This window comes from Thalassophryne amazonica, chromosome 13 (genome assembly GCF_902500255.1).
Source record: "Thalassophryne amazonica chromosome 13, fThaAma1.1, whole genome shotgun sequence".
In the NCBI taxonomy this organism is placed as follows: Eukaryota; Metazoa; Chordata; class Actinopteri; order Batrachoidiformes; family Batrachoididae; genus Thalassophryne; species Thalassophryne amazonica.
The window spans coordinates 60,757,501-60,901,679 of NC_047115.1; the positions used below are offsets into that span (position 1 = coordinate 60,757,501).

The 144,179-nt window shown below is 43.4% G+C and overlaps 2 long non-coding RNA genes across 2 annotated transcripts; both read right to left on the bottom strand.

Annotated features, from left to right (window-relative positions):
• Nucleotides 1–36,994: 36,994 nt before the first annotated feature.
• On the bottom strand, nucleotides 36,995–42,169 carry LOC117523635. The gene is made up of 3 exons (XR_004564562.1): nucleotides 42,090–42,169; nucleotides 41,991–42,000; nucleotides 36,995–37,006 (listed from the first exon to the last, which is right to left on the bottom strand). It is a non-coding gene; the product is annotated as an uncharacterized LOC117523635 (long non-coding RNA).
• Nucleotides 42,170–67,705: 25,536 nt separating this feature from the next.
• Nucleotides 67,706–77,082, bottom strand: LOC117523572. Its single transcript, XR_004564547.1, has 2 exons — nucleotides 76,831–77,082; nucleotides 67,706–67,813 (listed from the first exon to the last, which is right to left on the bottom strand). It is a non-coding gene; the product is annotated as an uncharacterized LOC117523572 (long non-coding RNA).
• Between the last annotated feature and the right edge of the window lie 67,097 nt (nucleotides 77,083–144,179).

Here is a 144,179-nt window from a genome sequence, read left to right on the forward strand (position 1 = left end):
GGACACACCATGCCGGTTGATGTGTTCAGGAGGTGAGAGCCGGCACTTCAAGACATGGGAGCCAGCTCTTCATGAGATGGGAGCTGGCCGGCTCTTCATGAGACGAGCACATCAGGTAATTCATGTAAAACATGAAAGAGAGAACAGTGATCCACATCATTTCATTACTTCCTGGTGTAGGTCTAGGTGTAGGCTAAATCCACTCTTTATAACAGGAATTAATTATTATAAATTGCGGTGTTTAATTAATCCCACGTTTTCGCACTGTGTTCATGCGCACGAACACGAATGTGCACAAAATTGTTGGTGCTGTATCGTGCATGTCTGTCCGACCGTGCATCCCTCCTGACAGGAGGTGGAATGTTTCGTGGTTCCCCTTTTCATTTTTGGTTCATGGATTTTCTTCTGGTTTCTGCATTTTTCATGTTGTGTGTGAAGGGGCCCTAAGGATTCACAGGTTGTTGTTATCTTGATGTACATAACAGGATTACTGTTCATGTGATCCTATAATTGTGCTCAGGGCTTGCATACTTTGATAAAATGTCTTCATACAGTGGTATGTAAAGGTTTGGGCAACCCTGATGATTTCCATTATTTTTCTTGATAAATCATTGGTTGTTTGGATCAGCAATTTCAGTTAAATATCCTTCCCCTAACCATGATGTTGAACAATCTTTGTTTTCAGGTCACTTGTGTAAGGAGGTCAAGGGTGAGTGAGCTAACCAAACCAATTTTGTGTTCCAATAATTAGTGCTAAATGTATTCAAATCAATAAAATGACAAGGGTGCCCAAATTTATTCACCTGCCCAATTTTGTTTAAATAATTACTGCACACTTTCCGTAAATACTAGAAGCTTCATTTCACTTCTCAAATATCAGTCTGGTCATCTGCTATATGATATATTTAACTGAAATTGCTGATCCAAACAACCAATGATTTATAAAGGAAAATCATGGAAATCATCAGTGGTTCCCCAAACTTTTACATATCACTGTATATGATCATTTACATTTTGTCTGCAATTTTTCCTACATTTAATAAGTAAATTTTCAGAATCAATGTCAGTCTCTTGCTGCTGTTTTATTATCCACTGTATGTTTGTGTGTATGTGTGTGTGTGTGTGTGTCTCAGTTTGTTAATGCAGATTCTCAGCCAGGTGGAACTTCCATAACATGATTTAACAAAGCAGGCCATCAGGGGCCTCATGTACAAAGACTTGCATGGATTTCCTACTGAAACACAGTGTACGCTGAAACCCAGAAACTGTCGTACATACACAAAAAATTGAGATGTACTTGTATCAACGTACGTGGAACTGAGCGCACATGTAGGAGTACCAAGCGCCCCCCCTGTCCATGCCTCCATCTTTCCCCTCTCTCTCCCATCATTCCACATGAACAAAGAAAATAAATTTTACTGAGTGCGAGCTACATATGAATGAAAATGAAGGTGGAGACACGCTGGGATATTTTATTTGGTACCCTGTCAAAAGGGATAAATATGAAATGGAAAAGAAGTGTGTGGGAGCGTGTGTGTGTGTTAGGCTGTAAACGCTGTGGTCTCAGAGCAGTGCAGATACACACTAAAGTTAAAAAAATAAACCTTGGACATACGCCATGTTTTTGTGCATCCACAACCTTTGTACATGAGGCCCCAGGTCTCCACTGACTGACTACGCTACATTCAGAATATATGAATGGAACACTGATATGCCTGGATTGTCAGCAGTCAAAATCATTTAATGTTATCACTGGGTGACTGCACAACTGCCTAAGTGGTAGCCAAGTGGTTAAGTATTCCTGTTTCAAGTATTGAAGCTTCCAGGTTCAAGGCCACCCCTGTCCATTCTCCATGTAATGGTGTCCGACATAAAACTTGTGCCAAGTCAACATCCAGATCTACCTTGGGAACCTGAGTGAAAACAAGGGAGAAGCTGAAGGACTTTACTTAGTGGATGATTGTGTGATCACAGTGCAATTTTTGATCCATAATTATCCTTTAACCCGTATATTAGAGAAGTACATATTTTCTGCATCATGCGTTTCACCATAGTATTAGATGCATCTATCCAAAAATGTGTCATGAAGAAGAAAATAACATACATAAGTTGCACCAGTCTATGAGTAGCATTTATGTTTAAAACTTCATACAACAAGAAGCAAAATCAATTTAATTAGTGAATTATTTATTTTTAACACAAACACTGCATTAGTGAGCAGAAGTTGATGAGTTAATTAATGTTATTGTGCAAGGCACAAACAACTTCATTAACCTGTTTCTTGTTGCCACTTATGATCATAGGTGAGATAAGCGTGCAATGTATTTTAAATTATGAAAACTCTTTTGTAAAACATTTGTAAAATATAATCTTACCTATAGTGTAGCCTAGCTGACCTAGCTAAGGCAAAGGCTGAAGATGGAGTATACCATATATTTGTAGGTTCTTTATGAGAAGATGAGTAATTTGGGATACATTTTAACAGGACTGGAGCATTTTTTAATTTTGACCCTTACCAAAAATACATGACACTTTGAAGAGGCGTACCCAAACCAGAGTTGTTAAGTGTTCTCCAGGTAACCCAAAATACTTTGAAATCTTGGTCCCTGTGAAAGTGTTGCAGAACTTCAAGCTTGTACCTGTATTGTGTGCCTAATTTCTTACATTAATGTAATTTAATATATTTTCATCTTTATAAGACTTTGAATCATTGACTTGAAGGGGCAATATTATTGTTATTATTATTAATATAACTTAGGAAAAGCCTTGGACTGAACATACAGTGAAATGAGTTTATTTCCAACCAAATATACATTGATACCTTAAATTGTAAGAATATAACTTTACAATAAAGCTTAACTATTGTGATGTATATCACAATATACCTGGCAAACATTTAGGTTTAGACTCTTTAAAACTCTTTAAAAGTGGTTTGACTTACATCTGTGATTAAGGGGATGGACAATACAATATCTCCTCTATCAGATGTAACAGATGTAAAGATGCAAATTATGATTCTCACTGTTATATATTCTTTATTTTAGTGAACAACATGGGCAACGAGAATGACAAAAAGTTGAAAAAATGGTTTAAAAAGCGCAAGCAAAGAGAAAAGATAAAGAAAGACCCTGAGAAAGTTCTGGAAAGTAGGAGAAAGGACAGAGAGCGGAAGCAACGAGAAAGGAAATCAAGAAAGGAATATCTGGATTAGCATCCACGTTTGAAAATTAAACAACAAAAGAAGAAAAAGTTAGAGATGAGAGAATACAGAGCTAGAAGAGCCAGCAGAAATGAAACAAATGAAATAGTGTCCGTCCCCTAATACATAGGGTATCACAAAAGGCTTTTGTATAGATTTCAAATGTATATAGCAGGCTAAATAATTAAATGGCTGGAGGACATGGATTATACTTGACAAATAAATGCCAATTTAGCATATTCTGTGGCATTTCTACAAGATGATCAGTTTAGAAGCAATTGTCTTCCAACTTTTTTAAAGCGAACAAATGCCTGGTAATGTAAAGGAGCTCATATAGCATGAAATAGCAACTGTTGCTCCATAAATGTTATTTCAATATGAGAAAACCATGCATACGTGACAGAAAGTACCAAAATTATGAATCATTTTAAGGTTTATGCTGAGATTTAGTCCCCAGAACTAATAAAATCATAAAAATGTAGTGTCCGTCCCCATTTTTGTGAAAGATATCATAATAGTAAAATGTGACAAAATGAAAAAGAACTGTGCTCTAAAAATGTAGGATAGTTGACTCAAGACCTATTACTTCAAGAACCAAGAACCAGATTAATGACATATTTAACTTTATTTTGACACCTATGTGACCCCAAAATGTGGAAACTACTGTGAAGCAGCCGAGAAGCGTTTTCAGTTGGTAGCACATCTGGGTACTCCATTTGTGAGGTTTTAGCAAGGTGCTTAGCAACGCAGGTGACTGATGTGATGCGGAAGCAAACCGGAAGTGATATCACTGTGTCTGGGTCCTCATGGCAGACGAGCAAATTTTTATTTCACACAAGGTTTGTTGCCATCTTGAATACATAGTTAGGCCTACTAGCGTGGCTAATTTGCATGCAGACACATGGAGCAACGGCGTGCACTTCATCACTTAGCCACATTGGCCACGTTTACACTGAATTCAGTCGAATATCCCCTTTACTGCTTCCAGTGTTATGTGTCGGACGCGGTCGGAGCACCGACCCAGCGTTTGAAAGGACCCAGCATAAAATAAGCAGAGCACGGTTCAAAAGATGACAGAATTTAATAAACATAACAGTGTGCAGTGCTAAACAATGAAAAAGTCCGCGGTCTGGTGAGGTGGAAATACGGCGCGCTCTCAACAGCGCAAACGGTCCGGAGCCACAGCAGTTCGGACCCAGGGACCCCGCCGACACCCCCCAGGTGGCTGCGACAAACCAAGTCTGTGAAGAAAGAAAACATGAGGTGAGTCCAACTCCACACAGAGAGACACAACTCAAAGGTGCACGCAATCAGCAAACACTTCCTGGCTTAAATCTATACATCAGCTTCTTACCCTGCAGGCACGGAACAACTCAGTTCAAATCTCCACTGCAGCAGAAGCTGATTAGACAATTAGCATAACGTGACAGCTCACTAACATAAGGTGTGAGGGACACCAAATCCACTGTCATTACTTCATAAAAGTCACCAAAACCAAATTACCTCAGGAAGTGTGCTGAAAAGTGTGAGACCTCACCCAATCCTCCTTCACAGACTGTGGCGTCAAACCTGGAGCGGTCTCTGCGTCCGTGATGGTGAGATTGTTCTCCTGACGTCGATCTCACACGTCTGCTCACAAGGTCGAGTCTCTGGCAATCACACACTGTGCATTCAAGGTTTAAATGCAGCAATCTCTGATCAAGACAAAATACACCACAGCTGTGAGTCCTGATGACCTGCACGTGAAAACAAGCCTCAGGTGTTCAGGGTGAGGTCCTAATGCTCAGCCACTCAGTCCTGAATGCGTACCACCTGGTGGGAGAAACAGAAAACAAAAACCAAGCCAGCCAAACACCCCAGCCCACAACATCCAGTTTAACTGCCGACTAACCAGAATTTACTATGGTCGGTCAAAAGGTGAAAATATGAAAAAAATAGATCAATGGAAATTGATCCAACTGTTCTAAGCTACAACTTTATGGGAACGTTTTTTCTGAATCAATTCAAATACTCAGAAAATAAATGTTGTCCTCATGGTAGAAGGCTGTAAACCTTTGGTTTTTAATCGCAACTTTAAATTTTATAACTTTAGTTCCCTATCACTTGAATATGAAGGGGCACACTTGGCACAGTATATAATGCACTATACAACTCTGAAAAGTCTTTATTGCCAGCCCGACCTTGATTTCAATATGACCAGGATTCCTGATATCATGTTGAATGGAGCTAATGAAGCAATGATGGTCGTCCTTTCAAAATCAGGTTTCTTTGTATCTCTTCGTACAATGTACTGCAAACACTATGGGGTTAACTCTTATACTGTGACCCTTTAAAAGTGTGTTCAAATGAAGACATGAAATGTACATTAAGCAGAGTTACATTTATATCCAGTTGAAAAGTAAAATGCTGCCAATGTACATGTAAATAAAATGTATTTTCCTGACTGGAACATCATTTCCACTGAACTTGTGTATGTTAATTTAGAGTTAGCCAGAATACTGCTGATCTGAGCCACTTAACTGTACTTTAAATACTGTCAAACATGCCTCTTGATTTTCATTGCATTGGATGTAATGTTCAAGACTCATTGATATGTTTGATTGGCTTCCTTAAATAAAATATAGCCTTACATCACTGGCTTAAAATTATTAATTTCTTTGGAAAAATATTTTCATATTTTCAAGCAGGGGTAAAACGGTAAAAGCTATTTTTTTTTTCCAGAACAGAGTGAGGCAAACTTCACTCCTTTAAGGAAAATTGAGGTTTGCATTTTGCTTTTTTTCAATTTCCCTCCCATATTTTCCTTCAAAATTTTCATTTATATCGAGTCTTCCATGATAATCGAATTCCTTATTAATTAATTATTATTATTATTTTTTTTTTACAAATGAATATATATTATTTTTAAGACTTAAATTTTTGTTTTATCAGTTTATTCAAGGCAAGAAATTGACATTTCCTCTGAGAAAATCCAATTTCCCAAGGAAAAAAGGTTCAGCTATACACCCATTTCACAACAAAAAGTAATGAAAATAAATATAAAATATATATCTTCCCCATTCCCAACATTTTGAAAATTAGTGATGATAAACTTTTTTTTTATTTGGCCTATGACTGGTTGAGAAATTTGCCTCATTTCAGAATAAAAATATTTTCTATCTGATTAAAACATCATTGCTAAATAAATCAAAACTACACGTAGCTATCACTTTTATGGCTGGAGCTGGAAAAAAATTTAGAGTTAAAAATGTAAACAAATGCATGAGTTACTGAAAGTGTACGGCAGCAACACCTTTGCCTTCCAAATATAGAACGCGTATGCTAATGAATCCAACATGAACGTTGTGTGAAATAGAAATTTGTAATGGATGAGGGAGATACTTATCTGATGCGGAAGTAAACCCAAAGTTATTATGAGATCCAAAGCAGTTCACGGATCTCGTGATTTTGGTGATTCACCATGTGCTCATGGTCCTAAAAATGGCCTGTTGTAACCAGGCTGAAGTGGACTTGCTACAAAAAAATGTAATAAATTCCGAAAATGAATTCAAGGTCCTTAATCTCCAGGTTGCCTCTGGTTTGCAGTTGAGTGCCTTGCCCAACAGCATGCTGACATGGGTGAATGTGAGGCATCATTCTAAAGCACTTTCAACTTCTGATTCAGATGGAAAAGTGCAATATCTATTTAAGATGGTCTTGTGTAACATGTGAGAAAGAAGAAGGAAAATGCTAGTCTTTGGAATAAACAGAAAGCAATATAAAAATGACTTTCCTTCATCAATAAACAAGGATCATACAAGCCTATTGTCTGTGCAGACTGTGCATCTGTTTTATCAGACATTCATAGCTGCAAAGCTATTTACATCAGCACAAGACCTACAATCAATTCAAAGCTAGGAGAGGTTTACCAACTGGAGGCCGTCAATAGCTGTTTAAAATTCACCGAATGTACCTTGCGCACCTGCACCCTGGGTCTGCAGCACTATACTGTGACGGAGGATGACGGATCCCTTCACTCTGGATCAGAATGTTCTCTTTTCCTTAGTATGTAATGAATACTTGGTTGCAGGCTTTATGTGGAGTCTCCGCACTGACAGAGCCGAGTCCCCACTGTGGTTCAGTGCAGCAACACACAGCTATCGTGATGAACTCACAAACTTATTCCACCATCTCAATGCATTTTTCAGTCTTGTTATTTATTTGGAACAGCTATAAATACTGAGGATCACATGCTGTGAGGATGATTATTTCCTCTTTGCGACTGTTCCAGATAAATGCAGCAATCAAAACTTGGGCACAAACCACTTCAGCTCAGATAGGGTCACTGAACATTGTTGCAGGTCTTTCACTGTCTGCCCAAGCCCTCTTTGGGAAACGTGAACAGTAATTGGAGTTCTGGGAGGATGTCCCAGTCTAAATTAATACTCCTGATAAAGCTCATGGTTGTAAGAAGTGCATGGTGATAAATCTGCACTGGAATCAAAAACCCAGTTTCATGGCAGATCATGGTGGCATTACAAAAAGAACATTAATCTATGGGTTTGTGAGAGGGGCATGAAAAAGGTTTTTTTTTTTCTGATTTAATTTTGTGATGTGGGCACGAAATATGGGATAACAGGGGATATGGGGGCTATGGTTAGGTTAGGTTTACGGGAGAGAACATACTTACGCTATGGTTATGGTTAGAGTTAAGAGAAGGGAGAGGATTATAAATAGCAAAATGCAACAACAACAATAACAAAAAAAAAAAGTGTCATGAAAATGGGACACTTTTTGTCATGGGGCACAAAAAAAATGTGAGACTGAGCTGGGAATCAATGACGGTGTAGTTTCATTTCATGACTGTATGTCCGTGACAATGGGTCATCTACAGAGGAACAGACGGATCATATTTGTATTGCTCGTTAATGCTGTTTTTATATGGTGTGAGATTTTCATTTTTTATAATACTTCCATGTCCTTCCTGATATGAGGCAGATTCCTGTAGTTTTCAAAGGACAGTTCTGTAGCTCAGTGGTAAAGTTTCTGACTGGCAATCAGAGCTTTTGGAAGGTGCAGGTTGGAGTCCCGTGGGATTTTTTTTTATTATTCCACAAGCGGCGCAATGTGGTCCCACAGGTACCAGCTGGTTTTTATTTTTTATTTATTCTACATAAGTGGCACAGTGTGGTGCACCTCGCAGAGTTCCTGCTCAAAAGACACCGTCGCATGCATGAACTCTCGCACAGGCATCGCGCATGCCTGCCTGTCGGCCCATGTTTCGTGGTGCGCAAATTTGAACTATTTCACGCTGTTTCGCCGTATTTGACCAAACTTCGCACTATGTGTGAAGGGGCCCTTAGTCTTGATTCAGGACAATAGCAAACGCAGGCACTCTAAGTACTGCAATCAGAGTGTCCATTGATTCCACAAAGATCAGAGTATCATCTGCAAAGTCAAGGACAGTAACTCTCCCCCCCACCCCCATAAAAAAGCACTCAAGTCACTGGTTGCCACAACCCAACCCATCACCCAGTCCATGCAAGTACTGAATAGTGTAGAAGCCTGAACACAACCCTGACGAATGCTAGTTTTCACTGGGAAAACTCTCCATGATGCACAGTGCTCACAGTATCTGTGTATAGGCTGTCTATGATGTCCAGTACCTTCTTGGAGATCACATGAACTCTCAGGATGTCCCGGAGAGCAGTCCAATCAACCGAATCAAACGGTTTATCAAAATCAACATAGGTTGCAAAAAAGCACTGCTGAAAGTCACGCTTGCATTCTATGGTTATTCACATATATTAAATTTAACTACAATTACAGTGAATGAAACAATGAATAATTAAAAGTTTAATAAAACACCAAGATTCAATTGAACCCCTTATTTGTCTGATTCATTTGGCCAAATCATAAATACTTATACAGTCACACTGTGAATAACTAAAGGCCATTTAATTCTGTGGATCCAAACCTTTTTTTCATGGCGCTCCCCCCTTTCTGATATCCGAGGAATAATTTTGATAGGGAAAAATGGAGAGTGCTGCACTGGGTTAAAAAAATGTAAGATTAAAACATGCTAAATGATTAAAAGTGGACCAAGAAAGATTAAAATACCCCAAACACTGACTGTCCAGTTTGTAAAAAGATGAAATGAAAAAAAAAAGTAGCGTTAAAAAATCTGAGGCACTCTGAGGCCAATTTCCACCATGTTTCAGCTCACCAGACATCATCAAGATGTCAACAGTGAAAACAGGTATTACATATATATCAGCTTAGCCAACCAATTAAAAATAATATAATATAGAATATACCTTGCATGGAAGCACCAGAATAAGTCATGCGTAATTAGTATTAGCATTAATATTATTAATTTTGGAAAGCACTTACGTGCTCACAGTAAATTTACATAATATAATAAAAGTTAAGACAATATATAATTCAATCTGAAATTTAATTAAACATTAAATAGGGCACCACCTACAGTTTCCAGATGTGCAGGACATCAATTTAACATTAATCAGTCTCTGATCTGAAAGTCATAAGTTATATACAGGGTTAAACAGGTGACTATATTTTGAGAATATGAATAATGATTCAAGCAGCCGGTCCACTCTGTGTCTGATCCCGTCAGATCTCAGAAGCTAAGCAGTGCAGCATCTGGTTAGTACTTGGATGGGAGACCTCTTTGGAACACCAGCAGCTGTGTGTGTTTCTCCAGGTGAAAGTGGAGTTGCGTCAGGAAGGGTATCCGGCGTAAACCTTATGCCAAATACCAATGCGGATCTGGTTGTATCCGCTGTGGCAACCCCGACCAATAACGGGTGCAGCTGAACTGACAACTGCATGAATAATGATTCAAAGTTTATTACAGAGACAGTCTGTTAAACCCCCATTACACATACGCCGATTGAAGCCGAACGGCGTCGGAATGATACATCCAGCCTCAATCGGCAAGTACTGAGGTGCGGTCTGAAGACCAAAGGACGGCAGTCTATCTGATTTCAATCTACGTATTCTGACAGCATCATAAAAGCATTTGAAACAATCTGATTGCGGTTGACTGAGCTCTGAGATGGATCGATCACACCAAAACCTGCCAGCATGTTGTGCCACATATGTCCACCTCCACTTGACCTCGGCCAGGGAGGGCAAAGGAAATGATATGTAATAACATGTTTGTGGCACTGTGCGTGCGTCAGAGGCTCGGTGAAACACCCTGCAACGCAGCTGAACAGGACATCACAGCTGTAATGCACATATTATTACATGCCCACCTCCTACATTTACAGCAGGTATGATGTGGAAATGTTTCCTCAGCTCATGACAACATAAATAAACATGCAACTTCCAGAAGCATTACACAGAGCAGCGGAGACAGCTGGTGAAGTCCCTTTCACCCAGCTGCGCTGTGTGCAACATTGATCTGTTCACAAATGTATAATCCACCTCTGGCATATATAAATCCCATGTGAAGTGCCGTCCCGCACTAATAATCCAACTGCAGTTGTGTTAAGATGCATATCAAGTGAAATGACCACAAAAAAAAGAGAGAAGAAAAAGTTTGCTGGCTGCGTCTGAAGAATGTTGCGTACATGTGGGAAGCTGGCGCACTGCCAGCACAGTTCAGCAGCAGTTATGGAGTCCAGCCAGACGAATAAAATCTAGTAATACAAGTTTATACTGATCAAACACCTAAAGGGATTTTTCACCAGACTGTACACAAGCAGGCGATCAGTTGTCAGTCTTTTTTGTGTGCACTCTCTGGATGGACAGCCCCTGTGCTTGCGCACGCACAAGTGCACCCCACGTGAGTGCCTGACGAGTGCACATAGAGTGGCTGGTATAGCCATTATGAACACACATATACGCAGATGAGTGAACATTTTGGCCACACACTCGCAGGCTGCCTTGATCACCTGTTCTACGCATGCAGGCGCGAGTAGCGGCTCCTTCAGCTATTATGAACACGTGTGCAGCTGAGTGAACAGTTCATCTGGCCACACACTCGCACACTGTTTGAATCACTTGTTCTACGCACGTACACATGTGCACTCCATCATGTGAGACACACACACTCCTGACAGCGCACCCTTTTCCTGATGAGAGGTCAGTTTAGCGCTGAGGATGTGAGGATGAGCGAAGATTTGATTGCCTGGGTGAGTGAGTGAGTGACAGCTCCAGTGTGTACAAACACGACCGACAGGACACAGGAGGTACGCCCATGCATGATAAGTGAAGGTCACACACACACACCACCACACACACACACACACACACACACACACACACACACACACACACACACACACACACACACACACACACCACACACACACACACACACACACACACCATCGGTGCACACACACACCTGCACACTTCGTAGACCCTCACACGCTTTTTAATTTATATAGCGCCAAATCACAACAGAGTTGCCTCAAAGCACTTCACACAGGTAAGGTCTAACCTTACCAACCACCAGAGCAACAGTGGTAAGGAAAAACTCCCTCTGAGGAAGAAACCTCAAGCAGACCAGACTCAAAGGGGTGACCCTCTGCTTGGGCCATGCTACAAACATAAATTACAGAACAATTCACAGAACATTTCACGGACGAATATCCATCCATTTTCTTCCGCTTTATCCGGAGTCGGGTCGCGGGAGCAGCAGCTCAAGCGAAGCCGCCCAGACCCCACGATCCACACACACCTCCCCCAGCTCCTCCGGGGGAGCCCCAAGGTGTTCCCAAGCCAGCCGAGAGATGTAGTCCCTCCAGCGTGTCCTGGGTCTTCCCCGGGGCCTCCTCCCAATGGGACGTGCCTGGAACACCTCTCCAGCGAGGCGTCCAGGGGGCATCCGGAAAAGATGCCCGAGCCACCTCAACTGACTCCTTTCGATATGGAGGAGCAGCGGCTCGACTCCGAGCTCCATCCGAGTGGTGGACGAATATATAATATATATATAGAAATGCTATTGGCGCACAGGACAGGAGGATCGTCAACATGAACATAACTCCCATCTCTGGTTGGAGCTGCACCTTAAACAGAGAGAAAAAACAGACTCAGGTATCAGAAAGACAAAAAAATACTGTATAATTTGCCAGCATTAAACAACAAGAAAAACAGAGAAATACTAAGGTGATCGCCGGCCACTAGTCCTAAACTTCACTAAAAGACCCAGAATTTAGGTAAAGTTGAGGCCGCGGCCTGCTCCAATTACTAATAAATGAATTAAAAGAGTAAAACAAAACTGTACCAGTATGCTAGCCATGTGAAAGTGCGTCTTAAGTTTGGACTTGAAAGTCTCCACAGAATCTGACTGTTTTATTGATGCACGGAGACCATTCCACAGAACAGGTAAGAGAAAGCTCTGTGACCCGCAGACTTCTTATTCACCTTAGGGATACAAAGTAGTCCTGCACCCTGAGAATGTAAAGCCCGGGCCGGTACATAAGGTTTAATTAGGTCAGCTTGGTAGGGAGGTGCCAGTCCATGAATAATTTTATAGGTTAGTAGCAGAACCTTAAAATCTGATCTCACTGGGACAGGAAGCCAGTGAAGGGATGCTAAAATGGGTGTAATGTGGTCGAACTTTCTGCTTTGTGTCAAAAGTCTGGCTGCAGCATTTTGAACCAATTGGAGACCCCTAATGCTAGACTGCAGTAAACCAGAAAATAGAACATTGCAGTAGTCCAATCTAGAAGAGATAAATGCATGGATCAGGGTCTTAGCCTCAGCCATAGACAGGATGGGACGAATCTTTGCTATATTTCGCAGGTGGAAGAAAGCAGTCCTAGTAATATTTCTAATGTGGAGGCCAAAGGACAACGAAGGATCAAAAATTACCCCAAGGTTCCTCACTTTGTGAATGTGATGTATGACACACGAGCCGAGGCTGAGCGTTAACTGGTCAAATTGATGCCGATGTCTCACTGGACCAAGAGCCATCATTTCAGTCTTATCAGAGTTTAAAAGTAGGATGTTTCTAGACATCCAATTTCTCACTGCTGCAAGGCAATCTTCTACGGATTTTATGTGAACGAGATTACCAGCAGTTATCGGCATGTATAACTGAGTATCAACTGCGTAGCAGTGAAAGGTAATCCCAAAACGCCACAATATGTGCCCAAGGGGTGCTGTATAAAGGGAGAAAAGCAGGGGGCCTAAGATAGATCCCTGTGGAACCCCAAATTTCATGTCACTAAAGTTAGAGGTAGTGTTACTGTACAAAACACAGTGAGAACGAATGGTCAAGTATGGCGTCAGCCATGCAAGGGCACTGCCAGTAATCCCAAAGTGATTTTCCAGCCTATCAAGTAGAATATGATGACCCACTGTATCAAATGCAGCACTGAGATCTAACAGCAACAGAACCGTAGTGGTGTCCGAATCCATTGTAAGCAGAAGATCATTACCACTTTAGTGAGAGCCATCTCTGTGGAATGATATTTTCTAAAAGCAGACTGCAGTGGCTCAAAGAGATTATTCTCAGTAAGATAGTCTACGAGCTGCCGAGACACCACTTTTTCCAGAATTTTAGAGAAAAATGATACATTTGATATCGGCCGATAGTTTGTCAATACACTAGGGTCAAGATTAGGTTTCTTAAGTAATGGTTTAATCACTGCATATTTGAAACATTTAGGAATAGATCCAGAAGTTAAAGCAAGATTAATAATTTCCAGCACAGTTGGCCCAAGAGTGGGCCACAGGTCCTTAAACACTTTTGTTGGTATAGGATGAAATAAACAGGTTGTGCTTTTTGTTGACATTACGAGTTTTGTCAGCATGCCTAGTGAGATACTGTCAAATTCTGTAAATCTAGGTAATACCTCAGTAGTGGCGCCCACATCAACAGCATGGTGTAGTGGCTGGATTAAGGCATGCCGGGATATGTTTAACCTGATGTATTCTATTTTCTTCCCAAAGTAATCCAGGAAATCTTGTGCTGTAAAAGGAGAGCGAACTACAGGTGGTTGTCCATGCAAAAGTGTTGCCACCGTGTCGAACAAGAACTTTGAGTTATGCTTGTTTTTGTTGATCAAATCAGAGTAGTAAGTCCGCTTCGTAGCCAATAATGCATGCTTATAGTCTAAGATAGCATCACGCCACGCAAGGTGAAATACTTCTAATTTTGAACGCCGCCATTTCCGTTCTAGACCTCTTGCTTTATGCTTGAGGTCACGCAGATAATCACTGAACCAAGGTGACTGTGATTTGGGGGAGCATGGTTTTAACACAGGTTGTGCAATCATGTCGAGTGTAGTTTTGAGCACTGAGTTTAAACTATCTACAAGTCTGTCTACTGACTGGGTATTTGTCAAATGTGAAGCTAAGACATCAGGCAGTCTAGCTTCGAGTTCAGTCTTAGTTGAGGAATTGATGCATCGCTGTAATGATATATAAGGTTGTTGTTCCACTAAACACGGCAGCGAAACTGTAAACTTAATAAATGAGTGATCAGACACCACTGATGTAAGAGGCATGATGTCAATATTCATGACAGCAATACCACGTGCGAGAACCAGATCCAGGGTATTTCCACTAATGTGCGTCGAATCCCAAATGCATTGCCGAAATCCTAATGCATCCACAATTTCCATAAATGATTTGCAGAGGGGATCAGAAGGCTTATTTATATGAATGTTAAAGTCACCAATGATCAGAATGTTATCTACACTAATTGACGAGTTAGAGATGAATGCACCAAATTCATCTAAGAATTCAGAATCCCACCATTCAATGCCATCTCCCCTCTCATCCACACCATGCTACAACAACTTGAACCCACCTCCAATGCTCCAGACCTTATTTCCCTTCCACTTGGTCCCTTGTACCCAAAGTATGTCTACCCTTCTCTTCTCCATCATATCAGCCAACTCTCTCACTATACCTATTATTCATATAGTGTTTAATAAATGAAAATGCAGAATTTTTGTTTTTCTGCAGTACAGGAGGAAAGGGGATGTAACAAAGTGCAGGCCTGTCTCACCAGCCAAACATTCTCATGAGCTGCTTTATTCAAATCTCAGTGAATAATTTGTTGGCCGTTACATGCTTCACAAAATAACTTTGGTTTATTTCAAGGATCACGATTCTATACTGAAAATCTCTGAAGGATTGCTTCCCTTTGCTTCTCTTTCAGCTCAAGTCTAAATCAAATTTAACAAGGTCTGTTCTTTTGAGCTAAACTTTTAATTAGTAGAGAGGGTCAGAGTACCTGTCAAGAGTAATTCCCTGCAATAAGCCCTCAACCAAGGCTGTATCATTATCCTGTGTGAAGCTCTTACCTTTTCTGGTGGAGAGCAGCCAAGAGAAATAGAGCTGCTGCAGTTTTCAGGACATGTACACTCCGGACTTCTGTTGTTTACATGGTCTCTGGAGATATGAAGTGTGTGCTTACAATGCTGATTCTATGTGTTCCCACTTTATGGTTTGTTTGAGCCTTTTTTTCCAAGTGGACACTGCAAGGGTGTTCATCTTAAGGGCCCCTTCACACATAGTGTGAAGTTTGGACAAAATGCACACTTAGTGCGCATGACACAGGAATCGTGTGCAAATTGTGTAATGTCGTCCAGACCTCCAACGCCTTGTACAACTGTTGCTACAACTATTTGCACACACAAGCGCCTGAAAGACAAAGTGTGCACTGTGTGAACCCATCGCACCCTCTCACGGCAGGTGCCGGCCAAATTCCAGGTGACATGCATGAACATCTAATACTGCTCACATGGTAGTTAGAAAATGTGTGGCCAGTTGCACTTTTCTCACAACAGCAGACTGCAGACTATCTACTGTCATACTCACTGTGAAATTCGTCTAAGTTCCCCACGACTGTGGAGTTGCCGAGATGTGGCGTGCCATCGGCTCCCCCCACAACATGTGTGTGTGTGTGTGTGCGTGTGTGTGCATGTGTGTGTCGCGTGCCCCTGCAGGTGAGGCGCATCTCATCTGATCAGAGAGTGACACTTTGGTCTGTGCTGTGAACAGATGGGGGTGTGGCAGTTGTTGACATAGCTGGTCCTGGACATCAGAGCTGTAGAACACGCACCGTGTTTTGACGGACACACGCATGTGTGCACTTTCTGTACTCACATTGAAAACATAAAGACATATATGGCTTGCAATGAGCTGGAGAGCACGCACACTGACAGGTCCAACTGGACCGGACCGTCAGTTCATGTGGACATGCAGCAGGCGATCTGAACGTTACGTCTGTCTGACAGGACAGTCAGCTGCGCACCGCAGGACCATATTGACAGGCCAACAGTATGACAAATACGCCACTTTCAGTCACATATCAACAAAAATACAACATAGCAAATGTTATTTGGGCAGTTATCACAGCACTTTTCTTCTTTTTTGAGAAAATATGTCTGGTTGTTGATTTTAGCCATTTCACACTCCTGTTATGAGACAGGGATTGTGGTGCAGTGGTAGATTTGCCATCTGGTAATCAGGTGGTGTGGGTTCAAATCTTGTGAGTTGTGTTTTCAGAAAGCCAGCTTTTATTAAATGTGCCCAGATTTCGATTAAAAACTTGAGGTGATTGGGCTTTTTCGGTGGCTGCGCCTAAACTTTGGAACAGTTTGCCTTTGCACATCAGAGCTGCTCCATCTCTAGAGTCTTTTAAATCTGTTCTTAAGACTCATTTTTATGCTTTGGCTTTTAATACAATTTAAGCTGTGTGTGTCTGGTCTTATGTGTTTTTGTATATTTTGGAATTTTAATGCTGTGTTTTTTGTGGTATGGTTTTTTATATTGTTTTTACTGTGAAGTACTTTGGGCAGCTGCTGTTGTTGTAAATGTGCTATATAAATAAAATTGACATTGACATTGACATATCAATCCTAGTGATTTTCACTTATTATACAGCTGTATAATACAGACACTGTCGCGTGCATGAACTATCACACCGCTGTTATGCATGCCAGCCCGTTGGCACAATGTTTTGTGATGTGTTTCACGGTGTTTCACCGTATTAGTCCAAACGTCATCCAAACTTTGCACTTAAAGAAAGGTGGCATGGGAGGGAGTCTGGGAGCACGGAGATAGATGAAAAAGCAATTGGACCAGTGCACATTTCGAAACAATCCTACCTGTGCTACAGACTCCACAAATATGCAGATGACGTGATAAAATTTGTATTACAGGAATTACAAGGTAAGAACTATTAAGGCAACTCCAGATGATGATCATTTCCTTATTGACTGCTGGAGAACAATCTCCTCTTAGCTTTTAGCTCCAGCTGGGAGACGCAAGCTCTGTCTCCTTGCTAAACAATGTTAACAACTCAGCAGAGCACTGGAGTCCAGAGTATACAAGATTATTTGTATTTAATTACAATAACCTCTGTAATGTCTTTCTTTTGTTTAAAATCTCAGGACAACAGCAATATACACTATTATCCATAACATTGTGATCACTGACAGGAGAGATGAATAACAGTGGCACCAGTCAGTGTGCTGGACTCAGGAAAAATTGGGATGCATAAAGATTTGAGTGACTTAGAGACAAGAGCCAAATTGTGCTGGCTAGAAGACTGAACCAGAGCTTCTCTAAAACTGCAGCCCTTTTGGAATGTTCCTAGTTTGTTGTGGTCACTTCCTACCAAAAGTGGTCGAAGGAAGAAAACCAGTGAACAGATGACAGGGTCATGTGCGATGTATTGAACAAACAAGTCCAATACATGCAGGCACCCATCATAACTTAGAGGATTTAAAGGATCTGCTGCTAAAGTCTTGGTCCGAGATACCACAGCACAATTTCAGAGATTTAGTGCGGTCCATGTCTTGATAGGTCAAGGCTGTTTTGGTGGCTAAAGAGGAGCGAACACAATATTAGGCAGTTAGTCAGAATGTTACAATGATTGATCAGTGTATGCAGGACAAGAAAGCAAAAACTCAATAATGGGGAATGTACCTTACGTTTTTCCGGATGAGAATTTTGTTGTAGGCAGCACGTTGGCACAAGTGACTAGGATGCTTGCCTCCCAAACAGAAGCCCTGTTTCAACACCACTGGTGTTTTGTTCTATCTATACTTCTGGAGATGCATCACGCAAGGTGTCTGGCAGAAAACTTGTGCCAAATTAAGCTACATATTCTCAATTCCAAGTCATCACATTTTATGCTTGGACAGTGCGCCTTTCCGTCATGATGTGATGAGTTAGGTAGCCCTGTTGTGTCATTTAGTGACAGGTGGGACAATGCCATCGACTGTAAGTATACTGGACAAACCCAGCATGATGTCACCCTTTGTTTTTCTACAGAGACCCAGCTGAGCCAATATGTTGTACTAGCTAAGCTAACAGGCTAATCTTGGTTCTGGTGTTTAATAAATCTTATTTTGTAGATTGAGCAGTGGTTCTCATAATGGTTTGCTTTGGTGTGATCATAAAAAAATTATGACCCGCTTATTTCCTCAGTAATTGTAATTGTAACTAATCTCATTAAGCCATGATAGCTGCTAAAAATGCTGCTATCATCCAAAATTAGATCACACAATGATTTCACTGGACCAAAATAGTGGCCAGCAGATATCTTAGAGTCATCCCAGATAGCAAATGGATCCGGGCCAGATGTAGTCCAACATCCGGTACCAATCCTGAAAGCGGATCCGGTCCAGACAATTTTTGCACCCTTGCCCAGATCTGGCACAGCTCCACTTTACAGTTCTGGAACAGATCCAGACCAGATCTGAACTGGATCTGCAAAAGACCAACTGTTTACAGCCCATATCTGGCACGGATCTGGGACAGATGTGGTCCACATCACGGCACCGTGGCAGGAACATGGGGTTAGCATAACGATAAGCAATTTTATTTGCACTCGGCAGAAACTATCCATTAGCGGTTATAAACTCAGGGCTGTGAAAACTCTGTGAATCTGCGGGATGCGTGGATGTCATCATGGGGGGGGAGAGATCAAGGGAACTTACCTGTCTAAGTTCTGTGGATCCGAGGAAACTGATTTGTATCTGTAACACACAGATCAGTGCCCGCGGACTAATAAAACTTGCTTGTTGTAAAAGAAAAAACCGCGTTGTGATAAGCATTTAAATAACCTCAGTGACGATCACAATTACAAAGTGTTAGTGTGCACTTATATGTAGACAGGTGTGTGCCTTTCCAAATCATCTCAAGGATGATCATTGGAAACAGGAGGCACCTGAGCTCAGTTTTGAGCTTCATGGCAAAGGCTGTGAATACTTATTTATATGTGATTTCTTAGACTTTTTAATTTTTTATAAATTTGCAAAAATTTCAAAAAAACTTTTTACACATTGCCATCATGAGGTATTGTGTGTAGAATGTTCAGGAAAAAAAGAATTTCATCCATGTTGGAATACGGCTGTAATGTAACAAAATGTAGAAAAAGTAAAGCGCTGTGAATACTTTCCAGATGCACTGTAGACTAAGAAACAAGGACCAGCAGGGTTCTAGACACACTCTGCATGACATTACAGTGGAGGCACCTGCCACCTTGCCATTCCTTCTCCTGTCATGTGGCTACCATGTGCAGCATCGAAATTCAACATCGTCTAAGCATGGAGAACTGACTGACAGCAGACTCCTCATCCTTTTCAATTTACCCTTGCCTCCTGGCTCGTCCCCACCTCTTTGCTCTTCGTACTGAGTGCTTCAGATTAGCTCATAGATATGCAAGCTATTTATAGCACTGGCTGGTTTCCTCCTCCTCCTGTACTACTATGCACGTTTTTACATGTTTATTTTTCACCACATAAAATTCTATTCATAAATAGTATTTAGCCCAAGTGCTAAGAGTTTGTTCACTGACACACAAAATTAAAGCAGAACAGCAATAACTAACTAAATGTCCCCACTTCCTGTGTGTGATGTCACAACAGGCAGATTTCTGCTTGGTTTTGCCTCCTTTTCCACCTCAGTGGAGGAGGCATGGACCAGCCACCACAAGTACTAGGTCACCAGTTGGTGCAGATATTCACGTCAAAGAATGGGTCACACTCAACCTGTTGCGGACAGGTCTGGGCTGATTCAATGCCAACGTGCACCATTATACAAATAGTGAATGTTTATGAGTTCAATGGTATGAATATTTCATGAGGTGAAAGCTGGAAGAAACCATTCAACGAGGCAAAGCAGAGTTGAATGGTTTGTTCCAGCTTTTGCCGAATTAAATATTCGTTCCATTGAAAGAATGTAAAAACGTTCATTATTTGTTTTATATAATGGCTAAAATAGATCCTTGTCATTTGATATTTTATTAATTTATAAACAACAGAAAAGAGACTTACATTTTGGTGTTCCATTGCTGCTAAAGTCCAAATTGTGATGTGTAGTCCAGTGATGCTGTGCACTGACTTTGGACTTCCATAAAAAAAGAAAAAAGACTTTGTGTAGTTCCTCAGTCCAGCCAAAAATCACATCAGCTTTTCATTTGAACAGCTCTTCATGCAACCAGATGGAGCGGAGTGGATTTTGTGTGTGTGTGTGTTAAAAGACTTAGCAGCATCAGTTAGCTCAATCAAATCATCGTTTTGTTGTCCTCCACGTGCATGCATGCACACACACGCAACCAGGTCATACTACCAAAAAAAGACTATGTGCTGTATATCCTCAGTGCAGCGAAAAAAAAATCATGTCAGAAATTACTCCAGCTTCTCATTCTTTCTTCTTGCTAACAGCCTCCAGACAGCGCAGTGGATTTGTTTTGTGTGTGCACACGCACATTGTGTGTGTATGCACGAGCACGTGTACGCATGCGTGTGTCTGTGCACGTGTGCAGAGTGCAATGGTACCAAATGTATGGAACCAAATTTGCACTCTAAATGGAACCAAACTGCACTCTAAATGCAATGCAACACAAATGGGATGAATTAGTCCATGTCATGTGACATACAAAGGACCAATCCACTCAGCCGTTATATAATGGGGTTTACGTCCATCTGCAAGTTTCATATGTGGAGGTGCACAACAGACTGTATAGAACATCATCCTCGGGTGCCCAATCCTGCAACTCACAGGCCAGCCCACCCGTTGATCTATCCAACCCAAACCCTAATACTGTCAGCTGGCTGCAATGGTTCCTGTTATCACAGGGCACAATGTAACCTAGAAAAGGGCTTTTTCTCTCATTTATATTAATATGCTATGCTTTTGTTTATGGAGCAAAACCCAACTCTTGCAGAATATATGCATAATCATGAATGCAACAAAGCAAACACCCAATAAATATTGAATTCTTGCACATACAAGTTGGTGTTTCTCTCAAATGCAAATCAAATGCCTTCCTACATTCCAGCTATATGACATTCTGAATTGCTGTTAGAGAGTTACTGTAGGTAAAATGTGCACTATTGATGATAAAATACTGATGCATTATTCCACCTTCAAGGGTCAGCAACCTCGACAGCAATGACTGTGAGTAATGTCGACATTACTTACAGTCTGAATGGTCTCTGTTTTCTCAATTCCTGAATAATTTTGATTTGCACATGCCAGGTCTCTTAATTTTACTCCATTCAGCTTAGCGCCTCTGACTTTCCTCTAATTGCTACTCGCTTCTCACATTAGCCAATGGCCTTGAGGAGAATCAGAAGGAAGTGGCGGAATTCAGCAGCAGGCGCTTTTTGTGTGATGAAGAAGCCAATTGTCAGACAGAACCCCGAGTGACAGCTTCATGGATTTTAATAGTAAACAATGAGCGCTGTGGCATATTAAGTCAGTTCATTGAACGTTGAGATTGCATCTCAATTGAATTATTGCCAGCAATTTCTGCTGTCATTTTACACTCCTGCACTTACTGTGCTGCTGACAGAGGCAGGAGAAAAGACCCGGGTGCATAAATAACACTGTCACCCCATTTTTCAGCATTCAGCATTCAGGCATGCGTGTTTGCTTAATACAGTCCTTCTCAAATAGTGGGGTGCGTCCCCCTGGGCAGCACGGTGTGATGCCAGGGAAGGGCTAGTGTGCCCGCGGGGAACATGCCTTTTTCCCATACTAGAAAAAAAGTGTAATTGCACATCCACTACAGTAGGTGGCAGTGGTGCGCTCATTATCAGAGTGTGCGCAGGGAGTATTGAGGACTCTAGCATAATGGAATGCAGCTCTATGTCTGTTTTTTTTTCTCACTACGGCGGGAGACGAGGAAAGACCGCTGTGTCTTAAAATGTTGGCAGCGGACAACATGGAGCCAAATAAATTAAGGCGTCACTTAAAGACATTACACCACAATCACACAGATAAGCTGCTTGAGGTTTTTTCAGTGAAAATGTGCCGAATATTGCTAGCAATCATCCTGCTTTGTGTATGCTGCTTCAGTAATCCAGCGAGCACCGTTTATGGCCCAGTCACACGGCACTTAACGAAGGGCAATGAAGCCATAACGAAACAAAAACTCTAGACTTTTGTTGGCATCGTTTAACCTTTGCTCAGCTTCGTTCCTGCAGCTGGTGCTTTGTCAGGATTTTTAAACTGTCAAAAAATTTGAACGAAGGGCAACAAAAACCTCAATTCATCTGTGTTTCATTTTTGCTGTTGTTCTTGATGTTTTTTAAATTGTTTGCTTAGTTTTTGTAGTGTTAGTGTTTAGTTTGAGTTCGTTCGACCAGCTGAATGTTTTCACACAGTGCAGAAGCCGGTTTGTGAGTGATGCTGCTGCATTCATGTACCATCGGAAATTACAGGGCAAACTCAACCTGCTTGCTTGGATTTTTTTTTTGTTTTTTTTTCTGGGTCGGGGGGCAGCTTCACTGGGCTCAGGCACCTTATAGGGAAGAATTAATCTTTTGTGTGGATACAATTAATTATTTTACAACAAGCAACTGCTGAATTTGAAACAACAAAAAATTGTGTAATTTCCGATGATACGTGAACACAGCGGCAGCAGCAGCTGCTGCTTGCGCTTATTATTTTGTATTAAATACAACAATATGCGTGTAGGAATGACAACAGGTAGATAATTCAAATGATTATATAAAGAGCTGTTCTGGAAGGCAGAATTCACATTGTGGATCAGCTGCAGCGGAAAAAAAAATCACATCATAAATGACTCCAGCTTTTCATTCCAACTTCCTGCCAACAGCCTCCAGACAGCACAGTGGATTTGTTTTGTGTGGGGCGTGCGCACGATTTTTGTGTGTCCGCGTGCACACGCATGTCCGGGCATGTGTCCATGTGCGTGCACGAGCACATGTGCGCACGTGTGTGCTCGTGTCTGTGTGCAGAGTGCAATGGTACCAAATGTATGGAACCAAATTTGCACTCTAAATGGAACCAAGCTGCATTCTAAATGCAATGCAAGAAAAATAGGATGAATTAATCCATGTCATGTGACATACAAAGCATCAATCAAATGACAAGGAGCCACTCAGCTGATATATCAAGTGTTTTATTTATTCTGCTCCTGTAAGTGTTCTGATCAATTTGAATTTATTATTTCTTGATTTTATTTAATTTTGTTTTTCAGCATCAAATGGCAGTCGGTCAAAAAATGTTTATAGTTTAAGGATTCTTTTTTTTTATTTCAAGCAAAGTGATACAATTTTTTTTTCTGTTACAGACAAAAAACAATGTTAATAAAGTTATTCTTTGCTGTAAGCTGATGTAAAGTTCTTTCCTTTTGTTTTCTTTAATGTTAATACAGATACAATGTTAAGCAGAGTTGTACTTATAACAATTTTATGGACAAATGATACTATAAATTTATAGTCATAGTGGAGAATAGGGCGGTGGGTGCAAAATGTTTTCTTCTTCCGGGGGGGGGGGGGGGGGGGTAATAGAAAATAATTGAGATGCACTGGCTTAATATTAGACGCCATTTTTTATTCACTCAGGTATGTAAGTATTTGGATACTGACACAATCTTTGTAAAATCACTGCATTGGAGTTCAAATAAAATAATAAGATGACTTTCAAGATTTTTTCTAAGGGTTCAAGAAAAATATTGCATTAACCATTGAGAAAATACAGCCATTTTTTATACATAGTCCCCTCATTTTCAGAGGCTTAAATTATTATACTATAATATAAAGAGAAGGCTATAAATCCATCCACTTACTGTACCTGCTTTCTATAATCGTGCATCATTGGGGAGGGGACCTATTCCAGCAGTCATAGGGTGTGATGGGGGTACACCTTGGACAGGACACCAGTCTATTGCAGATGCACATATAGACAGACAAATGCCTAAACACACCTATGGCCAATTTAAAGTTTTGAATTTACCTAACCTGCATGTCTTTGGAAATAGGAGCAAGCCCAAGCACCTGGAGGAAAACTACATGAACACTGGGAGAACATGCAAGCTCCACACAGGAAAGAACAAGCAGGATATACAAGCAGGATATACTAAAACAAATGCATCACAATTGTACACATATCAAAATTGTGATATGTGTACAATTGTGATGCATTTGTTTTAGTATACATGGACATGATGAATATTGTTACCTGCTGTTTCTAATTTTGATTGGTATCAATGGAAAATGTCTTCTGTGAACTGGCTGTATCTCAATATATTATTATTAAGAATACATGCAGTCATATTTTTATTGATTTTATCAATTAAAAAAAATCATATATAGATTCAGGTATAATTGAAAGATTTTGGCAATAAATTTGATCCTGTTTACAGTCAATTTTTAGTATAGTGTTGTTTTTATAGGACATCATATTTATACAAATAAGAAGTGTTCACTATGGTCCATGAAGTATAATAAATATATTAAAAGAAGTGTGACAGTGTATGTTGCACACGAATAAAAGAATGATGATTATTGAATAACACGACGCGTACGATTTTTATTTTATCATTGGGCAAAAATGCATGTCTCAGATTTTCACTGTGGATCCAGCCCTGTGTAACATAACAAAATGTGGAAAAAGTGAAGTGCTGTGAATACTTGCTGGATGCACTGTATGTTGTAGTTATTCTTTGTCTTTAAACATTCACTCTGCCTCAGTTGTGGGTCCCGGATGGCACTTTGTCTGTTGCCTTGTATATGTGTTTGTATCTGTGTCCTTATCGCCTGTGCTCCCTCACAGCTCTTTCACATTCCAATCACACCACCTGTTGCTTGTCTCTTCATCTGTGTGTTTGTATTTAAGATGTTCACTGCTGTTTAGAGATTGACGAAATATTTCTTCACCACACCCTGTATTCTTGTCGTCAGCCAGGGTATGCATCTCCCTACTGTCGCTGCATTTCCTCACGTCCCTCCTGCCTCCCATCATCTGACTGTTTGGACTTCATCCCTGGACTGCGCTCCTTATCTGGTAAAATAAAGTATTTTTCTTTCACATCGCTGTGTTGTCTTATTGGCTGCATTTTTGAATTCATTACTACAAAACATAATCACAAATTTATTTCTTGATGCTATCACAAAATTTGGGGTAACATGGGTGTGGGAGCGTTGGGGTTATGGTTAGTGTTAGAGTTAATGTTAAAGTTAAAAATAGTGACCGAAACTTGACCGCGTCATGAAAATATAACACATTCTGTGACAGTATCATCAGAAAAAAAAAAAACCATGACACTGAGCTGCAGACTGCACCTGAGTGCATCATTTCACTTCAGTTTTTACAAAATTTCGCAGGGGTGTCCAGGACCCCCCCCCCCCCGCAGGTGGACAAGTGATCGTACAGCTAAGAATTCAGCAGTGTTCAGAACAAAGCAGATGGCCAGAGAGTTGAGACTTGACTTGGACTTGTGACAAAAGACTTGAGTCTCAACTTGAGCTTGCCCCTTACAGACTTGACTTGGAGACTTGGCTTGGACTCGATCTCAAAGACTGGAGACCTGACGTGGACTTGCAAAAAATGTGAACTTCTTTGATGTGGAGCTGCATCAGGAAGGGCATCTGGTGTAAATCCTGTGTCAAATCAACACACAGACCCACCTCTGACCTGCTGTGGAGACCCCAAGTGAAAACAAAGGAGATGCCAAAGGGACGTACTTGACACCTATGATTCCTCATAAACACTAATAAAAATGACATATTATGGCTTTATTGGCCACATGACGTTTGATCTTGGTTGACATTATTCATAACTGTTGAATTCAAACACTTTGGAACCAATATGTATTAAACTGTCACCAGGTTACAGTATATGTTAGACCAGTGATGTCCAAAGTATTCCAGAAAGGGCCGAGAGGGTGCAGGTTTTCCTTGCAGCCACTGACTTCAGCAGGTGATTTCAATGATTAACATCACTTTGAGCAGGTGGGATGAGTTCATCAGTAAAATCACCTGCTGGAGTCAGTGGGTGCAAAGAAAACCTGCACCTTCTTGGCCCTTTCTGGAACACTTTGGACACCACTGTATTAGACAAAGACCCACTTGTTACATATGGGTCAGAGCTTATCAAATATCACACAAAACCATCTCTTACAGAGTTACTGAATCACACAAATTAAATTAGCATCAATCTGTGTCAAACATGGAATGCGTGGGTGTTGTACTGTTTGAGTGCCACTTCTACTTAATGGGTTTGTTTGGTTTTTCAATATACAAATAATGAATGTTTATGAGTTCAGTGGTACGAATATTTCATGAGGTGAAAGCTGGAACATACCATTCAACGCTCCATTGAAATAACGTAAAAACATTCATTATTTGTTTTATATAATGGCTAAAATAGATCCTTGTTATTTGATATTTTATTAATTTATAAACAACAGAAAAGGGACTTACATTTTGGTGTTCCATTGTAATGTGTAGCCCAGTGATGCTGTGCACTGACTTCAGACTTCCATAAAAAAGACTTAGTTCCTCAGTCCAGCCAAAAATCACGTTAGTGTTTCACGTGAACAGGTCTTTATGCATCTAGATGGCTTACAGCAGAGTGGATTTTTTGTGTGTGTGTGTATTTTCAAGAATTAGCAGCGTCAGTTAGCTCAATCAAATCATCATGTCAGTGTCCCCCCCCAAGCGCATGCACACACATGCAAATGGGTCGGTCGACTGTGTACGTCCTCAGTGTACCGGAAAAAAAATCATGTCAGAAATGAGTCCAGCTTTGCTTCTTTCTTCCTGCTAACAGCCTCCAGACAGCACAGTGGATTTGTTTTTGTGTGTGTGTGTGTGTGTGTGTGTGTGTGTGTGTGTGAGTGTGAATTCACAGCATCAGTTAGCTCAATCAAATTATGTCTCGGGAGAGTCGTTGTCCCCGCGCGCGCGCACACACGCAACCTGGTCGGTGCTTGTGCATGCGTGTACTACCAAAAAAGACTGTGTATATCCTCAGAAAAAAAATCACATCAGAAATGAATCCAGCTTTTCTTTCCAACTTCCTGCCAACAGCCTCCAGACAGGACAGTGGATTTGTTTTGTGTGTGTGCGCGCGCCCGATCAAGCATGCGTGCGCACACGAGGACATGCGCGATCACGTGTGCGTGTGCATTTGCGAACATGTGTGCGTGCATGTGTGTGCAGAGTGCAATGGTACCAAATGTATGGAACCAAATTTGCACTTTAAATGGAACCAAGGTGAACTCTAAATGCAATGCAACACAAATGGGATGAATTAATCCATGTCATGTGACATACAAAGCACCAATCAAATGACAAGGATCTACTCAGCCATTATACAACCCCTGGCAAAAATTATGGAATCACCGGCCTCGGAGGATGTTCATTCAGTTGTTTAATTTTGTAGAAAAAAAGCAGATCACAGACATGACACAAAACTAAAGTCATTTCAAATGGCAACTTTCTGGCTTTAAGAAACACTATAAGAAATCAAGAAAAAAGATTGTGGCAGTCAGTAATGGTTACTTTTTTAGACCAAGCAGAGGAAAAAAATATGGAATCACTCAATTCTGAGGAAAAAATTATGGATTCACCCTGTAAATTTTCATCCCCAAAACTAACACCTGCATCATATCAGATCTGCTCGTTAGTCTGCATCTAAAAAGGAGTGAACACACCTTGGAGAGCTGTTGCACCAAGTGGACTGACATGAATCATGGCTCCAACACGAGATATGTCAATTGAAACAAAGGACAGGATTATCAAACTCTTAAAAGAGAGTAAATCATCATGCAATGCTGCAAAAGATGTTGGTTGTTCACAGTCAGCTGTGTCAAAACTCTGGACCAAATACAAACAACATGAGAAGGTTGTTAAAGGCAAACATACTGGTAGACCAAGGAAGACATCAAAGCGTCAAGACAGAAAACTTAAAGCAATATGTCTCAAAAATCAAAAAATGCACAACAAAACAAATGAGGAACGAATGGGAGGAAACTGGAGTCAACGTCTGTGACCGAACTGTAAGAGACCGCCTAAAGGAAAAGGGATTTACATACAGAAAAGCTAAACGAAAGCCATCATTAACATCTAAACAGAAAAAAAACAAGGTTACAATGGGCTAAGGAAAAGCAATCGTGGACTGTGGATGACTGGATGAAAGTCATATTCAGTGATGAATCTCGAATCTGCATTGGGCAAGGTGATGATGCTGGAACTTTTGTTTGGTGCCGTTCCAATGAGATTTATAAAGATGACTGCCTGAAGAGAACATGTAAATTTCCACAGTCATTGATGATATGGGGCTGCATGTCAGGTAAAGGCACTGGGGAGATGGCTGTCATTACATCATCAATAAATGCACAAGTTTACGTTGATATTTTGGACAATTGAAAGGATGTTTGGGGATGATGAAATCATTTTTCAAGATGATAATGCATCTTGCCATAGAGCAAAAACTGCGAAAACATTCCTTGCAAGAAGACACGTAGGGTCAATGTCATGGCATAGGGTCAATGTCAACGAGCAGATCTGATTTGATGCAGGTGTTAGTTTTGAGGATGAAAATTTACAGGGTGATTCCATAATTTTTTCCTCAGAATTGAGTGATTCCATATTTTGTTCCTCTGCTTGGTCTAAAAAAAGTAACTGTTACTGACTGCCACAATCTTTTTTTCTTGATTTCTTATAGTGTTTCTTAAAGCCAGAAAGTTGCCATTTGAAATGACTTTAGTTTTGTGTCATGTCTGTGATCTGCTTTTTTTCTACAAAATTAAACAACTGAATGAACATCCTCCGAGGCCGGTGATTCCATAATTTTTGCCAGGGGTTGTATAACACTAATTATGTCTTGATCCACTAGCACTGCAGCTCTTTGGATTTCTTTGGACTCCAAATCTAAATGAAGGATTTGACAGCCACTCCAACACCTTTAACTGCTTACTGTTAGATACAATAATGCTTTCCTACAAATGTGGCCAGGAAACCATGCACAGGATGTTCTTGTGTAGAATGCTTCCAGATAAAGTAGCTCGTACTTTTATTTGGAAGGGTTGAACTAAACTGGTCTCCCATGAATTTGTTATGAAGAAAGCATCAATAGTGATATTACAGAGCATAACTTTATATCCAGTGGTTATATATAAACCCGTTTAGTAATCCATTTTTATATCAGCCGTATTTTAAGGAGGAAAGTAAAAAGTGTATTTGGCACAGGGAGCATGAAGCCTTATACAGTAAATAAACTGGCCATAATATACTTTGTACGAATGCATGTGATTTTTCTTCACTCCATCAGCTACTAAAATGTCTTAAAATGCATGGGTGCTGGCCAACAGCTTAATGCACTGTGATCTAATAAAACACAAGCAAATAAAGAGACAGTGTAGGGTGGTGTATTGCACTACAAGGAACTGAAAAAGTCATAAATAACATACAGTCAATGTCATCACCTCATCAATAATAACAATAATAACAACAAAAAGTGATTTATACTTTTATTTTATTGAGGTGGTGTGAAGACAAAAAGCAATTGTTTCTGGATTCATGTGTGAAATTGTATGTGTTGAATATAACCAGACAGCAGAGCATTTTTTTTAAATCTCGAACAGAAGCAAATTGTCTCGGGTTGGCTCATTAACAGAAGACTCACGCTGCTGCAGAAATCCTTATCTTGGCTTTCTGGTTTGTTTGTTTACTTGTATTCATTGATTTAATCCTGACAGAAGATAACAGAAAGCCTCTATGAATGTTCATAGCCTGGACTCGTCTCCCAATTTGAACTCTTGACATATTCATTGATTTATTTTTAGTGCTTCATGGAGAAATAACTTCTCAGAGGGAACACAGCATCAGAGACTCTTCAGTCACTTTCAGCTTTGCATATTTATTAAGCATCTGCCAAAGAATCCTGTCAGATTTTTTGCAAATTCTGCATTTATTTGTTGCAGTGTAAATAATGATTTCATGCTGATGTGAATTTTACCCTCCTTGTCAAACTCTTTAATAATTCTGTTATTCATAAAACACATGGTGAAACGGCCTTTCAGCACAAGGAAAAATATTTTTCTTTCTAATGTTAAACTCAACCCTTAATCCAACCATAACGGGAGTAAAACAAGTTGAAGTGCATTAGTTTATATTTTATGCAAATCCTCTGCTAACACAGAGGAGCATCTTATGGATCGGTGTACTGAGGCCAAAAGGCTCAGATAAAGCATCACCGTTTGAATAAGAACAGGTCTGTGTGATGATCTGTTACCTCAAACAATACTTGAACTGGGACTTTCAAAGAGTCAGCATGCTGTCGACAATTCATCCAAGAGAGTTGGCGAATGACCTATATGACCACTGCAGTCTTGAATGCCTTCATGCTCAGCCTTGACTGTGAAGTGCTTTGGGTCCTAGATGGCAGTCACCATGGCAACAATTCCATTCACAGCTGTCAAAAAAGTAGCCATGTTTCTGTAGAAGGTGGGTGAAATGTGGGTGTCTGCTTAGCCTTTTCTAGTCCTTACTGTCTTGGTAATACAATAGTATGGTAAATTGTGCAATATATGCAATGGAACGGTACCTGATAATACAAGAAAATTTATATCATACAAGACATGCCTAGAGCTAAGGCCACAAACACATTCTTCAGGTGTCAATAGGTCATAGTTGAATAATCCCTGTAAGCAGTGGTGGGCACAGCTAAACAAAAAGTTACCATCGATAACCATTAATCCGATAACTGAAGTTATCTTTTATGACACTAAACCGATAAACTGCTAAGAAATCATCTTTATTACAGATAACCGATAACTTTTAGTATTGATTCTGATGCGGCCACATCAGATTACACTGTTGGCTTCTGATAAAGCAGTTTCACTTTCACTTTTTGCTGCTGGGTAAATTCAAGGATCACAAACACATAAGAACACACGAAAAATGATTGAATAAAAAAATTAAACCCCAAACACTGTCATCATCTTTCAAAAGCAGTAAAACACAGTATTAGAAGTCACAGTTTATCTCGGTATTATATACACAAACTAAAAAGCTGCTGCTTTTTTCACACGCTTTGAACCCTGCGGCTTAAACAACCAAAATACGCCCATTAATGCATTGATTGGCAGAGTAACAGACACGTTAGTCAATATATGTAAATTCTTACCTGTTAGTTTCAGTGGGATTCATCTGAAGAAATAAAGCGACTTTTTAAAAAAATCCAAAACAGTGTCTAAACGGTGAAGAAAGTCCCTCTGTACACAGCTCTGAGATCTCCTCTCCCCCATCGACTCTTGGTGATTAAATTATCCCATCAGCCACAAAGAAATTAAATAAAATGATGTTAAAATTAGTCAGTTTTGTTTGTGTCGAGTGGACGGTAACAGTGTAACGTCCAAAGTGAACCTGAACTACACTACCCACAATGCTCCCTGCGTCGACCTGCCAATCAGATCTTGCACTTAATGATGACGTCATCAGCAAGTGACAGGCAGCCAGTCTGCTAAGAATACACAACGGACGGACTAAAAGTTTGATTTTACAGTTTACAAACGTACACTTTACCAGCAAAAAAAAAAAAAAAGTTATCGAATTGAAAGTTAAATTGAAAGTGCTGTGTTTTTATGAACTTGTATGATGTGTTTTTATGAATGCAATTTTTACTGCTGACTGCACCTGAATTGTCCCCATGGGGACTAAATAAACGATCAAATCAAGTTATCAGAACTAAATTTATTTGAAGATAATTGGTCCGATGATGGTTTTAAAACTTATCTGAAAAGCTAATCTGCTAGCAAAAACATTCGCTTTGATAATTATCTGTTATCGGATTATCTGAACTGTGCCCACCACTGCCTAGAAGTAACTTCTCTTGGCTACTCCCGGGGTTGCCACAGCAGAAAACAAAAAATGTCTGCATATTGATTTGACACATTTTTAGGTCAAATGCCATTCCTGACACAACTGCAGATGTACATGGACAATAACTGACTCCACCATCGTGATGTCTATAGTTTAGTAATACCTAAAAAGCTACATGTCTGTCTGGAAACAACAACAACGATCTTGCACCTCCAACCACCATGACAACGGAGAATTGTATCAGAGGGTCACACATGCAGGAGCACGGATGGAGACTACTCTGCTAGAGCAAACATTTTTCTTGTGGCCAACGTAAAATAAAACTGACATGAACCTCTACACGTGTCCATATTTCCCCCACTACTCTTCATTCAGCTCAAGCACACAAGGCTTTTACACCAGCATGAATGAGCTGAATGTTAATTTGTGCCTCAGAATGGTTTACAACCTTACACACCTGTAAACAAGTTAAACAAGATTTAAGATGTGGGTAATCTGACATGTAGTTCTCTGTAATGTGATTTATTATTGTTGAAAGGGTCTGATTCTGGTTTCTCAGGGACAGACTGGATAACTGGCATTAGAAACAGCAATGAGTAAACAGGAAAATGTCACACTGGTCATTTTCGTTTCAATTTTTAATAGCTTCGTCTGCCTCCATACAAAAAACAAGTGGCAGAACGCCAGGCTTTTATCGACTAGATAGCATTTAAACCATTAGAGGATCTTCCCGCCTCATCCAATCATCCTTTCTGCAAACAAATGTTGCCATGCAGTTCTTAATACAGACCACTGCCTCCTGTGCCTGTGCTGTCAGACGTACTGAATATTAAACATTACCACCAGTGACACCATCAAGTACACTTTCAAGGGTAAAGACAAAAATGTGAATGACACTTAAAGAAACCTAAATCAGAGAGGGCTTTAGGAGTGTATGATCCTGGAAATAACTGTTTCAAAAATAATACTTTTAGATAGCAAGAGACATTGTTATTCACACTGACATTTCTGCAGAAATGAAATTGAAGTTGGCCGGCTTGATAGAAAAGGGAAAGGGGCCAGACCTTTAAAACATTTTAAGTGCTAGTTTTTTTTTACGTTTTTTTTTTTTTTTTGAGGGAGGTGTTACATTTTCATGTTAATTTTTCCAGATTAGGGTGTGTGCAATGGTGTGATGAGGTGTGCTGGGTGAAGGATGCACTGTTCCAATCCATTCAAGAACAAAACATCACAATTTCATCTTTGCACTGTTGGTGCATGCGTCAGTAAGATGGGAAAGAACACTAGTACAAGGTCTGTTAGAAAAGTATCGGATCTTTTTATTTTTTGCAAAAACCTGATGGATTTGAATCACGTGTGCTTGCATGAGCAAACTTTGAACCTTCGTGCACATGCGCAAATTTTTTCACACCTGTCGATTGCGTCATTTGCTGGCAAGCAGCCTTTGTTTGAGGACGTGTGTTGTGGTCTCGTCGGATTTTCATTGCAAGGAAAAAGATGGAACGACTGGAGCAGCGCTACTGCATCAAATTTTGCCAGAAACTGGGCGACAGCCAGGTGGAAACCATTCGGAAGATTCAGACGGCTTTCGGTGACGATGCTATGGGCATCACACAGATTAAGGAGCGGTACAACCGGTTTAAAGACGTCTGCACAACGGTGGAGAGTGAGCCACACTCCAGTCGGCCATCAACATGCTGAAATAACCAGATCATTTCCAAAGTGAACGCTGTGGTGATGTGGGACCGTCATGTGACTATCCGAGAAATTTCGGAAGAGGTGGACATCAGCACTTTTTTGGCACATTCCACTGTGATAGAAGATTTGGCCATGAAAAGAGTGGCTGTGAAATTCATGCCGAAGGTGCTGACGGCAGAGCAAAAGCACCTTCGTGTTGAAGTCTCACAGGACATGCTGTGACAGGCTCACCTCTTCCACAATTTCTCGGATAGTCACTACTGAAAAGTCACCAAAAGCCGTCTGAATGGTTTCCACCTGACTGTCGCCCAGTTTCTGGCAAAATTTGATGCAGTAGCGTTGCTCCAGTCATTCCGTCATTTTCCTTGCAATGAAAATCTGCAGAGAGCACTACAGACTACCTCACACAAAGGCTGCTTACCAGCAAATGACGCAATCGACAGGCGTGAAAAAATTCACGCATGCGCACGAAGGTTCAAGGTTGGCTCATGCAAGCACACGTGATTCAAATCCATCAGGTTTTTGCAAAAAATAAAAAGGTCGGATACTTTTCTAACAGACCTCGTATATGCAGAAAACACACACACACACACACACACACACACACACACACACACACACACACACACACACACACACACACACACACACACACACACAAACTTGCATTATTTCAACAATAGGTATTTGCATCAAAAGAACATCTTGACAATTGGGAAAATCATAATGTAAAAAATAGAGCACAAGCATAACCTGCAGCACATGCAACAATTTAATTTGATTTAGTGTATGCTGTAAATTCTATCAGTGCATGTACTAAACCCAAATGCTCCACAACACATTGGCAGCACTCACAACATATGTCAGTACAGCTTACAGGTTTCTCCTTCCAGTTTTTCACTGGCAACAGTGAGTACAATGGTGAGGTTTTTCTTCTGTGTTCGCTTGCCCACTGTTAGACAGCAGTCAGAGTTTTCTTTTTGCTCTTTCCTGTCTTTATGTTATGTGTCGGACGCAGCTCGGAGAACCGACCAGCGTTTGAAGGACCCAGTATGAAATAAGCAGAGCACGGTACAAAGGCTAACTGAATTTAATACATAACAGTGAAAATGTAATAACAGAAAGGTGCGGCCTGGCGTGGTGCGCTCCCAGCAGCGCTAACGGTCCGGAGCCAGAAGCTGTTTCGGACCCAAGGACCCCGCCGACACCCCCCAGGTGGCCGCAACAACCGAGTCTGTGAAAGAAGGAACCATTATGTGAGTCCACACTCTACACACAGAACACTTAAAGGTGTACAAACAGCAAACACTTCCTGGCTTGATTACTGATCAGCTTCCCAACCTGCAGGCATGGAACATCCCGTTCACAAAACTCCACTGCAGTGGAAGCTGATACATGACTAACAAACAGCTCAATACAATAAGGTGTGAGGGACACCACATTTACTGACTGTATAACTGTTAGTCACAAAATCCAACGTACCTCAGGAAGTGTGCTGACGAGCGTGAGACCTCACCCCCTCCTCTTTCACAGACCGTGCATCAAACCTGGACATTCTCAGCGTCCGCTGCTGATGAGATGGCTCCCAAGACGACGATCTCACCCGTCTGGTCACAAGGTCGAGTCTCTGGCAAATACACACTGTGCACTCCAGTCTTAAATGCCAACATGCTCCAATCCATCCAGATGCACCTCAGCTGTGAGTCCTGACGAGTCGCAGGTGATCAGGGTGAGGTCCTGACAGCCTCAGCAACACAGCCACTCAGTCCCAAATGCACGCCACCTGGGAGGAAAACAAAAAGACAAACAAACCGGCAGCCAGGCCCCCCCAGCCATATAACAGTACCCCACCCTCACGGGAAGCCTCCCGGCGACCACACACACCTGGCCCAGGAGAAACACCCCCCCTCCAGGGACCATGGCTGGAAACCGCGTCTGCGTTCGTCCTCCAACAGACTGGTTGAACTGGCTGCATCTTTGCCCTTGTTTGACAGTCTCAGCACAGGTGTGGCCAGGAGTTCCTACACCTGTGCGGTCAGCCTTTAACCAAACATGTGTGAGTAGTCAGAAAACAAAACAACCAAAACATCCCCCCCGCCCCAGGGGACCGTCCCATCAAACCCCAGGGAAGGGGAGAAAGGAAAAACAACCTAACCCAAGCCCACAAACAAAAAGACAAACAAACCGGCAGCCAGGCCCCCCCAGCCATATAACACTTTACTCATCATCAGAGGCTGTGCCCATTTGATCTCCCTGGTAATGTTTTTTATTCATGTTGCTGTCATCATTTTGTTGTGTCATATTGTTTCAGTATTATTCACTACTTGTGGTTTTATTTCACTTATCGTCTTTCCTGTCTCTTTAGCTTTCACTATCCCTGGTTATGTTCTCTTTGGTGCACTCACCCACACCTGATTTTGCATGTTCTCCCCATGTTTGCATGGGTTCCCTCCAGGTGCTCTGGCACATCCAAAGACATGCAGGTTCAGTGATAAAAGAGACTTTAAATTGACCTTAGGTGTGAATGTGTTTGTCTGTCTATGTGTGGCCCAGCTATAGACAGGTGTCCTTTCCAGGGTGTACCCCACCTTAAGGCCTAACACTGCTGGGATAGGCTCCAACACCCCCACACCCACCCACCCACCCCCTTGATGGGAGTAAGTGTGTACAGAAATTGAATAAATGAAATTAAAAGTAGAAAGGATGTCTCCACTCTTCTCCAGATGGTAAGTCCTGATACGTTGATTCTCATGCACCTTGTTGTTCTAGTTCCTCATGTGTATCAGCCTTCACTTGTTTTTTAGACTTACCAGTCACTTTTTGTACCTTCACCTGTTACTGCTTTGATGCCTCGGTCTTCAGACCTTGGACATTGTTTTTGGATTGCCAGTATAGAATTCAGGAACTGGACACTGCTACCCTACTGACTACCTGATTGTGTACCAACAAAGGTTAAAATGTCAGACACCAAAATAGATTTGTTTGATTTTTTTTTTGTTTTGTTATTCCTTATCTGTTTGCTGGAATGTGGACCACTAGCCCACTTTGTATGGATATGTGTAACTTCATCACATAACATCTGTGTGACAACATTATGAAGTCCCCAAAAAAGGACTGGACAGTCTGGATAGAGAAATATGCAGATTTGGTGGAGTATTGCCGCAGTCGGGGGTGGCATGCACACCGTATGCCCTTTGAAGTGGGGAGCAGGGGCTTTTGTGGGAAGATTACTGTGCAAGGCCTAGAGCCTCCTGGGCATCATTGTTGCATGCAAAGGTAAAGCCATCTGCAAGGTATCAGGAGCTGCAGAGAAGGCCTCAAGATGGCTGTCGATCATGCGGGACAAGCAGTGGAGTAATGCAGCTTCGAGCTACTGGGCCGTCCAAGCAAGAAAAGATGTATTTCTCAATTGATTTTATATATATATATATATATATATATATATATATATATATATATATATATACGAGGTCTATTAGAAAAGTATCCGACCTTATTATTTTTTCAAAAACCATATGGATTTGAATCACGTGTGATTACATCAGACATGCTTGAACCCTCGTGGGCATGCGAGTTTTTTCACGCCTGTCGGTTACGTCATTCGCCTGTGGGCAGGCTTTGAGTGAGGAGTCGTCCACCCTCTCGTCGTTTTTTTCATTGTTTAGGAATGGCTCAGAGACTGTTGCTTTGTTTGATAAATTTTTTTCAAAACTGTAAGGCACAACTGAGTGGACACCATTCAATAAATTCAGCTGGTTTTCGGTAAAAATTTTAACGGCTGATGAGAGATTTTGGTCTGGTAGTGTCGCTTTAAGGACGGTCCACGGCGCCTGACGGCGATCTGCGCTTCGAGGCGGCAGCGTCTCGCCGTTTCAAGTTGAAAACTTCCACATTTCAGGCTCTGTTGACGCAGTAAGTCGTCAGAGAACAGAGAACTTTCAGAAGAAGTCGGCATGAGGAGTTTATTCGGACATTCCATTGTTAACGGTCATTTTGTAATGAAAGAACATGCGGGCAGAGTCGCATGTCGGGCTGGACCTGACCGCGGGGGGTTGCGGCAGGAAAAACACCTCCGTTGGAAATCTTAACGGGCAAGTTGGAACATGCCCAAGCTGTTAAACAATTTCTCAGTTACTCACTTGTTGAAAGCCATTAAAAGCCGCCTGAATTCTACAAATGGTTTTCAACACGGAGGTGTTTTTCCTGTTGCGGCGCACACAGATTTGCCGAGTCGTCACGGAAACGACTCGGCGAATTTGCGCGTACGTCTTTCATTAAAAAAATGTCCTTAAACAGTGGAATGTCCGCATAAATTCCTCATGCCGGCCTCTTCTGAATCTTCTCTGTTCTCTCACGATGTCCTGGGTGAATTAAGCCTTAAATTAGGATGTTTTAAACTCGAAACAGGCCGTCGACAGCGCCTGGAAGCGCTGCAGGACGTCCCGCTCCGTGGGAAGTCCTTACACCGACAGAAACACCCCATAATCTCTCATCAGCCGTTAAACTTTTCACAGAAAACCATCTTAATTTCTCGAATAGTGTCCACTCGGATATTCCTCACAGGTCCAGAAAAAATTTTGATAAAGCAACGCGCGCCGTCTCGAGCAGCGTGTGAAACAAAGGAATTCAGCCGAGAGGGCGGGACCACATCTCACTCAAGGCCTGCCCACAGGGAAATGACGTCACCGACGCGTGAAAAAACTCACGCATGCGCACGAGGGTTCAAGCATGATTGGTGTAATCGCATGTCATTCAAATCCATATAGTTAAAAAAAAAAATAAAAGGGTCGGTTTATTATCTAAAAGACCTTGTATATATATATATATATATATATATATATATATATATATATATATATATATATATTGAGAGATATATCTTTTGATAATGCATGGAGGCATGTTAGGAGGTGCCGAATGATCTATGGAGAGTCCTGAATCATGACCTGCCTCATTTAATGACTTCATAAAAAATAAATAACACCTGCCTTATATAAGTGCCAGGCGTTATTATGTTCATTAAAAAGATTACTTTTGGTTGAGTCACTCTTTTTTTCTTAGTCCACTGTGGAATGGTACTTTAAAATCCTGAAGCCCAATATATGTTTCTGCAGATCTATAACTCCATGGCCATGCAATGATGTCTACATGCATGTTACTCTTTTAAAGTTCTCTGTCGCCTGTATTTGTGATTGAATAAGTTGTGCACAGTGCAAATTTTGCATTTTGAAACACTACTCTTAGCTTCATAGTGGAGTAGAGTGGAGAATGGTATTCTTTGACCAAAACAGATCAAATCTAGGCTTGCATCTCAGATGCACCTTCTGGCAATCTGTAGCTAAACTTTCAGGTCTTCTTTTAAAGAAAATCCTCCTCTGTACCATTTCATCATGAAGCTGTATAACTGGTGATACATAATGCAAAGTTTGCACTGTGCACAATCTCTCCAATCACAGCCACATAAGCCCATAACTTCTCCTGGGTTGTCTGGGTGTCTTGGTGGCTTTCCTCACTCTTCTCCTTCTTGCACAGTCACTCAGTTTTTGAGAACTGTCTACTCCACACAGATTTACCATAGAGTGCCATACTGTTTGTATTACTTCGTAACTGATGTAAATAAAGTCCAAAACATATTCAGTGGCAGATTTACCATCAGAGAGCCTCGTCCACAACTACCACAAAAGACTCCAAGCTGTTACTGATGTTAAAGGGGGCAATACATGGTATTAAGAACAGAGGTATGTAAACTATTGATCAGGGTCATTTGAGTAGTTTGTGTTGTCATTATGATTTAAAAAGAGTAAAGACATCTGTTTGACAATCAATGGCTTCACCCAACCACTAACCATGAGTGAAAAAAGTTCTTGTCTTATCATTCATATTCTCTGAAAAATGGCCAAAAAAAAAAAAAAAAAAAAATCTGCCAGGGTATGTAAACTTGTATATCCAGTGCGTCTGGGAAGTATTCACAGCGCTTCACTTTTTCCACATTTTGTTATGTTACAGACTGGGTGGTGCATGGGATAGACAGTTCTCAAAAACAGAGTGACTATGCAAGAAGGAGAAGTGTGAGGAAAGCCATCAAGACACCCAGGCTTATTCCAAAAATGATGAAAGTGATTTTTTTTTTCCCTCAAAATTCTACATACAGTACTCTATGTTGAACTCATCCCATCTGCTCAAACATGTTAATCAGTGACAATGTGAAAAAAGAAAAAAAGGTTGTGTGTGTGTTTATTTTTATTTTTGCAAATATATATATATATATATATATATATATATATATATATATATATATATATATATATATATATATATATAAAGAAATCACATGTACATAAGTATTCACAGTCTTTGGCCTTGATGCTCAAAAGTGAGATCAGGTGCATCCTGTTTCCACTGATCATCCTTGAGATGTTTCTACAGCTTAACTGGAGTCCACCTGGGGTAAATTCAGTTGACTGGACATGATTTGGAAATGCACACACGTGTCTGCATTCAAGGTTCCACAGTTGACAGTGCATGTCAGAGCACAAACCAAGCATGAAGTCAAAGGAATTGTCTGTTGATCATTGAGACAAGATTGTTTTGAGGCACAAATCTGGGGAAGAGTACAGACACATTTCTGCTGCTTTGAAGGTCCCATTGAGCACAGTAGCCTCCATCATCTGCAAATGGAAGAAGTTTGTATCCAGCAGGAGTCTTCCTAGAGCTGGCCACCCGTCTAAACTGAGCAATCAAGGAGAAGGGCCTTAGTCAGAGAGGTGACCAAGAGCCCAATGGTCACTCTGTCAGAGCTCCAGCATTCCTCTTGGACCCGGCGCCACGAGAGGGCATTTGGGGCGACGCCCCCTCACGTCATCAACCTCGCCCCCTCGGATGTGAGAGTTATCAAAAATAAAAATAAAAAAGAAAGTAAAAGAAATACTGGAAAATATAGCGCCTCGCAGTTTCGCAGATTTTTTTAGTCTAATCTTGCATGCTTTTTTTTTTTTTTTTAACAGTGCATTGTGGTCTGCTTCCTCATCAAGCAAGCCGGTGTTCTGTCGAGATGACGGGACACCTGTTGCGGCACCGCGAAGGGAGAGTACGCGCATTGTGTTCTGCGTGTCTGTTTATAAGAATCTTCTCGCCCAGAAGAAAAAAGAGCGCCAACAACTACCCATACCTGTGTTCTTCACTTGGAAAAAGACACCTGCAGCGAGGTGTGAGTGGAAAAAGGCGCGACAGTGGCGCGGCGCCAGGACGAAGAGGCGCGATCAGAGGAACTGTGAAATACTGGTCAGTCACTATTAATAATTTCTTATGTGTCCAACCTCGTAGGTTGATCGTTAAAATTAAATTTGTTAGTTCTAAAAGCCATCATAATTATTTATAGAAAAATGTTCTATTTTTATTTCTCAAACAAATGTTTGGGCCTGAAAACAGGTTAGTCTTATTTTTCTACTAAGGTTTGAACTTTGCGAGTGTTTACACACGAGAGAAAAGTGAGAAAATGTTAATGCCTGTTTAAGAAAAGTGTATAAAGTGTGTAGTGAGGGGTTTTACAGCCTTAAAACGTCTATAATAATTGTAAAAAATAACACTGTCTACTTTGCGAATTTCGCCTATTGCGGGCTATTTTTAGAACGTAACTCCCGCGATAAACGAGGGACCACTGTATATCTACATGAAAGGTTTATCTTTGACCCGTTGTGTGACTGTCATGCCCAATTGCGCTGTGTTTGCGATTGTGATGGAGGGCTGTATGTGGGGTTAATCTACTGTCTGGTGTCGTTTCTCAGATCAGTTGTTGGTTTGGTTTTGTGGTATGCAGGAGATCACTTGACCGAGGGTCTATACATTCAAATAATAATAAAAAAAAATACCGTCATCACTCTTACTCAGTCAATCTCTTACAACGGTGTAGCCTAAATCCACGAGCTTTCTAGGAGCGCACCCAATTCATTACGCACGCTCAGAGGCAGGTACCCTCCGGTGCGCACTTTTTTTTGGGGGGGGGGGGGGACTCACCCCCTGTGATAAACTCATCGCCCCCTTAATATTTTTTTTCTGGCGCCGGGCCTGATTCCTCTGTGGAAAGAGGACAACCTTCCAGAAGGAAAACCACCTCTGCAACAATCCACCAATCAGGCCTCTATGGTATACTATCCAGATGGAAGCCACAGCTTAGTAAAAGGCACATGGCAGCCCTCCTGGAGTTTGCCAAACCGCACCTGAAAGACTATCAGACCATGAGAATCAAAATGCTCTGGTCTGACGAGGCAAAGATTGAACTGTGGCATGTTTTTCAGTGGCAGGAACTGGGAGACTAGTCAGGATTGAGGGAAAGATGAATGCAGTAATTTACAGAGAGATCCTGGATGAAAACCTGCTCCAGAGTGCTCTTGACTTCAGACTGGGGTGACAGTTCATCTTTCAGCAGGACAATGACCCTAAGCACACAGCCAAGATATCAAAGGAGTTGCTTCAGGACAACTCTGTGAATGTCCTTGAGCAGCCCAGCCAGAACCCAGACCTGATTTCAATTGAACATCTCTGGAGAGATCTGAAAATGGCTGTGCACCAACACTCCCCATCCAACCTGATGGAGCTTGAGAGGTTCTGTAAAAAGGAATGGGCAAAATTTCAACACCTGCCAATCAGCAGAAATTCTGGCCCTCAAAGACCTGTTAGTCCGCCTCTAAAAAGTCCACCTCCACTCCACTTGTTATTCCAAACTAGAAGCACCTATTTGAGGTCATTAGCTGCATAAAGACACCTGTCCACCCCACACAATCAATAAGACTCCAACTACTAACATGGCTAAGACCAAAGAGTTGTCCAAAGACACCAGAGACAAAATTGTAGACCTCCACAAGGCTGGAAAGGGCTACAGAGCAATTGCCAAGTAGCTTGGTGAAAGAAGATCAACTGTTGGAGCAATTATTAGAAAATGGAAGAAGCTAAACATGACTGTCAATATCCCTCGGACTGGGGCTCCACGCAAGATCCCACCTCGTGGCATATCAATGATTGAGGCACAAGTCCACATTTAAGTAAACATGTTCTCAGTACGTAGGTCAGACTTGCCCTAGGAAACCACAAACATTCAGGTTCTGGCATTACTACTTGCATGACATTATTCCAGTGACTACATAAATAACGTGGCATTACTCACATCCTCGACACTGCAGTAGAACCTGTAAATTTTAACATCAAGACTGAATATCCTCTTTCAGTGTGCAAAGCATTTCCATGACAACTTTAGTTGTTGTCACCTTTTTCAGTATGGAGTGCATGTGTTTGCCAGGAATTGTGGGTATATGTGACGTCAATATAGGCAAAAGAACTGTCCACAGCTGCAGTCTACAGTTATGTGTCACATAATTATTACCAGATCACTGCCGATTAAATGCACTGCCGCCATTAAATGCAGCACCATGTACTCCCAGTGTGCATATGTGATAATGTCTGTGGTATAACAACACGTTACAAAGTTAAACTGTATCTGTTAACATCTGAAAACATGTTCTTCTGAAGAGTGCAGCGTGCCTTAAATGAGATTATGGATGTATAATATATTATATTCCAGTGGCGATTTAAAGAGGTCAGCAAATGGTGAGCGAGTCTTTGAACTCTACACACACTGACTGGAAATGGATACATTTTTAGTGCATAAATTTAACAGTGAGAAGGCAGAGTTTGGGACAACCAGAAAAAGAAGAAATTTGAGGATGATCTTCATTTGCTCCTCTCCACAGTACATCCCCGCACCAGCCACCTGTGTGCATCAAAGACCCAGACTCATTACTCGCACTAAACAGGAGGTGAGACGAGATGAGAGACTAAATACATATAAAAGTTTAATATTACACTCAACAAAAATATAAACGCAACACTTTTGGTTTTGCTCCCATTTTGTATGAGATGAACTCAAAGATCTAAAACTTTTTCCACATACACAATATCACCATTTCCCTAAAAATATTGTTCACAAACCAGTCGAAATCTGTGATAGTTAGCACTTCTCCTTTGCTGAGATAATCCATCCCACCTCACAGGTGTGCCATACCAAGATGCTGATTAGACACCATGATTAGTGCACAGGTGTGCCTTAGACTGCCCACAATAAAAGGCCACTCTGAAAGGTGCAGTTTTATCACACAGCACAATGCCACACATGTCGCAAGATTTGAGGGAGCGTGCAATTGGCATGCTGACAGCAGGAATGTCAACCAGAGCTGTTGCTCGTGTATTGAATGTTCATTTCTCTACCATAAGCCATCTCCAAAGGCGTTTCAGAGAATTTGGCAGTACATCCAACCAGCCTCACAACCGCAGACCACGTGTAACCACACCAGCCCAGGACCTCCACATCCATCATGTTCACCTCCAAGATCGTCTGAGACCAGCCACTCGGACAGCTGCTGAAACAATCGGTTTGCATAACCAAAGAATTTCTGCACAAACTGTCAGAAACCGTCTCAGGGAAGCTCATCTGCATGCTCGTCCTCCTCATCAGGGTCTCGACCTGACTCCAGTTCATCGTCGTAACCAACTTGAGTGGGCAAATGCTCACATTCGCTGGCGTTTGGCACGTTGGAGAGGTGTTCTCTTCACGGATGATGCGAAGGAGATGTGTTGCACTGCATGAGGCAAATGGTGGTCCCACCAGATACTGACTGGTATCCCCCCCCAGTAAAACAAAACTGCACCTTTCAGAGTGGCCTTTTATTGTGGACAGTCTAAGGCACCTGTGCACTAATCATGGTGTCTAATCAGCATCTTGATATGGCACACCTGTGAGGTGGGATGAATTATCACAGCAAAGGAGAAGTGCTCACTATCACAGATTTCGACTGGTTTGTGAACAATATTTGAGGGAAATGGTGATATTGTGTATGTGGAAAAAGTTTTAGATCTTTGAGTTCATCTCATACAAAATGGGAGCAAAACCAAAAGTGTTGCGTTTATATTTTTGTTGAGTATATTTATATTAAAATGTGTCAGTTATGTCAAAGATGTTTAAAATATGATAAAAGGTAAAAATAGAACAGAAAGTTTTTTTTAAAAACACATTTAAAATGTTTGAAAAGGGTGTAAAATGTGTTAAAGAATAGAAAGTTATTTCAAAATATGTTTAAAATGTTTACAAAGGCTATAAAATGTGTAAATGCTAAACAAACATGCACCCACCATTTACCGCATACTCGCCGCCACCTAGCAGACATGCTGGTTTAAGACGTACCGGCTTACAATTGTTTCCCCTGAAACCCCCATCCTCCAAATGATTTGTGCTGACACTCTCACACTTCGCCCAGGGATTAGCCCCTCCCCGAGAACAGCACCACTTCTAACAGAAAAATGGTGTACTGTTTTGTTCTCAGCTGCAATCACTGAAGCAGTGCGAAAAGTGCAGTTTTTTTTTCGGTTCCCAGTGGAGAAGGGAAGGCAAATGGGAGAGGCCGTGTTGGTAAGTTGTAGCTTACACACCTAGTCAGAGTAGCTGCGTTCTTTCGCCTGCACAACCACTTCGACGTGTTTGAGCTCCGGGTCATAAACAAACCACAACACATGTCCACTTTCCACCGCATCCTCACTTTTTGTTTGCATTTTCACGTTGTTTGCATGTAATTTGCCCAAAAACTCAGAGAAAGTGCCATGTTTCTGCTGGGGCAGATGAAGACAGTCTCCAGATGTAGAAAAATTGCATCATATGCGTCATATTTTACCCTTTTAGTGCCCGCCCTTAAATGAGACTGTGGTGCCCAATAACTACTACTACAGACTAGCACATTGCCCATGAGGATCCACAGGCTCTAGATTGGGTAGTGTATAAAATAGGTAGCTGACATTTTTCAATGGTGGTATTAAATTATGCAAAGTTTTGATAATTATTTTAACTGAATGTGCAGGAAATTAAAATGTGAAAGTTTTGTAACTGTATTTATTATTTGACACATTTAGTTGATGTCATGTTTTACAACTGGCAAGGTTGAAATATTTCCTCTGTTCAGAGCTTGTCTGGTTACCAGGGACTGATTTATGGTGATATCAACATCTGTTGTTCACTGTTGTTACCTAATATCCTTAATTTCTCCAAAAATATTAGTCATACAAACTTTGTTTTCGCAGCATTCATCCTTGACCCAAAATACATAAGCATACCATACTGCAAATGTCAGCTCTCCCCAGTTTCTCCCATGATCCAAGTGACACACACACACACACTCATGCACACATACGCAAAGACCACTTCACTTTTAATATATAGATTACTTACTATAGCATGCCCGATTGAGAATCCAATTGTTTTTAGTCACTATAGCACCCAATTGGGTATCATAAATCAGCAATGGGACATCTGCTTGAGATTTGCCATCTGCAATTCCTGAATAAAAACATTAACTGCCTATAAGAAGAGGACCAAACTGGCTGAAGACCTTCTACACCTTAGATGTTGCATCTGGGGATGCAGAATTTAGGGCCCCTTCACACATAGTACAAATAAATACAAAACAGAGCGAATCATGGCAAAACAGCTTGTATGAGCGAACCACAAAAACATCGAGCCGACGTCAGGAGGGACACGGGCAGGTGTGAACGATCCGACACGTTGTGACTGTTTTGTGCACACTTGTGCACGCAGCCATCGCAGCGGGAACAGTGCGAGCAGCTGTAGCATGTGTAACCATATCATGCAGGTGCTGTGAAAAAAAAGAATAACATCCCACCCATGGGATTCAAATCTGCAATTTACAAAAGCTCTGATTGGCAGCCAGAAACTTTACCACTGCAGTACCATCGCAGTCCTATGAAAGGTGCGGAAAATGCCTGAAATCAACAAGGCGATAGACATATTTAAAAATAAAACCGCACACCAAAAAAACACCACCACATTTTACTGAATCCCTCTTATCGAGTGGACAATACAAGTATGAGCCTTCTGTTCCTCTGTAGATGACCCATGGTCACAGATGTACAGTCATGAAGTGACATGAATGGAGCAGTTCACTCTTATCATGTCCTCATCTACTGGCCTGGCGTGTCCAGCCATCCCCACGCACGTGTCCGACTCGACATGCGTGTCCTGTTGACAGTGCACTGCAGAACAGACACCACGTCATGTGGAACAGAGCTCACGTGGGTGACGTGACATTCAGATTGCCCGCTGCATGTTATGATCTAACGGTTTGTTTCACCTGGGGCAGTTTGTCAATGTGCGTGGCGTGCGCTCGCTCGCTGGAGCACGTTGCAACAGCGATATATGTTTTTATGTATGTCTACGTGAGGACAGCAAGCAGACACACACGCATCACAGTGGACAGTTGTAAGTTTATGTCTGTCCAAACATGGTCCATGTTCCCCAGCCGTGACATCCAAAACCACAGATCTCAACAGCTGCGGCTGTCGGCGGACACGCCCCTGTCACTTCAACGCACACACCAACGTGTCACTCTGTTCCTGTGTTATGTGATCATTTCTTTTTAGTTATTTTTACTGCTATTGAGGGGGCACGATTCACACACATGGCACATGTGTTGCCGGGGGACCTGACACTCTGACACGCCACATGTGCGATGCTGTTTTGCAACACCACACTCATGGGGGCACTTAGACAAATTTCACATCCAGCTCACTATTTTCTTGCTAACAGCGCGAATGGCCACACAATTTCTAAGTGCCAAGTGAGCGGTGTTAGATGTTCGTGTGTGTCACCTGGAATTTGGCCGAAACCTGACGCAAGAGGGATCGAATGGGCTCTCACAGGGCAGTCTGTCTTTCAGCTGCTGGTGTTTGCAAATAGTTGTAGCATCAGATGTACGAGGCATTGGAGGCAGCTCCAGTTTTACAAGTACTGCATAAAATTCCTACTTCGTGCACAATTTAGCCACATTCGTATGTGTGAAGGGGCCCTAAGTCGTGTCACCATCAGTGAGATAAGTTTCTTTCACTGCCATGTAGGTTAACCGCAAACATGACTGGAATGCAGGAATATTTCTTCCACTTCCCATTCTGCAAAATACTGCACCAGGCTCTCCAACTGTGGACACATTCAGTTGAAGTAGGTCATAAGACTCTCATCCCAGAAAAATACTCTCAGACCTACATGTCATGTTTCTAATGAGGCACAAATTCCATCTGCTGGTTTATCTTTGTCTCACAACAAAATCCTAAAGGAAAATAATTCAGTCTTCTTCCACTCTTATCACCTTGACAACATGCAGTTATACAAAACTCGAGAGTGCAGATATTTTTCACTGTCAAATTGTCTGACAGATTTTTCTAAAATGAAGGCTGAGTGAGTGTGATAGCTATCCGCAAATTCCAAATTCATTTAGCTGCTTTAAAACCTTTCTGTCTGCATTGTTTCCAAGAGCTTTCTTGCCCCCTGGACAAACACATGCTGCATTAAATAAGACTAAAATGCAAAAGAGTCTTTGTCCCTCTAAAGTGAAATGGAAAGAAAATAAATAAAATTTGGGCTTTTAATGTCATACTGATATTGATTTTGAAAGCCCAGCCATTCCAAATTGAAACCCCTCTGGCATCTTTTTTCTGGCAACCTGAAATGAAGCTGAACACAAACAGGCGTTACTTTTTGCAGTATTATTCCAAAAGACCACACATGGTTCTGAAGTTTAGATGTATTTGAAGTGTACAGGAAGTGTCGCAAAGCACATTTCCACATGTACTAGAAAAAAAAAAAAACAATAATAATGAGGGCCACACTGCATGTGGCAATACAATTACTGTCAATCATTAAAATCCCCCAAAATAATTATAAGAATACATATTAAACCTGTCATAAAGAAGGGACTGAGACAAGCTTGTCGTTTATACAGTGCATCCAGAAAGTATTCACTGCGCTTCACTTTTTTCATATTTTGTTATGTTACAGCCAAAAGCCCCTTTCACACCGGGCTTGCATACAGTTGCGTTGTGAAGCGTATGGAGTACACTGGAAAATTGTGCAGCTTTGGTGTAGTTCCTGTGTAGGCTGTTATGTAATTGCGTGTGGATGCGTTCCTAGTCTTGCTTTCAGTTGCTTACTGCCACGTATGTACCCTCACAGCCATTTTTCTGCCCACTTTTTTTTTCCATGAAAATGCACTCCATTGTCAAAACGGTACATGAACGGCACTCACGTTTCCAGATGTACAGCGGGAGAGAAGCTGCTGCCTCGTCACGGCTGCACTGTTGCACACAGGGAAGGAGAGAGAGAGACAGACAGACAGAGAGAGTGAGAGAGAGAGAAAGAAACCTTGCGTGCAGAGGGAGAAGTTGGCAACATGGCACTACATACTGACACGCAGATGGATTTGATACACTGGAAAAAGTCAGAAGACATTATTTCCAGGAGTTAAATGGACTTTATTAACATGGCACAATCATGAGAGAACTTAAGAATGTGAATATGCGCAGATCTGCAACCGGTAATCACGCGCTTTCCATGCATGAGGAGTGAACGGTGGACATGTCTTCTCGCTAGTGATCTGTCCGTGAGAAGTTAATCTGGACATGGAAATGTCCTCTCGCTGGCGATCAGTTTGTGAGCAGGAGTTAACCCTCTGGGGCCGACACCGTTGTATAAGACGGCTGAGACCAAGCTTTACTAAATTATAAATAACTTTTTAGTGATATGAGATAGAAACTTACCTTTTTTTTTTTTTTTGCTAAAAGGTTAACACCACGGACTTTCAAGCCAGCCATAGGCCATCTTTGTACTCCTCATAGAAGCTGTGTGATGACGTGCACAATGTGAGTGTCCAATCAGAACTGGTTCACCGTCACATGGTTTTCCAAAATCCAATCGTAGGACAGATTTACCTCACGTGATAAACCAAAGATTGTTTTTAGGAGTGATGTGTTACTAGTTGGCCCGTCTGAATAGCCATCTGGCTGCTTGCTCCAATGCACCCTGCGCCATTACGCACAGCGATCAGTGAAAGTGAGCAGACGGAGGGCCTCTGATGACAATCTCACGTGCTCAAACACAGAGTGTCTGAATTTCAGAGATGCTCCACTCCTCATTACCTGTGAATGTTATTGAATAAGCCTGTGGCAAGCTCTCTCGCTCCGGCGTAAAGCACTGTCTAACATATCAATGGAGCGAGGGGGGAGGGGCCGCTCCTTAGAGTGTAAATGGGCCAAAGTGTCAAAGCTGCTTTCAGAGGATAGAACACTCCAAAACACAGTAGAAGTAGAAGTTTGTGATATGACCTTTGTGTAATAGCAGAGAGAAATTGCTTTGAGATGAAGACAAACAAAATGCATAGACCATTTTGTGTATATTGTTCAAAATATGCATTTGTGTTTATTGTTTGAACCTTTTTGTTGTATAGTCTTTCACACAAGGGCCTAAATTACCTTTATAAACTGTCAAAACAGTTGTTTATTATAGTTTACTGTGTGTCTTGAATAAATGTGTGTGGAAAATTATTTCTTATTTCTGATTGTAAACCTTTATTACACTTATAAAACACAACTATAGCGTATATATTCTGAAAGTACAGGTTGTCCTGAAAAAAAGAGATATAAAACTTGATTGTGGGATGCAGGGAGAGCTGTTAAGAGCAATAATAAAACATTTATGTCAGGCGAGTAAACTGTCCAAAAAATGCCTTTGGACCCCAGAGGGTTAATGGATTATATTTAACATGCCACAATCTTGAGAAACCTGGATGAAGTGAAAGCAAAGCGGCGATGCATCTGGCAGTCGTGCACGTGATCCGTCCATGAGGAGTGAATGGTAGACAGTGGACATGTACTCTCTCTGCACTCCATAAGGAGTGGACATGGACCTGTCCTCTGAACATGGAAGCTTGGCCCACCTCTTCTTCTGTGGTTTTGAAGCTTAACAGCCAACAAAGTCCAGTGGGATGAATAAAATCTATCACTCCAGGAATGCATTTATAAAAGGATTTTTCATTCAATTGTGTAGAATTGCGGAGGCTTGGTGTACACTGGTGCATTGTTGTGTAGATTTACATACAGTAGCCGAGTGTTGTGTAGCTTGCTTAAAAACTGCATACTATCTGCGTCCAGTGCTCTACGCGTAAAAAATTAAACATGTTTAATTTTTTGAGTCCACCTCGTGTAGCCATCAGCATACTGCTGCGCAGGGGAGCAAACCCTCAGAGTAGAGTTGCTTAACTTGGCAGAGAGCTACTTAACTCGGCGTAATCAGTACGCTGCAATAAGCAACTCTACGTTGGCCCCGGTGTGAAAGAGGCTTTTCAAATTGGATGAAATTATTTTTTTTCCCCTCAAAGTTCTACTCACCATTCCCCATAATGACAACATAAAAAGTTTTTTTTTTAATTTTTGCAAATTTATTAAAAATAAAAAACAAAGACATGCACCTTTGGCAGCAATTACACCCTCAAATCTTCTTGAATATGATGCCACAAGCTTGGTGCACCTATCTTTTGGCAGTTTGCCAATTCCTCTTTGCAGCACTATTCAAGCTCCATCAGGTTAGATGAAAGACAGAGTGTGTGCTGTGAGAGCCCATCGAACCCTCTCGCGGCATGTGTCGGCCAAATTCCAGGTGACACACACAAACATCTAACACCGCTCATTTGGCACTTAGAAAATGTGTGGCCATTCGCATAATTAGCACAACAGTCAGCAGACAATCACTGTTGAGCTGGATGTGAAATTTGTCTAAGTGTCCCCATGAGTGTGGCTTTGCAAATAGACAAGTGACACGTTGGTGTGTGCGCTGAACCGATAGGGGGTGTGACCGCCGACAAAAGCGGCTATGGAGATCTGTGGATCTGGACGCCATGGTTAGGGAACACGTACTGTGTTTGGACGGGCATGAAGTAGCAACTGCCCACTGTGATGCGCATGTGTCTGCTTGCTGTCCTCACGTGGACATGCACACGGCATGCACACTGATAGGCCATCCCAAGTGAAACAGACCTTCAGATCATAACACGCAGCGGGCAATCTGAATGGCACGTCACCCACATGAGCTCTGTTTCACATGATGCGGCGTCTGTCCCGCAGCGCGCCATCCACAAGACATGCGTGTCAGGCAGGACATGCGCATGGGGCCAGCTGGACATGCCGCCAGTAGATGTGGACATGATAAGAGCGCCCTGCTTCTCATTCATGTCATTTCATGACAGTACATCTGTGACCATGGGTCATCTACAGAGGAACAGACAGATCATACTTGTATTGCCCGCTTGATAAGAGGGATTCAATAAAATGTGTGTGGTTTTATTTTTTTTAAATACGTCAATGTCCTTCAGGCATTTTCCCGCACCTTTGACAGGACAGCGATGGTAGCTCAGTGGTAAAGTTTCTGGCTGGCAATCACAGCTTTTGGGAAGTGCAGGTTTGAATCCTGTGGGTGGCATGTATTTTTTTGTGTTCCCATGTGCACAACACCGTTGGACCGGGATCATGCAGGCCTGCCCGTTGGCTCGATGTTTGCATGGTTCACTCATACAAGCTGTTCCACTGGGAGTCGCCCTGATTTGTACTTATTCGCACCATTTTAATTTGGTGAGTGAATATTTCAGTTTAAATTACGTAAATATTGGCATTCCTCTTTCCACTTTTGGGTCATTATGGAATGATTATTAAAGTAGGTTTGTGTCTTGTACCATTAGACATTCACAGTGGTACTGTGTGCAGAAAATAAACATGCAACAGTTTTAATCTGCACCCTCTGCTGAGTTTGTACCTCAAGGCTAAAACTGGAAACCTGAAAGTCTACATGCAATGCAGTTATGTATTATTCATAACCACAAACCATAGCCATCCTCCAAGTTCCAAATACAAATATCATGATACTTAAGGTTACAAATCACATCATGTAGGTCAAACAGACAAGCTATCTAAGTCAAATGCAGGCATCCCCTTGGCCTTCTGCAGCCGCTGGAGTCCTCAACACTGAGGTACCTGCATGGTGGATCATGTCCATAGAAATGCAGCACATAAAATATTCTGATTTTCCTTTACAATGCAAGTGATACTCTTCATCTTTGTTTCCTTATGTTACAATGTTCAATGACAAAAAAAAGTCATTGCAGCAGTACCAAAGGATCATCTAAGAAGACCTAGTATTAAGGAGTTGTCATTTAGTTGTCGCCTTAGGTCAGTGATTAGCATCCGAGTTTCAGATACTACTGTATGTGAAACAATCTCAAGGGCCGAGGACAAAGGGACAAGAATGTCACTGCTGAGATAAATGAATGTTTCTACAAGTTCAACTATTTCACCATGGATACACTTCTGATAGTGAGCCAAGAAAGTCTCTGAAAGCCTGAATCTTGATTTTGATGCAGAAAACACATACACTTAGATTCTTCATTCAATTTCTTGAATGAAATTTCTTCAAATGCTGCTATCAGTGCATCCATCGATTCTACAAAGATCACAGCATTGTTCAGGATGTCATGGTCATTAAACCTTTCCTCATCAAAAAAGGCACAGACGCCACTATTTCTACAACCCAACCCAACACCCAGTCTCTGAAAGCATTGAACAGTGTATGAACCAGAAAACATCCCTGACAAATGATTGTATTCAAGTTCAAGTTCAAATTTATTCAGTTCAAGGAAAAAAAAAACTTTGCAATAAAATAAAACAAAACAAAATAAAATAAATAAAACTGATTTCTCAGCCAGTCAACCCATGCAACCGAAAGGGTGTAGGTAGAAGCAAAGCTTATAGACACCTACCCCTTTTACCTCAGCAACTTTTACTTATCACAACAAAACCAAAACAAAACAAAAAAGTGAGCAGAACAGCAAAACACAGACATATTAAAATAATCAATAAACTCAAATTCCTCATCATCGCCACACCAATAACAGCACACATCGCATAATAAAAAATAAATATATATGTGTATAATAATAATAATAATAATAATAATACAAAATCAATAACATAATTGCCCATGCTTTAACTAACATCTATATAGTCCTTCAAACATGAATTGTATTTTCAGAGAATTCAGAGAATTTAGACAATTTTCACATATTCAGAAAACATCAGTTCCTTACATTGGCGTTTAAACGGATTGACATTTGGACATCGCTTGAGTTCCTTCGCCAGATTATTCCAGATTTTTGGGCCACAAGTAGAAACACAGTCGTCCGAGTGCCACCATGCTGCCCCATATGAGCCTAAATGAGAAAACAAAAACAACTGCTGATGCCACTGCACACTTGAATAATCAGCTCTTGAAAAATTGGCCAGTTTGTTAAACACATGCACCTCTCTATATCATCAAAACAAGGCCTTGTGCCACTTTTTGTCAACTAATCTGGCACATGAAGTATATAATATGCCACCATCTAAAGATGAGTAATGTAGTGCAGCCAAATTCCACCAGGAAGTGTCAGATTTCAAAGCTTCCATTCAGATTCACCTAATCAATAACAGTTGTAATCTTCAAGTCACAACCAATAGGAAATGTACATGTTATTTATAAAAAGTCAATTCTAACTCACCTCACCTCTCTTGCAGTTGCTGACTGGGATGCAACCTCCTCTACCCCACCGCCACTGAGCTCTACCTACCCCTACACTCCATCTTTTGGGAACATCACAAGACTGTTCTAACATTGTGAATACTCACTCAGGATTAAAAGCTTTAACTTTTTATTGTCTCGTGATTCTTTATGCTGGAACTCCTCTTTGACATTGTAGTCACTGATGTTGTAGAACACAGCTGACTTTTGACTCTATGGGAAGTTATATTGGCTAATATATATTAACACCTTGCTGTGACCTGAGACCAGTTGGCAGTAATGCTGTAATAGTTTCTTTACTTTTTTATGTGAAAAATATGGTAGAGTTTGCAAATATTTTTTTTCCCTTAGCTTCAATGGGAAAAGTGAAAGACATCGTTTGAATATTTTCCCACAACCTGACAAAGGAAAGTGAGAAAAGTGCCAGTGAAAGTTTAAAATTAACAACATTGTTTCAGCAGTCTACTGTAAACAGCGTTCAAACTTCTGCAGAGTTTCTGCAATGCGATAGAGGCTAATGATCCACCGGCAGTGCTAAGATTAAATTGGGCCACTGCGTGTTGACATGTTCTGGCAGCTCCATTAGGAAGCAGATGATGTGACTTTGTTGAGGGATTATGCTCTATGTATCCTGCAGCACCGAATGCTGTGCAGTGGAGATATCAATAAAAATGTAGCAGGCATCATGTTTGCTTCATACTCAGAAAATATCTCTCTTCACAAATGTAGGAGTGTCTATTTCAGATCCAGTTATTCCTGCCATGCCAGTCTCAGATAACAGAGTGTTGACAAGAAGACTTGTATTTCATTCATTGAACTGCTGCGTTGAATGTGAACTCTCATATTTTTTTGACTTAATACTGCAGTTCAAAAGTACAGTATCCACTCCAAATGGCATATGTCAATGTTATGTGCAGTGTGGGTGGCTTCATTCCTCTCAACTTGATCTTTATCAATAATGAAGCCTGTCTGAAGGTTGCTTGACAGAGTGGCTTTGACAACTACAAATGAAATATTGTCATTTTTTGCATCATCTGAGTGTACAGAGGTGTTATGCTGATTTACTGAACAATCAATTTAGTGTGCTATACCTTCTTTAGGTTACAGATCCTATTTTGTGAGATTTTATTGCTTAGAACTGGCAACTTTATATAACTAATTGACTGGAGAATGCGAGTCACTCCCATAGCTTTAATTTATTTATAAACAAAAGTAATTAAATGCATACGGTGCTCGACAATAAAGATGCTATAAAGCTTCCTACGCTAAAAATGTTATTGAATAAAAGCTGCATGCAGAGAATGATACAGTAATCTCTTAGCAAATAATATTACGATAATATGTAATTATTTTCACTGCAGCCATCTTGAGGTCAATGCAGCCCCCAAATTATCTGACGTCCGCAGTCTCAGGAATGTTCGCCAACTCTGTTTGACTAGCAGCTGTTGACAGGAGTCTCTTTCACTCAAGTTTGCTCCCAGCCATATTCTATGTCACTGTAATTTATCCTTTTATCGAAGGAAATATCCAGAGTAGAGTTTTGACCCGTGCCAGTGACATGCTATTGAATCAACTAACATCAGCCAAAAGATTGAGATAGCTGAATAAAGGAATTATTTATGTGATACTCTGCTCTTTTTTGGATTGAGATGAAAGGAGCATTTCCATGGTTTCACTTTCTGAAGGCAGTGTTTCCGCTAGGATTTTAATTAGCAGTGGGGCAGCCCAGTTGGTATGCTGCAACAAACACAGCACCCTTGCAAATATTAATAATAATAATAATAATAATAACAATGATGTTGTTGAATGTAAAATGTGTCTTTAAAATGTCACCAAAGTGGACCTTTAAGTCTGTATCTCAAGGAGCACTGAATGCTGATGAACGAATGGAATTTTGGGTTTCATCAAGGTTCATAAAAGGTTGGAAAACAGTTCGCAAACTTTAGGGTTGGAAACAGTTTTTCTTGTCACAAATAAATTTTGAACACGTTCAAAATTTATTTATTTAAAATTTATTTTTACAAATAAATTTTGAACACGTTCAAAATTTATTTGCATTTTTTTCTGCCAACAGCTGCAAACATTTGTAAAACAGTTGTAAGGGTTTTCGAAAGGTTGTAATACATGTCGCTAAGTTCTTTTTGGTTCGCAACCACTCTCTGACCCAAACAGTCTTCCCTTTCTTCGTCCTTTCTTCTTTTTCTTACTTTTTCCCTCTTTCTCTTCTACCCCACAAATCTTAGAAACATGGTGTCTAACCAGATCCTTACTCTGGATGGCATTACCCTGACCTCCAGTAATACTGTGAGAAATCTTGGAGTCATTTTTGATCAGGATATGTCATTCAATGCGCATATTAAGCAAATATGTAGGACTGCTTTTTTGCATTTGCGCAATATCTCTAAAATTAGAAAGGTCTTGTCTCAGAGTGATGCTGAAAAGCTAATTTATTCATTTATTTCTTCTAGGCTGGACTATTGTAATTCATTATTATCAGGTTGTCCTAAAAGTTCCCTGAAAAGCCTTCAGTTAATTCAAAATGCTGCAGCTAGAGTACTGACGGGGACTAGAAGGAGAGAGCATATTTCACCCATATTGGCTTCTCGTCATTGGCTCCCTGTTAATTCCAGAATAGAATTTAAAATTCTTCTTCTTACTTATAAGGTTTTGAATAATCAGGTCCCATCTTATCTTAGGGACCTCATAGTACCATATCACCCCAATAGAGCGCTTCGCTCTCAGACTGCAGGCTTACTTGTAGTTCCTAGGGTTTGTAAGAGTAGAATGGGAGGCAGAGCCTTCAGCTTTCAGGCTCCTCTCCTGTGGAACCAGCTCCCAATTCGGATTAGGGAGACAGACACCCTCTCTACTTTTAAGATTAAGCTTAAAACTTTCCTTTTTGAAAAAGCTTATAGTTAAGGCTGGATCAGGTGACCTTGAACCATCCCTTAGTTATGCTGCTATAGACTTAGACTGCTGGGGGGGTTTCCCATGATGCACCCAGTGTTTCTTTTATTCACCTCTTTTTGCTCTGTATGCACCACTCTGCTTTTAATCATTGGTGATTGATCTCTCCTCTCTTCCACAGCATGTCTTTTCCTGATTCTCTCCTTTCAGCCCCAACCAGTCCGAGCAGAAGACTGCCCCTCCCTGAGCCTGGTTCTGCTGGAGGTTTCTTCCTGTTAAAAGGGAGTTTTCCTTCCCACTGTCACCAAGTGCTTGTTCATAGGGGGTCGTTTTGACCGTTGGGGTTTTTCTGTAATTATTGTATGGCGTTTGCCTTACAATATAAAGCAAATCCTCTTCAACCTATATTCAATTGAATACACCACAAATACAAGATATTTAATGTTCAAATTGATAAACTTTATTGTTTTTGTGCAAATATTTGCTCATTTTGAAATGGATGCCTGCAACACATTTCAAAAAAGCTGGGACAGTGGTATGTTTACCACTGTATTACATCACCTTTCCTTCTAACAACACTCGGTAAGCATTTGGAAACTGAGGACACTAATTGTTGAAGCTTTGTAGGTGGAATTCTTTCCCATTCTTGCTTGATGTACGACTTCAGTTGTTCAACAGTCCGGGGTCTCCATTGTCGTATTTTGCGCTTCATAATGTGCCACACATTTTCAATGGCCGACAGGTCTGGACTGCAGGCAGGCCAGTCTAGTACCTGCACTCTTTTACTACGAAGCCATGCTGTTATAACACGTGCAGAATGTGGCCTAGCATTGTCTTTCTGAAATAAGCAGGAACGTCCCTGAAAAAGACATTGCTTGGATGACGGTATGTGTTGCTCCAAAACCTGAATGTACCTTTCAGCACTGATGGTGCCATCACAGATGTGTAAGTTGCCCATGCCATGGGCACTAACACATCCCCATACCATGATGCTGGCTTTCGAACTTTGTGCTGGTAACAATGTGCATGGTCTTTTTTCTCTTTTGTCAGAGGACACGACGTCTGTAATTTCCAAAAACAATTTGAAATGTGGACTCATCAGACCACAGCACATTTTTCCACTTTACATCTGTCCATTTCAAATGAGCTTGGGCCCAGAGAAGGTGGCGGCATTTCTGGATGTTGTTGATGTATGGCCTTTACAGAATGATGATGGCTTTTAATGCAGTGTCACTTGAGGGATCGAAGGTCACAGGCATTCATTGTTGGTTTTTCGGCCTTGCCGCTTACGTGTAGAAAGTTCTCCAGATTTTCTGAATCTTCTGATTATATTATGGACTGTAGATGATGGAATCCCTAAATTCCTTGCAATTGAATGTTGAGAAACATTGTTCTTAAAGTGTTGGACTATTTTTTCACACAGTTGTTCACAAAGTGGTGATTCTCACCCCATCTTTGCTTGTGAACGGCTGAGCCTTTTGAGGATGCTCCTTTTATACCCAATCATGACACTCACCTGTTTCCAATTAACCTGTTCACCTGTGGAATGTTCCAAACAGGTGCTCTTTGAGCATTCATCAGCTTTCCCAGTCTTTTGTTGCCCCTGTCCCAGCTTTTTTGAAATGTGTTGCATTTCAAAATGAGCAAATATTTGCACAAAAACAAAAAGGTCTATCAGTTTGAACGTTAAATAATTTGTTTTTGTGGTGTATTCAATTGAATTTAGGTTGAAGAGGATTTGCAAATCATTGTATTCTATTTTTTATTGACATTTTACACACTGTCCCAACTTGATTGGAATTGGGGCTGTAAATTAATTTCCATATTCCATATTCTGGAAATGTGTTAATGTCCATCTCTTGTCCTCATTGGACAGTTTGTTCATAATGCCTCCATGCTGCAGCAATAAACACTTTGATGATGCCGATTTTCTCATTTATGTTCAAGTGCATCATTCATGAATTCATCAGTGGTGACAGACTTATTAGGGGTCCAAGCCTGGCAGGACTGGAGACAGCAGTTGCAAAGCACCACTGTTCCCAGTCCCAGTATGTCTGGCAACCACATCGTTTATTTGTTTGTTGTTTTTTCCTTTTTATTTTCTCCCACTAAATGCAATAATGGAGTATAAACCATACAAGCTGGAGAGGCATCACTTTCAGAACTGGTACAAAACCCTACTTGTAACTCAGACATAAAAAAGTTAATGTTATATGGACATTATAGGGCGTGCTATAGCAGCACAGTTGTGTTTTGGCCTGTAACTCCCAAACCGTACATTGCACATTTAAGTGTCTTATATGGATGTGTTCACTGGCTCAAGCCGAATGTGCACCCAGTAGATTCTGAGTGCCAGTCCCAAGCCCAGATAAATAAGAAGGGCAGAAAGAGGCAGGGTGTTAATCTTATATATATATATATATATATATATATATATATATATATATATATATATATATATATATATATATATATATATATATATATATATATATATATATCTCAGCCACCTGGGGTGTGCAGCCAGTGCACTCTGAGTGGTCATCCCAAGCCTGGATAAATGAGTAAGGTTGTGTCAGGAAGGGCATCTGGTGTACAACAAGCCAACCCAACCACACAGATTATAAATCAAATTTCCATACCAGATTGCTCGAGTCCCAGGTTAATGACTGCCACTGGTGCCGCTGCCAACAGGGTGCCAGCGGAAATTGGGCTACTGCTGGGTTAAGAAGAGGAGGAGGAGGAGTACATGTTCACAGACAGAGGGAGAAGAGGAAAACTAGAAGGGTAGAAGTGAGAGTCGGGACTTTGAATGTTGGCAATATGACTTGTACAGGGAGAGAGCTGGCTGATATGATGGGAAGGAGAAAGGTAGACATACTGTGTGTGCAAGAGACCAAGTGGAAAGGAAGTAACAGCAGGAACATAGGCATGGGTTCAAGTTGTTGTATGATGGTGTGGGTAGCAAAAGAAATGACACTGGGTTCATTTTAAAGGAAGAGTATGTTAAGAGTGTGTTGAAGGTAAAGCAAGTGTCCAACAGGGTGATAAGAGTAAAGATGGAAATTGAAAGGGTGATGATGAATATCATCAATGCATATGCCCCACAGGTATGTTGCGAGACAGTCAAGAAAGAAGATTTGTGGAGTGACTTAGATGAGGTGGTGGAGAGTGTGCCCAAGCATGAAAGAGTGATGATAGGAGCAGACTTCAATGGGCATGTTGGTGAAGGGAACAGAGGTGATGAGGAAGTAATGTGTAGATATGGTATCAAGGACAGGAATGTGGAAGGGCAGATGGTAGTTGATTTTGCAAAAAAGGATGGAAATGGCTATGGTGAATACCTACTTTAAGAAAAGGGAGGAGCATAGGGTGACATAAGAGTGGAGGAAGGTGCACATAGGTGGACATTCTTTGTAGGAGATGCAAGCTAAAACAAATTGGAGACTGTAAAGTGGTGGCAGGAGAGAGTGTAGCTAGACAGCATAGGATGGTGGTTTGTAGGATGGCTTTAGAGATAAGAAGAAAGTGAGAACTTAAAGGATCAGATGATGTAAGCTGAAGGAGGAAGACTGTTGTGTGAAATTCAGTGAGCAGATGAGAGAGGCACTGGATGGAGGGGAAACAGTTTTGGGCAACTGGAAAAGTACTGCCCATGTGGTGAGGGAGACAGCTAGGCAGGTACTGGGTGTGACATCTGGACAGTGGAAGGAAGACGAGATTTTGTGGTGGAACAAAGATGTCCAGGAAAGCACTAGGAAAAAAGGTGAAAAGAATTGAGATAGTCAGAGAAATGAAGAACGTAGACAGGAATACAAGGAGATGCGGCACAAGGTGAAAAGAGAAGAGACTAAAGCTAAAGAAAAGGCATATTGCGAGCTGTACAAGAAGTTGAATAGTAAGGAAGAAGAAAAGGACCTGTACCGATTGGCCAGACAACGGGACTGAGTTGTAAAGGATGTGCAGCAGGTTAGGGTGGTAAAAAATGCAGATGGCAATGTGCTTAAAAGCGAGTATTATGTGATGAGAAGGCGGAGGGAATATTTTGATCTTTTGACCTGATAAATGAAGAAAATGAGAGAGAGAAAAGTCTGGATGATGTGGTAAGAGTAAATCAGGAAGTACAAGAGATTAGTAAGGATTAAGTGAGGGCTGCTATGAAGAGGATGAGGAGTGGAAAGGCAGTTGGTCCAGATGACATTCCAGTGGAGGCATGGAAATGCCTAGGAGAGATGGCAGTGGAGTTTCTAACCAGAATGTTTAATAAAATCTTGGAAGTAAGAGGATGCCTGAGGAGTGGAGAAGAAGTGTGCTGGTTCCTATTTTTAAGAACAAGGGTGATGTGCAGAGCTGCAGTAACTACAGAGGCATAAAGTTGATCAGCCACAGCATGAAGTTATGGGAAAGAGTAGTAGAAGCTAGGCTTAGAAAACAGGTGAAGATCTGTGAGCAGCAACATGGTTTCATGCCGAGGAAGAGCACTACAGATGCAATGTTTGCTCTGAGAATACTGTTGGAGAAGTATAGAGAAGGCCAGAAGGAGTTACATAGTGTGTTTGTGGATTTCGACAAAGCTCATGACAGGGTGCCAAGAGGAAGTCTGGAGTGACAGAGAGGTATGTGAGGGTAGGGCAGGGCATGTACAAGGATCGTGTGACAGCAGTGAGATGCGCAGTAGGAATGACAGATTCATTAAAGGTGGAGGTGGAATTACACCAAGGATCAGTTCTGAGTCCTTTCTTGTTCGCAGTGGTGATGGGCAGGTTGACGGATGAGATCAAACAGCAGTCTCCATGGAGTATGATGTTTGCATATGACACTGTGATCTGTAGTGATAGTAGAGAGCAAGTTGAGTCTAAGGATGGGTATCGAGAACCGGTTCCTTTCGGGTATCGTTAAGAAATGATTCGATCCACCGACATCAATAAGCTTTGTGCTTAACGATTCTGTTATCGGTCCTTCAGAGTGTAAGTAAGTAAGTAAGTAAGTAAGCTTTATTTATATAGCACTTTTCACAGACCAAGGTCACAAAGTGCTTCACACGATATAACTAGACAATAAAAACAACATATACAAATATAGAACAATAAAATAAATTGACACTAAAATGCCAGTTTAAAGAAATGTTTCTTTATTTGCTGTCTAAAAACATCCACAGAATCCAGTGAGCGAAGAGAACAGGGAAGCTCATTCCAGAGGCGAGGTGCCACAGCTTTAAAAGATCTGTCCCCTCGAGTTTTAATACAAGTTCGGGAAACCATCAGCAGGTTCTGATTGGAAGACCTCAAACTCCTGCTGGAAACATAAGGCTGGATCAGGTCCTTAAGGTATTCCGGTGCCTGCCCATGTAGAGCTCTAAAGGTCAGCATGAGGATTTTGTAATTTATCCTGTAAAAACAGGGAGCCAATGTAAAGACTTGAGGACAGGAGTAATATGCATTCTCCTGTGGGCGCAGGTAAGAAGTCGTGCAGCAGAATTTTGCACTACCTGCAGGCGGGCTAGCTCTTTCTTATTGAGGCATGTAAAGAGACTGTTACAATAATCAAGTCGCAAAGAAACAAATGCATGCACAATCATCTCTAGCTCATTAAAAGCCACCATTTTGCGTAATTTGGAAATGTTCTGAATTTGGAAAAAACATTTCTTAACGAGCTGCCTAGTGTGATGTTCCAAAGACATCCCTCCATCCAAAATGACACCCAGGTTACGCAGGCTGCCTTTAACAGAGCTGCTCAGATTACCAAGGTGCTTCTTAATGACAGACATAGCATTGTCTGGAGCTACAATCAATGTCTCAGTCTTATTAGAATTCAACTGCAGGCTGTTTTCAGTAAGCCATTCTGTAATTTTAGTGAGACAACTAATGAGAGAACAAATTTTCTGTGCTTCAGTTGTCTTAAAAGAACAGTACAGCTGCAAGTCATCGGCATACAAATGGTAGGACACATCGCAGAACTGCTGGATCAGCTTACCAAGAGGAAGGATATACAGCAGGAACAAAATCAGACCCAGGACTGAGCCCTGCGGGACACCCCACAAAATATCAGCAGATTCAGACATCACATTGTTCACAGAAACACTAAAAGTTCTACCAACCAAGTAAGAGCTAAACCACTCTAATACAGGACCTGACATGCCAACCGTATCCCTCAATCTATTAATCAAAATGCCATGGTATCGAATGCAGATGACAGATCCAATAAAACCAGCACAGAACATTTACCACTATCAGCGGCCATCATAATGTCACTAGCCACCTTCAACAGGGCAGTTTCCGTGGAATGAAACTCACGGTACCCGGACTGAAATGTGTCATAGATGTTGTTAGTCTGCAAAATAATTTAAGTTGGACACAGACCACCTTTTCCAAGACTTTAGCCAAAAAGGGGGTCTTTCATATTGGCCTAAAGTTCTTCAGTTCCATAGAGTCCAATCCTGCTTTCTTTAGCCGTGGTTCCACAACAGCATGTTTAAAAGAACATGGAAACACACCAGTCGACAAAGACATATTGAACATTTTAACAATACAAGGCCCAATAGCGTCAAAAACATTCATAAACAATCTAAAAGGAAGTACATCCAAAATACCAGAGGTTGCTTTCATTATGTTGATGACAGATAGAATGTCCTCAATTGTAACAGGTCCAGCATTGAGGGGGAGGTCCCAAATACCGGGAACCACAACAACAGGGCAATAACAGCGGCAAACTATCTTTTATGACTCTGACTTTGTCAATGAAGAAATTAAGGAACTCATCACTACTTGTTTTAGGAAGAACAGGAGTTACAGCAGCAGCAGGTGACACAATAGAGCTGATTGTGTCAAAGAGCACTTTGGGATTTCTCTTATTTGAGGCAATCAGCTGATAAAAACAGCTTTCCCTGGCCTCCTCTAACATCTTATTTAAGGAGGATATTAGATCTCTTAAATGTAGCCTGTGGACCTCCAATTTTGTTGATTTCCATAAACGTTCAATCTGGCAACATAATCTCCTTTGATTCATAATCGCATCATTGATCCAAGGAGTGGCCGTTGTTTTGGCGGGTGTTTGTCAGGAAAATGATTATTTCTCTACACTGATTACAGACCCTGCAACGGGTCCGTAATAAACTTTTCTGCAGCGCGGCTTTGCTTTGAACCTTGAACCAATCAAAGCAGTGGTTCGCAGATTGAAGCAATGCTTCAATCTATTGCTTCGTTTATTCTTTCTTTCTTTCGCTTAATTTTCCCACGCTAAAACCCTAAAGAGCATACGTCTGTGAGTATTATTTACCTTTTCTATGTTAAACTGACCTGTTATGGTCTTCTAAAACAGTTGATAGATGTATTTTATAATTTAAAAATGGGAGTGATGCTAACGCGTTAGCATGTCTATGGCATTTTCAATGTTAAAAGTTAGCATTAAGCAGTTGCAGCTGTCATCACTTTCAGGTGCATTTGTTTCCAAATTGTAATATTTCTTAAATTTATTTTTGTTTGTATATTAATAATCTAATGATTATTATATACAATTTTAGAGAAAGAGACAAAAAGAACCTGAATAGAAACACAACAGAAAATATAATAATAATAATAATTTATTAATTTATATAGAGGGTTTGCAATCACGTGACTGATTTGCTGCAGGACAGGTGCTGTCTCCATTCTGGATCACAAGGAGGCTGACGCGTGATAGAAAAATGGAGAGAATGTACAGTTATTCCGATGCTTTAAATCCTCGAGATAAAGCCATTTATCGTGATAGATGTGTAGCAGTTGGTTCAGTGGATCTGTATCTTATACCAGATAATGAATTTAGTGGTGATGTAACGAACTGGCCGACAGTGTCACACTGTGATATTGTGAAGAGCATCACAGCGGAGCTCTGAAAGCGGAGGTCGCCTTGAAGTCCTGATCGATTTCTCTCACCAGGCGCTAGAAGGGCAGCTTGTGGATCAGCAGCTCAGTGCTCGAGTACCACAATGTAAATAACCATCCATATTGGAAGCATTCTTGTGTTATCCTCTGCAGTATTTTTATGTATTCTTATATAATTTTATTGCTGAACAAAATAAGATAAAATTCTGGGAGCAATGGATTTCTGGTAGCGGCGGATCTCTCTCAGCGCCACGGTGCCATGAGTCTTCCTCACACCGACGTTGAAGCTTCTGCAAGTGTTCGCCAAATGCACGTAGCGTATCACAGCGGCCACCGCGTCGTAATCCAGAATGGCCACGGGACACAAAATGACGTGACAGATACGTCACATGAAAACCCTCTATAGCGCCAAATCACGAGTAATCGCCTCAAGACACTTCACAAACATTTAAAAGCAGAATAAAATGAAATAAGATTAAAGCACAATAAAAAAATGTAACCATAAATTAAAAAAGACACACAATCATTTAAAATACTAATGATAAAACAGGGAGAACAAATGTGTCTTCAGCCTAGCTTTAAAAGTCTCCATAGAGTCCGACTGTCGTATCAGCGCAGGCAGATCATTCCACAGAGCTGGGGCGCGGTGATAAAAAGCTCTGTAACCTGCTGACTTTTTCTTCACCCTTGGGACACACAATAGTCCTGCACCCTGTGAACACAGAGCCCTAGACGGCACATAGGACTCAACCAGGCTGGCCAGATAGGAGGGTGCCAGTCCGTGAACAATTTTATAGGCCAATAGTAATACTTTAAAATCTGATGTCAAAGAGACCGGTAGCCAGTGAAGGGATGCCAGAACCGGTGTAATATGGTCAAACCTTCTGCTTCGTGTCAGAAGTCTGGCAGCAGCATTTTGAACCAGTTGAAGACCCCTGATGCTGGACTGTGGTAAACCAGAAAACAAAGCATTACAATAGTCCAATCTAGAAGAAACAAAAGCATGAATCAGAGTCTCAGCATCAACCATAGACAGGATGGGACGAATCGTTGCTATATTTCTTAGATGAAAGAAAGCAGTCCTTGTAATGTCCCTAATGTGGAGGTCAAAGGACAACGTAGAATCAAAAATTACCCCAAGGTTCCTCACTTTGTCAGTATGATGTATAACACATGAACCTCCTCTTCCTTTCAGGGTGGATCCTGGTGGAGTCCGATGGCTGAGACCAGGTCTGAGGAAGTGTAAGTCTGTTTGTACTTTGATCCAATGAGCGAGCTTTGCGCCATGTTACTTTGCTCATAATATGTTATTCCTGGGGGATATCTGAGGATAATCCCACATGAAACATGTTTGTTGCAATTAGTGGTGGGTTGGAGCCTTAAATTGAATAATTTGACTGGACTCCTATCCAAGGTCTCACCCATGTGGTGTAGTCTTGCCTTTTTCTTTGCCTCTGCTTACTTTATACTTTAAATATCGAGGTGGCGGAGGATTAGCCGCAAAGCTAACAGCGACCTACCCAGGCCGGCGGCGTTCCATCCAGGCCCGCAGCGACGGCGGAGGCAACCCATCCAGGCTCGCGGCAGAGGCGATCCATCCAGGCCCGCGGCATTGGCGACCCATCCAGGCCCGCGGCGTCGGCGGAGGTGAACCATCCAGGCCCGCGGCGTCGGCAATCCATCCAGGCCCGCGGCGGAGGCGATCCATCCAGGCCCGCGGCGGAGGCGTCGGCGACCCATCCAGGCCTGCGGCGTCAGTGGAGGCGATCCATCCAGGCCTGCGGCGTCGGTGGAGACGATCCATCCAGGCCCGCGGCATCGGCAGAGGTGACCCATCCAGGCCCGCGGTGTCGGCAACCCATACAGGCCCACGGCGTCGGCGACCCATACAGGCCCGCGGCGTCGGCGACCCATCCAGGCCCGCGGCGTCGGCGGAGGTTAACTAGCTCTGCTAGCTATCGGCTACCCTAAAGCTAAGTCACTCTACTCGTCGTCATGTCACCTAAAAGAACCCCATTAGTGGAGGAGAATGAGGACATCAGGAAGGCACTTGACTTTCTTTCACATGAGATTAAATCAAAACAAGACAAGATTTTGCAACTTGTGGAGGAAGTTGCAAAATTACGGGTGCAGGTCGAGGAGAAGGATAGGAAAATCGCAGCCCTGGAATGAAGAGTGGATGATTTGGAATAATACTCAAGAATAAATGATGTTATTGTGACTGGGTTGAAGATAAAACCCCGGTCATATGCGCAAGCTGTGACTGCAAACAGCGTGGACAGAGCCGGCGAGCTGGAGATGAGCTCTGCGGAGCAACAAGTGGCAGCTTTTCTCGCGACCAGAGACATTCATCTGGACGTGGACACCATCGAGGCTTGCCACCCTCTCTCAGCTAAGGACAACAACATGCCAGCTCTGATTCTGAGGTTTGTGAGCAGAAAAAACAAAATTGCACTAATGAAACAAGGGAAAAAGCTAAAGGGCAGAGAATGTTTATCTGAACGACCATTTAATAAAAAGGAATGCTGATATTGCCAAGAAAGCCAGATATTTACGGAAACAAAATAAAATACAGAATACATGGGTTATGAACTGTAAAGTACTCGTATACATTAAACTTAAAGGTACATGTTAAGGATTTTATATATATATATATATGTTATCACTGTTAAACATTTGTACCTTCGTCTTCTTTCTTATGAAAACGGTGTTGTGCTGTTTGCACTTCACCCTGAGAATGTATGTGTTATTCAACCTTGTTTTAGCTTTGTCTTCTTTCTCATGAGAACGGTGTTGTGCTGTTTTGCACCTGTCTTAACCAAGCCTGAGAATTCAATTTTGTTTTAGCACTCTGGGGTCAATCTGAGCTGGGAATGAAGGGCTGGATGTACTTATTATTATAATATAACTTTGTTTTCGCAGCCTCTTAACGACTGGGAGTAAGAGAACGTTTTGACTGTTGTGATGTGGTGCTTAGTGTGAAGGAGTGTGAAGGACAGGACACTTCAGGCAGATGCAGAACAGCTGATAACTGCAACAGACGAACGAGATGTGCTGACCTGTGTAAAAGAAAGTGTCCTTCCTTACAGCTGCACTTATTGACGTATGCGTTTATGTTACGGGAAGAAACTTGTCTTGTCTCACCCCCACCCTTAGGACAAGTTTTTTGTTTATGTGATGAGGGCGTCTCTTAATAAAAAGAGCGGAAAAGCAGGCCAGACTTTAGTGTAGCCTTGGTGTACAGCCTGGCCGCACTCCGCGCGTAAAATTTGACTTTCTGTCTCACTGGTGTTTCTTGACTCTGTTTGTCTTGTTAAAGGTTTTAAAAATGTTTGGAGGAGAAAATACCCAACATTGACTGGGGGCTCGTCCGGGATCTCAACAATACCGGAGGTGTCCAGCGGAGGTCGTCAAGTCCAGACGTAAATCCTTGGCCAAGGTCCGATCGATTGATCGTGTCTGCAATTGTCGACCACCGTTGGCATCGTCTGGTTGACGGGATTTTCCCGAAGAAGACAGACAGGAAGTCGAGTCAGTGAGTAGAATTTCTTTGTAAACAGTACTGAGTGAGTGGTGATCAGATCACATAAACAGTTAAATTCCGCAAGCGATGATACAGAATCGTCTGTTAATGCAAAGCAGTTAAACTCTGTAAGGAGGGTGCGGACTCCTCTGTTTATATACGCGTACCGGTAGGGGATAAAAGTGATCACATAAAACAGTTAAACTCCGTAAGCGATGATACAGAATCGTCTGTTAATGAAACACAGTTAAACTCTGTAAGGAGGGCGGACTCCTCTACGGTTGCGAGGGACGCAAGTAGTTAAATTCCGGAAGGAGGATACGGACTCCTCTGTTTTAATACGTAAAGGAAATCCCGGGTAGAAATACGTGCACTGTAAAAAAGTAGTTAAATTTGGCAGGGACGGCGGAGTCCCCTAATGCAGGACATTAGTTAAATTTCACGGGAGGGCGAGCTCCCCTGGCATAAGAATACGCGTACGATTATTAAAAGTGTTTCTATGTGTAAATAGTGTTTTGTGTAAGTGTGAATAACTGTGTGAAAGTGTAATACTTTGGACAACGTTAGTGACAGCCGTGCGTGTGGAAGCAGAGGCAAGTGATTCCGCTTCCTACGGGGAGGTGAAAGGAATCAACCACACGACGGCAAATTAATTGTCACGTCCAAAGAAAGTGTGAAAACTTCAGATTTAGAACACCCTAGGTGTGCCCCCGTCTGAAGTCCAAATTATAACAAGGGATAATAAAAATGGGGGGTAAGACGTCTAAAAATAAGGAAAATTTATCAACTGACGACTGGAAATTTATGGAAGCAAAAAAAAAATCCAAGACCAACAAAAAATTGGAGACCTGGATTAATAAACATGACTTTGACGGACGACTGAACCTGATCAGCATACAGAAGCTAAAGAAGGAGTTAGAACAGCAACATAAAGGTGATGAGAAAAAGATGCAGAAAGTAGGGGCAGATTTAGTGGCATTTTGGGAGGAGGAAGCAGAGAACAGACAGAAGGGAGCAGAGAAGCGACGATTAGAGAAAGCAAGGAAAAAGAAAGCTGTAGGTAAGGCAGAAGAAGATGTGATAATTCAGCGCAGAGAACCACAACAGCCTCAACAATCACCGCTGGCTGGATCGTCGGTGACAACAACACCTTTATCTCCTCTACCAGAGGATGACGATGTACCGCCACCACAGTATGATTTAGCAGTAAAACCTAAGATAAAAAGTGAAAAACCAGAAAAACCAGAAAAACCACAAACACGCAGTCAAGCGAAAGTGCCCACAGCCCCTCCCATGGTGGAACACAGTGACCAGGGAGGTGCCTATCCTATGATAGAAGTACCAAATCCTCGTGCAGGAACAGCAGGACAGCGATCAACCATGCTCGTATATCGAACATGGAATGCTGATAATATCAAAGCAGCAGTCGACATGATACCATCGCCACATGTCGATATCGAGGGATTTATGCAGGATATAGAAAACATTAGAAGTTCTTACCACCTTAGTGGACCTGAAGTCCAACAGGTGTGGATGAAAGCATGTGGCCCTAAAATGGAGTCAGATACGCGGAGACTGGAATCCTGCAGACCAGGATGGCGTACCATTGCCACATGATGATCCAGTCTTGAAAACAAGAGTGGAAGCTATGATTACACGTGCAAAAGGTGTGTTAGGACCAAAGATAAATTATACTGAAATTACCAGGACAACTCAGAAAGAAGGAGAGCCATGGATAGAGTTTAGATGCAGATTTGAGAGTGTATTTAGAGTCCATAGTGGCATATTGCCAGGAACACCAGTGTATGAAAACAAATTGAAAAATGTTTCACCTGTGAAGCTGACAATGACCGATTTGATTCATGATGGCAACTCAACAGCTGTCATAACAGTAACAGGTGCCACTGAAGATGTTTTAAAATTGAGATTCACAGGTATGCCTTTGCATGTGTCACTTTGTAAACCATATTTGACAGAATGGCAAGAATTGGGACTGACAGTCATAACAGCTTTGTCAGCCACTGATTGGAGCAGAGTTGGACCACGAACGGAGTTCAGTCCATCAACTAAATTGTATAAAGTGCCAGTTAATGTCTCATTGGTGCTGACAGCTGGAACACACATTAATGTGTCCACTTCACAATCCTGAGTGTTTCAGTTGAGTCCTGAAGAGGATGATCTTCTCTCTTCTGTACCATCAGGATTGTGGACAACAGGTCCTTCAGACGTAGGACTGATAAAAAATGCACAATCTGTAGTTATAAGACCAAAAACAGAATACAGACCATGTGTAAGACAGTATCCATTGAAACCTGATGCAATTGAAGGAATCAGGCCGGTAATAGAGAATTTATTAACAGCAGGAGTAATAGTGCCATGTCCAGATTCACCATGTAACACACCCATATTTCCTGTAAAAAAAAAGGCTCCGCCCTCAGTGGGATGGAGATAGATTCAAGATCTGCAGGCAGTAAATGCTGCTGTGATTAAAAGAGCACCATGTGTACCAGATCCGCACACACTGTTAAGCTCATTGAGATTAAATTCTAGTTGTTTTTCTGTAATAGATATCAGTAATGCATTTTTTTTTTTTTTTTTCTGTACCAGTACACCCAGATAGTAAATTCTGGTTTGCTTTTACCTTTAAAGGACAACGATATACATTTACCAGATTACCGCAGGGGTACGCAGACAGTCCAACTATTTATTCTCAAGTCATGTCAGCATGTTTAGCCAATTTCGTTCCACCGGCAGATAGCCAACTATTAGTGTATGTTGATGACATTCTGATTGCCTCTGACACACGAGAAAACTGCATAACTGACACAGTAGCATTATTATGTTTCTTATTGATAATGGCCACAAAGTGAGTAAAAACAAAGTTCAGTTGTGTAGGGATAAAGTAAAATATTTAGGACATGAATTATCAGCCACAGGGCGTACTATCCTGTCTGACAGGAAGGAAGCAATTTTGCACGCTCCAAAACCACAAACCAAAAAGCAGATGATGTCATTTCTTGGACTGACTAATTACTGCAGGGCATGGATTCCCTGCTATGCAGAATTGACTAGTCCACTTTCTGATTTGATGTACAAGGATGATATTTCAATGTCAACCGTGTTGGAATGGAACAAAGAAGCTGAGGAAGCTTTTGTAAAAGTAAAATAAACATTAGTGTCATCCACAGTTTTGGCACTACCAGATTATAGTAAACCATTCATTCAAACAGCTGATTGTAAGAATGAGTCCATGACTAGTGTTTTGGTTCAAGTGTATGGCTCAAAATTGAGGCCAGTTGCCTACTACTCATCTAAATTGGATGCAGTGGCAAGTGCTCTACCACCATGTGTACAGGCTGTTGTTGCAGCCTTTATGGCTGTTCAAAGTAGCAGTAATGTTGTTCTATTCCATCAGTTGACACTGGAAGTTCCACATGCAGTTTCTGCACTTCTGTTGCAGACAAAAATGAGCCTTTTGTCCCCAGCAAGACATCTTTCGTGCATGTCCTTGCTATTGTCACAACCACACCTTACGGTAGAGCGCTGTACGACATTGAATCCATCCACATTGATACCCTTACCTAAGGATGGTGAGCCGCACAATTGTCTTGATGTGGCTACGGTCTGTACGAAAGCACGCCCAGACCTCCAGGACACACCCATCCCAAACAGTACAATTGTGTATGTGGATGGTTCTTCCACTGACAAAGCTTATGGACAAACACAATCTGGATATGCTGTTGTCACAAATTCAGAAGTATTGGATTCTGCTTCATTGCCATCGTCATTTTCAGCACAAGCAGCTGAATTAGTTGCTTTAACTGCAGCTTGCTATCTGTTTAAAGGTACGGCTGTATCAATTTATACAGACAGCCAGTACGCTTTCAGCACAGTGCATGTGTTTGCAAAACTGTGGGAGGAGCGTGGAATGGTGACATCATCTGGAAAGCCAGTGACTCATGCCACTCTCCTAACTGCCCTACTGCAAGCTGTGAAGTTGCCTCAACGAATTGCTATATGCAAATGTGCGGCTCACACCAAAGGCTCTGACAGTGTTTCAAAAGGAAATGACGTTGCTAACAAAACCGCAAAGGCGGCAACAGCTCTTTCTATTTTTCTCCTATATGACACCCCTCCGGATATGACCACAAAAGAAACCCATATTGCCAAAAAATATGTTTAAATGGGCAGCTATTATGAGCCATGGCGTGACGCATGTCTCATCAGGGGGTATGATATCGCAATTGCAATCTATTTTTTGTCTTTATGGGTTCGATGCATATGCAAAACAGCATTGTAGAGCATGCATGACATGTGCAAAACACAACTCACAAGGCAATTTGAGACCCCAAAGAGGCAAATTTCCAACACCACAATATCCCTTTCAAGTGATTCATATGGATTATATACAGCTGAGTAAACATGAAGGGAAGGAATTTTGTTTAGTCATAATTGATGCCTTCTCAAAATGGGTAGAATTGTTCCCTACAAAACATGCAGGTGCACTTACAGTGGCTAAGGCATTGTGCAAAGACATCATTCCATGATTTGGAATACCAGAAACAGTCTATTCAGATAATGGAGCGCATTTTGTTAATACAATAGTGCAATACGTAGGAGAAGCGCTACAGGTCAATCTCAAAAATCATTGTGCTTATCAACCACACAGTGCCGGATTAGTGGAAAGGACAAAGGGCACATAAAAGGGCGCAATAAAAATAAGATTAAGGAAATGTATAGAAGAGACAAAACAAACCTGGATTGAATGTTGGACCTAGTAAAATTGTATATGAGAATAACACCAACACCATCAGGGTTAACACCATTTGAGATACTTTATGGACGACCATATCGTCTACCAATTTTGACATGGATACTAAAACAGCAGATGAGGAACAAACATTAGCAAATTTTATGAAAAAGACATTAACACAGAAAGAGATAACTTAAACACATTTACTGCCGAATAATTTTGATCTTCCACAGGACGGCCTTCCAGTAGTCTAGCCAGGAGACTGGGTGTTCATCAGAGTCCAGTCCTCGTTGGGAAGGTCTATACCAAGTGCTGTTAACAACACCAACTGCAGTAAAGATAGCGGAGAGATCAACGTGGATACATCACTGTAAGATACAGCGTGTGTTGGCGGCCTCCACAGTGGAAGGGGAAGTCTGGCTACAAAGGGAGTCTATTTAATTAGCAATAGATTGTCTCAATGCCAGTGAAGCAGGGAGATCCTTGCACTATTAGGTGAGGTGGTTAACAACACTGTATCCTAGCAATCATGACTGAACTACAGCAGACCCCGGAGCGGCGTGCTCAGCGCCGCCGCTGCCGGACTGTTGGTAGGGCAGCCGGTTGCGTTGTGATCTTAGTGTGTTTCGTGCTCCTCGGATTCCTGGCCTGGTGGAATGGAATTACGTTACTAATTGTTATGTTTGTTCACAGATACCTATATCCTCAACACACCCAGCTCTGACGGCTAAACCGTACCCTGCTAGGGTGACAGAATGTCTTATCATACGGATGCATAATCAAACTGTATTTCGGGGGCAGCAGTTCTCAGCAAATCTGATAAGATGTAACACCACTTGCCTCAGTGCAACCACTTATATGATAGGGATTTCAACAGAGGACGTACAAGCGTGCCCAAGTGCTGCTCCATTGACTAGACTGAAGGGAAATGCAAAAATATCATCACGTTAAATTGTCATCACAACGGCCATTCCCAATTTGCTTTTACGGGACAGGGAATAAAAATGTAGGTAAAATTAAGAAACGTCTGTGTACCCAAACGTATGTTTTATCAAATAATTTAAGCCTAACTAAAACATAATATGTGGATGGTACTTATCTTCATCACATTGGACGGGGATGTAATTATACAGGCTCCTGTCCATGGGGAACGGATGAATCATGTGCTTATGTTAGTAAGTTTTTGCTACCACCTATAAATGGTACTCCGGTGTATGATGACATCTATTGGCTTTATGGTTCCAGACTGTACATGAGTCTCCCACCAAATTGGGGTGGTGTGTGTGCACCTACCCAGGTGACTGACCATACATATGTGGTAGGACCTCCACAGAGAAGAATGGCAGCACCAGACGGAGGAGATTGATATACCCAGATGTGTTACCACATGATCACATGTGGGGCTCGGATGTACTAAAGGACCAAAAAATTGTGGTCTGTAGGAGATAAAATAGCACATTCATTGTTCCCCTGGATAGGAGTGGGAAAAAATTCATTAATGATTGAAACTCTGAATTATCGATTGGGTCTGTTCATGAATGTAACTAAAAAAATAGTAGCAGCTCAAAACACTGAAATAGATGCTTTACGTACCATGGTGATGCAAAATCGCATGGTTTTAGACTTGCTTACTGGTTCACAGGGAGGAGTTTGTGTTCTGCTGAACACAACATGCTGTACTTTCATCCCAGACTCCATTCATTCAGTGGATATGCAGGACGCATTGGAAGAGCTGAATAAACTTCGTGATGCAATGCATAAAGACACCCTAGCCGTGAACCGGTGGAATCCCTGGTCCTGGTTGACTTCAGGACCATGTTGGCAGTTACTATTGAAAATGGTGACACCAGTTATTATAGTCCTAATTCTGATTGGACTTTGCATGTGTTGTGTGATCCCTTATATCAAAACAATGGTTGGCAAAATGGTGTCAAATACATTTGTACAGTGTAATCTGGCCTTCCAACAAACTATGCCAAAATATCAAGCATTGAAACAGTCAGACCTTAGTGGAGAAAACTGTAATGACTGTACTGAGAATTATGATGATATTGAAAAGCTCACAACTCCAGTTCAAGCTTGAACTGTTGACGTGATGAGTTAACACACTCTTAGCCTATGAAGCTTTAGCTGAAAAAGTAATAAGACAAGTGGTGTAGTCGAATAATACAGAAAAAACAGTTCATTTATACCAGTCGGTAGGAGTGATGTATGGTGGTGGTGTGGTGATAACAGAATCTTTGACAGACTGCCACGAAATGTGTCAGGTTATTGTGCATTAATATCATTATTGTTACCCATGACCCCTGAAGACGTTACGACATATGCAGCCTCTCTTATTCCTGAGGATTGGCAGAAAGGCATAGCCAGACATAGAGTAAAAGAGATTGGAAAGGAGTAGGAAATCCAACATATATTGACGCAATAGGAGTCCCCAGAGGAGTGCCTGACGAGTATAAACTGGTTGATCAAATAGCAGCTGGATTCGAATCTTCCATCTGTTGGTGGTGTTCAATTAATAAAAACGTGGACAGAATAGATTAAGTTAATAAACTAACTAACTAAGCTGGGTGATGCCTACTGTATGTTTAACAGGTGATAAACAGGTGGGAAATGTTAAGGATTTTATATATATATATATATGTTATCACTGTTAAACATTTATACCTTCGTCTTCTTTCTTATGAAAACGGTGTTGTGCTGTTTGCACTTCACCCTGAGAATGTATGTGTTATTCAACCTTGTTTTAGCTTTGTCTTCTTTCTCATGAGAACGGTGTTGTGCTGTTTTGCACCTGTCTTAACCAAGCCTGAGAATTCAATTTTGTTTTAGCACTCTGGGGTCAATCTGAGCTGGGAATGAAGGGCTGGATGTACTTATTATTATAATATAACTTTGTTTTCGCAGCCTCTTAACGACTGGGAGTAAGAGAACGTTTTGACTGTTGTGATGTGGTGCTTAGTGTGAAGGAGTGTGAAGGACAGGACACTTCAGGCAGATGCAGAACAGCTGATAACTGCAACAGACGAACGAGATGTGCTGACCTGTGTAAAAGAAAGTGTCCTTCCTTACAGCTGCACTTATTGACGTATGCGTTTATGTTACGGGAAGAAACTTGTCTTGTCTCACCCCCACCCTTAGGACAAGTTTTTTGTTTATGTGATGAGGGCGTCTCTTAATAAAAAGAGCGGAAAAGCAGGCCAGACTTTAGTGTAGCCTTGGTGTACAGCCTGGCCGCACTCCGCGCGTAAAATTTGACTTTCTGTCTCACTGGTGTTTCTTGACTCTGTTTGTCTTGTTAAAGGTTTTAAAAATGTTTGGAGGAGAAAATACCCAACAGTACACCTGAGGAAGCTAAGGTATTAGTTATCAAAGACATAGAAGAACTGAATAAATATGAATGAGGATAAAACTGGCTTTTTCTTTTGTTCTGGTTTTGGGTTGATTGTGATTATCGATAGAAATCTATAGATAACATAATGACCATTGACAGTGATCAGTTTATTTCAGCCCAGGAGCTCGGTTTGGAAACATTTACTCACTGTAATTCTGCTTTCTGCCCCTTTGGACTTGAAATCGACCCTGACTCCTTTTTCGGTGAAAAAATAGTACGACAATGTAATTATTTTACAGAACAACAACTCGAAGAGTATAAAATTAACAATGGGGCCTTTTCAATTATACATTTTAATAGTAGAAGTCTTCTTCGGAACATGTCCAGTATAAATGATTGTTTGTCAACAACCAAAAAAAGCTTTTCAGTTATTGCAATCTCAGAAACATGGCTAACGGATGATAACAAAGATTTAGTACATCTGGACGGTTATGAATTGTTTCTAGTTAATAGGTAGATGAAATGGGGCAGAGGCTTACCACTGTATGTAAGGTCTGATTATAACTGCAAACTTGTTAACAATATGTCATTTACAGTGGACAATATTATGGAATGCGTTACTGTGGAAATCACAACCATGAATTCTAATAATATCATTGTTAGCTGCATATCCAGAGCTCCTGGAGCAAACATTGATTCTTTTGAAGAAATAGTCATGGTAACATATAACAAAATCAATAGAAATAAGTATTTATTTGTCTGTGGAGATTTTAATGTAGATTTTTTGAATCCTCACAATCATCCACAAACCACCTCTTTCATAAATTCCTTATACTGTGTTGGGAAAGTGTAAGTACACGGACCCACAACAGGAGGCGCAAATGAACGGACAATGGAATAGGTCAAATAACAACACTTTACTGTTGCGAACGTGCACAACAAATACAACGGATTACAACAATGGACAAAATTCAATTTACAAAGGTGTCGTGTGGGCAGGCTCGAAGATAGGAGACGCCTCTCCGAAGTAGAACCGGAACCACACGGTTTCCTCCACCACAGGACCCCGGGAATACTGGAGCCGCCAAGTCCCGAACTCCCAGGTGGCCACTGCCTCCGCGTGTCGGACCTGGTACTGCTGGCGAGGAACAAAGAACAGTTAAATGAGGGCGCGTTTGCACCCAGCAATCCGCACGGCAGGATTGCTGATATACTCCTGCCGATCAGATGATTGGTAACAGCTGTTGCAGGTGATGCGTGACAGCTGTCACCCTGGCTGCTCCTGTGAGGCGGCTGCGCCCTCTGGTGCCTGGAGCCCGCACTCCAGACAGGTCGCCCTCTGGTGGTGGGCCAGCAGTACCTCCTTTTCTGGCGGCCCACACAACAGGACCCCCCCCTCAACGGGCGCCTCCTGGCGCCCGACCAGGCTTGTCCGGGTGGCGGCGGTAGAAATCGGCCAGGAGGGCCGGGTCCAGGATGAAGCTCTTCTTCACCCAGGAGCGTTCTTCAGGTCCGTACCCCTCCCAGTCCACCAAATACTGGAAGCCCCGGCCCATCCTACAGACATCCAAAAGCCGGCGTACAGTCCAAGCCGGCTCGCCATCGATGATCCGGGCAGGAGGCGGTGCCGGGCCCGGAGTACAGAGGGGTGAGGTGTGATGTGGTTTAATCCGGGACACGTGAAATACAGGATGGATCCGCCTCCTGCCCTGGCCGATACACAGGGGCCGGGGTCCGCCGACGGTCTGCATGGGCCTTTGACCTCATCCGGGCCCTCAGCAAGGCAGAACGGGCGGCACGCCACACCCGACGGCACTTCCGTAGGTGGGCCTGGACCGAGGGCACACCGACCTCTCCCTCAACCACTGGAAACAAAGGAGGTTGGTACCCCAGACATACCTCGAAAGGGGAGAGGCCGGTGGCTGACGACACCTGGCTGTTATGGGCATACTCGATCCAGGCCAGATGGGTACTCCAGGCCGCCGGGTGCGCGGCTGTCACGCAACGCAGGGCCTGCTCCATCTCCTGATTGGCCCGTTCTGCTTGCCCGTTGGTCTGGGGATGGTACCCGGATGAGAGACTCACCGTGGCCCCCAGTTCCCGGCAGAAGCTCCTCCAGACGTGCGAGGAGAACTGGGGACCGCGATCGGAGACAATGTCTGTTGGGATCCCATGCAGCCGGACGACGTGATGAACCAGGAGGTTCGCTGTCTCCTGGGCCGTCGGGAGCTTCGGGAGGAGAATTGGTGGTGTTGCCCTGGGACGGCGGGAGGCCCGTGACAAAATCCAGGCCAATGTGGGACCAGGGGCGATGGGGCACGGGCAGCGGCTGGAGCAGACCCGAAGCCCTGCGATGGTCAGCTTTGCCCCTGGCGCAGGTGGTGCAGGCCTGGATATAATCCCGGACGTCGGCCTCTAGGGACGCCAACCAGAAGCGCTGCCGGACAACTGCCACGGTTCTTCGCACCCCTGGATGACAGGAGAGCTTAGAGCCGTGACAGAAGTCCAGGACTGCGGCCCTAGCTTCTGGTGGGACGTAGAGTCTGTTCTTCGGCCCAGTTCCGGGGTCCGGGCTTCGTGCCAGGGCCTCCCGGACGGTTCTCTCTACGTCCCAGGTGAGGGTGGCCACGATAGTGGACTCCGGGATGATGGTTTCCGGTGGATCCGACAACTCCATTTTGACTTCATCTTCATGTACCCGGGACAAGGCATCTGATCTCTGGTTCTTGGTCCCGGGACGGTAGGTGATCCGGAAGTCAAAACGGCCGAAGAACAGTGACCAGCGGGCTTGCCTGGGATTCAGCCGCTTGGCGGTCCTGATATACTCCAGGTTCCGGTGGTCAGTGAAAACCATGAATGGCACGGACGTTCCCTCCAACAGATGTCTCCACTCTTCAAGAGCCTCTTTCACCGCAAGGAGTTCTCGATTGCCGACGTCATAATTCCGTTCGGCCGGGGTCAACCTGCGGGAAAAATAGGCACACGGGTGAAGGACCTTATCGGTCTTCCCGCTCTGGGAAAGCACAGCTCCTATCCCTGAGTCCGAGGCGTCCACTTCAACCACTAACTGGCGACTAGGATCGGGCTGCACCAGAACGGGTGCAGACGAGAAGCGCCGTTTCAACTCCTTGAACGCGGCATCGCAACGATCCGACCAGGTGAAGGGGACTTTTGGTGAGGTCAGGGCTGTCAGGGGGCTAACTACCTGACTGTAGCCCTTAATGAACCTCCTGTAGAAATTAGCAAAGCCGAGGAACTGTTGCAGCTTCCTACGGCTAGTGGGTTGGGGCCAGTCTCTCACCGCCGCAACCTTGGCCGGATCAGGAGCGACGGAGTTGGGGGAGATGATAAACCCCAGGAAGGACAAAGATGTGCGGTGGAACTCACACTTCTCGCCCTTCACAAACAGCCGGTTCTCCGACAACCGCTGCAGGACCTGACGTACATGCCGGACATGAGTCTCAGGATCCGGAGAAAAGATGAGTATATCGTCTAGATATACGAAGATGAATCGGTGCAGGAAATCCCGCAAGACATCATTAACCAAAGCTTGGAACGTCGCGGGGGCGTTTGTGAGGCCGAACGGCATGACCAGGTACTCAAAGTGACCTAAGGGGGTGTTAAATGCCGTCTTCCACTCGTCTCCCTTCCGGATCCGAACCAGGTGATACGCATTTCTAAGATCCAATTTAGTGAATATTCGGGCTCCATGCAGGGGCGTGAACACTGAATCCAACAGGGGCAACGGGTATCGATTGCGAACCGTGATTTCGTTCAGTCCCCTGTAATCAATGCATGGACGAAGTCCGCCGTCTTTTTTACCCACAAAAAAGAAACCTGCACCCATCGGGGAGGTGGAATTCCGGATCAACCCGGCGGCTAAAGAGTCCCGGATGTAGGTCTCCGTTGATTCGCGCTCAGGTCGGGAGAGGTTGTACAGCCTGCTGGACGGGAACTCACCGCCTGGAACCAAATCAATGGCACAATCGTACGGACGGTGGGGGGGAAGGGTGAGCGCCAGATCCTTACTGAACACATCCACAAGGTCGTGGTACTCCACCGGCACAGTCCCTAGATTGGGCGGGACTCTGACCTCCTCCTTAGCCTGGGAACCGGGAGGAACCGAGGAACCTAAACATACCCGATGGCAGGTCTCGCTCCACTGAACCACTACCCCGGACGGCCAGTCGATCCGGGGATTGTGTTTTAACATCCAGGGGAACCCTAAGATCACACGGGAGGTAGCAGGTGTCACAAAAAACTCGATCTCCTCCAGGTGATTTCCTGACACCACCAGAGTTACTGGTGGTGTCTTATGTGTGACTGGAGGGAGTAGGGAGCCATCTAGTGCTCGCACCTGCACAGGCGAGGTAAGCGCCACCAGAGGGAGCCCTATCTCCCTGGCCCATCTGCTGTCTAACAGATTCCCTTCAGAGCCCGTGTCCACCAGTGCTGGGGCCTTCAGGGTTAAATCCTCATAAAGGATTGTAACTGGGAGTCGTGTGGCAATATGGGTGTGTCCCACGTGAATGTCTCGGCCCACCCTTAGCCCAGTTTCTAGGGGTGGGCGTTGGTGTTTAACCGCTCGGGGCAGTCTCTTACCTGATGCTCTATCGAGCCACAAACAAAACACGCTCCGCGGGCCAGCCTCCTCTGTCTATCTGGTGCCCTAAATGTGGCCCTGCTCATGTCCATAGCTTCGTCAGCAGGGGGAGCTGTAACCACACGGAGCGTAGGGGCCGTGGAGCGTGGGGAGGGCGGAACTCGGTCGGAACCGGAAGGGAGAGGGACGGCGCGTGCCCGGCCACGCCCTTCGTCTCGTTCCCGACGGCGTTCTTCTAACCGATTGTCTAATCATATAACGAGATCAATAAGCCCATCTAAATCCCGCGGTTCGTCCTTAGCCACCAGGTGCTCCTTTAGGACCAACGACAGTCCGTTTACGAAGGCGGCGCGGAGGGCAGTGCTATTCCAGCCGGACCTCGCAGCCGCGATGCGGAAGTCGACTGCATAGGCAGCTGCGCTCCGGCACCCCTGTCTCATTGACAGCAGCACGGCTGAAGTGGTCTCTCCTCTATTTGGGTGATCGAACACTGTTCTGAACTCCCTCACAAACCCATCATATGTCTGAAGGAGCCGTGAATTCTGCTCCCAGAGCACTGTAGCCCAAGCGCGTGCCTCACCACGAAGCAGGTTTATTACATAAGCTATCTTGCTAGAATCAGTCGCGTACATGACAGGACGTTGTGCGAAGACGAGCGAACACTGCATAAGGAAGTCCGCGCACGTCTCCACACAACCTCCGTACGGCTCTGGAGGGCTTATGTATGCTTCCGGGGAAGGTGGGAGGGGTTGTTGAACGACCAGTGGAACGTCACTGTTACGCACAGGGTCGACAGGAGGGAGAGCCACAGCAGCGCCCTGAGGGCGCGCCTCCACCTGCGCGGCGAGAGCCTCCACCCTGCGGTTAAGGAGGACGTTCTGCTCGGTCATTAAATCCAACCGAGCCGTGAAAACGGTGAGGATCCGCTGCAACTCACCGATCATTCCTCCTGCGGGCGCCTGTGCGCCCTGTTCTTCCATTGGCCGTTCAACAGCCGGTTGACACCCCTCGGGATCCATGACGTTGGCCGAGATATCCTGTTGGGAAAGTGTAAGTACACGGACCCACAACAGGGGGCGCAAATGAACGGACAATGGAATAGGTCAAATAACAACACTTTACTGTTGCGAACGTGCACAACAAATACAACGGATTACAACAATGGACAAAATTCAATTTACAAAGGTGTCGTGTGGGCAGGCTCAAAGATAGGAGACGCCTCTCCGAAGTAGAACCAGAACCACACGGTTTCCTCCACCACAGGACCCCGGGAATACTGGAGCCGCCAAGTCCCGAACTCCCAGGTGGCCACTGCCTCCGCGTGTCTGACCTGGTACTGCTGGCGAGGAACAAAGAACAGTTAAATGAGGGCGCGTTTGCACCCAGCAATCCGCACGGCAGGAAAACTACCTCCACCTCTCGTTGGAAAAGGAGTCTGTTATATAACGCACAAAGTCACAAAAGATTACTGTCACACAGTGAGCTGAGAATATTACCTTCCAGGTAGAACGATATCTCGGCAAAGAGGTGGAGACGTCGTCCTGCTGATATACTCCTGCCGATCAGATGATTGGTAACAGCTGTTGCAGGTGATGCGTGACAGCTGTCACCCTGGCTGCTCCTGTGAGGCGGCTGCGCCCTCTGGTGCCTGGAGCCCGCACTCCAGACAGGTCGCCCTCTGGTGGTGGGCCAGCAGTACCTCCTCTTCTGGCGGCCCACACAACAATACTGTTTGGGATTATTTCCAACTATCACTCATCCAAGCAGAATCACTGTTAACTCTACAACCCTTATTGACAATATTCTATCTAATGCTATATCTGGTAATCTCACAGCAGGAATTTTGGTAAGTGATATTAGTGATTATTTGCCAGTTTTCACTGTGTTTGCATCACAGGGTCATAATAGTAGTAATCACAAAGTGAACTTTAGGGAGGAATTATTGCACCAGAACTGGGACGAGGTGTATGTTGGTGATGTTGATGAATCATAATGCTTTTATTTCATCTGTCTCCAGGTTATATGACAAACATTGTCCTCTTGTTAACAAAAGGCACAGAAATCAATATTGTCACAAACGATGGATAACTAAGGGACTTCAGAATGCATGCATGTAAAAAGAAGAACTTGTTGTATAAACAATTTATAAAATTAAGAACAAAGGAAGCTGAAACTAAATACAAAATATATAAGAACAAATTAATTAATATTATGAGATTTTCTAAGAAAAGATATTATAGTGAGTTACTGGGTATAAATAGAAACAACATCAAAAACACATGGAATATTATAAATGAAATATTAAACAAGAGTAAAAATGTTAGAGATTATCCTTCATTTTTTCATTTAAATAGTAACAATTATGATTAATGACAACAAGTCTATTGCTAACCACTTTAATGAATATTTTGTTAATGTTGGGAAAAATCTTGCTAGTAGTATTGACTCATCGAATAACAACTTCTGGGTCAATAATACATAATTTAATAAATCTATGTCAATGTTTATTGGTGGCACTGATGAGAGAGAAATAATTGATTTGGTGTATGGTTCCAAAAGTAAGAAATCGACTGATTTTAACAGTTTGGATATGGCTTTATTGAAAAAAATTATTGATTGTATAGTAAAACCTTTCAATTACATTTGCAATTTGTCACTGAGCACTGGTACATTTCCCTCTCAAATGAAAATAGCCAAAGTAATACCTCTGTTTAAATCCGGCGATAAAAACACCTTTTCTAATTATAGACCCATTTCACTTTTGCCACAATTTTCCAAAATTTTAGAAAAAAATTTTGCTAAGAGACTGCAGGACTATTTATCAAAATACGACATACTCTGAGAAGAACAATACGGATTCAGAAAGTCTCGGACTACATCACTTGCTGTGATGGATTTGGTGGAAAATATAGCGACTGCAATTGATAATAAACAATACACAGTAAGCATTTTCTTTGATTTAAAGAAAGCATTTGACACAGTTAATCATGGAATACTATTATCTAAATTGCAGCAATACGGAATCAGAGGCCTTGCATATGATTGGATTAATAGTTATTTACATGGTAGATTTCAGTATGTTCACTTTAACAATATCGATTCTGAACTCCGGAAAATTACGTGCGATGTGCCGCAGGGATCAGTATTGGGTCCATTGTTATTTTTACTGTATATTAATGATATAAGCTGGGTGTCGAGATCACTGAGGTGTGTCCTCTTTGCTGATGACACAACTGTGTTTTGCAGTGGTGATAATGTCGAACAGCTTCTGGACATGGTGGAGAACAAATTGGGAAAGTTCAAGGCTTGGTTTGATACTAATAAATTGTCACTCCACCTTGGGAAAACGAAATGTATTATATTTGGAAATAAACAATTACCTAAATTTAAAAATTTGAGTATAAACAATACGGAAATTGAGGTAGTAAAGAATAAATTCCTTGGTGTTATAACTGACAATAAACTAAGTTGGAAAGTACATATCAATCAATCAATCAACTTTTTTCTTATATAGCGCCAAATCACAACAAACAGTTGCCCCAAGGCGCTCCATATTGCAAGGCAAGGCCATACAATAATTATGAAAAACCCCAACGGTCAAAACGACCCCCTATGAGCAAGCACTTGGCCACAGTGGGAAGGAAAAACTCCCTTTTAACAGGAAGAAACCTCCAGCAGAACCAGGCTCAGGGAGGGGCAGTCTTCTGCTGAGACTGGTTGGGGCTGAGGGAAAGAACCAGGAAAAAGACATGCCGAGAAGGGGGGCAGAGATCGATCACTAATGATTAAATGCAGAGTGATGCATACGGAGCAAAAAGAGAAAGAAACAGTGCATCATGGGAACCCCCCCACAGTCTACGTCTAAAGCAACATAACCAAGGGATGGTCCAGGGTCACCCGATCCAGCCCTAACTATAAGCCTTAGCGAAAAGGAAAGTTTTAAGCCTAATCTTAAAAGTAGAGAGGGTATCTGTCTCCCTGATCTGAATTGGGAGCAGGTTCCACAGGAGAGGAGCATGAAAACTGAAGGCTCTGCCTCCCATTCTACTCTTACAAACCCTAGGAACTACAAGTAAGCCCGCAGTCTGAGAGCGAAGCACTCTAATGGGGTAATATGGTACTACGAGGTCCCTAAGATAAGATGGGACCTGATTATTCAAAACCTTATAAGTAAGAAGAAGAATTTTAAATTCTATTCTAGAATTAACAGGAAGCCAATGAAGAGAGGCCAACACGGGTGAGATATGCTCTCTCCTTCTAGTCCCCGTCAGTACTCTAGCTGCAGCATTCTGAACCAACTGAAGGCTTTTTAGGGAACTTTTAGGACAACCTGATAATAATGAATTACAATAGTCCAGCCTAGAGGAAATAAATGCATGAATTAGTTTTTCAGCATCACTCTGAGACAAGACCTTTCTGATTTTAGAGATATTGCGTAAATGCAAAAAGGCAGTCCTACATATTTGTTTAATATGCGCTTTGAATGACATATCCTGATCAAAAATAACTCCAAGATTTCTCACAGTATTACTAGAGATCAGGGAAATGCCATCCAGAGTAACGATCTGGTTAGACACCATGCTTCTAAGATTTGTGGGGCCAAGTACAATAACTTCAGTTTTATCTGAGTTTAAAAGCAGGAAATTAGAGGTCATCCATGTCTTTATGTCTGTAAGACAATCCTGCAGTTTAGCTAATTGGTGTGTATCCTCTGGCTTCATGGATAGATAAAGCTGGGTATCATCTGCGTAACAATGAAAATTTAAGCAATACCGTCTAATAATACTGCCCAAGGGAAGCATGTATAAAGTGGGGCAGGGGGAGAGAAGCTGCAGAGAGGTGTATAAGACCACAGCTCTGCCTCCTGGTCCCAACGCTAGACAGTCACAGTTTGGAGGATCCCAAAAAATTGGCCAGATTTCTAGAAATGAGAGCTGCTCCCTCTAAAGTGGGATGGATGCCGTCTCTCCTAACAAGACCAGGTTTTCCCCAGAAGCATGTATAAAGTGAATAAAATTGGTCCTAGCACAGAACCTTGTGGAACTCCATAATTAACTTTAGTCTGTGAAGAAGATTCCCCATTTACATGAACAAACTGTAATCTATTAGACAAATATGATTCAAACCACCGCAGCACAGTGCCTTTAATACCTATGACATGCTCTAATCTCTGTAATAAAATTTTATGGTCAACAGTATCAAAAGCAGCACTGAGGTCCAACAGAACAAGCACAGAGATAAGTCCACTGTCCGAAGCCATAAGAAGATCATTTGTAACCTTCACTAATGCTGTTTCTGTACTATGATGAATTCTAAAACCTGACTGAAACTCTTCAAATAGACCATTCCTCTGCAGGTGATCAGTTAGCTGTTTTACAACTACCCTCTCAAGAATCTTTGAGAGAAAAGGAAGGTTGGAGATTGGCCTATAATTAGCTAAGATAGCTGGGTCAAGTGATGGCTTTTTAAGTAATGGTTTAATTACTGCCACCTTAAAGGCCTGTGGTACATAACCAACTAACAAAGATAGATTGATCATATTTAAGATTGAAGCATTAAATAATGGTAGGACTTCCTTGAGCAGCCTGGCAGGAATGGGGTCTAATAAACATGTTGATGGTTTGGATGAAGTAACTAATGAAAATAACTCAGACAGAACAATCGGAGAGAAAGAGTCTAACCAAATACCGGCATCACTGAAAGCAGCCAAAGATAACGATACATCTTTGGGATGGTTATGAGTAATTTTTTCTCTAATAGTCAAAATTTTGTTAGCAAAGAAAGTCATGAAGTCATTACTAGTTAAAGTTAATGGAATACTCAGCTCAATAGAGCTCTGACTCTTTGTCAGCCTGGCTACAGTGCTGAAAAGAAACCTGGGGTTGTTCTTATTTTCTTCAATTAGTGATGAGTAGAAAGATGTCCTAGCTTTACGGAGGGCTTTTTTATAGAGCAACAAACTCTTTTTCCAGGCTAAGTGAAGATCTTCTAAATTAGTGAGACGCCATTTCCTCTCCAACTTACGGGTTATCTGCTTTAAGCTACGAGTTTGTGAGTTATACCACGGAGTCAGACACTTCTGATTTAAAGCTCTCTTTTTCAGAGGAGCTACAGCATCCAAAGTTGTCTTCAATGAGGATGTAAAACTATTGACGAGATACTCTAACTCCCTTACAGAGTTTAGGTAGCTAGTCTGCTCTGTGTTGGTATATGACATTAGAGAACATAAAGAAGGAATCATATCCTTAAACCTAGTTACAGCGCTTTCTGAAAGACTTCTAGTGTAATGAAACTTATTCCCCACTGCAGGGTAGTCCATCAGGGTAAATGTAAATGTTATTAAAAAATGATCAGACAGAAGGGAGTTTTCAGGGAATACTGTTAAGTCTTCTATTTCCATACCATAAGTCAGAACAAGATCTAAAATATGATTAAAGTGGTGGGTGGACTCATTTACTTTTTGAGCAAAGCTGATATTCTCAGCATCTGTGTGGATGTTAAAATCGCCCACTATAATTATCTTATCTGAGCTAAGCACTAAGTCAGACAAAAGGTCTGAAAATTCACAGAGAAACTCACAGTAACGACCAGGTGGACGATAGATAATAACAAAGAAAACTGGTTTTTGGGACTTCCAATTTGGATGGACAAGACTAAGAGACAAGCTTTCAAATGAATTAAAGCTCTGTCTAGGTTTTGATTAATTAATAAGCTGGAATGGAAGATTGCTGCTAATCCTCCGCCCCGGCCCGTGCTACGAGCATTCTGACAGTTAGTGTGACTCGGGGGTGTTGACTCATTTAAACTAACATATTCATCCTGCTGTAACCAAGTTTCTGTTAGGCAGAATAAATCAATACGTTGATCAATTATTATATCATTTACCAACAGGGACTTAGAAGAGAGAGACCTAATGTTTAATAGACCACATTTAACTGTTTTAGTCTGTGGTGCAATTGAAGGTGCTATATTATTTTTTCTTTTTGAATTTTTATGCTTAAATAGATTTTTGCTGGTTATTGGTGGTCTGGGAGCAGGCACCGTCTCTACGGGGATGGGGTAATGAGGGGATGGCAGGGGGAGAGAAGCTGCAGAGAGGTGTATAAGACCACAGCTCTGCCTCCTGGTCCCAACGCTAGACAGTCACAGTTTGGAGGATCCCAAAAAATTGGCCAGATTTCTAGAAATGAGAGCTGCTCCCTCTAAAGTGGGATGGATGCCGTCTCTCCTAACAAGACCAGGTTTTCCCCAGAAGCTTTGCCAATTATCAATGAAGCCCACCTCATTTTTTGGACACCACTCCATATAAACTATATTAAATCAAAAATGTCCAAATCTATCGCCATCTTGTATAAAGCAAAAGACACACTATCAGGGGAAGGGTTACTTACATTATACCATTCATTAATAGCACCATACATGACATATTTCATTGAGTTGTGGGGAAATACTTATAAATCAAACACTAATCAAATATTCCTTCTACAAAAACGAGCCATACGTATCATCTGCAATAAACACTTTCGTGAACCAACTGTTCTGTGTGCCGACGCGGCCCGGAGGACCCGAACCAGTGTCTGACCGGACCCAGCGTTAAAAGAACAGAGAGCGGTTCAAAGAAAACAGATTTATTAACCAACTGTGTGATAATGTGCAAAAGGGAGCAGCGGTCTGGCGTGGGAGGACGGAGCGCGCAAATGGACCGGAGCCACAAATGTTCTGGACTCAGGAACCCTGCTGACACCCCCCCAGGCGGCTGCACGGACCACCGAGTCTGTGAAGAGGAGAACGAGGTTAGTCAGCCCAAACCTTCAACTCAGAGGAAAGTTCACACAAGCATATACTCAGCAAACACTTCCAGGCTTACGTTAAAGGTAGCTCCTCACCGCAAGTGCCAACCAACACTTTCCATGAACGGCGGTGAGGAGCGAACCAAACAATTAACGTAACACGCTCAATTACAGCTGTTAATTATTAGAAACCATAAACATTAAGGTACCTCAGGAAGTGCGCAGTACAGCTTGAGAACCTCACTTCTCCTCTCTCACAGACACGTGCGTCAAACCTGGAGCGGTCCTCAGCGTCTATTGTAAGCTGATCTCTCCAAGTCAGCCTCACACGGATGGCACAAAGGTAATCCTCTGGCAAAGAAGCCCTGTATCTTCAGGGCTTAAATCCAGCAGGCCTCATCAGGGAATGCACTCCAGCTGTTCTCCTGTTGATCTGCACGTGTAGACAGGCAGCAGGTGTAGGCAATGAGTAAGGTTCTCTGATCCTCTGCACACTTCACCTCTTCTCAACTCAGGACCAAATGCAAACCACCTGGGGAGACACAGAGAAAGCAGGCCCAGCCAAACACCCCCCACTCCATGACAATAAACCCCCCCCCCCCCAGAACCACCTGGGGAGACAGAGAAAAACAGGGCCAGCCAAACACCCCCCAATCCATAACACCAACTCATTCCCTATTTATTTCTTTGAACGTAATAAAATTTAGAGATATGGTGGAGTACATTACACTACAGACTTTGTTTAAAGCAAAAAACCAAGCCTTGCCGAGACATGTCCAGAGGCTGTTCGAAATGAGGGATTCTGAGTATAGTTTACGTGGCTGTGTATTATTCAAGAAACCATTAATTCGCACTAATGTAAAAGGTTTTTGTGTATCCGTGACAGGGGTGAAGATGTGGAATGAGTCTCCTATTGAGATCAAAACGTGTGGTACTCTGGCATGTTTTAAGCAACTCTGCAAAAAAGTAATTGTTTCAAAATATTGTAGTGGGATCGTCGTGAAGTGACTGTGTCAAGTATGTAATGTTTGCTTGTGTGTAAGTATGTATGCTAAGGTATATGTGGGTATGTCCTGTAACATGACTGGGAAGCATATGTGATGGTATATGTATTGTACAAGTATTTGTGTGTGTATATATGTGTGTACAGATATATATGTGTGTATGTATATATATATATACGAGGGCTGTCCATAAAGTATAGGTCCTTTTTATTTTTTTTAAAAACTATATGGATTTCATTCATATGTTTTTACGTCAGACATGCTTGAACCCTCGTGCGCATGCGTGAGTTTTTCCACGCCTGTCGGTGACGTCATTCGCCTGTGAGCACTCCTTGTGGGAGGAGTCGTCCAGCCCCTCGTCGGAATTCCTTTGTCTGAGAAGTTGCTGAGAGACTGGCGCTTTGTTTGATCAAAGTTTTTTCTAAACCTGTGAGACACATCGAAGTGGACACGGTTTGAAAAATTAAGCTGGTTTTCGGTGAAAATTTTAACGGCTGATGAGAGATTTTGAGGTGATACTGTCGCTTTAAGGACTTCCCACGGAGCGAGACGTTGTGCAGCACTCCCAGGCGCCATCGTCAGCCTGTTTCAAGCTGAAAACCTCCACATTTCAGGCTCTATTGATCCAGGACGTCGTGAGAGAACAGAGAAGTTTCAGAAGAAGTCGGTTTCAGCATTTTATCCGGATATTCCACTGTTAAAGGAGATTTTTTTTAATGAAAGACGTGCGGACGGGTCCGCGCGTCAGGACGCAGCCGGCGCGGTGCGGCGGCACAGGAAAAACACCTCCGTGTTGATAACCATTTGTAAAATCCAGGCGGCTTTTGATGGCTTTCAGTGGAGTGAGTATCTGAGAAATTGTTTAACAGCTGGGCATGTTCAAACTTGTCCTGTAATGCTTCCAACAGAGGTGTTTTGCTATGGCGCTGCGCGATGAGCGGCTGGGTGCCGACGCGTGAATCCGTCCGCACGTCTTTCATTACAAAATCTCCTTTAACAGTGGAATGTCCGGATAAACTGCTGATCCCGACCTCTTCTGAAACTTCTCTGTTCTCTCACGATGTCGTGGGTCAACAGAGGCTTAAATTTGGACGTTTTCAGCTTGAAACAGGCTGATGATGGCGGCTCGGGGTGCGGCGTGCCGTCCGGCGCCGTGGGCTGTCCTTAAAGCGACAGTAACACTCCTTAATCTCTCATCAGCCGTTAAAATTTTCACCGAAAACCATCTGAATTTCTCGAATGGTGTCCACTTGATGTGCCTTACAGTTTCTTTTTTTTGATCAAGCAAAGTGCCAGTCTCTCAGGAAGAAGTCAGACAAAGGAATTCCGACAAGGGGGGTGGACCAGTGCTCACTCAAAGCCTGCCCACAGGCGAATGACCCAACCGACAGGCGTGAAAAAACTCACACATGCGCACGAGGGTTCAAGCTTGTCTGACGCAATCACACGTGATTCAAATCCATATAGTTTTTGAAAAAATAAAAAGGTCGGTTTCTTTTCTAATAGACCTCTTATGTACAATGACAATAAAGGCTCTATTCTATTCTATATCTATTCTAATCATCAGCAACACTGTTACCAACATTTGTTAACAATCACTATTGTTTGCTAACTGTCTTTCGCAATTACTTTCACAAACATTTGTGCAAATGTGGTTAATTGTCACTAAATGTCACGAATGACAGGGGTGAACCCTGATTTTCACCAACATTCATCACAATAGATCGCAAATCCAAAAAATTGCAGCGATTGTCAGCATTTGCCACTGTATGAGCTACTGTCCTTTCTCTGATGGAGGAGTGGGGGGGGTTGACCTCTTGCATCATTTGCTACGCACCTATACTGTCTCTTATGAAACATAACTTGTCTAATGCTCTGTCAGACACAGCAGATTGACTATTTAATAATAAAAAAAAACTTTCTGGGTGAACTTATAAATGTATTTCTGTAGAATATTGTTTTTCATTGGGTTTATTTCATTGTCAAGTCACATCAGGGAATTATTTACAACTTCAGAAAGGGGTGTTGATGCAACTGATGTAGGCATTGGCTTGAGGGCATGCAACCCTGTGAAAATTTGAAATTCTGAAGCAAATCTGGGGCCCTCTGTTGCTTGCTTTGCATGAAAAAGTAGTTGGAGGAAGCTTTTAAAACAAGACCTTTTTGCTGATGAATTGCACAATAACATATTATCTCTCAGCGCTCCCATTCCTTGACATAATTATTATTAGTGAGTGATATTTATTGTGGAGCTGCATTTGCTGCAATCAGTCACTACAGTGTTAGCTTATGGCCACAGCTAGCGTGTAGCCAGCCATATTAGATACCTTCAAGTAATTCAAAAAAAGGTCTGTCCACCTGAATTATACTTAAAAAAAATGAACAGTTTGACTTTAATTAACTATATTTTGTGAATAGGTTCCATAAAATCCTACCTGGTTGGTTAAAAGCAAAAATATCAAGTTCATCTTAATAACCTTGTCCAGTGTTCACAATGACTAAACCCCAATACTGGAGGTGATGGTCTACTGGTTAAGCAGTAGTCTTTAGACCAGGTTTAATAAATGATCCTACAAATAACATTATTCCCAAAAACAGTGAAGTTGGGAGAGAGTTTTCGGCTTGCGGCTTGTGACTGGAGATAATGAACGCAGTGCAAGTTTTGACTGTTGCATCACCAGTTACACAGCTGCATGTTGAAGAAGAACTCAGAAGGATTTTCTTAAGATCTGAAATTTCAGCTACAGTTTGCCAGAAGGCAAATGAGAGACTTGAGATTTGGTTTGTTTTCTTGTAATAAAAAAATATTTTTAAGAACTTGCTCCTATAGACAGATTTACACCCCCAACCCCCAACTCCTCTCACATTATTTTTGTCCCATTCTGATTGGATGTAACTTGTGATCCCAAACCATCTTAATTTAGACTGAAGAAACCCTTTACTGATTGGCAAAAGGTCTTGACAACTACAAATAAAACAACAAAAAACAAACAAAAGAAACATCTATTTCTTTCTTTCTACATCCAAATTATGTATAAAGTCAAAAATAAACTTTTGTCTCAACGTGTCCAGAATTTGTTTAAAATGACTGACTCCAGTTAGAATTTGAGAGGAATATTATTTTTGAGAAATTGAAGATCCAAACTACTGTAAAAAGTCATTGTGTTTTCGAATAATTGTCCTGATAACATTAAATTAATTGGTACCTTAGTTGGCTTTAAAAGGCTTTACAAAAATAATAAAATTACTTGTTATAGTTTGAAGAATTAAGCCCCCATCACACATAGCAAGAATGTGGAGGAACCATTCCGACACGCAAATATTGCCATAATCCGACACAGTCGGGAGGAAAAGAGGGGTGGTCAGTCGTGGTCCGAACACATCCGGACTGCCTTGTGCACACCTGCAGGATGCAGCCTAAACATATTTCAGACAACAGTCAGATGACAGACTGCTGTCAGACGTCACCAATATTGGAGCTGTCACTGACCCAAGTAATCAAGTCTCCGCTTGTCCTCACATTCCCAGCGATAAACTGACTTCTCATCAGTGTGTGTCTCACATGACGGAGGGAGCATGTGTACATGCATAGAACAGGTGATCCGAGTGATGAGTGTGTGTCCACTCAGCTGCCTGTGTGTTCTGAACGAGCCGTGTGTGCCTGCGATGCCTATGATCAAAGCAGTGTGCGAGTGTGTGGCCGAAATGTTCGCTCAGCTGCGTGTATAATGTATTCATAAACGCTGTACCAGCCACCCTGCGTATGCACGTGGGACGCACATGCGCATGCAAGCACAGGAGCTGTTCATCCAGAGAGCGCACAAACAGGCTGACAGCTGTCAGTGATCGCCTGCTGTAAGCCGGATGAAACATCCCTTTCGGTGTTTGATCAGTATATAGTTACATTGCTAGATTTTATTCCTCTGGCTGGACTCCTAACTGCTGTTGAACTGTGGTGGCAGTGCGCCAACTTCCCACATGTGCTCAACTTTAAGATACAGCCAGTGGACTTTCTCTTTTCTCTTTTTTTTAAAACTCTTTTTCATTTTACTTGATACGCATCTTAACACAACTCTAGTTGGATTATTGTTGTGGGACAGCACTTCACATGGGATTTAGTCATACCAGAGATGGATTATGTATTTGTCATCTGAACGACATTGGCAGCACACAGTGCAGCCGAGTGAAAGGGACTTGACCAGCTGTCTGTGCTGCGCTGTGGAACGCGAGGTACCAGATGTGAGTTACATGCTTATTTATGTCGTCATATGCTGGGAAATCATTTCCACATCATACCTGCTACAGATTTTAGGAGGTGAATGTGTAATAATACATGTTTTACAGAGGTGACATCCTGTTCAGCTGCGTTGCGGCGCTGCACCGAGCCTCTGACGCGCGCACAGTGCCACATACATGTTATTACATAACATTTCCTTCTCTTTCCCTGGCTGGGGTCCAAGTGGACAAACGTGGCACAAAAAGCCGGCAGGCTTTGCTGTGACCGATCGATCTCAGAGCTCAATCAACCACGGTCAGATCATTTCATATGCTGTTTGATGCCATCAGAATATGTAAATTGCAGTCAGATGGTTGTCAGATTATACATGGACCGCCATTGGATAGGTGTCCCATCTCGACAGCACCCAGAGAGTTTTGAACTTGTGTGTCACACTCGGGGCCGCCGAACAATTTTGACCAACTGTGTCGACTTCCGCAGATGGCTGCTAGAATGTTTTGGACCTGAAATCCGACACTTTTCGGATGTGTGCCAGTTCATAAGTCCGACACCACTCTGTGTGATTCCGGCTATGTGTGATGGAGGTATTAGGTTTACAGATTGTGTTTTTGTTTGTGGGTTTGTGCATTGTGCACTATTGTTTTTCTGGTTGTTTTGAAATTTTAGTTTATTGATTAATTTATATTGTTTGTGCATGCTTCTTTGGTCTTTATTGTTATGAGTATATATATATATATATATATATATATATATATATATATATATATATATATATATATATATATATATATATATGTATGTATGTATGTATGTATGTGTGTGTGTGTGTGTGTATGTATGTATGTATTATTTATTTTTATAGTGTAAGGGGTGAGTATTTAATGTATAGGCTTTGCTTCTACCTACACCCTTTCAACCACACAGGTACGCTGTTGTTGTTTTTTTTTTTATGAGTTTTTGTTATTGTTGATCTGTGTGCCGAATAAAATAAATTCATTCATTCATTCATAAATTCATTCATTCTCATTTAACATGAATACCCTCTTGTGAAAAAAAATGAGAATCTTCATGCACATATGGAACCATACACATCATTTTAAAATCTAATAAGTGATATTTTACAACTTGCATAATGTGTAGCTCTCAGTAAACCTGTGCTGAATTGCACGTTTGGCCTGCGCATAAAATCTACTTTGAGTTTATCGTAGAAGGAACTGAATTATTCATGAGAAAGAAAAAGCTTATGAAACACCCTGTGGGACATGAGTTTAAGCCTGTGAATATGCTTTCTTTGCATTTTTTTCTTAAAGGTAATGACAAAAAAAAAAGGCCCTGATATGTTCCGCTCATTGTGCACACAGAATACTGTCATTAGCAACCAGATACACGCAATGAAGAACTTACTTTTTATGCCTTATCAGTTAATTATTTTCATGCAAAATGCGGTATATTATTGCAGCCTCACGGCCTTGCTGCAGAGATTTAACTGGTGTGCTTGTAATCACGGGGCGCTGCACAAATGGGAGGTGGTTCCATGGGAATGAGAATGCACCGGTGTGTATGTGGCTGTAATGGATTGTTACAGCAGTGCTCAAGGCTGCACCCTCCTCTCAGCTATTAAGTACAACAGCTGCAGCCCGTGCCCATCAGACCATAAGCTGAGTCCTGGTTATGGTTTCTGCAGGCGCACACACTGCTCACTGATGAATCTGCAGCCATGTGGTGGGAAAAAGAGTTTGTAACAGTCAATTGTGAATCCAAATCTGTCAGTTTGCTCTTTCAGTACCAGCAAGTAATGTTGACAAGTGTGGCGATCTTTGAACTAAAACACTCAAGACAGGCGAGAAGCAGAGCTGTGAAACACCCCGGGTTCTTTGCAGAACATCTTCCTTTAGAGAGACTCTCTGTGGTGTTTCAGGCCGGGAACAACAAACCCAAAAGAATCCCAGAGCTGGTGCACACAAGAATAATTTAACAGGGACTGTCAGTGAACATTTAGACCTTTCAGGCATATGGAGCCTCCGCTGTAAACCAACAACTTCATGAATATATCCTTGAGCTCAGCAGCTGGCATCATAAATAAAAGCCCCCACAGTATTTGAGCCTTCATTTTCTATGTGGCAAAAGCTGTTTGTTGTTCTAAATAACCTGATGAATAATTTTTATGATGATATTGAGTGTTGAAAAAAGCAGCATAGACTGCAGAGGAAGAGAAATGATTCTATGTCCGTGAAAAAGGATGAACTTTAGCTGATTTTTAAGTGGTGCTATATTTGTTATAAGAGAAATCGATGTCTGGTGCAGAGCATTATCACTAATGTTGCTATTGCTGCTTGGATTCAAAACCCCTTCATTTCATTCAAGAGCGTTGTCTGGTTTCTTGCCTGATACAGTGCATTCAGAAAATATTCACAGTGCTTCACTTTTTCCACATTTTTTATGTTATAACCTTATTAAAAAATGAATGAAATTAGTTTTTTCTCAAAATTCTACACACAACACCCCATAATGACAATGTGAAAAAGGTTTTTATGAGATTTCTGCATATATATATATATATATATATATATATATATATATATATATATATATATATATATATATATATATATATATATATATCAAACATACATAAGTATTCACAGCCTTGGGATGTCTTTATTTCATTTTATTTCATCTCATTCATGTATTTTTATTACAGTTTTTCTCAACTGCTAAAACACTAAACCCTACTCTCTGAACCAAATGCTCAGTTGCCTGAACCCACTGATTGAATCAGTCACTCTTTTGGCAAAACCATAAGCACTTTTCACCTGTTTAGACACAATCTGCCAACACATTTTCATTGTGATGCACCTGTGTTGCATAATGGTGAGAACAGGTGGCAAAAGTCAAACACAGTTTGAACACAGCAACTCAAAATTGACCACACTTGTGGCCAATGATGTGAGGGAACATATATAAGCCAGTTCAGAGAGCACTGGTGTGTGAGGCACGACAATGAAAGATAGAAATCTGAGAGGAGTTGGTGTGAGAGGTGGTCGAGGTGGGCGAAGTGGTCAACGAAAACAAAGAACAGTCAGAGCTACTGTGATTGACCGTGTTCTTGTGCATGGTATGAGCATGATGGAGGCCGGACAAAGGGTCAGTATATTCACTGTGTCAGAACAAAAAGATTTAGAGAACAGGTCATTACCTTTTCTGACTTTAAAGTATGAAAATGTTGACAGGAATTACTGTATGACTATACTATATACTGTACCACAGTATACTGTAAGGAAATGCATGTTTCATTACATCACTGTGCCAGTATAGTATTGTAATGGAGGGTTAGTCTGTTTTTTGGCCTAGTATTCCATGTATATTTTTGTACTTTTTGTTTTATAACATGCATTTAGCCTACAGTGAACAATAAACATTTCTACAGCTTTATGTCCTGAACATTGTATTTTTTATTTTTCTATGTAGTGTTTAGAGCAGGGGTGGGCAATCATGTGCCATGAAGGGCCAAAGCACTGCAGGTTTTCCTTGCTACCAGTCACCTCAGCAGGTGATTTCATTAATGATCAGGTGTTTCAGCAGGTAATTTCAAGACGACCAGGTGTTTATGTTCAAGGTAGAAGCTCATCAGCAACCCACCTGCTGAGGTGATCGGTTGTAAGGAAAACCTGCAGTGTCTTGGCCCTCATTGCCCAACCCTGGTTTAGAGACTGCTCAGTAGTGTTTTTAATTTTGATCGAATGATCGATAATTTTGATCGACTCGAGGCACGATTTGACAACATCGTGTTGTGAAAGTGTAGGAACACGGACCCACAACAGGGGGCGTAAAAGAACGGGCAATGGATAAGCCAAACAGTAACAATTTAATGTTGTAAATTGTGCACAACGGAATACAGACAATAACCAGTTTGGAACTACAGTCAATTACGTTGGGTGACGTGTGGGCAGGCTTGAGGATAGGAGACGCCCGTCCGGAACCGAGCCGGATCCCACACGGCCATCACCGCCAACGGATCTGAAGAACACCGGAGCCGCCAAGTCCTGGGTCCCCAGGTGGTCACCGTCTCCAGCTGTCAGACCTGGTACTGCTGGCAGAGAACAGAAACAGTACAGGTGAGTGTGAGTACACACACTCAGTAATCCCAGTCTGTGTTCTGTAAGGAGGGAGCACCTCCACCTCCAATAACACACTCGGACAGCTCCTGTGAAAACCACTTATCTGGTTGGGGTGGGAGGCGAAGCCGTCGCAGTCCACACCAAACGCCAATACAGCAGATAAGGAATCCGTCACAGGAAAACGGCTGCAAATGAGATCAGACTATTATTCAGAGTTAAGTTTAGCAGAGAAATTTCGTCCAAGGTAGCTGATTTCTCGGCGGGGAGGTGGAGTTGCAGTCCGGCTTTTATGGAGGTTGACGTTGATGAGTGACAGCTGGTGGTGATGATGTGCTAGCTGTCACTCCACTGGTTTCGGCGCCCTCTCGTGCTTGAAGCCCGCACTCCAAGCAGGGCGCCATCTGGTGGTGGTGGGCCAGCAGTACCTCCTCTTCAGCGGCCCACACAACACATAGTTCAGTTTTCAGCACAGATTGAACTGTTTTGAGGTGAAAGTTTGGTTTTGCAAGAAGCAGTCTCGGGTTTTGTGAATGTAGCTTGAAAACTGGGTTTTGTGTTCACAGATTAGGGAAAAGAAGAGCAGCTTCAGAGAAATGTGTCTTAGCAATTCAGAAAAACTGTAATTCCTTGTTGACTTCCATGGACATGGTTCATGAACAAAAAGAAACAGAAGAACAATAATTCTTGTATTCTCTGCTCTTTATAACAGGAATTAAATATTTTAACAGACAAAAAAAAAGTCCATTTGTTTTACTCAATTCCAACACAGACGCTGTCCCAGTATCAAGTCATCAATTAAACATCATTACCAGTAACATCAGTGTCTTACATTGGAATGGTACATTCATTGTTCTTATAATGATCTATAGTCTCACTTTGTTCCACATTTTTTTCAATTTATGAACATTTGTACAACAGTTACAGTTTTTGCCAGCTGCTTACACCCAAAAAGCGAATGCTTAGACTAAAACTTTAAATCCCAAACTTCTTGTAACAATAGTTAAAACACAGTGTGACAATACCTTAAACACATTTTCTGCTTTGCACTATGCTTGTAAGTCTTCAGCACAGTTGTTTTAGAACATTACACAGTTTCCTACATTAGACACTGAACTCAAAGATAAAATACCTTGTTATCATTGGGAAAACACTTTTAGTAAAAATGCAAAACACATCTGGTCATTGGAAATACTTATGCACACATCTGAAAACACTCACACTGAAAACTCACCACCAATCAGTCTGACCTTCAGCACTAAAAATAGAGCTCACGGAAGACATTTTGTCAAATCTGCAATCATGGAGGCGATAAGACCCACAGAAAGAGGAAGAGGACAAGGAAGACAAAGACAGATACATGGACAAGGACAAAGACAAAGAAGAGCAAGAAGGAGAAATGTTTCAAATGAAATTCAAGCAACTTTGGTGGACCATGATGTGATCAACCACGGCCTGAGGGAAGCTGCACTTTAAAAAAGGTTCTGTCTCAATGAGAAAAAAATTATGTAACAATTTGCATTTATTTTTGTTTGTTATTTCAATTTAGTTATTTCACAAGACTTCTCCAGTTACGCAAGTTGAAATAACTTTATGTAGTGAAGTTACAGTAAAATAACTTACAAATTTTTTATGATTGCTTAAGCACGATTTGAAAAAAGGGCTCGGAATTTTAAAACATTACACACATTTAGCACAGCCACAGACACAATATGCAGGACACCTCAGATCCTATGCAAAATGAAACACTCTTATAAAAACTATATACACATTTATAAAAACCATATTATGTTACCATATGAAACACACACATTTCATAAGGCTTAATTCTGTTTGAACCAGTTACACACTGCTGTATTTAACTTAAAACACCTTCAGCAATTCTACCTCTCAGTGATTAGATTACTGTAAGCGAAGTACACAGAGAAAGTGCAAATATACAACATGGTAAATTCACCAAACATAAGATCAATTTTGCAAACTACTGAAATATGATTTATTTCTCTTCATATAACCAAAATCAGTCAACATAGATAATCACAACAAAACATGCCCCAACACTGTAAGCCCAGAAAATAGACAGATAAAATACTTTAAAAGCACTGTAAAGGTTAAAAGCACTGTAAAGGAAGAAAATAAAAATAAATCTAAATAAAATAAATTAAAAATTACACATCGCTTCGTCTAGCTGGATCTGGCCAGAGAATTTCATTATCATCGCAGGCAATATGTTGTGGGCTGGGGTGTTTGGCTGGCTTGGTTTTTGTTTTCTGTTTCTCCCACCAGGTGGTATGCATTCAGGACTGAGTGGCTGAGCATTAGGACCTCACCCTGAACACCTGAGGCTTGTTTTCACATGCAGGTCATCAGGACTCACAGCTGTGGTGTATTTTGTCTTAATCAGAGATTGCTGCATTTAAACCTTGAATGCACAGTGTGTGATTGCCAGAGACTCGACCTTGTGAGCAGACGTGTGAGATCGACGTCAGGAGAACAATCTCACCATCACGGATGCAGAGACCGCTCCAGGTTTGACGCCACAGTCTGTGAAGGAGAATTGGGTGAGGTCTCACACTCTTCAGCACACTTCCTGAGGTAATTTGGTTTTGGTGACTTTTATGAAGTATTGACAGTGGATTTGGTGTCCCTCACACCTTGTGTTAGTGAGCTGTCACGTTATGCTAATTGTCTAATCAGCTTCTGCTGCAGTGGAGATTTGAACTGAGTTGTTCCGTGCCTGCAGGGTAAGAAGCTGATGTATAGATTTAAGCCAGGAAGTGTTTGCTAATTGCATGCACCTTTGAGTTGTGTCTCTCTGTGTGGAGTTGGACTCACCTCATGTTTTCTTTCTTCACAGACTTGGTTTGTCGCGGCCACCTGGGGGGTGTCGGCGGGGTCCCTGGGTCCGAACTGCTGTGGCTCCGGACCGTTTGCGCTGTTGAGAGTGCACTGTGTTTCCACCTCACCAGACCGCGGACTTTTTGGTTGTTTAGCACTGCTCACTGTTATGTTTATTAAATTCTGTTATCCTTTGAACCGTGCTCTGCTTATTTCATGCTGGGTCCTTTCAAACGCTGGGTCGGTGCTCCGACCGCGTCCGAAACATAACACAATAATCTCATTGGCAAGCCAATGTGGGAAGACCCGTCTTGAATGATAGGTCCATCCTTGCACAGCTGTGGCATCAATTTGGTCACAAGCCTCTTCCATGGCCTGAATGAGGGGCACCTGAGCCTGGGGCCGGAGATCATAAACCTTCCACCGCCATGCTGCCATGCTGAGGAAAACTCTTCGATGGGGTTTATAAATGAAGAATATGGTGGAAGGTACATTACGGTAAACTGTGGATGGTGTTGAAACCAGTTCTGCATCAGAGCAGAGCATTGGAATGCCACATTGTCCCAGATGACAATGTGTTGCATCTGGTGCATTTGGTTAATTACTGTGACGAGGTTGTGCAATCGATCCAAAAATGTCAGGATGTTATCCGTGTTGTAAGGGCCTGTATTGGCATGATGGTGGAGGAGCCCATTCTGTGAAATGGCAGCACAAAGGGTGATTAATTATAGCCCTGTGGCCAAGGATATTTCTGCCTCTCCTTCTTGCTTTACTGAGATTGAACTCTGCCTCATGTATGTACATGAATTCATGCGGGATTTCCTCAGTATCCATCTGTAAACGTCTCTGAAGTACAGTGAAAGACAAGATTGTGTAGTTCGGCATAGGTCTAGTATACAGTAAATGTACATGTAAAAAGGGTTACGTGTGCAGTCTGTAACATCACAATGCTAAATTGAACAATACATACCTCCACATACGCATGTCACAGCTGTTTGGCCCTCTCTGAATTCTGCTCAAAAGGCACTCAATAAAGTTATTTCATTTGAACTTGATGTCTTTTCAGGATGCGTGCTAGTGTTGTCACAGAGACCTGATGGACATTATTGAAAATGGCATTGTCACCAATAATGTTGGCTTGATGGCATTATTGGCCAAAACCATGTTTATGATCTCTCTCTCTTGTTCTGGTGTGAATATGGGCCCCCTTCCTCCTTGTCATTCTCGGCCCTCAATCCTATATAGAAAAACTAGAAGCACTCGGAGAGCGCAAACCTCTGCCAAGGCCATAGGGTCACTGACATCACATGGAATACCCTTTGGCAAAGAGACTTATTCCACGTCGTTTCACGCATCTACCATCATGTTTCAGATTCAGTGGTTAACCCTCTGGGGTCCGAGGGCATTTTTTTGGACAGTTCACTCGCCTGGAATAAATGTTTTATTTTTGCTGTTACCAGCAATCCCTGCATCCCACAATCAAGTTTTATGTCTCTTTTTTCAGGACAACCTGTACTTTCAAAATATATATGCTATAGTGGTGTTTTATAAGTGTAATACAGGTTTACAATCAGAAATAAGAAAGGAAAAAGTAAAGCGGAAAATAATTTTCCATGCACATTTATTCAAAACACACAGCAAACTATAATAAACAACTGTTTTGACACTTTATAAAGGTAATTTGGGCTCTTGTGTGAAAGACTGTTCAACAAAAATGTTTAAACAATAAACAGAAATGCACATTTTGAACAATATATACAAAATGGTCTATGCATTGTCTTTGTCTTCATCTCAAAGCAATTTCTGTCTGCTATTACACAAAGGTCACTTCACAAACTTCTACTATGAAGTTTACTATGTGTTTGTTCTCTCCTGCTCTGAAAGCAATATTCACACTTTGAGGTTCATTCAGTTTGAGGAGCGGCCCCTCTCCCCTCGCTCCATTGATATGGTAAACAGTGCTTTACGCCAGAGCAAGAGAGCTTGCCACAGTCTTATCCAGTAACATTCACAGGAAAACTAGTCGAGCAATCCTGATACTCACACACTGTTTGAGCATGTGAGATTGTATGAGAGGCTCTCTATCTGCTCTGTCTGCTCACTTTCACTTTTGCTGTGCATAATGGAGCAGGGCACATTGGAGCAGCCAGGGGGCTATTCAAATGGGTCAACTAGTAACACATCACTCCTAAAACCAATCTTTGGTGTGTCACCTGAGGTGAATCTGCCCTATGATTGGATTTTGGAAAACCATGTGATGGTGAACCAATTCCAATTGGACACTCACATTGCTCACATCGTCACACAGCTTCTGTGAGGAGTACAAAGATGGTGGATGGTGGCTCGAAAGTCCACGGAGTTAACTTTTCAGCAAAAAAAAAAAGTAAGTTTCTATCTCATATCATTAAAAAGTTATTTATTATTTAGTAAAGCTTGGTCTCAGCCGTCTTATACGACAGTGTCAGTCCCAGAGAGGTAAACCCTTAGATCTTCAGCAAATGTATTTATAAAGAGAAACTGCATGAACTACACAAGTTTTTTTTATTTTCTAATAACAAGTTTATTCAATGAGGAGAAACAAATGCTAAATTATTGTTATGTCGTAACTTAATTTTTGTTCAGCCTTTGTGACCCGTCTTCATGAAGTTAGATGCAAAAATGTTGAAATTGGCCCAATCCTGCAACGATAAAGAATCCTTAAAAAAATTACTGGATCCGGATCGTGTTCTGGATCATTACCAAAATTTAATGACTTCTAAGTTAGGCCAAGATACACCCCTGGTAAAACTTTCATTGAAATCCATTGAGGTTTTTTGAGTAATCCTGCTAACCAACCAACCAACTAACAAACAAACGGACGTGACAGAAAACATAACCTCCTTGGCGGAGGTAAAAAACAAGGAGATAACACTTTTGTTGTTAACCACTGTAGCTTTCAGCTCTTGTTTGAGAAAAAGTAAATAAAAATATATTGACTTCAGTGTTTTGTGTAAAAAAAAAAAAAAAAAAAATCAGTGTATTGCTGTTGACTTGAAAGTGTTTCAAAATGGTTCATGTGTGTATCATTTTGTTGCTAAAATGACATTGTTAGAAGAGATTGTTAGGTTTTGACTGTAGGGTTTCATTTTGACAGAGCTGTGAGGGGTTTTACAACAAATGTTGTGTCTTATCTGGCTTGTGTGTAGAGTTTTGACACAGTGAGACAAATTTTGCAAAATGTGTGTAAGCAATCGGCAAAAACTGTAATTGCTTCCACTGCTGTGAGAGCATGATGTAGTATCACACCATGGTCATACTGTGTTCGCGCGCGTGCGCACAATCATGCACAAAACGCGGGCTTGTACGGCATCCGTGCACAGTTGTCTGATCGTCTGTCCCTCCGACTTTGGCTGGAATTTTTGGGGTTTCACCCATTCAGCCTGATTCGGCCTGATTCGGCCTGATTCGGCTTGATTTGCCCAACTTCGTGTTAAGTGTGAGTGTGAAGGGCCATTAAAGGTGGTAAAAATATATCAACCTAGTGGAAAATGCAAATATATTTGCAAGAGATGATTTCTGCTGTACTGAGAAAGTTATGATGAAGACAAAGTGGATTTTTTTTTTTTTTTTTTTTTTTAACAAATATCTTGCCAGTTCCACTCAACACTAAATTGTAGATCTGGAACAAAACTGATGATGGGGGGGGGGGGAAATTGTGGAACTCACAAAGTAGTTGGCTGGGGGGAAGGTCATATCACACGCTCTGTTCATTGCTGCTCAAGGAGATTTGTTTCTGCTGCCAGCTACACCATTACTGTTGCATTACTTCCTGATTTCTCAAACTAAGGGGCGGGCCAAAAGCCACAGAAAGAGCACCACTTATAGCCTTTTAGCACCACTTATTTTTTTAGAAATGTGATTAACAAATGCACAAACTCATTATGATTGTGTTAAGTTTGGCAGCTCTAACACACGCATGCACGCACACACACACACGCACACACACACATATATATATACATATATATATATATATATATATATATATATATACGAGGTCTGTTAGAAAAGTATCCGACCTTTATATTTTTTCCAAAAACCATATGGATTTGAATCATGTGTGATTGCATCAGCCAAGCTTGAACCTTCGTGCGCATGCGTGAGTTTTTTCACGCCTGTCGGTTGCGTCATTCGCCTGTGAGCAGGCTTTGTGTGAGCAGTGGTCCACCCCTCTCGTCTGATTTTTATTGCGAATAAAATGTCTGAACAATTTGAAGCTTTGCTGCATCAAATTTTTCCAGAAACTGTGAGAGACCTCCAGGTGGACACCATTTGGAAAATTCAGATGGCTTTTGTTTTCTGAATTGTAAGGAAATGTACCAAAAAACACACCAAAAGAAAACTTTGTTTTCTGGATTTTATTGAAATGTACCAAAATGTACCAAAAAAACACACCAGAAAACCAAAATGTATACAATAGGTACAGGTTACAGTCACTCACAATGACTAACAGTCCCCACACTGCCAAGGAAGGTCTTTCCTGCATTTGCCACAAGTATACCTGTCGCATTTCAATACAATTCAGAAAACAAAATCTCTCCCCCAGGGTAAAGTTATTTATCCACCTAAGCACAAATCAGCAGCCCTTTCAGCTAAGCAGGCACTTCTTCTTCTTCTTTGTCTTTCGGCTGTTCCCGTTAGGGGTCGCCACAGCAGATCAATCGTTTCCATCTCACCCTGTCCTCTGTATCTTCCTCTGTCACACCAACCACCTGCATGTCCTCTCTCAGCACATCCATGAACCTCCTCTTTGGTCTCCCTCTTCTCCTCCTGCCTGGTGGATCCATCCTCAGCATCCTTCTCCCTATATACCCTGGGTCCCTCCTCTGCACATGTCCAAACCATCTCAATCTCACCTCTCTGACTTTGTCTCCAAGCCGTCCCACCTGAGCTGTCCCTCTGATATGTTCATTCCTAATCTTGTCCATTCTTGTCACTCCCAAAGAGAATCTCAACATCTTCAGCTCTGCCACCTCCAGCTCTGCCTCCTGTCTTTTTGTTAGTGCCACCGTCTCTAAACCATACAACATAGCTGGTCTCACTACTGTTTTGTAAACTGTCTGTTGGGAAAGTGTAGGAACACGGACCCACAACAGGGGGCGCAAATGAACGGACAATGGAATAGGTCAAATAACAACACTTTACTGTTGCGAACGTGCACAACAAACACAACAAATTACAACAATGGACAAAGTTCAATTCACAAAGGTGTCGTGTGGGCAGGCTCGAAGATAGGAGACGCCTCTCCAAAGTAGAACCGGAACCACACGGTTTCCTCCGCCACAGGACCCCGGGAATACTGGAGCCGCCAAGTTCCGAACTCCCAGGTGGCCACTGCCTCCGCGTGTCGGACCTGGTACTGCTGGCGAGGAACAAGAACACAATTAAACGTGGGCGCGTTTGCACCCAGCAACCTGTACGGCAGGGAAGCTACCTCCACCTCTCGTTGGAGAAAAAAGTCTGCAATCACTCACAAAAATCACAAAGGTTACTGTCAAGCAGTCAGCTGAGATTATTACCTTCCAGGTAGAACGATATCTCGGCGATGAGGTGGAGATGCCGTCCTGCTGATATACCCCAGTGATAATTGCCGTCAGTTGTCTCAGGTGATGGGTGACAGCTGTTACAGAGGCTGCTCCTGTGGGGCGGCGGCGCCCTCTGGTGCCTGGAGCCCGCACTCCAGGCAGGGCGCCCTCTGGTGGTGGTGGGCCAGCAGTACCTCCTCTTCAGCGGCCCACACAACAGGACCCCCCCCCCTCAACGGGCGCCTCCTGGCGCCCGACCGGGCTTGTCCGGGTGGCGACGGTAGAAGTCGGCCAGGAGGGCTGGGTCCAGGATGAAGCTCTTCTTCACCCAGGAGCGTTCTTCGGGACCATACCCCTCCCAGTCCACCAGATATTGAAAGCCCCGGCCCATCCGACGGACGTCCAACAACCGGCGCACTGTCCAAGCCGGCTCGCCATCGATGATCCGGGCAGGAGGTGGTGCCGGACCGGGTGTACAGAGGGGTGAGGTGTGATGGGGCTTGAGCTTCGACACATGAAACACAGGATGGATCCGCAGTGAGGCTGGAAGCTGAAGCCTCACTGCGGCGGGATTGATGACCTTGAGGATTTTAAACGGTCCTATGTACCTGTCCTGTAGTTTAGGGGAGGCCACTTGTAGTGGGATGTCCTTTGTGGACAACCACACTTCCTGCCCGGGGCGATACGTAGGGGCCGGGGTCCGCCGCCGGTCTGCATGGGTCTTCGCCCTCATCCGGGCCTTCAACAAAGCAGAACGGGCGGCGCGCCACACCCGACGGCACTTCCGCAGGTGGGCCTGGACTGAGGGCACACCGACCTCCCCCTCAACCACCGGGAACAACGGGGGCTGATACCCCAAACACACCTCAAAGGGGGAGAGGCCGGTGGCTGATGACACTTGACTGTTGTGGGCGTACTCGATCCAGGCCAGATGAGTACTCCAGGCCGCCGGGTGCGCGGCTGTCACACAACGCAGTGTTTGCTCCATTTCTTGATTGGCCCGCTCTGCTTGCCCATTGGTCTGGGGGTGATACCCGGACGAGAGACTGACCGTGGCCCCCAGTTCCCGGCAAAAGCTCCTCCAGACATGCGAGGAGAACTGGGGACCGCGATCGGAGACGATGTCTGATGGTATCCCATGCAGGCGGACGACGTGGTGGACCAGGAGGTCCGCTGTCTCCTGGGCCGTAGGGAGCTTCGGGAGGGCCACGAAGTGGGCCGCCTTGGAGAATCGGTCCACTATCGTGAGGATCATGGTGTTTCCCTGGGACGGCGGGAGGCCCGTGACAAAATCCAGGCCGATGTGGGACCAGGGGCGATGAGGCACGGGCAGCGGCTGTAGCAGTCCCGGAGCCTTGCGATGGTCGGCCTTGCCCCTGGCACAGGTGGTACAGGCCTGGATATAGTCCCGGACGTCGGCCTCCAGGGACGCCCACCAGAAGCGCTGCCGGACAACTGCCACGGTTCTTCGCACCCCTGGGTGACAGGAGAGCTTAGAGCCGTGACAGAAGTCCAGGACTGCAGCCCTTGCCTCTGGTGGGACGTAAAGTCTGTTCTTTGGTCCAGTCCCGGGGTCCGGGCTTCGTGCCAGGGCCTCCCGGACGGTTCTCTCTACGTCCCAGGTGAGGGTGGCCACGATAGTGGACTCCGGGATGATGGGTTCCGGTGGATCCGACAACTCCGCTTTGACCTCGTCTTCGTGTACCCGGGACAAGGCATCCGACTTCTGGTTCTTGGTCCCGGGCCGGTAGGTGATGCGGAAGTCAAAACGGCCGAAGAACAGTGACCAGCGGGCTTGCCTGGGATTCAGCCGCTTGGCGGTCCTGATATATTCCAGGTTCCGGTGGTCAGTGAAAACCGTGAATGGCACGGACGTTCCCTCCAACAGGTGTCTCCACTCTTCAAGAGCCTCTTTCACCGCAAGGAGTTCTCGGTTGCCGACGTCATAGTTCCGTTCAGCCGGGGTCAACCTGCGGGAAAAATAGGCACACGGATGAAGGACCTTATCGGTCTTCCCACTCTGGGACAGCACAGCTCCTATCCCTGAGTCCGAGGCATCCACTTCAACCACTAACTGGCGACTAGGATCGGGCTGCACCAGAACGGGTGCAGACGAGAAGCGCCGTTTCAACTCCTTGAACGCGGCATCGCAACGATCCGACCAGGTGAAGGGGACTTTTGGTGAGGTCAGGGCTGTCAGGGGGCTAGCAACCTGGCTGTAGCCCTTAATGAACCTCCTGTAGAAATTCGCAAAGCCGAGGAACTGTTGCAGCTTCCTACGGCTTGTGGGTTGGGGCCAGTCTCTCACCGCTGCAACCTTGGCCGGATCAGGAGCGACGGAGTTGGGGGAGATGATGAACCCCAGGAAGGACAAAGAGGTGCGGTGAAACTCACACTTCTCGCCCTTAACAAACAGCCGGTTCTCCAATAACCGCTGCAGGACCTGACGTACATGTCGGACATGGGTCTCAGGATCCGGAGAAAAGATGAGTATGTCGTCTAAATATACGAAGACGAATCGGTGCAGGAAGTCCCGCAAGACATCATTAACCAATGCTTGGAACGTCGCGGGAGCATTTGTAAGACCGAACGGCATGACCAGGTACTCAAAATGACCTAACGGGGTGTTAAATGCCGTCTTCCACTCGTCTCCCTTCCGGATCCGAACCAGGTGATACGCATTCCTAAGATCAAGCTTGGTGAATATCTTGGCTCCATGCAGGGGCGTGAACACCGAATCCAACAAGGGTAAGGGGTATCGGTTACGAACCGTGATTTCGTTCAGCCCCCTGTAATCAATGCATGGACGTAATCCGCCATCCTTTTTCCCCACAAAAAAGAAACCCGCACCCATCGGGGAGGTGGAATTCCGGATCAACCCGGCAGCCAAAGAGTCCCGGATGTAGGTCTCCATTGATTCGCGTTCAGGTCGTGAGAGGTTGTACAGCCTGCTGGACGGGAACTCAACGCCTGGAACCAAATCAATGGCACAATCATACGGGCGGTGCGGGGGAAGGGTGAGTGCCAGATCCTTGCTGAACACCTCCGCAAGGTCATGGTACTGCACCGGCACCGTCCCTAGATTGGGCGGGGCTCTGACCTCCTCCCTGGCCTGGGAACCGGGAGGAACCGAGGAACCTAAACATACCCGATGGCAGGTCTCGCTCCACTGGACCACTACCCCGGACGGCCAATCGATCCGGGGATTGTGTTTCAACATCCAGGGAAAACCTAAAATCACACGGGAGGTGGCCGGAGTTACAAAAAACTCGATCTCCTCCCGGTGATTCCCCGACACCACCAGAGTTACTGGTGGTGTCTTGTGGGTGATTGGAGGGAGTAGGGAGCCATCTAGTGCCCGTACCTGCACAGGCGAGGTAAGCGCCACCAGAGGGAACCCTATCTCCCTGGCCCATTTGCTATCAAGCAAATTCCCTTCTGAGCCCGTGTCCACCAGTGCTGGGGCCTTCAGGGTTAAATCCTCATAAAGGATTGTAACTGGGAGTCGTGTGGCGATGTGGGTGTGTCCCACGTGAACGTCTCGGCCCCCCCCTAGCCCAGTGTCTAGGGGCGGGCGTTGGTGTTTAACCGCTCGGGGCAGTCTCTTACCTGATGCTCAATCGAGCCACAAACAAAACACGCTCCGCGGGCCAGCCTCCTTTGTGTGACCGGTGCCCTAAATGTTGCCCTACTCGTGTCCATAGCTTCGTCAGCAGGGGGAGCTGTGATCGCACGGAGCGCAGGGGCCGTGGAGCGTGGGGAGGGCGGAACGCGGTTGGAACCGGAAGGGAGAGGGACGACGCGTGCCTGGCCACGCCCTTCGTCTCGTTCCCGACGGCGCTCATTTAGCCGATTGTCTAATCGTATGACAAGATCGATAAGCCCATCCAAATCCCGCGGTTCGTCCTTAGCCACCAGGTGCTCCTTGAGGACCAATGACAGTCCGTTTACGAAGGCGGCGCGGAGGGCAGTGCTATTCCAGCCGGACCTCGCAGCCGCGATGCGGAAGTCGACTGCATAGGCAGCTGCGCTCCGGCGCCCCTGTCTCATTGACAGCAGCACGGCTGAAGCGGTCTCTCCTCTATTAGGGTGATCGAACACTGTTCTGAGCTCCCTCACAAACCCATCATATGTTAGAAGGAGCCGTGAACTTTGCTCCCAGAGCGCTGTAGCCCAAGCGCGTGCCTCACCACGAAGCAGATTTATCACATAAGCTACTTTGCTAGCGTCGGTCGCGTACATGACGGGACGCTGTGCGAAGACGAGCGAACACTGCATAAGGAAATCCGCGCACGTCTCCACACAGCCTCCGTACGGCTCTGGGGGGCTTATGTATGCTTCAGGGGATGGTGGGGGGGGGTCGTTGGACAACCAGTGGAACGTCGCTGTCACGCACAGGGTCTACGGGAGGGAGAGCCGCAGCGGCGCCCGGAGGGCGCGCTTCCACCTGCGCGGCGAGAGCCTCCACCCTGCGGTTCAGGAGGGCGTTCTGCTCGGCCATCAAGTCTAACCGAGTCGTGAAAGCGGTGAGGATCCGCTGCAACTCACTGATTACCCCTCCTGCGGACGCCTGTGCGCCTTGTTCTTCCATTGGCCGTTCAACAGCCGGTTGACGCCCCTCGGGATCCATGACGCTGGCTGAGATATCCTGTTGGGAAAGTGTAGGAACACGGACCCACAACAGGGGGCGCAAATGAACGGACAATGGAATAGGTCAAATAACAACACTTTACTGTTGCGAACGTGCACAACAAACACAACAAATTACAACAATTGGACAAAGTTCAATTCACAAAGGTGTCGTGTGGGCAGGCTCGAAGATAGGAGACGCCTCTCCAAAGTAGAACCGGAACCACACGGTTTCCTCCGCCACAGGACCCCGGGAATACTGGAGCCGCCAAGTTCCGAACTCCCAGGTGGCCACTGCCTCCGCGTGTCGGACCTGGTACTGCTGGCGAGGAACAAGAACACAATTAAACGTGGGCGCGTTTGCACCCAGCAACCTGTACGGCAGGGAAGCTACCTCCACCTCTCGTTGGAGAAAAAAGTCTGCAATCACTCACAAAAATCACAAAGGTTACTGTCAAGCAGTCAGCTGAGATTATTACCTTCCAGGTAGAACGATATCTCGGCGATGAGGTGGAGATGCCGTCCTGCTGATATACCCCAGTGATAATTGCCGTCAGCTGTCTCAGGTGATGGGTGACAGCTGTTACCGAGGCTGCTCCTGTGGGGCGGCGGCGCCCTCTGGTGCCTGGAGCCCGCACTCCAGGCAGGGCACCCTCTGGTGGTGGTGGGCCAGCAGTACCTCCTCTTCAGCGGCCCACACAACACTGTCCCCTTCACTCTTGCTGATATTCTTCGGTCACAAATCACTCCTGCCACCTTTCTCCACCCACTCCACCCTGCCTGCACTCTCTTCTTCACCTCTCTACCACACTCTCCATTACTTTGAACAGTTGACCCCAAATATTTAAACTCATCTACTTTCACCACTTCTACTCCTTGTAACTGCACTATTCCACTGGGCTCCCTCTCATTCACACACATGTACTCAGTCTTGCTTCTACTGACTTTCATTCCCCTTCTCTCCAAAGCATATCTCCACTTCTCCAGACTAGACTCAACTTGCTCTCTACTCTCACTACAGATCACAATGTCATCTGCAAACATCATAGTCCATGGGGACTCCTGTCTGATCTCATCCGTCAACCTGTCAATCACCACTGCAAACAAACAAGGACTCAGAGCTGATCCTTGATGTAATCCCACCTCCACCTTGAATGAGTCTGTCATTCCGACTGCGCATCTCATGCAAACACAAGAATGTGGCTAGCCAAGTCAGCTCCTCCCCTGAGGTGTTCTGAGACTTCCTTGTTTACATAACAGAAGTAGCTCTCCACGCAGGATCTTGGGGTCATTTGACTCTTCGTGGACTTTACAGGTAGAAGAGAAAAGCTTGGACCTCCCAGTGTTAAGGAGTGCTCTAGCCGGTTTAAAGACCAGTCACAGCGTCTGAGATCGACAGGCTGAAACAACCAGATCATTTCCAACGTGAAGACTTTGTTGATCCGGGACGTCGTCTGACTTACAGAAAAATGGCAGAAGACGTGGACATCAGTACTTTTTCGGCACATTCCACTGTTACAGGAGTTTTTTTCATGGAAAGAGGAGCGGAGGGATGCGCCACCATGCCGCTCATGGCGCGGCACAAAACCACCTCCATGTTGGTCTCACAGGACGGCTTTCAGACGCCTTTCGGTGGCTTTTCAGTCGTGTGACTATCCAAGAAATTGTGCATGAGCTGGACATGTCCTGTGAGGCTTCATCACGGCGGAGGGATGCGCCACGGAACCGTTCATTACGCGGGACAAAACCACCTCGGTGTTGGTCTCACAGGACGGCTTAAAGGTGGATTTCAGATGGCTGTCGGTTGCTTTTCAGTCGTGTGATTATCCGATTGTGATTGTGCATGAACTGGATCTGCCCCAACATGTCCTGGAAGGCTTCATCATGGTGTTGCTTTGCGCCATGCGACTCCACCGCGCGTCCGCTCCTCTTTCCATGACAAAAACTCCTGTAACAGTGGAATGTGCCGTTCATTTCTAAACTGGACGCTGTCTTGATCCGGTATGTCGTTTGACTAGCACAGGAATTGTGAAAAGAGTGGACATCAGCATTTTTTCGGCACATTGAGACAGACGTGCGGAGGAATTCCGCGCATTGCGGTGGAGCTGCATGGCGTAAAGCAACGCCATGGTGAAGCCTTCCAGGACATGTTGGAGCAGGTCCAGCTCATGCACAATTACAATTGGATAATCACATGACTGAAAAGCAACCGGAATCCATCTGAAATCCACCTTTAAGCCGTCCTGTGAGACCAACACCGAGGTGGTTTTGTCCCGCATAATGAACGGCTCCGTGGCGCGTCCCTCCGCTTTTCTTTCCATGAAAAAAACTCCTGTAACGGTGGAATGTACCGAAAAAGTGCTGATGTCCACATCTTCAGCCTTTCTGTGAAAGTCAGACGAGGTTCTGGATCAACAAAGCCTTCACGTTGGAAATGATCTGGTTGTTCCAGCGGGGTGTCAGCCTGTCGATGGAGGCTGGGAGCGCGGCGCGCTCTCAGCAGTTGTGGGTGGTCTTTAAACCGTCTGGATCACTCCTTAATCTGTGTAATCCCCATAAAATCGTCCCTGAAAGCCATATGAATTTTCCGAATGGTGTCCACCTGGAGGTCTCTCACAGTTTCTGGAAAAAAATTGATGCAGCAAAGCTCCAAATCATTCAGACATTTATTCGCAATAAAAATCCGACGAGAGGGGTGGACCAGTGCTCACACAAAGCCTGCTCACAGGCGAATGACGCAACCGACAGGCGTGAAAAAACTCACGCATGCGCACGAAGGTTCAAGCTTGGCTGATGCAATCACACGTGATTTAAATCCATATGGTTTTTGAAAAAAATAAAAAGGTCCGATACTTTTCTCACAGACCTCATATATATATATATATATATATATATATATATATATATATATATAAAACACAGCTCGTTACTCCATGTATACTACACGATGCAGGACGCACGATTACGCTGAAACTCGGTGTGATCCAAAAAATTCTCACACAAGTGAAAAATAGGTTGAAAAAGGGCCAAAAGTTGCATAGTGTAAGCCCAGCTTTAACCATAACCTAATCTTACTCCTTTCCCCAACCCTAACCATAACCACCCCCCCCCCCGCTTCACTTTTAATTTTGTGCAGCCATCATGGAATGAATTAGAATGAATTTGTGCTGCTGTGACGAAAATGAGGCGCTTTTCATCACAATATCACGAACAAATAGATTAATATATATTTCGTGCTGCTGAATCACGACTTGCTGTGAGACCAGGTTGGGTAAATCTGTCTGGCAATTCTCAAAAAAAGGAAAAAAAAAAGAAAAAAGAGTGACATAGAAGAAGCAGACAAACAAGGAAAGCCACCTAGACAATTCTGAAGGAGCTACATGCTTTTGTCTGCCGTGACGTTGGAGTGGGACAAAAGAAAGAAATGGGGAAATACTCCCCCCCCCCCTGCAAATTTAACTTTATCCCTGATCCATTTAATAACTAGAAAGCCTGCGTAATTCTATTATAGCAACATGTTGTGACGCTAATTACTGTCATTAGATAAACCACACAATAATGACTATAAATCTAACAAAAACAATGAGAAATGGTTCAGGATTGTTGTTCCTGTTTTATTCATATAATCATTGCAATGGTTATTTAATTAACTCTTTGCCCAAACACATTACATCTGTAGATGAGTCATTTCTACGAGGTGGAAAGATAAACTCTAATGATCAGTTTATCCAATTATAACTGGAATAGGCTTATAGGATGCCACAGGCAAATTTTGTATGAAAGAAAATTAGGACAAGGGCAGCAATAACGGTAGCATAATAAAAGTTGCTTTTCCTAACTTTCAGTGAAAATACCCCATAAAACACAGACAATAAACTATGCAATCTATTTCTTTGAACGTAGTGGTCAGCTTAGATTTATGTTGTGAGAATTTCATCTGACAGCTCGTCTAATATCACCCAAATGGCATAGGTAACACCTGTTTTAAAATGGATTTTTCCATTTCTGTGAAATATTGCAGAGAAACTTTCAACAGGACTGTCCTGGAAATTAGAAATGTCACTGTGATTCAATGCTACACGTTAAACACCTACAAGGCAGACACTTGTTTTACCACATTTTTTGGAAGTAGTCACTGGTACTTTAAACATATTCTAAGATAAAAACATTTTTTTAGCACTTATTTTTTTCATTCTCACTCTTCCTTACTATTTAGCACACATGAGACAGATAGTGCTTCAAGTGAATGAGCTATGAACAGGCAGTAAAAATATGTTATTTAAACTGCATAAAATGTATTGGACCTGGACCTGTACTTGTGGTGTGTGTGTGTGTGTGTGTGTGTGTGTGTGTGTGTGTGTGTGTGTGTGTGTGTGTGTGTGTGTGTGTGTGTGTGTGTGTGTGTGTGTGTGTGTGTGCGTGCGTGTGCGTTTGCTTTTGTGGGTCATCGTTTAAAGAAAGCAGCTTTAAAAAAGTTTCCTAAAAAATAAAGAAATTACAAGTAAAACCTGTTATAGTAACAGTTTTGAAGCTGGGTATTATGACATCCAGATTATTGCAACACTGAAGCTGTGCCATCCAGTAATATATCTGTGATGAAAAACAGTAATGCCTTGGCACTACTTACTACTACTACCTACTACTCACTACCTACTACTTACAACTACAACTGGGCATGAATGTGATGGTAATTTGGGGTTTTAAATTATGTCTTTGGACTGTTCTTTTGCCAGGGTGGAATGACTATGCTGTATACTTCATTAAGTAATTAAAAAAATTGGATGCACAAGTTTGAATTCATTTTGGATCTTCTCTAATCCACGTCAGGTGAAACTTATATATACAGCTTAAATATACAGTGAGGCAAATAAGTATTTGATCCACTGTTGATTTTGCAAGTTTTCCACCTACAAAGAACGGAGAGGTCTGTAATTATTATCATAGGTACACTTCAACTGTGAGACAGAATCTAAAATAAAAAAAAAAAAATCATAAAATCACATTGTATGATTTTTAAATAATTTGTTTGCATTATATTGCATGAAATAAGTATTTGATCAAATGGAAAAACAGACCTTAATATTTGGTACAGAAACCTTTGTTTGCAGTTACAGACGTCAGATGTTTCTTGTAGTTCTTGACCAAGTTTGCACACTGCAGCAGGGATTTTGGTCCACTCCTTCATAAAGGTCTTCTCCAGATCTTTCAGGTTTGGAATTTCAGCTCCCTCCAAACATTTTCTATTGAGTTCAGGTCTGGAGACTGGCCAGGCCACTCCAGGACCTTGAAATGCATCTTACAGAGCCACTCCTTAGTTGCCCTGGCTGTGTGTTTGGGGTAACTGTCATGCTGGAAGACCCAGCCACGACCCATCTTCAGTGCTCTTACTGAGGGAAGGAGGTTGTTTGCCAAAATATCACGATACATGACCCCATCCATCCTCCCTTCAATATGGTGCAGTCGTCCTGTCCCCTTTGCAGAAAAGCACCCCCAAAAACGATGGTTCCACCCCCATGCTTCAAGGTTGGGAAGGTGTTCTTGGGGTTGTTCTCATCCTCCAAACACAGCGAGGGGAGATGATGCCAAAGAAGCTCTATTTTGGACTCATTTGACCACATGGCCTTCTCCCATGCCTCCTCTGTATCATCCAGATGGTCACTGGTGAACTGCAGGATTTTAAACCATGATGGCGTAGTGTGCTACTAATGTAATCTTTGTGACTGTGGTCCCAACTCTCTTCAGGTCCTTGACCAGGTCCTTCTGTGTTGTTCTGGACTTTCTCAGAATCATCCTTACCCCACGAGATGAGCTCTTGCATGGAACCCAAAACCGGGGAAGACTGACAGTCACCATGTGTTTCTTCCATCGTCTAAGAATTGCACCAACAGTTGTTGTCTTCTCACCAAGCTGCTTGCCTGTTGTCCTGTAGCCCATCCCAGCCTTGTGCAGGTCTACAATTTTGTCCCTGATGTCCTTAGACAGCTCTTTGGTCTTGGCCATGGTGGATAGGTTGGAGTGTGTTTGATTGAGTGTGTGGCCAGGTGTCTTTTATACAAGTTCATACAGGTGCAATTAATACAGGTAAAAAGTGCAGAGCAGGAAGGTTTCTTAAAGAAAAACTAACGGGTCTGTGAAAGCCAGAATTCTTGCTGGTTGGTAGGTGATCAAATAGTTATTTCATGCAATAAAAAGAAATTAATTATTTAAAAATCAAACAATGTAATTTTTCAGAATTTTTCACAGTTGAAGTGTACCTACAATATAAATTACAGACATCTCCATTCTTTGTAGGTGGGAAAACTTGCAAAATCGACAGTGGATCAAATACTTATTTGCCCCACTGTATACATAGATTCAGTGAAATCTTTTAATAAGTGGTGCTGAATGTTCTACAATGTATTTTAACATGACAAGGCCAAGGCCTAGTCACTCCTCATTAGTGATCATAACCGACTACAACGCGTGGTTTCAGTTTGCCAGCATAAAATGAATGTGTTTTGACTACATTCACTGGACTGATGGATACTCAGAACAGTGGGAAAGTCAGAGGAACTCAGTGAAGTTCTAAACATCTGCGGATTCCAAGGTCATCAATTCAAGCAACTGTATAAGTACAATTTAGTCAGAAGTGTCACCATTTTGTCAAGGTCTGGAAGAAGACCCAAACTGTAATGCTCAGATGAGAGGAAATTGGTTAGGATCTTCAGGACCAACCCAGGAACCACTAAGACTCAGGGCCGCCATGAACTGGAAACTGCTCAAACACCAGTGTCATTGTCTACAGTGAAGCGGGTTTTACATCACCATGGTCTAAGAGAGTGGCCACCAAGAAAGAAGACCCTTCTCTAAAATCTACACCTTCAAGCTATACTGAAATTTGCAGCTGCCCACATGGACAAGCCAAAAGCCTTCTGGAGAAATGTTTTATGGTCAGATAAGTCTATGGAGCTATTTGGCCACATTGACAAGAAGTATGTTTGGAAGAATAAAGGTCCTACAACTGTAAAACATGGCGGTGGTAGCATCATACTCTGGGCCTGTTTTGCTGCCACTGATACTGGTAGATTGTACAAAGCTAATGGAATAATTAAGAAGGACGACTACCTCCAAATTATTTAGTGTCACCTCAAATTAACAGCTACACAGTTGGTAGTTGGTTACAATTGGGTGTTCCATGTCCTCGTCTGTGAAACACCCATGAACTGCTGTTGGAGGTAAGATGCATGTGTATTAATGGTGTAACGGCCTGCCACAAGCTCCATGTTATATCTCCTCCAGAGTTAGAAGGTGGACATTTATTACAACGCATGAGCTCCATCCGGCTGAGCCTGACTAGTACAATGACACGTAACTGTGCAGCACAGAGAGACACAGCTGCCCATGTTATGATGGAGACAATAGTTCACATTATTTATGTCGCCCATGGGAAGGAATGGGCGCGCAGCAGGAGCTTTCGGTTTAGCCACCGTTGACATGATAAGATGAAGCCTGCCACATACATTTGAACAGTTCCTTTGTGCTCCTGGAGGTGGGGGGGGGTGGGGGTGGGGGGAGGTGGTGGTGAACATTATACTGGCACGTGCAGGACATACCAGACATACAGGCAGGCATACCATGCCAGATCTATCTCGAGGTTCCATCTTATGTGCTCAAATATTTCGGATTGCGTTTTGCCACAATCGGAATATGCAAATTGCAATTAGATGGTCCTCAGACTCAGATAGGTGTCCCATCTCGACCGCACCCGGAGAATTATGAACATGTGCTTCACACTCAGGGCCACCAGCAGATTTTGACCAAGTGTGTTGACGTCCACAGATGGCTGTCAGAACGTCTTGGAAGTGAAATCCAACACATTTCGGATGTGCGCCATTTCATAAGTCCGATGTCACTTTGCGTGATTCCAGCTATGTGTGATGGGGGTATTATAAAAACTGACTCTTAAATCAAATGACACCTCTTTCCAAACAATGTAACACAGACAAACCAAAACATTTTTTCTCCCAAAATGAGACGTAGTCCATGTTTTATGAATTACATCCTGACATGCAGTGCAGCCAGCTAAGCTCAGATCAGAGGTGATGGGGTTAAATTTATGGCATTAATATCTGAAAGTAAATGCTTTTGACAAAAACTACAGATTTAGTTTACGTATTTCTATTTATGTCCAGAGATCAAGGATCCAGTGACCAGTTTCATGTTTATTTACTTTAAGACTCAATAAAATGTTGACAGAAAACCTGTAAAACCTACTTTTCGTTGTCAAGGTTTGAGTTTTGCTGTTTTATTTTGTTCAGTTTGTTATTTTTGCATTTCCTTGGGTTTGGTTGGTTTCTTCTCTTGCTGGGGTTTCTCTGCTTGGGTCTGCCTATCTTTCTTTCTCTTGTCTCTCTCCCTTGGATCTTTGTGATGGGTGTTTTTCTCTCTCTCTCTCTCTCTGGCCACGCCCTAGTTCTGGTGCTTTCCATGCACACCTGTTCCTGATTTGCTGATTAACACCTGCAGTTACTTAAGCTCTCTGGGTGTGTTTGTTCCCCGCCAGTTTGTCGTGCCTTGTGCCCTCATTCCAGCTCTGTTCCTGCGTTCCATAGTCTTGCCTGCCTCTTTGTGTGTACCTGACCTCCAGCCTGTTGCTTCGACCACGGCTGTTTGCCTGATGTTTTTTGTACTGCTGCTTTTTCTGGACTGCTTACTCGTGTACTGACCACCGCTATCCTCAATAGTAAAACCTTCTAAAAACCAGAGCTGTTTGTCTGAGCTGTGCATTTGTGTCCTGCAATTCCAGACCATCCAGCCTGATATTAGCACACAGAAAATTCACAGAAGGTATTGATAAGGGAATCGATAAAGAATCAGATCGATCAGCGGAATCGATTATGGCATCAATATCGATAAAATCTCATCAATACCCATCCCTACACATGACAGACATGAGGACACATGACACACTCACACAAGGCAACAGAAAACAATGACAGATGAAAAACCCCAAAATAATACAAACTCAAAAACACGGCCAAATGGGCCGAAGGGTGGCACCGCCTCAGTTTCCAGTGCACGCCCCACACTTGACCTGTTTACACAAGCGAAAAGGTAAAGCAGGAGATCCTGTGGTCAGCTTTGTCTCCCCTCATGAAAACCATTACAAATATTAATATTCATATTTTGATATAGATGGTTCATGATCCATTGTCCATCTGTTTCAACCTAATATACTCTATTAGCATTTCAGTTTTTCTTTCCCCCTGCAACTTGTCTTATTCACTCACATCAGCACTAATCAGATTTTCTACACTGTCAGTGTCATTAGTATCTTTAACATTATAAACATCAACTAGAAGTTGTGCCAGAAAATCTAAATACCCATTACATGTGCAATTAATGTGGAAGTCTTCTGCCTCAAGCTTTTCTTCCATGTCTAGATTAGTCTGTTAAACTGTTTAGCTTCAAGATTCAGAGCCCAGGAGTTGCTGGTTTTAGACGAGGATGCAGAATTATTGTTGACAGCATCTAACCCTCCATTCCTTTTAATGAATTTTTAAAGTTTTTTGGATGGTAAATTATATTTAACCCTCATCTCAGCATGTGAACTCCAATTGAATAAGTGCATATTCTTTTGTGTGCTACTCAAATGCCATATGTTGTATCAGGCTAATATATTGTAAATTGTTCAATCTATTGCTCTATTACATAAAATATAGGAAACATTTTGTGCATGAGACAATTTTCATTCATACTGTTTACTAGTTTACCTGTTTACTCCAGTTAAGGATCACACAGAGATGGAGCCTATCCCAGTAGCAGGGCGTGACACAGGGTAAAACCCACACAGAAAGGAACAGAAATACTGTCCATAGTCATCTTAGCTGATACACCAGGACAACTGACCACAGAACAAGCCATATTATTCTTGATATTTGTAATAAAATGCTCAGAAAGGAGAGGCATGGAACTCCACAACAACCATCAGCCATAACTAGCATTTTCTGTGCTACTGGAGCTCTGAGTTTGGCTCACAGTGGTACCACATGAAGTGTCAATCAAAGCAACCACGCCCCTTATCATATATAGTTTTATAGCATAATATATCTTAAACTAAGGAGCCAGAAAAAAATCACCCGGTGCAGTCATCATGGTGGGTAAAATTAGCTGTACAGACTAAAATGTTCTTGTTGTTTCTTTGTTTTTTGTTTTTTTGCTCTAAATTTACACATTTTAACATGGGCTTCTTTCCGAACCTGCTTCTTTTTGGAGCCAGCCTCAAGTGGTCACTCATGGAACTACAGCTTTTCCACATATGCCTTGGTTGTGTCAGTCCCCTTGGCCAAGGTAATTTTCTCTTCTGTGATGGAAGCATTAATGCAGAAAGGTACTTTGAGATTTTAGAGCAACATGTGCTGCATTCAAGACAAGACCTTTTCCAGTGACGTCCATTTTTTTCAACAAAATTTATGGACTCTGAAAATGGAAAGAACATGCATAAAAATGACAGTAATTCCTAAATGGTTACAGCAGTGTTTGTGTTAAACTCCTTGAATTAAATCTGAAGGACTACACTAAAAGCACATGTCATGAATCAAGGCAAAGACCCCAATGCACAGAACCACAATAAAGGACAGTTTGAACAGATTTTATTATTCACTAAATAATAACTAGCATAGCTAACAGTAGACAGGAGGGAAGATCTATAACTCTGGTTCCACTCAGGCTCAGTAATCTGTCCAAAAGGGCCTCAATATATCTAAGGTGGTAAGCAGAAGAGTAATCCAACAACCAGACAGATTTCAGTAGCCAAAGTTCTGCAATAGGAACAATCTTTCAAGGGAGGAGGTGGCAGAGTTTTCCAAAACACAGAGTTCAATAATCGGAGATTCTCATTCTACTGAATCCAGAATGACAGGTGAAAGACTGGAAGCCAGAATGGCAGGAAGGGTCTACAACATGGAGTAAAAAATCTAAGCGGACCACAAAAACAATAGGTAAGAGACAGGATTCCAGAACAATAGCAAAACTCATTAAGATGGAATTAAAAACTAACATGGAACAACAGAGAACAAGGCCCTCATACAAGATGGCAAATTGATCAAAACAGAACAAAAGCCACAACACATATTGACTGTTGCATTTCAACTCCATTGTGGTGATGTTCAGAAGCAAATTTACAACACTGGGTGACCTTAAAAGGTCAAACTCTTTTAGATTTAGTTGATTCAAGATACACCTTTGAAAGGTCAAACTCACTCATTCAGTCATCTTCAACTGCTTATCCAAGACCGGGTTGCGGGGCACTGGAGCTTGTCCTGCATGAGGTGGGGTACACCCTGGACAGGACGGCAGTCTGATGCAGGGCCACATATAGACAAACAAACACAGTCACACCTGCATGCACACCTACGACAATGTAAAGTTTCCCATTCACTTAACCTGTATGTCTTTGGATGTGGGAGGAAGCCGGAGCACCAGGAGAGAACCCACACAAACACGGGGAGAACACGCAAACACCACACAGAAATTCACTGGTGAGAATTGATCCCATGACCTTCTTGCTGTGAGGCAACAGTGCTAACCGCCAAGCCCCCGTGCTGCCCCAAAGGTCAAACTGAAGGTCAGAGTTTTAACTCAAACAGTTTGGAGCCCCTATAGATTAAACAGGGTAGAAGGTTAAATTGGTTTAATTTGGGACAGAGCTGATGAAATGGCAAGGTCACAATGAACCACATATTATGGAATCACTGAATCACCACAAATTTATTCACATTTGTGTTTAGATGTTTTCCATGTAGAGCAAGTAGCTCAGTGGGATAAGGAGTTGAGCCACCTGTATGGAGACCTGGGTTTGATTCCCTCTCACACTCCCTGTCTGTGTCCTTGGACCATTGCTCCAGTCCACCCAGCTGTAAACGGGTAATGGCTCTGGCTGGGAAATAACCTGGCGTCCAGCCCAGCAAAACTCATAGAATCTCTACAGAATATGAGGATAAACACCAGCACCAGTGGAGCTCGGGGCATATTTAGTATTTATGTCTCAATGTGTAACAGCAGCATGATAAGTGAAGTCTCCTCAGTGTTATGAAGCCCATCTTAAAAAAATCTTTGCCATAATGCAGAGGCAGAGAAATGGTGTGGACATGGTGATGGTGTGACTGCAGCAGGAGGATTCTACCTTGTAGGTGTGATGTATACTACCTGCTCCCCTTCAGCAAAACACCTCAGCTCTCATTTACAATGCAGATGGGTTAGACCCCCCACTCACCCCAAAAAATGCTGCCAAAGCAACTCAAGACTCTTTAAGGCACAAAGAATGAAGGTTCTGCAGTGACCAAGCCATCCTGAATATAATTGAGCATATGATTAACCTGCTGGAATCAAAAGTTATGGCTTCAGAATAGAAAAAGCAGCAAATGAAGACAGCTGCAGTGGAAGACTGACAGATCATTACCTGGGAAGAAAATCTGCATGTGGTTATGTTTCAAGCCCTATTCAGATGAGAGTAATTTTATATGTGGAGATGGAGCAATGTAGCTTTACCTCAGCATGTCTGTAATATTTATGGCTGACTGATATGAGAAAAGAAAGCATGATAAAAATGACAGGGAGTGGCTTCTCAATAAAGAGGCCTGATGCTTTGACTTTTTTTTTTTATCTGCATGCAGAGGTGTACATTTCACAGTGCACTCTGCAGAATAGGTGGTGCTATAACATGCACAGTCCGGGAACACAGAGTCGAGGCGAGCACATGGACATGATCACAGAACTGAAGCCGTAGCCATATAAACAGATCGATACAGAAATTCTACATAAGTAAAACTCAAGTGGGAAAGACTAATCTCTGCAGTCTGTGTGTTGATTATTTTACAAATGCCTCTATCATTGCTTCCATACTTGTGATAAACAGGGGCGTAGCACCAAATTCTGGGCCCTAGGTATTAGCCAGTGTTGCCACAGTTACTTTGAAAAAGTAATCCAATTACTGATTACTGATTACTCCTTGAAAAAGTAACTCAATTACTTTCCTGATTACTCAATTGTAAAAGTAACTAAGTTAGATTACTAGTTACTTTTTTAGTTACTTTCCCCAGCTGCCGACAACAACCCACGTCAACATGACAATGATACCTGTTTTGCCAAAACTCACTTTATAGTCACCCTTTCTTGACTTCAATGAAAATAAATACTTATTTTATAAAAAGTAAAATAAAGACCTCTTTCTTGACCTCATATTTAACTGTTGACAGCACTGTAACAGTAAAACTTGCAATTTCGAACCTACATTGTTTATAAATGTAACTATTAAATTCTAACATTTTTCTAACATTTAAATTCTCTCTAAACATTTTACTTGTCGAAATTATTATTATTTTAAGCAATATTAGTAGTTGTAATAAAAAACGGCTTCAAAACTGGACCTTTAATCTAGGGCTGTTGTGGGGGGCACATCCTTGCCCCACGTCCCCATCCCATCTGGATTTGCCCCTGCTTTGGCGTTTGAGCACAAAGAATGGATAACATTTATTTATGCAGGAAAACAGGACCAGATTTACAGGTAAGAAAGTTTTATTGCGTTTTCACATCATGTGGTCCTCAGAAAGAGAGTTTAGGTGCATTTGAGTGGAAAATAGTGTTAGTTGTTGACGTGTCGCGGAGGATCAGCTGTTTTAACGTGCAGATACGGAGCAGCTCAGCTCAGAATTCTAAATAAAGGAGGAAAAAAAGTATAAAAATGTCTTTGTAAAGCTCAGTGCAGGTGTGCTGATCACCGCGCTTAAGAGGTGAGGACGAGCTGCTACAGAAAACCGTGGATGAAAAGCTCACAGCTCTGCTTAAAGTGGGCAGTTCAGTCGAACCCCGACGTCCTGCCCACGGACCAAGTTTAATGCTGCTATCGACCCACAATGAAAAATAATAGTAACGCACAGTGACATGGAGAAGTAACTTTAATCTGATTATTGATTTGGAAAGATTAACGCGTTAGATTACTCGTTACTAAAAAAAAGTGGTCAGATTAGAGTAACGCGTTACTAATTAACGCGTTACCGGCATCACTGGTATTAGCCATATTGAAGGCCCCCCAGTTCTGTTCTTTTTTATTAACGGAAACACCAAATTTCTAATATGTAGTCAAACCAGGTCTAAATCATGTATACCTTAGAGCACACCTGGGAGTCAAAACCCTTTTTAAAGCTGGGGGAGCAATATTGAGTTGGGGGGGTCTGGGGGACCAAATCGCACCATTTTCTAGACAAATGGTGCAATTTGGTGCATTCCTGTGCATTTTAACATACATATACCCCAATGATAACTTGACTACAAATTAGGGTTAGGGTTAGGGATATAAGATCTATAGTCACAGCAAAATATCTAATTTAACAAAATTTTCCAAAATAAGTAATTAAATAAAAGTTATTGTAATTTATGGCTTAACAGTGTGCAATTACAATATTCTACAATCAAAACATTAAAGAACAGATTACCCATTTTATAGTAAATGTCATTCAGTAAACTCAGTCCATATTAATAACAAACAGACTTTCAGAATATTTCTTCCTTAACCTGCAACTTGTAGGTTAAGGAATTACTGTACAATCTTATGAGGTAATATAAAATAATGTCATCATAAAAATGACATTTTATAACCCTGTATTTGAAAAAAAGAAGGTAATTCCTGTTATTACTTAATAATATTAGACTGAATAAATCAATGCAATATATTTGTTTGTTATAAAAATAAGGAAAAAGGTTCATTCATATTATATATGTACTCTCTACATACATACCATAATAGTCCTATTCTTATTCTGTATACTTTCTAATTCTCTGTAATATTGTATAATTTGTATAGTCATCTTCTGTCTGCCCCTCAGTTCCTGTGACTGCAAAGACACACCATTTATTAGGTAATCCTAATATCAGCTCAACAAAAAACAAATACACAAAACAGGAAAAAAATGTTGTAAAGGTGACTAAAATTCAATTACATTTTACTTAAATCATTTGCTTGTAAAGTGTCTCCATAAGCTCACCTTCACTAACATCCTCATTGCTTGTGTTCTTTTATGGTTTTGTCTTTTTATTGTGTTTTTAAATTTTTAATTCAGTTTTCTCTGTTTTTATTATGCTGTGTGAAGTGCCTTGAGGTGAACTCATCTCAAATTGGTGCTATATAAATTAATAAATTTGATTTGATAAGATGAGGGACCAACACCTGAACCAGCTGCTTCTGCTTTGTCTGAAACTAAAGGCCATGAGATTCATAATGTTAATACTGCATTCTGATAATACATTTTTTATTGTAAAAAGTTTAACTTAATTGTGTGTTTGCATGTGTTTTTGTAGGCAGGTGCGTGTGCAGCTGGACTGTGGTCATATTATATCCCACAGAAGATAGACAGGCTAATGCATGTTTTTCTGTCCTTGTAATAAAACAGACTTTTCCGAATCTGCGCATATATAATGAAAGGGACAGCGCTAAATGCATGCAGTTATTTTTAGTATTTGCGTAATTAATTTGCCATAAATGCGCCAACAAGCAGTGGCAAGTCAGGGGAGACTAGGTCAAGACCAGAGGTGATTTTAGACTTCCAGTTTTAGGGGTGCTTAGCACATTTTTAAAATTTTTAAAATCTAGTTGTCCAGAAATACAATTTCCCATGATTTCAGAGTGAAAACATTGATTGTAAAAGCTGCATTCATTGTCAGAATGATTAAAAAATAAAACGCATATTAGCAATGGATAACGGCCCATACATAAAATTCCTGCATTCTGGTGCAGTTTATATAACAAAAATCGAATCTCCTAATGTGGTGAGGGCAAATAGTAATTGCAACTTAGGAGCAAGTCTGAAATATTCAGAGGCTGAGTAAAGTATATTATCCTTGTTTTTATATTAGTCTTATGAGCCTATAGTTATTGAAAATTTTTTTATTTCATCTTAACAGATTATTATGTCATAGTACTTAGTACAGAACACTCACCCTGGTATCAGTTTTCAATTACATTTAGACAGTTTTAAGCATTACTTAGATTGTGTTTTAGTTTTGGCTATTCATTTATTTATTCTACAAACTGATTGATGTCTCAGTTTTTCTGGCAGCATGCACATCCACGTTGTAAGTCATAAAAATACAGTAGTTGCAGTTGTTCTGATCAGTGAGGTTTAGTGCCGTGTGCAGGAGGACCTGGTTTGGCACAGCAATTAACAGCAAAGCATAGAAAGGACAGACAAGATCTAATGACGTCCTTAAAAGTAAGAATAATAAAAAAAATGTGTGACTTAAAAGTCAGAATTCATACCAAAACACAAGTAACACAAGTAAGACACCTCCACAGTCTGATACACATATTCAATTTACCTTTAGCTTCACTTTCCATCCTTTGCTATTCTCACTGTCCATATTTACTATCACATAAGGTCTACAGAGTGCACAAACCTCACCTGAAGCTTTTTTTTGCTTTTGAAAAAAAAAAAAAATGCTCTGATATCCATCACTGCACTGCAGGTTTGGTTTGCCACTTACTGCCAAAAAATAAAAATACAAAATGAGTTTTATGATTTATGCCTTTGTAGCAGGAATTTAAATTATTCACTTATTATCATGCTGTGCATTAAACTTTGTGGTAAAGTTTACTGTCTTAATTCTGAAATGCTTAGTTACGGACCTTAACTAAGCATTTAAGGTCAGATCTGTGTACATGGTATTTGATGTCGGAGAGTGATTTGTTCATGGAAGCTACACAGATTGAAGGGCAGCACCATTTAGTAGGTGACAAGAGGATTTAGTAAAAAAAAAAAAAAAGACAACACTGAATCAGTCTTACATTTGACCACGCACAGCGCGCACTAATTTGTAGAGCAATATACTGTGTTTAGCGATAGGTAGCTAGGTGAGTCAAATAAGCACTTTTCAGAAAGCTGCACTTGCTCTTCACATTCAGAGACATAAGCTGTGAATAAATACCTCGCAAATGTGACAGTCACCTGGCAATCACTTGACAGCGCGGCTGGGCGAGGTTACCACCAGCGCTCACAGGACAGCACCTCAGCTAAATGAGCGCCACCCGCAGCAACACCACGTGACACAAACACATGCCAGAGCAGAGAGAGAGATGAATGTAGGCGCGCTTCGTGGACTGAACCATTTGCCCAAGAAGGGGAGATGATCAAATTACTGTGTTCTTGTAATACATATTTTGGCATAATGCTTGAAATAGGTTGTTTAAAAAAATAGTAGTATAGAAGCATATTATACAGGGTTCTAGCTAGGATTAAATTTTAGCGTAGTGGTAATGTCGAGTAAGTATGTGAGAGGCAAATAAACAAAAATGCTTAAAAAGGCGGGGAGTCTGGGGGGGCAGAGCTCCCCCCCCAAGAAGCTAAAAGGTTTTTGCCATGCAAATGCTCCCCTGAAGCATTTACTCAAAATAAAGTCTGAAGAACCTAAATGACATGGTGAGATGCTGATGAGCTTCGCTCGTTCATGTCCGCGACATATACGAGGGCTGTCCGTAAAGTATAGGTCCTTTTTATTTTTTTCAAAAACTATATAGATTTCATTCATATGTTTTTACGTCAGACATGCTTGAACCCTCGTGCGCATGCGTGAGTTTTTCCACGCCTGTCGGTGACGTCATTCGCCTGTGAGCACTCCTTGTGGGAGGAGTCGTCCAGCCCCTCGTCGGAATTCCTTTGTCTGAGAAGTTGCTGAGAGACTGGCGCTTTGTTTGATCAAAATTTTTTCTAAACCTGTGAGACACATCGAAGTGGACATGGTTCGAAAAATTAAGCTGGTTTTCAGTGAAAATTTTAACAGCTGATGAGAGATTTTGAGGTGATTCTGTCGCTTTAAGGACTTTTCACGGTGCGAGACGTCGTGCAGCGCTCTCAGGCAGCGTCATCAGCCTGTTTCAAGCTTAAAACCTCCACATTTCAGGCTCTATTGATCCAGGACGTCGTGAGAGAACAGAGATGTTTCAGAAGAAGTCGGTTTCAGCATTTTATCCGGATATTCCACTGTTAAAGGAGATTTTTTTAATGAAAGACGTGCGGACGGGTCCGCGCGTCGGGACGCAGCCGACGCGGCGCGGCGGCACAGGAAAAACACCTCCGTGTTGATAACCATTTGTTAAAATCCAGTTGGCTTTTGATGGCTTTCAGTGGAGTGAGTATATGAGAAATTGTTTATCAGCTGGAGATGTTCCAACTTGTCCTCAAGGCTTCCAACAGAGGTGTTTTTCCTGTGGTGGAGCGTCGCGGCGGCTGCGAGCCGACGCTGCAATCCGCCCGCACGTCTTTCATTAAAAAAATCTCCTTTAACAGTGGAATATCCGGATAAAATGCTGAAACCGACTTCTTCTGAAACTTCTCTGTTCTCTCACGACGTCCTGGATCAACAGAGCCTGAAATGTGGAGGTTTTAAGCTTGAAACAGGCTGATGACGCTGCCTGAGAGCGCTGCGCGACGTCTCGCACCGTGAAAAGTCCTTAAAGCGACAGAATCACCTCAAAATCTCTCATCAGCTGTTAAAATTTTCACTGAAGACCAGCTTAATTTTTCGAACCATGTCCACTTCGATGTGTCTCACAGGTTTAGAAAAAATTTTGATCAAACAAAGCGCCAGTCTCTCAGCAACTTCTCAGACAAAGGAATTCCGACGAGGGGCTGGACGACTCCTCCCACAAGGAGTGCTCACAGGCGAATGACGTCACCGACAGGCGTGGAAAAACTCACGCATGCGCACAAGGGTTCAAGCATGTCTGACGTAAAAACATATGAATGAAATCTATATAGTTTTTGAAAAAAATAAAAAGGACCTATACTTTACGGACAGACCTTGTACATATTAATAATAATTTCTCAAACAATAATTTTTCATTATATTATGCAATCTTTTGTGCTGCTGTGATCTGAGCTACTCGTTTCTTGCATGAATTGTTTCCCTCTTGCAATTTGATTTTAAAATTGGGACCAGATCATTTTTGCTGCTCATATTCCATCAGATGAGATTTTATCTTAATAAAATGAGCAGCATGGTTTACCTTTATTTTGATCATCAGAACAATTTTCAGAGAAGTTCCAATCTCAGGAATTTACTTAACAATTCATTGGTTCCAAGTCAGTGGTGGGCACAGCTAACCAAGTTAGCTTCGATAACAGATAATCAGCTAAAAGAAAAGTTGTCTTTTATAAAGCTAAACCGATAAATCACCAAAAATTTATCGGAAGCTATACAGATAACCGATAGCTTCCAATACTGACAATACTTCCAACATGAGTCTTAACTAAACTGGCTAAACCAATTCAACTACAGAAACACAATAAATCAATAACACTAACAACACTTTTAAAATAACATGAACCACAATAACAACATTTCAAACCCCAAAACCCTGAACTCCCATGGTGCATTGGAGCATAGTAACCAGTATTACTGGTGAGCTGAAGCCCCTGTCACACATAGCAAGAATGTGCAGGAATCAGGCTGAAACGACAAATATTGCCATAATCGGATGCAGTCGGGAGGGAAAGAGGTGTGGTTAGCAGTGTCAGAACGCAGCCAGACTACCTCGTCCACACCTGCATGATGGCATCCAAACTGTAAATAGACAACAGGTAGATGTCACAGACTGCCTTCAGATGGCCATAAGAAGGCGCTGAAGACTGCCTGATGTCCAAACATCAAGATGGCAAACACGGGACAGAGTGGGAGGGAGTGCTGTGTTCCTCCCTTTGCACAGTTGCTGCCGGTACTGAACATCGGAGTGGAACCAACATATGGACCGGACTGACACCATATGTGTCAAATCCAGCGTGCAGTCATTCACTCACTCATGCAATCACATCTGCACTCGTCCTTTCCTTCCCAGCACTACTGGGAAGGAAAGGATGGCACGTGCATGTGTGTGCTGAACTGATCACTCAGCTGTGTGTGTGTGTGTGTGTGTGTGTGTGTGTGTGTGTGTGTGTGTGTGTGTGTGTGTGTGTGTGTGTGTGTGTGTGTGTTCGGCTGAATGAGCCACCTCTTCCACAATTTCTCGGATAGTCACACGACGGTCCCGCATCACCACAACGTTCACTTTGGAAATGATCTGGTCATTTCAGCATGTTGATGGCCGCCCGGAGCGCGGCTCGCTCTCCACCATTGTGCAGACGTCTTTAAACCGGTTGTACCACTCCTTAATCTGTGTGATGCCCATACGATCGTCACCGAAAGAAAATAAATAATCCGAATGGTTTCCACCTGGCTGACGCCCAGTTTCTGGCAAAATTTGATGCAGTTGCGTTGCTCCAGTCCTTCTGTCTTTTTCCTTGGAATGAAAAAACGCAGAGCGCACGACACACACCTCACACAAAGGCTGCTTACAAGCAAATGACGCAATCAACAGGCATGAAAAATTTCACGCATGCGCACGAAGGTTCAAGGTTATATATATACAAGGTCTGTGGCGGGACAAAAAACACCTCCGTGTTGGAAACCATTCGTAAGATTCAGGCGGCTTTCAATTGCTTTTCAGTCGAGTGAGTATCAGAGAAATTGTTTAACAGCTGGGCATGTTCCAACTTGTCCTGTAAGACTTCCAACACGGAGGTGTTGTTTGTCGAGCGCCATGAGCGGCTGCATCCTGACGCGCGAATCCGTCCGCACGTCTTTCATTACAAAATGTTGTGTGGGCCGCTGAAGAGGAGGTACTGCTGGCCCACCACCACCAGATGGCGCCCTGCTTGGAGTGCGGGCTTCAAGCACAAGAGGGCGCCAGAACCACTGGGAGTGACAGCCGTCACTCATCCTCAACACCAGCTGTCACTCATTCATCTCATCACCATCACTATAAAGGCCGGACGGCGACTCCACCTCCTCGCCGAGAAATCTTCTACGATTAGAGGTAATCTTCTCTGCTGTGATTATTGTAATCTATTATTGTTCTGTGTGCAGTTGCAAACCCGTGAAGACCCAGGAGAGGGACAAACGGGAACTTCACAAGTCAAGACGTTCCTGGAGGTGGAGGTTATCCCTCCCGGAGGAATCATTAATCAAGGTTGCTGGGTGTGAGGATTCACACTCACCACCTTCTGTTTCTGTCTGCCAGCAGTACCAGGGCCGACAACAGAGGACAGAGACCACCTGGGGACTCAGGGCTTGGCGGCTTCGGTGTTCTTCAGGCCGTTGGTGGTAGAAGCGGTGTGGGCCCCGGCTCTTCGTTCATCCGAGGTCTCCTATCTTCAAGCCTGCCCGCAGTCCTCTTGTGTATGATTGGCAGTACTCTTGTTTATATTCCGTTGTGTTCTTTTGCAACATTAAATTGTTACTCCTTCTCTTATCCATTGTCCGTTCATTTGCGCCCCCTGTTGTGGGTCCGTGTTACGACACCTTCCCAACAGGATTTCTCGGCCATTCGTCATGGATCCCGAGGGGCGTCAACCACAGCTTGAACAGCCAATGGGAGAACAAGGAGCGCAGGCGTCAGCAGGAGGCGTGGTAAGTGATCTGCAGCAAATCCTTACCGCTTTCACTGCCCAGTTACAGCTGGTAACTGAGCAAAATGCAATCCTCAATCAGAGGATGGAGGCTCTCACCGCCAGAGTGGAAGCACGCGAGTCGAGCGTCGCTGCAGTGTCTCCTCCTGCTGGCCCGGGGCCTAATGTAGATGTTCCACTGGCCGTTCAACTACCCCCCCCACCGTCCCCTGAAGCTTACATAAGTCCTCCTGAACCGTACGGAGGCTGTGTGGAAACGTGCACAGACTTCTTAATGCAGTGTTCGCTCGTTTTTGCACAGCGTCCAGTCATGTACGCAGCAGACGCCACCCGGGTGGCTTATGTAATTAATCTGCTTCGAGGTGAGGCACGCGCTTGGGCTACAGCGCTCTGGGAACAGCAGTCATGGCTTCTGACGTCATACGCTGGGTTTATACGGGAATTCAAACAGGTGTTTGATCATCCCAACAGAGGCGAGACCGCCTCGACCGTGCTGCTGTCACTGAGACAGGGGCGTCGGAGCGCAGCTGATTATGCTGTCGACTTCCGCATCGCGGCTGCGAGGTCGGGTTGGAATGACGTTGCGCTCCGCGCTGCCTTCATAAGCGGACTGTCTCCAGTACTGAAGGAGCATTTACTGGCTAAGGACGAACCACAGACTTTCGACGGGCTTGTCACTCTGGTTATACGCTTAGACAACCGCTTGAATGAACACCGTCGGGAGCAGGCCGGGGGGCGTGGCCGGGCACAAGCCGTCCCTCTCTCTTCCGGGTCTGAAAGGGTGACGTCGTCCCCACGCTCCATTGCCAGTGGGCTCCGTGTGGCAACAGCTCCCCCTGCTGACGAAGCTATGGACACGAGCAGGGCCAAAGTGAGATCTGATATCAGACAAAGGAGACTGGCCCGCGGGGAATGTTTTTACTGTGGCTCATGTGAACACATGTTAAAAGACTGCCCCAAACGGTCAAACACCAACGCCCGTCCTTAGAAACTGGGCTAAGGGTGGGCCATAACATGTGCACGGGGAGACCCCGCAAATCAGCACGAATCCCAGTGTTAATCCTGAGTGGGGATTTAACCCTTCACGCCCCAGCACTGGTGGACACGGGGTCCGAAGGGAATCTGTTGGATAGCAGATGGGCAAAGGAAGTAGGGCTCCCTCTAGTGGCTCTGCCTTCGCCCTTGAAGGTACGGGCACTAGATGGCACTCTACTCCCGCTAATCACACACCGGACCCAGCCTGTGACCCTGGTTGTGTCTGGGAATCACCGGGAGGAGATAGTGTTTTACGTGACACCTTCTACCTCCCGAGTGATTTTGGGTTTTCCTTGGATGGTGAAGCACAATCCCCGGATCGATTGGCCGTCTGGGGCCATGGTGCAGTGGAGCGAAACCTGCCACCGGGAGTGTTTAGGATCCTCGGTTCCTCCCGGGATCACGGCTAAGGAGGAGGTTAAAACCCCTCCCAATCTGACGGCGGTGCCAGAGGAGTACCATGATCTGGCTGACGTCTTCAGCAAAGATCTGGCGCTCACTCTTCCACCGCACCGACCGTACGATTGTGCCATTGATTTGATTCCGGACGTTGAGTACCCGTCCAGTAGACTGTACAACCTCTCACGTCCGGAACGCGAATCAATGGAGACCTACATCCGGGACTCCTTGGCCGCCGGGCTGATCCGGAACTCCACCTCCCCGATGGGTGCTGGTTTCTTTTTTGTGGGCAAGAAAGACGGCGGACTTCGTCCATGCATCGATTACAGGGGATTGAACGAGATCACGGTTCGCAATCGATACCCATTGCCCCTCTTGGATTCGGTGTTCACACCCCTGCATGGAGCCAAAATATTCACCAAACTCGATCTTAGGAATGCGTACCACCTAGTTCGGATCCGGAAGGGAGACGAATGGAAGACGGCATTTAACACCCCGTTAGGTCATTTTGAGTACCTGGTCATGCCGTTCGGCCTCACTAATGCCCCCGCGACGTTCCAAGCATTGGTTAATGACGTCTTGCGGGACTTCCTGCACCGGTTTGTCTTCGTATATCTGGATGATATACTCATCGTTTCCCCGGATCCTGAGACCCATGTCCGACATGTATGTCAGGTCCTACAGCGGTTGTTAGAAAACCGGCTGTTTGTGAAGGGCGAGAAGTGTGAGTTTCACCGCACTTCTTTGTCCTTCTTGGGGTTTATCATCTCCTCCAACTCCGTCGCCCCGGATCCGGCCAAGGTTGCGGCGGTGAGGGATTGGCCCCAACCAAAAAGCCGTAGGAAGCTGCAACAGTTCCTCGGCTTCGCAAACTTCTACAGGAGGTTCATTAAGGGTTACAGTCAGGTTGCTAGCCCCCTGACCGCCCTGACCTCCACCAAAGTCCCCTTCACCTGGTCAGACTGGTGCGAAGCCGCGTTTAGGGAGTTGAAACGCCGATTTTCGTCTGCTCCAGTTCTGGTGCAGCCTGATCCTACTCGCCAGTTTGTAGTGGAGGTGGACGCCTCAGACTCAGGAATAGGAGCCGTGCTGTCCCAGAGCGGGGAGTTCGATAAGGTTCTCCATCCTTGTGCCTACTATTCCCGCAGGTTGACCCCCGCTGAACGGAATTATGACGTGGGCAATCGAGAACTCCTCGCGGTGAAGGAGGCTCTAGAAGAGTGGAGACACCTGTTGGAGGGAGCTACGGGGCCTTTCACGGTTTTTACGGACCACCGGAACCTGGAGTACATCCGGACCGCCAAGCGGCTGAACCCCAGGCAAGCCCGCTGGTCCCTGTTCTTCGTGCGCTTTGACTTCCGGATCACCTACCGCCCCGGGACCAGGAATCAACGATCCGATGCATTGTCCCGGGTGCACGAAGAGGAGGCCAAGGCCGAGTTGTCGGACCCCATCGACACCATCCTTCCCGAGTCCACTGTCGTGGCCACCCTCACCTGGGACGTGGAGGAGATCGTCCGGGAGGCCCAGGCAAAGAACCCGGACCCGGGAGACGGTCCGAAGAACAAACTCTACGTCCCACCAGAGGCTAGGGCTGCCATCTTGGACTTCTGCCACGGATCCAAGCTCTCCTGTCATCCCGGAGTGCGTAGGACGGTGGCAGTAGTCCAGCAGCGCTTCTGGTGGGCGTCACTGGAAGCCGACGTCCGGGACTACGTCCAGGCCTGCACCACCTGTGCCAGGGGCAAGGCGGACCATCGCAAGACCAGGGGTCTACTCCAACCCCTGCCTGTGCCTCATCGCCCCTGGTCCCACATCGGCCTGGACTTCGTCACGGGCCTCCCGCCGTCCCAGGGCAACACCGCCATACTGACGGTAGTGGACCGATTCTCCAAGGCGGCCCACTTCGTGGCCCTCCCGAAGCTCCCGACGGCCCAGGAGACGGCAGACCTCCTGGTCCACCACGTCGTGCGTCTGCATGGGATACCGTCGGACATCTTCTTGGATCGTGGTCCCCAGTTTTCCTCGCAAGTCTGGAGGAGTTTTTGTAAGGAGCTGGGGGCCACCGTACGTCTCTCGTCCGGGTATCACCCACAGACGAACGGCCAGGCAGAGCGGGCGAACCAGGACCTTGAACAGGCTCTTCGTTGTGTCACCTCCGCGCACCCGGCGGCCTGGAGTAACCATCTGGCCTGGATCGAGTACGCTCACAACAGCCAAGTATCCTCTGCCACCGGCCTCTCCCCCTTTGAAGCGTGTCTGGACTACCAGCCCCCGTTATTCCCACTTGTGGAGGGAGACGTCGGGGTACCCTCGGTCCAGGCCCACCTGCGGAGGTGCCGCCGGGTGTGGCGGACCGCCCGCTCTGCCCTGTTACAGGCCCGGACGAGGGCCAAGGCCCATGCAGATCGCCGGCGTTCCCCGGCCCCTACATACCAACCGGGGCAGGAGGTGTGGCTATCCACCAAGGACATCCCGCTCCAGGTGACATCCCACAAACTCAAGGACCGCTTCATCGGGCCGTTCCCCATTGCCAAGATCCTCAGTCCGGCCGCAGTGAAGCTGACACTCCCGGCTTCACTGCGGATCCATCCGGTTTTTCATGTTTCCAAACTCAAGCCATACCACACCTCACCGCTCTGCACCCCTGGACCCGACCCACCTCCTGCCCGGATCATCGACGGGGAGCCGGTATGGACTGTTCGTCGGCTCCTGGACGTCCGTCGGAAGGGTCGGGGTTTTCAGTACTTGGTGAACTGGGAGGGTTACGGACCCGAAGAACGCTCCTGGGTGAAGAGGAGCTTCATCCTGGACCCGGCCCTTCTGGTCGATTTCCACCACCGACACCCGGACAAGCCTGGTCGGGCGCCAGGAGGCGCCCGTTGAGGGGGGGGTCCTGTTGTGTGGGCCGCTGAAGAGGAGGTACTGCTGGCCCACCACCACCAGATGGCGCCCTGCTTGGAGTGCGGGCTTCAAGCACAAGAGGGCGCCAGAACCACTGGGAGTGACAGCCGTCACTCATCCTCAACACCAGCTGTTACTCATTCATCTCATCACCATCACTATAAAGGCCGGACGGCGACTCCACCTCCTCGCCGAGAAATCTTCTACGATTAGAGGTAATCTTCTCTGCTGTGATTATTGTAATCTATTATTGTTCTGTGTGCAGTTGCAAACCCGTGAAGACCCAGGAGAGGGACAAACGGGAACTTCACAAGTCAAGACGTTCCTGGAGGTGGAGGTTATCCCTCCCGGAGGAATCATTAATCAAGGTTGCTGGGTGTGAGGATTCACACTCACCACCTTCTGTTTCTGTCTGCCAGCAGTACCAGGGCCGACAACAGAGGACAGAGACCACCTGGGGACTCAGGGCTTGGCGGCTTCGGTGTTCTTCAGGCCGTTGGTGGTAGAAGCGGTGTGGGCCCCGGCTCTTCGTTCATCCGAGGTCTCCTATCTTCAAGCCTGCCCGCAGTCCTCTTGTGTATGATTGGCAGTACTCTTGTTTATATTCCGTTGTGTTCTTTTGCAACATTAAATTGTTACTCCTTCTCTTATCCATTGTCCGTTCATTTGCGCCCCCTGTTGTGGGTCCGTGTTACGACACCTTCCCAACACAAAATCTCCTTTAACAGTGGAATGTGCCGATAAAGTGCTGATCCCGACCTCTTATGAAACTTCTCTGCTAGTTACACGATGTCCTGCATCAACAGAGCCTTAAATTTGGAAGTGATCAGCTCCTTTCAGCCTCTCAGTCGCGGCTCAGAGCGCGGCGCGCCCTCTGGCACTGTGGGCCGTCCTTAAAGCGGCAGTAACAATCCTTAATCTCTCTGAAGCCCATAAAATTTTCACCGAAACCCAACCGAATCTTCAAAATGGTTTCCAGCTGGTTGTCTGGCAGAGTTTCTGAAAAAATTTTAATGCAACAAAACAGCAGCAGTCCTTCAGACATTCTTCTGACAATGAAAAAACGATGAGAGGGGTGGACCAGTGCTCACACAAAGCCTGCCCACAGGCGAATGACGCAACCGACAGGCGTGAAAAAACTCACGCATGCGCACGAAGGTTCAAGCTTGGCTGATGCAATCACACGTAATTCAAATCCATATGGTTTTTGAAAAAAATAAAAAGGTCCGATACTTTTCTCACAGACCTCGTATACATATATATATATATAATATATATATATATATATATATATATATATATATATATATATATATATATATATATATATATCTTATTCGTTGTCTTCGGGGTTGCCACAGCAGATCAATCATTTCCATCTCACCCTGTCCTCTGTATCTTCCTCTGTCACACCAACCACCTGCATGTCCTCCTTCAGCACATCCATAAACCTCGTCTTTCGCCTCCCTCTTCTCCTCCTGCCTGGTGACTCCATCCTCATCATCATTCTCCCTATATACCCTGGGTCCCTCCTCTGCACATGTCCAAACCATCTCAATCTCGCCTCTCTGACTTTGTCTCCAAACAGTCCCACCTGAGCTGTCCCTCTGATATGTTCATTCCTAATCGTGTCCATTCTGTCACTCCCAAAGAGAATCTCAACATCTTCAGCTCTGCCACCTCCAGCTCTGCCTCCTGTCTTTTTGTTAGTGCCACCGTCTCTAAACCGTACAACATAGCTGGTCTCACTACTGTCTTATAGACTTTTTCCTTCACTCTTGCAGATATTCTTCAGTCACAAATCACTCCTGCCACCTTTCTCCACCCACTCCACCCTGCCTGCAGTCTCTTCTTCACCTCTCTACCACACTCTCCATTACTTTGAACAGTTGACCCCAAATATATAAACTCATCTACTTTCACCACTTCTACTCCTTGTAACTGCACTATTCCACTGGGTTCCCTCTCATTCACACACATGTACTCAGTCTTGCTTCTACTGACTTTCATTCCCCTTCTCTCCAAAGCATATCTCCACCTCTCCAGACTAGACTCAACTTGCTCTCTACTCTCACTACAGATCACAATGTCATCTGCAAACATCATAGTGCATGGGGACTCCTGTCTGATCTCATCCGTCAACCTGTCTATCACCACTGCAAACAAGAAAGGACTCAGAGCTGATCCTTGGTATAATCCCACCTCCACCTTGAATGAGTCTGTCATTGCGACTGCGCATCTCACCGCTGTCAAACTATTCTTGTACATGTCCTGCACTATCCTAACAGCCACTCCAGACTTCCTCATACAATACCACAGCTCTTCTCTTGGCACCCTATCATAAGCTTTTTCTAAGTCCACAAACACACAATGTAACTCTTTCTGGCCTTCTCTGTACTTCTCCAACAGTATTCTCAGAGCAAACATTGTATCTGTAGTGCTCTTTCTCGGCATAAAACCATATTGCTGCTCACAGATCTTCACCTGTTTTCTAAGCCTAGCTTCTACTACTCTTTCCCATAACTTCATGCTGTGGCTGAACTTTATGCCTCTGTAGTTACTGCAGCTCTGCACATCACCCTTGTTCTTGAAAATAGGAACCAGCACACTTCGTCTCTACTCCTCAGGCATCCTCTCACTTCCCAAAGATTTTATTAAACAATCTGGTTCGAAACTCTACTGCAATCTCTCCTAGACGTTTCCATGCCTCCACTTGCAATGTCATCTGGACCAACTGCCTTTCCACTCTTCATCCTCTCATAGCAGCCCTCACTTCTTTCCTTACTAATCTCTTGTACTTCCTGATTTACTCTCACTACATCATCTAGCCTTTTCTCTCACTCATTTCTTTATTCATCAGCTCTTCAAAATATTCCCTCCACCTTCTCAGCACACACTCCTCACTTGTCAGCACATTACCATGTGCATCTTTTACCACCCTAGCCTGCTGCACATCCTTTTCAGCTCTGTCCCTTTGTCTGGCTAATCGGTACAAGTCATTTTCTCCTTCCGTACTATTTAACTTCTTGTACAGCTCGCAATATGCCTTTTCCTTCACTTTTGCCACTTCTCTTTTCACCTTACACCACATCTCCTTGTAATTCTGTGTACTTTCTTCATCTCTCTGGCTATCCCAAAACTTTTTCGCCAACCTCTTTCTCCTTATGCTTTCCTGGACCTCTTCATTCCACCACCAAGTCTCCTTGTCTTCCTTCCACTGTTCAGATGTCATATCCAGTACTGTCCTAGCTGTCTCCCTCACCACATCTGCAGTACTTTTCCAATTGTCCAAAATTGCTTCCCCTCCAACCAGTGCTTCTCTCACCTCCTCGCTAAATTTCACACGTCTTCCTCCTTCAGCTTCCACCATCTGATCCTTTGTTGAGCTCTCACTCTCTTCTTCTTCTTTACCTCTAAAGTCATCCTACAAACAGCATCCTATGCTGTCTAACGACACTCTCTCCTGCCACCACCTTACAGTCTCTGATTTCTTTTAGCTTGCATCTCCTATAAAGAATGTAGTCCACCTGTGTGCACCTTCCTCCACTCTTATATGTTACCCTGTGCTCCTCCCTTTTCTTAAAGTAGGTATTCACCACAGCCATTTCCATCCTTTTTGCTAAAATCAACTACCATCTGTCCTTCCCCATTCCTATCCTTGATACCATATCTACCCATTACTTCCTCATCACCTCTGTTCCCTTCACCAACATGCCCACTGAAGTTCGCTCCTATCACCACTCTTTCATGCTTGGGCACACTCTCCACCACCTCATCTAACACACTCCAGAAATCTTCTTTCTCCTTCATCTCACAACCTACCTGCGGGGCATATGCACTGATGATATTCATCATTACCCCTTCAATTTCCAACTTCACACTCATCACCCTGTCAGACTCTCGCTTAACCTCCAACACACTTTTAACATACTCTTCCTTTAAAATGACCCCAACACTATGTCTCTTCCTGTCCTCACCATGGTACAACAACTTGTACTCACTGCCGATGCTCCTGCTCTTACTTCCCTTCCACTTGGTCTCTTGTACACACAATATGTCTACCTTTCTCCTCTCCATCATATCAGCCAGCTCTCTCCCTTTACCAGTCATACTACCAACATTCAAAGTCCCCACTCTCATTTCCACCCTTCTAGTTTTCTTCTTCTCCCGCTGTTTGTGGAAACATTCTCCTCCTCTTCTTCGTCGTATTCACCCAGCAGTAGCCCAATTTCCACCGGCATCCTGTTGGGCAATAGCACCGGTGGCGGACGTTGTTAACCCGGGCCGCGACCGATCCGGTATGGAAATTCTTATTCTTCTTCTCTTAGTCTGCATAGTTGGGTTGGCTTGTTTTACGCCGGATGCCCTTCCTGACGCAACCCTCCTCATTTATCCGGGCTTGGGACCGGCACTCAGAATGTACTGGCTGTACACCCCATGTGGCTGAGTTTATATATATATATATATATATATATATATATATATATATATATATATATATATATATGAACAAAGTCTATCTTTTATTTGAGGTAAAATATATACTATATGCAAAAGCCCAAGAGTTCACAGACCTTGCAGAACACTGTGAAGCAGACTGCAGAATAACTGGAATTGCACACTAATGTTGAATCCTTTTATACATAAAAGGTTTAATTTTCCAAAGTAAAAAAGAAATTCAGTTCATTTAAAATTCCATAAAGGCTAACATAAGGAGGTAAGCACTCACACACACACACACACACACACACACACACACACACACACACACACACACACACACACACACACACACACACACCACACACACACACACACACACACACACACACACACACACACACACCAACAAATTTGCAAATTTGGAAATATTTTTTTAATTTTTTTGCTATTATATTTCAGTCAATTTGTTCTAAGCAGCATCTTACGCTCTCATTTTATTTATTTATTCCCTTTTTCCAGCTGGGTAACCTCCTCTGGATCCATATCTCCCCTGTTCGTGCTTCATTTCTTTTTAGGCAATCTGCTGCTTCCCTCTGACCCATTTCCAGCAGGCGGCGGAGCTCTCTTCTCTTCTCGCACACGGGTGATGAGAGGAATTATAGAAGAACCAGGAAAGGAGCTTCAGTTGTCTGCTTATGCTCAGCTGACTCCTGCTCATCAGCTAAATTTTTCCTGGTTGATCAGGAGGCATCAGTCAGATGTAAAATGTCAGAAGATGCTGTCTTACAAACTGGCAGATGTTCCACCTGATACATATTTCTTATCTACTTCTTTTAACAGCAGTGGAGGTTTGAGGAAACATAGCTGTAATAAAATCAAAATTTGATGTTAGAACAACGATCCCAAAACAGTTTCATCCCAAAGATCAGTGTAAATCTGAATAGGTTGAACAAAGTCAAAAAAAGGGCAAAATAAAATTATTTCAAATTTCAAGTTTTTGTACTCAAAAACAACATCCATCCATCCATCCATTTTCTTCCACTTCATCCGGAGTCAGGTTGTGGGGGTAGCAGCTCAAGCAAAGCCGCCCAGACCTCCCGATCCACACACACCTCCCCCAACTCCTCTGGGGGATCCGCAAGGCATTCCCAAGCCAGCCGAGAGACATTGTGCCTCCAGCGTGTCCTGGGTCTTCCCCGGGGCCTCCTCCCAATGGGACGTGCCCGGAACACCTCTCCAGCAAGGCGTCCAGGGAGCATCCGGAAAAGATGCCCGAGCCACCTCAGCTGGCTTCTTTCGACTCCAGGCTCCTCCCGAGTGACTGAGCTCCTCACCCTATCTCTAAGGGAGCACCCAGCCACCCTGCGGAGGAAACTCATCTCGGCCGCTTGTACTCGTGATCTCGTTCTTTCAGTCAAGAGCCAAATCTCATGACCATAGGTGAGGGTCGGAACATAGATTGATCGGTAAATCGAGAGCTTTGCCTCCCTACTCAGCAGGGGCAGCCCTGGTGGAGGCCAACGTGCACTAGAAACAGGTTTGACTTACTACCGGCAATGTGAACCAAGCTCCTGCTGCGGTCGTACAGGGACCGGGTAGCCCTTAGCAAAGGACCCCGGACCCCGTACTCCCGGAGCACCCCCCACAGGGTGCCCTGAGGGACACGGTCGAACACCTTCTCCAGATCCACAAAGCACATGTGGACTGGTTGGGCAAACTCCCATGAACCCTCGAGCATCCAATGGAGTGAGTAGAGCCGGTCCAGTGTGCCGGGACCAGGAAAACCACACTGCTCCTCCTGAATCTGAGGTTCGACTATTGGTCGAATTCTCCTCTCCAGTACTCTGGAATAGACCTTACCGGGGAGGCTGAGGAGTATGATCCCCCTGTAGTTGGAACACACCCTCCGGTCCCCCTTCTTAAACAGAGGGACCACCATCCCGGTCTGCCAATCCAGAGGCACTGTCCCCCACTGCCACGCGATGTTGCAGAGGCATGTCAACCAAGACAGTCCCACAGCATCCAGAAAATTAAGGTACTCAGGACGGATTTCATCCACCCCAGGAGCCTTGCCACAGAGGAGCTTTCTGACCACTTCGGTAACTTCGGCCTGGGTAATGGATGAGTCCACCTCTGAGTCCCCAGTCTCTGCTTCATCTTCGCAATACATGACAACACTGTTGTCGGTGTTCTCATTGCATCCCCCGCAGTAGCAGATGTGTAAAATGCCAGTGTGGTGTCTAGTGCGCTCCCAGTAGGAACCTCCTACAGTTTTCTTACACCTGCCCTTGCTACCATAACATTATCCCTTTCTGTTTTAGGAGATC